This window comes from Oxyura jamaicensis, chromosome 4 (assembly GCF_011077185.1).
Source record: "Oxyura jamaicensis isolate SHBP4307 breed ruddy duck chromosome 4, BPBGC_Ojam_1.0, whole genome shotgun sequence".
Taxonomy (NCBI): Eukaryota; Metazoa; Chordata; class Aves; order Anseriformes; family Anatidae; genus Oxyura; species Oxyura jamaicensis.
Window position 1 is genome coordinate 28,365,745 of NC_048896.1, and position 144,179 is coordinate 28,509,923.

Below are 144,179 nucleotides of genomic sequence, written 5' to 3' on the forward strand. Positions count from 1 at the left end.
AAAAAAAAAAAAAAAAAAAAAGAACCAAGCACATATTGAGCATTCTGACTTGAATCCTGCCAGTATGGGAGCATCGTGAGCTCTATCAATTCCTGTGTATCTGAATTGCTGAGTCATAATCTGAAAGGGAGTGGATGTGGCTTTAGAATGGCAGAAGCAAATAAATGTAATTCATTCCTAAGTTATTTATTCTTGTGGTGGGCATACTTCCTTCACAGTTGCAGCAAAGTGTCAGCTGGCCAGATTCAGGTTATACTTTGTCTGGTGCGTTGGAATACTCATGTGAGTGAAAAGTACAGTCTCAGGAAAGCCTGCCAATAGAGACTGCAATTTAGTGACGGAAATACTATTTAATAAATTAAACCAGAACACATAGAAAGGAAGGTTCAGGAAAGGAATGTAATGATCTTTAGAAAGAGATCTTTAGTGATTTTCAACATAATTTTGAAGAAAAAGTTGAGTAGTCTCAATTTATATAAACTGCATATTATTCCACTCTATGTAGCGTGTATGTTACAAAAACTCTCTGGTCTCATCACTGAAAGTGAAAATTTTGTCACTGATTAGAGTGAGATCAAGATTTTTTCAGCAGTTCAACATGGACTCATTTACAGCAACAGTGAGACAGCAGATGCTCTGGTCCTTTCACCACCCTACAACTCTCATCTGTCTGTGTGACCAAATTAATTCTGAAGAGCGCTTTGAAGCTCACATGCTTATCCAGAGATTATGCATGGTGGTGTTCTGGACAAATTCAATGAGTATAATGCAGAACACTTACTGCTTATGTAGAAAAACACTTCAAAATATTAGTGAAGAAACATAATTGAATATGATTTTCCAGATTTAATTTTCTAGACTAGTACAAATTATGTATAAAATTTTTGAAATTAAACACTTGAAAATATTTCTTGTAAAACTGAATGTATAATTAATTAATGCATTAACAATAACATTTAATTTTTTTTATTTTTTTTTTTTTAATTGGTAAACCAGCAGGGAAAAAGTGAGAAAACAGCTCTTTCAAACCCCCTTTCATGTCTGTGAGATTGTTTTGCTTCTATTAAAACAAGGAACACAAAAAACTGAAAAGAGGCCATGAGATGTTATATATCTGTGTTTATAAAATCAAAGCTTTATAATATTCCATTAAGAAAAAGAAGGTCTCAGGCCACTTTAACAAACAGTCAGAAATGCAGCATGATATAAAGTCAAAGCTGTACTTTTTTGATGTAATGTAAGAAAGACTCTGATTGTATGCCAGCAGGGTTACAGAGGGAGAATGTTTCTCCCTAGTTTCAAATAGAATCTATAACGAATAATGCTTCATGATAATGTCCTCTCAGACACCTCAACATCTCTTGGTACTTCCTCTTGTTATTTTAGAAATAAACTGTAGGTGGGGAAGAATAAGCTTTAACTGGGGTATGTGGCGACCATGTTACTGTACATAGTGCCTGATATGTTTTTTTGTGCCCAAATCCACTTAATTATGCAATTCTTTGCAGACAGACAAGGAACATTTTCTGAAAATTTTAGTCACCCAAAGGAAATGATGCTAGTATATGTTTTGAAGTGAGTGAAGAAAAAATAAAAGTAGTTTTGTAAAATGCTAGGAAATTTGCTGCATTTGGAATTATTTTATATTATGTTTTTAATGGCAAAAACAATTTTGAAGTACATAAGCAAAATACACAGATCCAAACAAACTTGTTGGGGAAAACAGGTGAAGAATGAATGTTTTAATGATAAAGGAAATACAGGGTTATAATGGACATATGAGAAATGCTCAAGTAATGTTCCAGCACGTGGAAAAATAGGACTTCAATTTACATTTTATTAAACTGAATCAGTATATAAAATACAATTGTGAAGTGTACAAAAATACTGTTTTCAACAACATGGTTAGCCTTGTTTATCAGAGACATACTGTAATACCAGCAAATGACTGTGGAATTCATAACACTTTATTCTTCTATTCTTCATATTTTTTGGGATATAACTTTTGGAAGTGAGGCCATTAATGTTTTGTTTCCCCTTTCAAAGACATCTCTTTGTTTTTTATTCAATAGCTACACTTCCATTAAAACAGTGAAACACCCAATATCTGCAATGTGTAGATGAGTATGTGCAATATGGTATGCACCATGAATTATAATTTACCTAATCAGGCAGCAAGCTGATTTTTAGGATAATATTTATATCAAAGTAGAGGTAAGGTAAAGATAGAGCATATGCTAAACTCAAATGCAAGAAAAAAAAAAACATAACTGAAAGGGCAAGAAGAAAATCAGAGAAAAAGCATTACTTAAATAAAAACTGTCACATAAACAACAGCATTCACTTAGATCTTTAAGCAGCATGTTACTGCTATTGATATATTTCTAACCCAAAACGTTGTGTAATGTCACTCTTATTTTCTGGATATTTCTTATCTCCTTTCTGTCTTAGGAAATGCCAAATTGGATGAGAACAGTGGTCTATCTAGTCCAGTAATTTCTTTCTGACATAAAAAAATGCTTACTCTATCCATAGCTACAGGAAAAGAAAAAAAAAAAGTGCAATAATTTCTGGCTTGGTTGATCTAGAATAATTTACAGTTGTTAATACCTTTTTGTGCCTCTAGGTCTTAAATGACTTCTGATGGATACAAAGCTTTTGCTCTTAGTCATGAAATGTTATACAGACATATTCCAAAATAAAGGTTTTGTTACTTACAAAGATTTAGGATATTCATCAGATATGTATGCTTTTTCTGGATCTTGTTGAGTTTTTGGCCTTAGCAGCTTCTGGAAACAGTGACTTCTATTCTGTTCTGTGGACGAAAAAGTGTTTATGATTAATTTATCACCCTTTAAATATTTTCCCACTCTCCACCTATTACAAGAAATGGAGATCAGAAGTTTCCAAGCACTTTCAGGCTATTGGTGCATACAATTTTATTGTGATTGGTATACATGATAAAAAAGCACTCTTTTTCCATCACCTTTGTAAGTAAAACTTCTAAAATTGGTGTGCATTTTTCCATCCCTTTGATCATGTCTTTGAATCTTCCTCTGAGACTTAAATTCTCTTTTCTGAATCTCTGCCAGTTTTTCCAGTGGTGACTGCTGCACATATTATTTTGGAGGAGATGGCATTTCTTTACTGCAATGCCCCATTGAGCAATTAATGGTTTTTCATTCCTCCCCTTTCTTTTTCTTCATTGTCAGTTAATTTGGAAGGCACAGAGTAACTTGCTCTAGACCCTTTATTTTAGTATCAACTAGTAATTGAAAGGAGATATCACTCTTTTTGATTTTCTTGCTCCACATCTGTGTTGCATTCAATTACTGCTGTCTTTATATGTTTCTGACCTAGCTAGAAAGGATATCCTCACCTATGATATGTGATTTGGTTTCAGAGAAGTGCTGGGATGGGTGCAGGGGTAATGCCTTGTCTTGCTTTCCTTTGAAAGAGTGAAGTTACACTAACCATAGGCAAGGACACATACCAGATACACTAACGATAGGCAAGGACAGATGACCAGACTGTCATCTTTATAATGTTAAGAAAATCTTTAGTTTAGCCTGTAGGTCATCTGCATGGCCATTCTTTTGCCCTGGATTACATTTCTGGTCAGATTTAAGGAAAGGAAGGATTTATTTATTTTTTTTTCCCCCTTATTCTGGACTGTTTTACTAACATAGGTAGTATCCTTAATCACTGCAGGTTTCTTCCTCTGGCATGTTTTCCTTTTAGAGGCTTTTGATCTTTTATAGTAAAGGTCCTATTCTGTGATCAGATGCAGAGGCATTTTTTGTGCAGTGAGGGGTATTTTACAGCTTGTGGATGGGACACTGAAGAATTCTGCATTAATGACTGTATGTCAGCTGCATATTTGGCTGTACACCAGATCTGCATCTCATTAATTTAGTGGAAGTGGCCTTAAATAACTAGTGCTTTGTAGCCTGTTAGTTCCCAAGTGTGTGGAAGGCGAAGAGGGAAAAATAGAGACGGAGAGAAGATAAAGGGAAAAGGAAGAGTGGAAGGGAATCTAAGCGTAACTCTGTATCCTTAAGTTTGGATGTTTGCCATATTGCAGGGTATATCATTAGACAACAAGGTTTACTTCCAAGTTTATGCATGTGTTTCACTTCAAGTAGTCAGAACATGGCCTGAAATTTATCCTTCCCTGTAGCCCATGCTCTAGGCTGCAGATTATCTTTTACACTGTCTCATCCACTGACTTTAGGAACATTATATGGGGTTGACTTCCAATTGTACTCCTTGATTTTTGTGTTTTTGAGAACCTATTTTTTCCCTGTACTACTTAAATTGAATTTAGGAGGTTAAGTCAGAAGTATAGATTTTGTTAAGGGGAGCAAGAAATTAAAATTATATGTTTCAGTGCTGTGCTATTTAAATCCCTTTTAGATACAGATCTAAGATATATCTCAAATATAAAGGGTTTCCATAATAATGAATTATTCAGGAATAGTCAGAACTAGAAAGAAAGAGAGAGAGAGAGAGAGAGAGAGAGAAAGAGAGAGAGACAGAGGAAGGAAGGAAGGAAGGAAGAAAGGAAGAAAAGAAAGAAAGAAAGAAAGAAAGAAAGAAAGAAAGAAAGAAAGAAAGAAAGAAAGAAAGAAATAGCCCAGAGTCCTCTATCATTAAACAACAGAAATCAGAGAAAACAATTACAAATTAAGAGCAAAATTTGAGCTTCTGTAATTTGAAAACTTAGTTACAGGTTCTTTCAAGTTACTCCTTCACTCCCCTTTAATGTTTTATGATGTAGGTGACCTTGGGAAATTCATCTTTTTTGGATGTAACAATAGTATTTCAAAGATGCTTTAAGAATTTTATTTGCCATCTGTTTATTTCTATACTTTTGGACTGAGAAGCCAAGATGCTGAACATGATGTACAATCACACAAGCCAGGTAATAAAACAGCTTTATTTTTTTACATTTCTCTTTTAGCTTTCTTTCTGTCTGAAGTACTAGCAGGTCATGAATTCTAAAATCTAATCTTCTGTAAGTGTTGGCAATGAGACAGTGCAGCAGAGAGGCATGGCCTCTTCCCATGAGGTTTTACTTTGTTTATGAATTAAGTCATATGAAGTGTGGAATCTGAGATAAGGCATGAAATTTTTAGGTGATGCCAGCTGGCATAGCTCCATTAAAATCAATGGAAAGATACACATTTTCACTATCAGCTTCAGATTCACTCCCAGTGGAAATAAAATAGTTAATAGAAATGTTTCAGTCATGGGCCTTTTAGATCAAAATATTGACATGGCAAGGACAGATGCTGGTTTTCATAATCTGAGGCAATTTGAGATATTATATCTTGGATTTGAGGCAATCTGTAGGTTTGCTCTCTATCATCCACTATCGCTTTGACCCTGATTTATATTTTAGTTTAGCAGAAAGTAGGTGAATAATGTGATGTTCCTTGTGACTGTAGTAAATTGTTGGCTGCTGCATAGCATTAGGATGAAACCTGGCTTCTGTTAAAGACTCAGGCAGAGAAGGGGAAAACATTCCTCATGAGATAGAAATTGAATTGTACTACCAAGTCCTTGTCAGAAATATGACTGTTGACTGATGTTCTAACCTCTAAGTTTAGCAAAACCATTTAAGATGATAATATGCATGTCACTTCATGTCATTTTATTTTAAGGTAGGTGTGGAATTCCATTTTCCAAACTGAATGTGGCAGCAGCAAGTCAAATTCATGCATGAAGATGCACAAATGGACATGGAAAGAACGGGATGCAGCTTTGGATTGTTCTAGAACATTTTGAAATTTTCCAAATTCTTATTATGAGCTCAGGAAATGCCCCAGCCAAACCAACTCTAGACTACAAAGCAGAAAAATAGTTGGTTTATCTGAATTTAAGAGAATAAGAAAGGTCATTTTTTGGCTTTCATTGCAAGTACACGTGCTTTTCCTTGAACTTGTCTGGTAGCACTGTCATGTTTACATCAGTATGTATATCAGTCTAGATCAATAGTACATCACTGTATTAGATAAAAGCATGTATTGCTTCTCTACTTTATCTTTCAGCTGTGATTTGGAGTATCACCTTTCCTTTTAAAATATAGGTATGTGGTATTCTCTGGAACACTAGTTAAATTTGCTGAGAGGGTAAGATGCTGATAATGATGAATATGCATCTACAAGTCTTCCATAGTTTTCCGCTTCCTCAGGGAATTGTAAACAGAAATGCCTGGAAATACTTACTCCTAGCTCTCAATGCTTATTTTTGAAACTTTTGAAAAGGCTGCTGTTGCATGGAGTAAAGAACTTCATGTCTATGTCATTATAGTTATTATTATTGTGCATAACATTATGGGGAAGTGAAGCAGTATGAATTATTCAATTTCAATTTGTATTTCTTCAATTGTAATTTATCAGAATAGCATAAAATGTCAGAACAGGGAAGGAAAGCACATTCTTGTTCATTTTAAGCAATATTTAGGCAACTATATTTTTCTTTTCATGACTAAATATGTGAATGCAGCTCCATATGTCTAAGAATAAATGATCTAATATATTTAAAAATATAAAATTAATATACCTTTAGTAGCCTACTTAAGATTTTTATATATATTTTCTGACAGTTATGTCTTTTGGCTAGAGTTCAGTTTTCCCTACTGATTTTTCATAAAAACTTGTAATTGAATTGACATGATTTTATTGTAATGGCCAACGCAGTGCTGGTTACAGCTGTACTGCAATGAAGTTTTAACTTAACAACACTGATTGGTCAAAAATGAGATAATGTATATGGATTTTATCTTTTACTTGGAAATATTAATGAAAAAAATATAAAATGCTGCTTTATCTTTCCCCTTCAATATCAGGATAAATATTAGGTAAAGTACAATTATCTTACCCATTTGCTGGAAAAGAGGAGTGGTAACCTAGCCCTTTGTGAATCCTGTTTAAACAATATGCAGACGAGAGTTTTATTTCATGGACAGCCTTGTTTCTTCATTTACATTCCCCTTGGATCAGTACAGAAGTAAATTTCTCACTTTGGAGCATTATTGATAAAGGTATCGTTAAGCAAGCAATCTCAACTGTTTTCCTTCCAAATGAAAAAGGAAACATTTCTGTGAGCTAAGATTTGCCTTCTGGGTAGGCACTTGAAATTCTCCTGGGACCAAGTTACAAATGATCCTCCACCTCCATTCAGTGGAAGTGCATGGAGTTAAGCTGGTGCGAAATATGCTCCATTAACTTTAATATGTTTTAAACGTAATTACAGAATTTTTGTTTTCTGCCTTTCAGTATAGCTACACTTTTTTCTTATGGTGAGGCCTTTCTGTTGAATAAATTACTGTCACTAGAAGGCTATCAGTATTATTTTTCCTTATTTCTTAAACATATTGCAATCATAAGTTCATAAAGTATCTCATGAACCCTCAAATCCAACCTCCTACTCCAAGAAATCTCAGCTATAAAGTCAGACCAAGCTACTCAGGACTTTACTCTGTCTAGTCTTAAAAACCTTGTAAAAACGTACATGAACAGAATAAGAATGATAAGAAGTTGTACAAACTTATAAGTTCTTGATATTAAATTATACATCTACAGTTACTGGAGTAAGGATATTAGAGGATACATTTTTACATATTTGCTTTAGTACATGTTTATGGACCTGTTGTCTTTACATTTGTCTAATTCTTTTTTTTTGAATTTGCTGCCTTCTGAGGCAACAGATTTCAGAAGGCCATTTCTTACTATCTTATAGATTCACTGAGTGCTGGTTGTTTCTGGTTTTCATTTGTTGAATAAGTTGTTCCCCATTCATTCACCTTTGTGATTTTGCAGAACCTCAATCATACCTCATCACTCTTCTTTCCAGGTGGAAGAATTCCAACCTTCTTCATTTCTTCCTGTAAGGCATTTACTTCTCTGTGCCTTTCTAACTACGTGATGTTTTGCTGGAGGTGCAGGGGCCAAGACTGTCCACAGTACTCAACATGGCATGGAAGAGCCTGCTTATCTCCCTTGATGTCTAAATTCTGCCAGAGATAAATGTGTAAAATATAGATATAAAATGATGGTACAAGAACTGAAAGGAGCTGTAAGGTTTTGGTATCATGAAAAAAAAAAAAAGCACGACCAACCAAACAAAAAACAAACCACCTGCTGACCTTTAATGGTGGTTGTTGAAAATAACAGCAGAAGGGCATGGTTTGTTGGACACTTAAGATGTCTGTAAAAAATCACAGTGAGGTGAACAGGGAATTACCTTACCAAGCAACTCATGAGATGCCTAGACTGGATGTAATTATAATAAGCACAGTCCATAGCAAATGCTTGGCTGAAGATCTTTTTAAGATCCTGGAGGACACCTGATGACAGACCTGACTGCTGATGGGAGGAAAGAGAAAAGCCAGCTAGAGCACTGAGCCTGAGGCAGAGCTGTGCGCATGGAGCCTGGTCTGCATTGGTAAGAATGTTCCACGGGCAGCAAAGACAGGTCTCCAGCATCATGAGCCATGTGGACCCTCTCTCAGACACTTAGGGCAGTATGTAACTTCTCTCATGTTGCTGCATGGTGTGGCTGCTGGCCAGGAAAGTGGCTGTTTGCTGTAGGAATGGGCCAGCCAGTGCATGTGAAGTGAAGGAGCCATTGTGCCTTGTGCACTGCTTTTGTGTAATTGAAGCATTAGAAGTAAGAGTACCAAAGCTAGCTCTAGAATATTGTTTTATATAATCAGGGTAGCATAGTTCCTTTTGTTGGTTGTCACCCCATTCAATTGCCAGTCTCAGTGTAAATGTATTTATTAGTTCCTAAGCTCTTGCTGCCCTGCTCTAATGTGCAGAAATTCACCAAGCTTCTCTGCCATGGCCTTATGAACTCTTACACTTGTTTCATCACGTTACCTCATTCACTAGCTAATTTATTTCTCTATATTTTTACAAAAAAAAAAATATTAGCTTGAGCACACTTTATAAGGAGCTTTTCAAGTTCTTATTCTCATCCTCTTAATATCTCTCTTATGCCTGGTTTATGATGTTTTGTGGTCTTTACTGATTTCTGTATTTGTATGAGCTTTACATTTGTTGTCTACTACTAGGCTTTATTTTAGGGATATTTATTTTAGAAATGTACCATACCACATGCTGAACAGTAAAACTGGGGGAAGAGAGCTGGGGGAACTGCCATGGCTTGGAGACGGCTAAGCATTGGTCAGTGGCTAGCAAGCAATTGGGTTGTGCAGCACTTTTGTTGTTGTTGTTATTGTTGTTTTTCTAATTCTAATTTTCTTCCTTTTCTTATTAAACTGTCATATTAAACTTGATATGGCTTTGTGAAACATTTTGTTTTTGTAAAAACAAATATGTTAGTAACCATAACAGAAATATGAAGAGGACTTCTGGTGTCAACAAGTCTGAAGTTTGCATCCATCCTGAGCAAGCTTACCATTATACTTAGGTCTTGCAGTCAGACATTGGCAATTAAAGAGCAGAGTCCTTTCTTTCAAATTCTGCTAAGATTTTCTTCAAATTAGGTAAGACATGATTCAGTGTATATTAGTACCAATTTACCAAATGTTTAGTTATGCTATTTACTTATAAATGTTCCTTCTAGGTAAGCCTTTAGAGATTCAGTATCTCATTTTCATTTCAGTCCTGGTGGACAGGAAGCTACTCATGCATACATAATAACTATCAGTTTCATAAAGCTAATGATTTCACACTGCTTGTAAATAACAATTGTGTATCAAATTTGAAAATATGCAGTAGGAGATTAATAACTTGTAAAAGCACTGACGATCTTTGAAAGAGAAAAATAATTCAGTTTTATCAGCAACACTTTCAAGTGATTATTTAATTCTACTCCTTTCAGATGAGAAAGGATATAGAAAACTCCCTGCCTGAGACAGGTAGGTATTACGATAAATTCATAGATTACAATAACAAAGTGAGGAAACAGTCCATTCCTCTATATTAATCTTTGTTGGTTAGCTTCCTTTCTGTTCCTGCATTTACATAATGTGTTCATCACTAGCCTAGTTGTTTGTTCTGTGTGCTGGATACTTTTAATCCAAAGTTTGAGGCAATAAATGTAAGCAATGCTATTTTTTGTAAAAATTCTGAGAAGTGTGTCAAGTGCTTAGAATTGTAACTGAAATTTGCCATGTCTATATTAGATCTTAAAATGAATTCAGAAGCAGTTTCAACACATTTTGGCATTATTGAATTGGGGGCAAAGGTAACCTTCATGCCAAGCTTCTGTTAGCTTACTTTTGCCACCATCTTAATAAACTATGCTAGTCTTTAAGTATATCCAAACTGCCGTTACACCAGCTAGAAGTTAGTAAGAATGAAGTAGTGCTCTGGAATGCCTCTGCCATCAATTCTTCACTTCTATTCCATTCGCACAAAAGAGAATGTTTTAGTGACATCTGTGTCATCAATACATCATTAAGGGATCCCCTGCTAATCCAGAGAAGGTTTATTTTCACGTAATTACAGTGCAGGATATCAGGGTAAAGATCATCATGTTTTTGAAAACAGTGATTAAGCACTTTAAAATGGTATATTGGTATATTTTTTAGCCATTTTCTTCTCTTCTGACAAATAATAAAATAATTCAATTACTGTATCATAATATTTTGTAATAAATATATCTACTACATTCTACCTATAAATATCTTATGAGAAAAACTTATATACTTAACTCTATTGCCACATGGTTAGAAGCAGGGAAAACTTCTAGTTCAGAATGTTTAATTTGAATCCTATTCAATACATAAACTACTTAGTGCCCCACAACTCCAGCAAAAGTAACTGTACTCAGTAACCTCCTTGCAGCAGGAAAAAAATCCTCATTTGGAAATACTCTAATCATATAAAGACAAAGATAGCTTTAAAATAAAAAAACAAATGTAATAAGAAAATGTAAAAAATATGTATATGTATATGGTAATGATAGATCGCATATATGCACAATAGAAATTTCTCTTTATCCAAAAAGCTGTCAGTATTTCATGGAACACACCTGCCCTAAATTGATGATAGGGTTTTCTGGGCATCAGTCCCCTGATTGACCAAACTTTCCTCACAGTCTCAGCAAATGACTATCCAGAGTATATGGATCTTCTTAACAAGCTTTTGTTAGTGCCCAGAGTGCCTTCTGCTTTCTTTGGGCTTGCTAGCATAATTCCTTTAATTGGCAATTAAATAAAGTACTGATTAGAAAGATAACCATACAGTGAACCCAATTGTGCTGTGAATTCCTTAATTCATGATAAATTTACTAATCTGCACCTCACCGAACTCATGATATAATTCAAAGTAGTAATACCTTTACTCAGATCCAAAGGAATATTAGGATGCTAAACCAATCATTGATTGAACTATATCAGTCAAAGTTAAAAACAAAGTTGTTCACCTTTCATCTAAAAGAAGCAAAAACTTTTTTTTTTTTTTTTATTTGTACTTCTGGGATTGCTGAAAACAAAACAAAACAAAAACAACAGCAAAAAAAACTTGCTGGGATTGCTTAAAAAAGAAAAAAAGAGATAATAGCATGTCTAGTAATTATTTCACTTATATTATTCCTGCCCATGTGCTAGAATAGATTTCTTTTGAAAGCATCCTTCATTCAGTTACTTGAGTTTGTTGCTTTTGATGATATTTAGAGTGAAGAGGATGAAAAAGAAACAAAAATTGAAATAAAGAAAATGAATATAATGCCTGATACTGTTTTGAGACATAGCTTTGGGCTTGGCTAGATTTCAGTAATGATTTTGCTATAGAAATAAATATTTGAAAGTCACATGCTTGCATACACAAAGTCCCTAATGATGATTATCATTAATGTAGTTTATCTGATTGATTTACATACTGGTGCTGAGTCAGTTCCCTGGAAAAAGAGAAAGAATTGTCTCATTTTTGGCTACTTGTATGTTCATGTGGTGCTAGTGGCAATTCAGTGTAGGTTGGAACAATCCTGAATCTCTTGTATGTAATTCTCCAAACTCTTGACTAACTTTATGATCTGAGTAAGAGCAATGGGTCTCTTTTGAGCATATGAGCCAAAATATAAATGAAAAGTTGTGCTATGAAATTACATTCTTCTCTCTCAGTAGCCGGAAGTGTGAAATATTCAAATTCATATAATCATTATGTGTAATTTTAAATACAATAAAGCAGATGGTTCAGAACAAAACAGCTTCTTTTGTTTGCTGTTGTCTTGCTGAAAGAAGAATGGCTATTAATACTAGTGGAGGAAAAATTTAGCTGTGAAACTTGATTCCTTTATTTCTTTACTTCACTCTGCAATTTGAAATATGTTTCAAAAGTTAAACATTTTTTTTTATGTTTTCTTATATCGCAGCCAGCTGATGTGTACTTAGAGTCTATTACTAACAAGTTTTTATTTTTCCAGGGTTGAGATAACATTATAGTTAGAAAAGTGGCTGCCATTAATAAATGATTCAAAAATAATAATATCATTTTAAAATTTCTGAAGAGTTGATGTATTCTGTTGATAGGTGATCTGTGATCTTTAAATTAAGAGAAAAGATAAAACTATTTCACTTGCTTTTCATCTTGAAGTCTGATTGTTCAGCATAAGTGTTAATATGAAAATTTAACATCTGGAGACATCTATTTATGGAAAGGCCCAGTTCAGGTAACTTTTCTTCTAAGAAAGATGGTAACTTTGCAGCTATACCTGAGCAGCTACCCATTGAAGCAAGAAAGTTTTATTCTTGCAGAATGAGAGTTACAGTTGAAGACCATATAATCGTATAATCTAGTAGAAACTCTCTCGTGTACTGTTAAGTATTTAAATAAACATACATAGTCTCATCTAAGGACTTCTGAAACGTTACTTTCATCAGATTCCTCCCCTGCCATTTGATGATGACTTGTAAACGTAGAATCCTTTTTCCACATGATAAAGAACAGTGCGTTAGTGTCCTTTACATGCTGGGAAAAGGCTTTGTAGAAGGTAAGTAGTATAGCAATTTTTTTTTTCTTTTTAATATATATTTTTTTCAGTGAAGGAAATTTAAAAAATTGAAGCTAATTAGATGGTAATGACCACACTTAGGACTTAGAGTGCTTTGTGCTTTACAGAATATTACTATCACCATTTCATAATTAGGGAAAAGAGTGGAGTGATTTACTGAAGATTATTCTGAAAGTTAGTGATACTCTCACAAAGAGAATCCAAACTGTGCAGCCTCCATAGATCACACTGAGTAAGTGAAAAGCAATGAGAGTCTAGAATGTCTCATTATTTCTGTTTTTCATTGGGCCATATGTGTGCTATTAGAAATACTATATACAAATCTGATGCACTTCCCAGTGGAGTTTAAAATCTTAAATGGGTAACATGAAGAGAAGAGGGTAAAGCAACAGAAAGCAATCAGTCTATTAGATTTTTTATCAGTTCCCCAGACAGTTACTTAGAAAGATTAGGCCACATATAGACATATGAATCTCCCTTTCCTAAGAGGGCTTCAAGTAGGAGAGTGCTAATATAAACAACAAGTAGATAGTCTAATTTTACTTGCTTTCTGTTATCACTTCCTTGAGAAAAGAACTAGGTTTAATAGATCAGTTGGAAGCATCATCTCTCAGGGGAGAGAGAAAGTTGAGTCAACATGAAGGAAGCAGTGAAAAAAAAAATAAAATGGATGAGAGCAAGTAAACAGATATATTTATAAATCTTATATAAATAAGAAAGTGAAAACAAGAAGTTTCACTGGGAGGCGGTGTGATATGTTTTTTCCTTCTCTTCAGATAGAAAAGCACAAGAGAATGCTAACCTATTTCTGGGAATGTCTGTGAGTTTATCTTTGTCAATACAATCCTTTTTATTACACTAAATTAACATACTCAGTGAGAAACACAGACCTTTGCTCTGTGAGATCAGTCCTCAGGAGTGCAGCAAAGACTGTGAATGTGTAGTAATGTTTGACCATGTCAGACATTCCATAGCTTGCACAAAACAGGAAACTCACCTACTCTGGAAACCAGTGCTGAATGATGAGACTAAGAAAACCTTGGACAGGGGACTTAATGCCTTGACTAAATTTGGGAGAATCATAGAATGGTTTGGGTTGGAAGGGACCTTAACGGTCATCTTATTCCAACCCCCCTGACATGGGCATGGACACCTTCCATTAGAGAAACATCTAGTATGAGAAAAGGAAGGGGCATAAAACAGATTGTAAAGCAAAGGCTGGGTCACTTGCTCTCATACCTGATATGTTTATCCTCTAGATCTGTGTTTCCAATTCCTGAAACCACTGAACATCTACATGGATGTGCTAATCCTGAGAGTACCTAAAAGAGTATCGACAAGGCTTACCACATGAGCAGCCATCTTTGATGAGACCTATTTTTATAAGAACTCTAGAACCTACCCCCCCCCCCCCCCCTTCTCCTCACCCCAAGCTCATACAGCTTTGTGTGTAGTTCAGGGCTGCTTACTTTGTTTGCCTGCTTCAGAAGGTCTGACATACATGGCTACACAGAGGGTTTGGGTGTAGTAGGTCCATGAATATCAGTAGAATAGTTCTATCCAAAACTCATTAATACTATGATGCATTAATACAGCAGCTCTACTGTAGGAGAACAGCGGTGCTTCAGAGAGATGCATTAAGGCAGCAGTGAGCATTGTAAGGGAGGTTATTTAGTATGTGGTATTCTGATCCAAAATTAAGGTTTCTTGTCTAGCTGCAGATTGCTACACAACAAGCTGTGAACGACACTGGTATCTGCTCACACTGACTGCTTGTGCTGGTCTGTACTCATTGACTGCAAAGCTGGTACAAAGAGCGGAGAGGCCAAACAGATCAAAGGTAAAGAATAGCCGTTAAGGTACAAGATGTTGCCATAGATATATCATTGTCTGGGTGAGGATGCTAGACGTGTGCGTAGGCTTTTATTCATTTGGAGCTCTTCTACGTATGGTTGCTGGAAGCTCTGGAGTTCTGGATAACGTGAATCTGAGGGCTTGGCAATGGTGTTGGATAAGGACCCCATGTGTGCAGGAACGTATGCGTGTAAAAGTATTGTAGCTGTGTCTGCTAGCCATTCTGATGGCTTGCAGCTAAGAATTTATGCGACTGTATGAAATCTAATGGAATACCTTAATGATAGAGAGAGGATTGTTCTTACCAGACGTGGGTGATAATGAAACACCAAAGTCTGCTTAAAATATATAAAGCCTGTGTTATGACCCATGTCTGTGTCGCAGAGATACAAAGAGACAACACATGCACCAGGATGTGGGATTTCTGGAAATTTTTCAAAAAATGTGATTCTCTTTCATAGCTTTTTACATATATTGGCAGATTAATATGGAATCAGGTAGTGATGCTACTGGGGCTGTGGCAACAGCAAAAAGAAACATCTATAGAACGTCTCAATAATGACTGAAATGATGAGCTAAAGTAGAAGTTCAATCTTTTGGGATTAAATGTATTAGAATTATTGAGTTATTACTAATCTATGTCTTTGAAAGTTGAAAGACATTTATTTATGTTAATTTATTTATGTTTCATTTATGTTAAAAAGTTTTGTTATATATTATACACCAAAATATGATGGTAGGTACTTGTAAAGTGTAAGGGCTTGAAAGAAAATAACACATAAAAGAGTAATTCTAAAATATATATTTCTGTAATTTAGGTAAAGAAAATCTATTCTGGATAGAGGAATGGGGGGGAAAATGAGTACTAAAATGAGAGTTAACCAAAGTTATACAATGGACTGACTTTTATGGCTCATTAATAAACCTTTGAAAGGAGAGATTTATTGTGCAAGTGCTGACACTGTCTTAAACACTGTAAAAAGTCCTGAACTGGTGCCAGATTTCTGGGATTTCTTTATGTATTTTTTAAAGTATTACAGTTGAAGAATGGTAGTTTTTTCTTGTAGTATAATGTGTCAATACTAAAAATTATTAAATTACTAGCAACATATTGTAAATATGTTGCTTAGTATTTACTTAACATTTGTAAATTTAAATTAATAAATTTATATTTATATATATATATTAAATATGTATTTATTTACATTTGTAAATTCAAAAATTTGAGTTTGATCTTACATACACAAAATCACGAATTAATTGCCATGAAACTGATCTGATCTTTTCCCATTTTTAAAAGATCTCCTTAGTATGTAAGGATTTTTTGCTTTTCACTATTCACCAAAAAAAAATACAAAAATACAAAATAAAATAATCTACTGCCATTTATTTATTTGGTAAATTATTACTCTAATAAACAGTCTATTATGGACAAGAAAATACTTGTTGAGTTTAATCTTGTACTCTTGCAAAGTTGAGCCTTCTTAAGAGTTAAGCCTGGGAGCTGCAGCAGGGGCTCCAATCAAATGATTCACTTGTGATTCACCACAGCCTTAAGCCTTTCTAAAGGTAATATGGGAATATGTGTAGAATCAAAGAACTACTATCATCAGCCCTTCCATTCCTTCCATAGTAACAATAGGTTATACCCAGACAGGGGTAAGCATATAACAATTTTTGAAAAGCAAGGTATCTCCTTTTAGAGAAAGAACTAGAACCCTGTATCTACTGCAGTAAGTATACACTGAAAAAGCTGAAGGTAAGAGCATTGTTATTCCTCAAAATTCTCTATTTTTATTCTTCTCCAAACCCTGACATCATAAGGTGGGATATAAAAGCTTATTTTAAGCTACTTTCTTGTGGCCACTTAAGTAGTGTGCAGACTACCTGATTTCCAGGGGATTGGAACTCCTGCTACAAATATTGGAGGCTGTGCAATTTCTAAGAATTTGGCAGTATCAATTCCAGACTGTAAGTACTGTCAGCCTTCACAAACAAGGCTGTTAAAAGTCAGATATTGTATGACAGCAGAGCCATGTTTGTGCTAGACTGAACATAAGCAATCATTTAAGAAGCATACCCTTTTTATGCTGGATATAAGGGATGAAAATTCTTTGAGCCAAATGTTCATGTGACACAGTATCTAAAAGATGGAAGAAGAATGATAAAAACTAAGACATACCTTTTACTGCTAATAAGCATTGCTCTATTAAGCAATAGGCTAAAACAATTAGAAAGTAGTGGAAAAAATAAGATTTGTCACGAGAATTCTATTTTGTTGTTACATTTGGACTAGTGACCTATTTGTAAATGGTTTCCCTTAAACTACAGGAGGAATAAACAGGATGAACAAGGGAATTCTTGAGTACAGTGTCAAAGTTTGAAGAATGTATTTTATGGTCTTTAATTGTCTCTAAATGCCTGCTAACATTAGAAGAGATGTTTGTAAACATTTGTTTTCCCACACTTCACCTGTGAAACAAATGTTTATTCCTTCTGAGAATTTCCACATACATGAAAATTTGTACTTCATTTTCATTATTATTATTATTTTTTTTTTTCCAACAGCCGATTCCACTAATCATATGAAAAGACATTCTAACATGGTTGCAAAGACCTCCAAGATGCTTTTTTTATTTTTCTAATTTTGTGTAGATAAATTTGAATGCAAAAAAAAAAAAAAATTATTTGCCTAGCTCTAAAGATAAAATGTTTAGTCTTGGTGTTAAATATCTACTCCAGATTCATGTTTCTATTTCCAAATCAGGTATATGAACATGAATTTAAAATTGAAGTATCATTGAACATTCCGTTTTTTAAGGGACATGATATTTTGGACTTATGTGGTTACCTCAGAGAACAAAGAGATTTGGTGGTTAATTAGGTGAAGAGCAGACACAAATAATTTTGGTTTTAGCTCCTGGAATGTTACCTTATTTTGCAGGATATATTGATGGTTTCTAGAAATATAGCTATGGAGAGAATCAAGCAACCCCCAAACTGCATCAAAGGGGTGAACCAAGATGAGTAGTTTCCCCAAAAACAGTAGCCATAAATTGAAGAACACACATCTAACTAGCTTGTAACAAAAAACAGTGCAGTAAGGATTCATTCTGATGTTCAAAATAGATTGTTATGTATCAGTCAAACCATTATTTGGCCTGTGTTATCTTAATATCATTTTTAAAAGAGGACTGGTCCATTGTTTCATAGCACTGTGTAGAGAAGATTGATGTATGGTTATAAAGTTGACTGAGGAAATAATATCCCTTGAATTTAATTAATTATTATTATATTTTTTTTTTCAGAGGAAAGTCACATCAGGTTGGCCAATCTGTCTACATGCAGTCTCAGCTTGGCTAAGAAGTAAACTAGGTTACAATGAGAAACAGGCCACACTGTGTGTTATAGTTTTAATAAATACAAAACATAATTCACCATTTAGAACAGTTCATTATCATATGTGATGCCCTTTTTGAAGCATCTGGGTGATGAAGGATGAGGACTTTATTTTTTATATTTTCTATAAAACTGCAATGTATTTTATTCTTGCTGCTCAGATGGTAATTCTGGGTCACCACTGAACTCTTCCTTCAGGCAGAACTCCCATGCGTACTTTATTTCTTGTAGTATTAAGCAAGCAGGAGCCAAGTGAAGCTTAAATCTGTAGGATGTCAAAATGGGAAAGTAGATTAACTTTAAAATGCAGATGTAAGAGAGAATAGAGTCACATATTTTAAAAATTCCAGAGTATCACATTTGTTATGCAAAGATATACATATGATTTATCTTAGAACAGTAGCTAGCCATATCAAAGGATCTTTTCAAGTTAGACTATTGCAAGGTGTTAAAAAGTACCGGTATCACTGAAGTCTGGTTTAGGATTTTGAATGCTGACAGTACAGGAGTTGAGGACTAGCTTTCTTTGAGATTTTTACAAGGATAAGACCCATATCCTTCTGAGGAATAGATTTTCTTGTCAGTATTCATTCTCTTTTTATTCTATTGTACAAATGTTTTCTCTCTTCATGGAAGCTTTAATCTGATCACATTAGTGTTCCACTGTTCTCTCTCAATAAATGGAGTTAGTTAGTGGCCGTTTTACAGTTTGGTGTAATTTAGACAATTATATTCTGTATGTTGTGGGTATTAGTAGAAAGCCGAGAGCAAAGTGGCTCAGGGCAATAGAAAGCATAACAAACTGGGGAATTTATACCACTTCTAGCTAGCAAAGAAAGATTTACTCTCAGGTTTGTTTCATAGGAAAAAGAGTAAACTAGCACATTTGGCTTATGGTTAAACGGTTTCAGCAAGTTTAGAAAAATGAAGACACTTAATTTACCTTGTCACTGAAAACTGGAAAATCAACTGAAGGCTAAGTTCATTCTGAAACACATATTTTGGATCATAGTGAAACCATGATGCTAATATTAGCCAAGCTGGCAAATTAACAGAAGCTCCTTGTTTCATTATTGTTTCTTCTTTTGTATTCTATTGATAGAATTTAAAGTGTTGGAAATGAGCCAGTGTTAAGGTCTAATTTCCAGATAGTGGTATAATGAAGTAATAAACACAATTTGCTTCAGATTAAAAGTATTTCCCCTCCTAACTAAAAGCATTTTAATATCTTTTTGTAGCTTCAATGTTTATACAAAAATAGCTGATAGCTGCACAAAAAATAGCTGGTAGCTGCACAATGGTAGCTGCACAATTACATTTAAAAAAAAAAAAAAAAAAAGATAAATTTAGCACTTGCTACTGGCAGAAGCAGCTAATCATCAGTCCTCAGAGTTTTTATAGTATGTAGCTAGGCAAAGCAAAATGCTATATTAAGCTCAGTCATGAACGTTAGCCTGAATTTGTCCTGTGATCAAAACAAACCAATATAATAAGGGCATTTCCTGCAATCCAGCTCTGTTGTTTCCCTTACACAGTACTATTTGCAGGGTTTGCTGCACAGTAATGTTTAACCAGGTATTACACAGTACCCATCCAATAGTAGGAAGAAATCTATATTTAATGAAGAAAGTGCAGAACAAATAGGAGGAGGCTTTTCTGCTTACGTCTTAAAAGTACTGGACCCAAATCCTCCACCCAGTGATCTTGTGTGAGCAGTATTCATATGAGGGAGTAAATATTTGCATATGATAACTTGGTAGTGTCTTTGAACAAGACCTGATAGAAAAGAGGGAATTAACTGGAAGAAAGAAATAGGTCTTGATAGGGTTTGAAGATCAATTAATAATTCGTTACATAATACTTCTTCTGAGGTTATTTTAGATTCAAGATCTTTAATTCTAAATTTCAAACTTTTAAGCAAGGAAACCTTGAAAATGTTTTAAGTCTTTGCAAATTTAAAGTGTATAAACCTGGATCTTTTCAATTGCTAAATTATTCTATCTAAACATTTTCAACAGCAAATTCTAAAGCAGTAAGGAAATCTGTAGGCCAAATTCAGCCCTTAGCTGGATGCAGGAACCACTTACAAATTTAGGGCCAGTGCAACAAGGTTCATATCTATTTCTTAAAGTGTTTTGGTGTATTACAACAATATTCTGAGGACTTTTTTTTTTTTTTTTTTTTTTTAATATTCTATGTATGTAATATTTATGTGTATATCACCATACCATTTCACTGGGCTCACAGAATTAAGATTTTTGGCTGACTAATGAAAGTTCTGTACTTCTGGAAAAGCTGAGTGCCCATTCCTGGCCATACTTAAGCCTCCTCAGTCCACTGAAGCCGTGGATTAATGGTTTATCTATGAGCTAAGGTATCTAAGCTACCTTAAAGTGTAATTTTCTTCTACTCTTTCTGAGTGGTAAGCTTTCAAAGGCCTTGCCTTTGTCTATAGGCAGAATGGAAACTAATGTTGGGACTCTGTGAAAGTTTCCTGAAATGTATATATTTTTTTTTCCCTCTTAATTTTAACTACAAGACAAGAAGCTGAAGGTCTTCCAAACGCTGTTTGAAAATAAGGTGGAGGTGAGCCAATGTAGTAATCCAGAAGAATTCAACTGTTATGCAAGGAAGGTAGACTAAGCCAGAGGTAAGCACTGACAATTGTTAGAAAAGGTGGCCAAGTTGTATTTTCTGCATCAAGATCACTCTGCTAATGCTATCACCCATCAGGCAAGAGAGAAAGCAGGCATGGATGGTAGACAGGAATGGGTCGATTTTTTTCCATGTTTGCTTGTGAAATACAGGTCAGAAATAGTGCAAAGCAATAAAATATGCCTAGGTAGAATTGTCCAACAACATTTACCCTGCTAAAAATCATATTGATGTTAATTCATATTTTACTAACGGATTGGAAGGAAACTTGTACCTAGTGTACTCAAGTCAGGCTTTATTTTATTTTGTTATTATATGCTGTTTCAGTCATATTTATACAGCCACTTAGGAGCTGTCTGAACAAATCACCGATGAGGAGGATAGGGATTTATGGAGCAGAGGAGTTCTTGTTATCACCTATAACTGATGATGATGAAAATGATGGGCAGCTGTATACACTGGATTAATCGATCTGATTTGTAGACGGGTAGCACAAGGACACAGTATGGCTACTTGTCACTTTACCAAATTTATTTGAGTCATGCTCTTATTTTTTTCTCTGTCATCCTTGAAGAAGTGCAAGCAAATAGTATATTAGCTACTTGTGCATCTCCAGTATATACACAGTATAAAATACTCAATCCCACCTTCTACTGGAAATTAATAGGGTTTTATTTATGTGTATGCATACATGTGCATGGAGAGGGAGAGCACAGGCTTATCATCAGGAATTTTTCTTTTAAAAAGAACAAACCTGGTAAGTAATTTATCATACTTGCTTGACAGTTATGCCTCTTCAGACTGTGAAGTGCTCCCAAGCTCAGGTCTTGTCATGTCCTGCTCTGATCCTCAAATTATATCCCCTTCTATTTCTTGAAAATCCTGTGGGTTTGCTCACTACACACTGCAAAAAGCTTTGTGAAAAATCAAGCAAGAAATACTAACATATATCTTGTCTTTGGCTTTGGATTAACCTCCCTAGGAATGCTTGGCCAAGAAGTCTTGAGAAATTGACAAATAATGAATGATGATAAGCTTTTTATTCAAGATGTATCCATTTGGGATTAGAAGCTGTAGATGATGTCCCTTATCTCATCATCAACTTGTTTTGCAACAACCAGGTACTGAAATGTGATAAAATTGTGAAATGTGTCCTGTGAATTTAAACACTTCAGATTTCCATGTAACTATAATAATTAAAGGGATTACCCCTTGCATGTGGAGTGGACTGTATGTTGCTTTGAATATTAGTTGTATCTCTCTGAAACGATGGGCAATAGAGCTAAGTGGAAAGCACAGATCTTTACTCTTAAGAAGGCTGTTTAAAATTGTTCTCTCTCTCTCTCTTTCTCTCTCTGTCTGTGTCTCTCTCTCTCTTTCTCTCGTTTAATAAAATCACAATGTCTTCCTCCACGGGGTTCCCAAATATAGTAGCAACTGTGGATGTGGAATTTTTTAGCTTACTGGAAATACCTCTGGTGAATTACAATGGCCTGTGCCCTAAACTGCAGGGCCTGAGAGCATCAAGAACCAATTAGCCCAGGAAGTGGGCATCTAAAACAAGCTGGCACCAAAGGCTTGCTTTGGATATTTCTCACTAAGACACTGACCAGCTGACTTGTTTGGAAATAACTTCTAAAGGGTACTCAGTCATGAACTCCACAATCCAGTTAATTATTACTTGTCAGAAGAACTTTACCCTGGATGCTTAATGCCTAGTTATACTGACCTTTACAGTAACACTTGCAGCTGAGATAACTACTTAATAGCACCCTGTCTCCTGAATGCTGGCTTTCAGAAATAGGCACAGCAGGCTTCTGATACACTTTTGCTTTTGTTCAAGACGGTCACCCTCTCTGTCCTGCTTTTATTCAGAACCTTTCATCTAGCCACAGTGCAGATATAGCTATGGCTCTTTTCATGTTGCCTGTGTCCTTTTGCAGTCAATACCTTCTCCAAGCACTTCCCTGTACTTTAAATTTAAATGTCTTACTTTAAACAGGTTTTTCTGGCTGAAGTGATTTTTCTTGCTCGTTACAGTATTTTCACCTGATATAGAATGTTATAGCTCTTGTCTTATAAAGCTAATTCACTAAACATGCATGTAATTGGATCTGCTATTTCTGTTTTGCTCTTAGCTTTTCATACTAGCCATTCATAAGATGTAAACATGTGGTTTGGTTTTCAGTGCTGATTGTCCAAACATTTATTCTCTACCTTTTCTTAGACAGTGGTATCACATTGCATAACCAGGTTGTGGGCAAGCAGAACAGCAACAAGCCACGTCCTTCAGCAGCTTATGCATAAAAAAGCTGCCACAAAACTGAGGCTATTGAAGTTACCATGTTCCAAATATGTACAACTACTTGGGCATTAAAACCTGTCTCAAAGCAGCTTCCTCTGCTCTGAGACTCACCATTTGTGTCTACCCAGGCTGCTATGGTTGACAAGCTAAACTGGGTACCTGGGATTTTTCTGAAACTGTGCAGGGCACTCTGCAACATCTTTCTGCCACTTCTGCTTATGATGGAGGTTGTGGGAAACATTGGGAGCCCTGTCTCCCCAAATATACCACAAAACAAGTTGTTGAGAACCTGGAGTACTTGGTCTCTAGAACAGAGAAGCTGGTAACTGGCAGCGAGTCAGTTGGAATCGCCTTAAAATTTGAAAACCACCCAAAAGTGGTTCCCACAGAAGATTTCAGCTTTGTTGAATCAGCATTACCAGAGGAACTCTGTGTAGAAGGTTTTCTGTCTGATCTTGTGAACAGAACAGCGAAAACAGCACATATTACAGGAGCAGATTTTGAAAAGGTCATTGACTAAATGCTCATTTTCCACCATAGCATATTGAGGTCTGAGAGAGTATTTCAAGAGCAGAATGATGCCCAAGTGCTCAATTAACTTTGCAAAGTTGCATTTATTTTTTTTCTCTGAATGTCTGCTACTGATGCTGTTTTCCCGAGACTGGCCTTTGGAAAATTCCCCCACATATGGTTTATACAAGTTGTACTAAATTTTAAAGATTTAAAAGTTCCCTCTTACTTTGCCTGTAGCACTTTAAAGCATTTGAACTATAGTTTAGTAAAATCCTTTTATTTTATCCTTATTTATATGTATGCAATAGACTAAAATCATCACCTTCAAATACTTTCTGATTTTTCCAGAGGCATGTCTGACACTTTGCATCAGAAAATGTAGAGTTTCTGCAGTGGAATCACAGCCACACAGGAAAACAAACTATATTTTTTAATCTAAATATATAGATATATATAGATATTGATATTTTAAAAACACACCATGAATAAACAAGTAGAGTTCACTTTAAAGTGAAGTTAGAAATGTTGACATTTTAAAATTTCAAAATGGACAACAATTGTTTCTTAAACAAATTGATACAGTAGAAAACAGGAACATTGTTTTGTCTGAAAGGAAAAAAAATAATGAAAGAAAATGGTCTGCTTTATTTGTGCTCTAATTGGCCAACATGCCTCCCGGCACACACAGATATGAGGGAAAGGAGAATTAGAAACAAAAGCATCTAGCAACATGGCTTTTGACAGCTGTATTTTATCCTAACATATCATGAGTAAATACAAATAAAATAAAAATCGCTAGCACTAGCAGAAAACAAAGAAATAAAAAGTGGAAAACAAGAGTGGCAAGATAGCTCTCATACCTCCTGTGTCCCCTGTGTGTCTTTTGATAATAAGGCAGGTATCACCCGTGTATTGTGCTGCTGGCCATCACAATTCCTTGACTAATCTAATATCAAGATGAAATCAGTAATAAAAGAACCTCAAACACTAAAATGGCAAGTGATATGATTCTACTTTCCCTACTGCATGACACAGTTTACACTCATCTCTTCATCTGTCTGTATGCAGTTATTGATAACAAATTAATGGGATGTGACACAGAAATGATTTTCTGCCATTCTGTATTGACCATTCTCTGCTATCTCAAAAGCAGTAAGTCGTATGTAAACTTTTGTTGTAATGGGACAAGATTAACATTGAATATTAACACTTATTAAATTATACTAATTGCAAAAAATATATAACTTTAATTTTAATTAATTAAGTCAGATGAAAAACTTCAAAGCCTGAATCTCAACTTAAATACTTAAGTAGGTACTTAAACTATAGTTCCTGTGACAGGAGAGTTCCAAATGCTAGAAAAATACATTGTCTAGTACAGATAGCTTTCTCATGGCAGGATACAAAACCAGTAGTAGTTGCTGGAAGTCTTTTTTGCTGAATCTAAGCATTTTGAATAAATGCCTACTTCAGTTACTTTGCTTTTGTTCCTTACCTTTATAAGAGTGCTGTATCATATCCTACAAAGCACTTCCAGAGCTCTCCCAGTCAGGCAAGAGCAGCGTATCAGGCAGGCACTTATAGCTGCTTGCTGTAGGTGTGGATTTTTTTCAGTTGCTTGACAAACAATGCAAACAATATTTGTTAATGTTTAGTTTGCTTTGTATTTTACTATGGCTGGGATCTCTACAAATGCTCTTATGAGTCAAAATACTCCAACTATGTGAAGAGTTGCATTTTGAGCCATAGCATGTCATGTTTCAGGAGGAGAGAGTAAGCAAAGTGGCATCAAAGCTGAACAGTCATAAGTGGTAAATGCATGAAGTATGGGCTATTCTGAATGTAGGATAGAGGGAAGAGGAGCATAAACTTTGCAAATTCCTTGAAATAGATTTAGAAAATCATTCAAGAGCAGTTCTTTATGAAATCTCTCAAATGAAGTAATGTTCTGTCTTATACAGATAGTCACAAGCACATTTATCAAGGTCTGAATAAAGGATGCTTTTGTAGCCAGTATGGTAGCACCAATGTGAGCGTAGTACAAAAATCTTGTGCCCTGCATTACTTTCAATGCTATGTATGCTGCTATAATTTTTTTTTTCTCAACTGATAAAAGGAAAAAATGATGCAGTTTATAAAGAAACCACAGTATGATTCCATTTTCTTTATCAAAAGTAAATAGCAATTTATGTCTGATATAATGTGTGGCAGAAATTGCACAAGCAATGAGTCTAGAACAGGCTAGTAAACAAAGAGAAGTACCTATTGCTGGTTTGCTCTTTAGGGAATGGCAGGGTACACAGATTTTTTTTGTCATTAATCTTTTCTGTTCATTTTTGTAATTTTTTTTTCTGAGTTTTTCTGTAGAGCTGAATACCTACCCTGTTCAGTAGTATATTCAGGAGCTCATAGGCCTTAAAGTCACTAATAGCTCTACCTGGTGTTTATAACAAATATTGTTTACAAAAAAATATTTTCCTTATGATGGCTTGTAAATCGCAAACTTCTGCTCAGTAGACAAATATGTAGTATGCTGGCACTGTTTATCATCCTTGACTCTATAAAAGCTGAGGAATGTTTCTGTTGTTGCTGCATGTTTTTCAAAAAATTGTTAGTCCTTAACAGCTACATTTTTTCTTGTCTGAAACTAAAATTCATTGATATTTTAGGACATTGTCTTGGCATGCAAAAACACCATTTTGAGAAAATTTAGATACTAATTTAGAGAACATTACTTTAAATGTTGGCCCTCTACAAGAATTCATGTAATAGCCCTCTTCAAATCAACCTTTTCAATGTGTGTGTGTATGTTCCTGTGCACGTGGTTTTCTGAAGTGCCCGTATGGTGTGAGAAGCTTCACAGCCTGGAAAAGATAGAAGGTTCAAGGTGAGTACCCTACAAGGGCTACCATCCTTTTTAGGTAGAGCTGTTCTGAGTCCTCTGAAAGTGTTTTGATTATAAAGAAATGACTGGCAAATGCCTTTTGTGTACTATGCTGATGGATGAAAAGGTGGGTGAATGCTACTGATTATTTTAAAGCTTCTGAAACAGTAGATTTTGATGGTATTATTGTACATGTAGTGTTGCAACATTCACAGGCTTCAGATTGACTAACATAGAGCTCAACGACTTTGTTCAGTATAAATAACCACCTTTTGAATTTTAGCATGCCTGTACAGATGTTTGTATAACCCTAACACTTAAAATTGGGAACTAGCAGATACAGAAATACCTTCTGACGTGAGATATAGATAGCAGTCTTATGGATATGAATCATAAATAATTTTACTTATAATCTTATTTTGATACATTATAATGAGACATTAAAATAGTCTCATCTTTGTAAACTAGATAGTTTACAAATAGGAAAAACAAATTTGAAAATTATCCAAGCTGGCTACTTACAATTGTAGTGGTAACCTGCTAATAATTAAAGACACTGATCTCTCTGGTGACAGCAAGAGGATCCAAGGGAACAGCATAGAGTTCTGTGAGGTGAGGTTCAGGCTGAGTGTTAGGGAAAGGTTCTTCACCGAGAGGGTGGTTGGGCACTGGAACAGGTTCCCCAGGGAAGTGGTCACGGCACCAAGCCTGACAGAGTTCAAAAAGGGTTTTGACAGTGCTCTCAGACATATGGCTTGATTTTTAGATGGTTCTGTAGGGACTCAAAGATCCTTGTGGGTCCCATCCAATTCAGTATATTGTATGATTCTATGAAAGACAATAAGCCTCACCTAGCCAGGATGGAAGTGAAATCCTCATTGAAAACATTACTGAGTTCTACATGTTTATATATTAGCTGAGTTTGATCCTACATAATCCAAACCTAGGGGAAAAAAGCTTTGTATAGGAGTCTTAATTCTGAATCTTTTATGTTGAAATATAATTTCAAATGCAGCACTTTATAAACTTTCAGTGTAATTGTGTTTATTTAAAAAATGTTCTAGGCTATTGATTTTGGTAACCTCTCTCTGAAAAGTTAAAATGTGGTTTTGTTAGATGGTAATTTTATATTTGTTTTTCTAAATACGTAAATAAATAATGTCTTTCAATTTCTGTTCAGAAAAAATAACTTACACCATAAAAGCAAGAAATCCTTTGAAAAGCTCATGGGAACACTAATTTGCAGGAACAGGATCACAAAAACACTTATCAAGGTGACAAAGAGGTACTGCCATGACCACGAGGAATGAATTAGCTTCTACAAACTGACATATTTTGAGAGAACTACAGAAACAGCATTATCAAAAACCACTAAGAGATTTCGAAACATTGCATTGCATGTGTGACAAAATCTTGCATCAACTGTTAATGACAGTTCTTCATCAGAGCTATTTTTAGCTTAATATGGTGCTTGCTGTTTTAATTTTTTATTTTTTTAACATATATTATCCCTGAAATAAGTGTGAATTTCTGTAAGATACAAAAGAATAAGAACTCAGGTGAAAAAATAATGTTCCTGTGATTGCCCCTATCTAAATAATGAATCAATGTATTTTATCAGTGCTACCCAAATTGAATATCACTTTTCTCACATTCCTAAAACCAGCTTTCCTAATTGCTATAAGATTGGCACACTCACCAGAGTCACCACAAGCTCACAGAACAAGCCTAGGGCATGCCTGTGTAGGGAAGTCAGAAAAGTATGTTAATTACTGCATTAATTACTGACCCAAGAAATCTATATGAATTTATATCTAGATATAACACTTGCACCAAATTTCAGTGTATTTTATGCAGCTGAAAATTATTTAATAAATTTAGAAATTTCATATTTTAAATCTGAGAACTGTAGTAACCTGCTTCAAGTGTTAGCTCTTCTCAGTTCTATCAGCATGTTATTTATTCTTAAGGTCTTAACAAGGATAAGTTTTCATTTATGACAAAATTTTAATGCAATCCCTTTTAAGATCTTTATTATCAGACTATGAAAGGAGTAGAAAACCAAAATTAGTTTGCTTTTCTTGGAATGTGAAAGAAGTTGCAGAGTTTTGAATCTAGATATAATCACTGGCCAAAATCCTAACCCCATTTACTGATTCTGTTTTAATGTTACAGTAGGTTTAGGGATACTTCTCACAACAAAGCTGATGTAGCAGCTCATGCTTTAGGTACAGCATGTTTTTGTGCTTTGAGGAATAAAAAAGATAAAAGGAAGTGTTCAAATGTGTCTCTGAGTGGGGGGTAAGGAGTGCAATTCATGCTTTGTTATCAGTCATCTTCCATGCTGTGCATTATTACAAAAGTGGTAGAGAAGGTAATTTGTCTTAGACTGAATTCCTAATATTTTCACTTATTATCCATGAAATATAGGTAACCCAGAGGCAGACTGTTATGATATAAGCATGATGGTGGAGTTTCTTTAACATAGGTTAAAGAAACATAATCTTAAGTTTCTAGATGAAGTGTTTTTTCACCAGAAATTTGTCCCTGTGGCCCGTGTACTCCACCAATTATGAGCAGTAGTCCCATTACATCAAATTCATTCTCAACTGTTTCAAAGCTGCAAAGAAATGGTGTCAAATATCTTTTATTTGCAACCATTCCATCTCTACAGGTTTCAGAATAAAAACCGTGCTCTGTTATTCAAGCGTTGCAGACAATACTCATTACAAGTGAAACGTAGGCAAAGACTTTAATGAGATCTTTCTATTGTTTTAATGAGGTATGCACGTCAGTCAGCTGTGCTACATATACAGAGCAAAACTTTTGGAATGTGTATAGCCCTAAATTGTTCAACTGTCCCAATAACAATAGTTGATGTAGCAGTTCCACAGCCATGTCCTGTTCCACTCCAGTCCTGGTAGTGCTTCACGAAGGACTGCAGCTTTTTTTTTTTTTTTTTTTTTTTTTTTTTTTTTTTTTTTGTGAAACAAAACTGGAATATTAGCACAAAAACTTACATGTGACCAAAAAATAATACCATGTTATGGTTAAGAAGGTAAAACTGATATCTAAATCCCAAAGAAAACTTCTAAGGGCAAATAGTTATCAAGCTACTGATGTTATACAGTACCAGAATTGATTCATCATATCAACACTGATCAGTTCAACACTTTATTACATTGTTTGTGGGCACTTTATGAGGCAAAGAGGCTTCAGAAAGATATTCGCAGTTTTGCCATCATCTCAAATATCAGCAAAGGGGTAATTAGAGGAATTCTTCAGCCTCTCTGGACAGCCTGGAACCTGGCCAAGTGCCATGTCTAAAATATGTTTATATAGATGCTAACCTCCTAAAATTGTTCATTAATGCCTGCATTCATGAGATGTTTGCCTTTTTCACCTGGAATATGCAAAAAGCCCTGTTAGTGCTGCCTCATTTTCAGGCCCAGAACTGCTCTGCTTTGAAAAGCTAGGCCTGTCAATAGTCCATAAGTTGGCCTGAGTGGGATGGCTATCACTTGAGAAACACTATCTGAAATGTGTTTTCCACACAAGATGGACACACCAGAAGTAGCCACACAATCCTTGACTGATGCATCACTACTAGTACAGTCCCATCAGCTAGGTGTGACTGGGGGGGGGGTTCATGATACAGTTTCAGGTCAGCACTGTAATATCTCCATGGTTAGAAGGAATCCAGCAACCACTGATCATGGAGCAGTAACATTATTGTTCTTTTTGAATAAAAGAGAAGAAAAAAATGAGTGTAGACCTTCACTCAAAAGAATAAGCTCCAGGCAGAAATCAAAGTGGGCAGAAGCACCTTCCTTTAGTTAGATGCAGGCATGGGTTCATAATTTTCCATTGACTTGCTCTCAATTGCTTTCTCCTCACCAGCTGGGCCATTAGGATTATCCTCAGCAGGTGGCTAATTTCTTTCCACGCTTTCTATAGGAAGCCAGGTGGACCTTTGTGTTTTCTGGGTTAGGAGCAACTGACACGCTCTTGGTTTCATAGCTGTGAGCAGTGCTTCAAAAGCATAATTCTGCAGAAGGTAAGGGTGTTTTTGAAAAGGGAATCTGAAGAGGCTGGTGAAATAAATGCAAAGCAACCATTTGAATTACGTGTGATTCTGCACATCTTTCAAAGACCTGTGGAGAACACCAGCGTTGAGGTTATCAGTCTGCTCTTTCCAAAAGCTGAGAGTGTCTTTAAATTCCAGTGACAAAAAGTGAAATAGATACTGCAGCTTCTCTAAAGCTATCACTTCTTTAAAAAATAAGTAGAAGAAAAAAAAGAGAGAATTGTGAGATAGCTAATGTCTCATGCTCTGCATACTGTGTGATCGGACAGGTGTTTTGTGCAGAATCCTCAAGGAATGTCTGCATCAATATAAACAGAAAGGAGTTTCCATTTCATGAATCACTAGATTGGCAGTGATCCATTACAATTTGTCACAGACATTATGGAGCAAAACCAAAGTACTGCCCTGAATTTTATATTCCTGTGACTGGAAAATTTGAACCCAGGGATTTGTAATTTGGGTGATTCTAGGTGTAATCATCCTTGGCAATCTTATTAACTACTATTAACGCTGTGAACGTTTTGGACACTTTTTCTTAATGGACTTTGCAACTGGATTTAGTGATTAACCCTGTAACATTTTCATAATGATAACTACTGCCTCCTGTCAGAGACAAAATATGATAGTTTTGAATATCAAGCAATTGTCATATTAATGGAGTAAATATAGCATCATGCCGCTATACAGAAAGATTTATGAGTTAAGCCCTGTATAGTGATAGATAAAGCAGCCCTTAGGTAGACACTGTTTATACAAGATGTAGCAGAGAGTTGGGCATTACTTTATTAGTGACAGTATGAGTCAGGGGACACTTAGGCGCCATGCGCTTCTCATCATGTGCATACAAAAATTCCATGAACACTCAGTAGATAGTAGTGGTAAAAGTTGAGATAGCCAAAATAATTACATATCATTACTCCCTGTAGCTCAGAAGAGCAGAAAACTAGCTGAATGCCCATGTGAGGCATAGAAAACGGCATTCTTTAATATTGATTATTGATGTAGAAAGAGTAGTTTTTTTCTATCTTGGCAGTTGTTCTCTTGCCTGAGAATTTTATCAACGGCAGAATTATTTGTATAAGTTTTGAGGCAGTTATACTTGACTTTCATTTATTGTTAATTATGTGGCTATTTTAAAGTTATTTTTGCTTTAGTATTCTTTTATTCTCTTCCAAAAACCTCTAGCTGGTGTTAGTAATTTGGTATACTTCCCTGTACTTAAAGGATAACATTTTGTCATCATTTTGTATGGGTTGTTTGTACTATGAGCTCAATATAATATATGCTTCTTTCAAATGAAGTATAATTCCAGAATAAATAATAGATAGTGAATATTCAGTGCTGAATGTGGACCTTATTTGCTTTGGTGTACTAGAATTTTTCTTTTGACTGTTCCAGCTGTCATCACATTGCAGGCATTGTTCAATGAAGACAGCGTGAGCAAAAACTATTTCTATCATTTTTTGCAGAAAATATTTTTGACTTTGTGAAATTCTAAAATTTCATTTCATTACTTTGAAAGCTAAGATTTAGCATAGTGAACATCAGGCAATCTGTAGTACTTAATCTACTAGCTCAGCAGAACACCAAATTAATTCAAATTTGAAAAGAACTCTCCATCTGTAGCGAAAGCATGTTCTCAATTACATATTGAATTAAATAAGAGATAGGAATATTTCTGAAAGCTTGAAGTTTATGGTTTCATTAGACTGAAAAATTAAACCTAAAAACGTGTGAAAATCCACATTAATCATTTAGTTTTAGCACATAAATGCAAATGGCTTGGAACCTAGCTTCGTTTCAGACTGTAAGTAATAATTACCTAGTGATACCTCATGAGCTTCATTAGAACCCTTATTTTAATAAAAGTGGGGAACACTAGGGATCTGCACAAATAAGAGGATTATGGTATTTAATCAGCACAAAGTGGTAATGATAAAGCATCATTAGATAGCATTTCCAAACATGAAATCAAGAAAGATTATATAAATGGGTTAAAAGTTCATTTAAAAGTATTTTATTTGATGAATTTTCTTTTGTTCTGTTCATGAACTCTTTGATTTGTATGAATTAGTTTTGATGCTTAAAACAATCTTATTCACCAGTTAGTAGATGGACAATTCTTTCTGCCAAACTGTTTGTTCTTATACAATGATAGTCTAGAATTATCTTTAATTTTCATTAGAATTTTAGTATTAATTGTCCACAATTTTGAATATTTAATGACTGCTTTCATCAAAAAGTTGTTTCTGGTCCATTGCTGACCTATGGTTCTCATTTTTGATATGACTTCTTTCAAGCACAGAAACTTTACAATTCAAGATTCCTAGATTCCTACATAATAATGAAAGTCAAGGATGACTCTTGGAGAATACTTTTTTTTTCTTTCTTTTTTTTTTCCTGGTTGGGTAGCTGGAATTTTGTATGATTTCATATATTTTTCTCGTTAAAAGACATAATGATAAAGACATTCTGTCATTGCATCCAATATGTAATCTAGATGTTCACAGCAACGATATGTTTATAACTCTAATATTTTTTAAGTTCTGCTTTGATTTGTCTTTTATAACAAGATTTTAACTGTCTTAGGTGTTCTGAAATTCCTGTTTCTTCTCTTACATAGTATAAGAATACTTTGACTGTTGATCTTAATCAATGTAATCAATTTCAAACTTATTACTTTACCCAGCATTCACTGCACCATGCAGTTACAGCCTTAACAAAGCATTAGTGCTGCTGTTTTTCTCATTAAATTTTCCTAAAGGACATTTTAGAACCCTATTACATTTTCTACATCACTGTTGGTGCTTCATTACAATAAAACAGCACCTTTACTCTGCTATAGTTTTTCTTTCTAACTCACTCTGTAGGTTCTTGTCAACATTTCTTGTCAACATATATATATATATATTTTCCCCAAAAAACATCAGATACCTTTCTGTCCTATTAAATGTAATGCACAAATTTCTCAGAATGATGTTAACTGTAGCAATCAAATTCTTCATACCTGGGACTGAAAAAAGAGTCATATTAATGTCAAACATGCTTGTTTGACATTATCCAATTGTCTCATTGTCCAGTTGTCTCATTATCCAATGACCTCAGAGGGAAAGATATTTAAAAATAATACAATAGCAAATAGATATCAGAAATTCTGGAACAAGGAGAGTGAATGCATATAATTTTTCAAATGTTTCAATCATTTATAAAATCTCCAAGTTCACATATATATAGATATAATATATATATCACATATTGGTCTCAAATTACTTTTGGTTATCTTGAAACCTTATCTGATTTAATCAGATTCTTACAACAAACAGCCCTATGCCGAGAGGAAGTTGAAAAGTCTCTCATTCTGGCACAAAATGATTCCCATGTCTTTATCTTTTTTGATATTACTGGGGGGGTGTAGAAAAATCCAAGAACATTTATTGCAGCTGGGGTTTGTAGGGCTGTCCCTAAAATTTCACCTTGTCCATCATAAGAATTTTTGCTGCCTAAGAAGCAGTGCCTCCAGGCTGCTCAAACAAGTACAGCTATTTCATTTTCCAGCCATATGTCTAGACTGAAATATAAAAATAATATATCACTTACAGCATCTGTGACATTTAGTACCAGAGGTACTAATGATAGATGTCAGAGGTGTTAATGATAGATGGTTATATACAATAAAAACAGAGCTTAACGACTTTCACATTATTTATAAATGACTAATAAGTAAAAACCTTTATTGTTGGCAATCATGTAATAAAATTTATTATTTTGTTTTGGCAATGAGTACTCTTGTCACATTTGAAGTGTGAATATTCAGAACATATATATACAAAACATAGGACTGACCCTTGAGCACCGTAAAAACAACAAAAAAATCTAAATTCATTTAATAATTCCCAACAAATAAATCATTAAAAATAAAATATAAATAACTTTATCTAGTGGCACAGTTGAGCGTTATCTAGAATGAACATAGCTAATCTTCTACAGTCTATAGATGCAGCTACTAGCTATTCTCAAACTCACAGTCTGTCTGAGTTTGAAATAAGTTTTGTTGTTCTAGATGCAGCTCAGATGGTTGAAAATGTTAGATCATAGCTTCTCCCAGTATGTCATCACCTCTAAGAGTTATCACCACCTCTGCCAACCTATGCACACTTAGTCATCACTAACTTGCTTCTGTAAAATTATCTGGCTTAGATAAAAACTACTATTACCTTATGCTAATGTGGAGTGCCAATACCTAGGTTAAGCCAATAGATATGAATAGACATTAATAGAAAGGAAAGGGTGATGTGGAGCAAAGAACAGTGTTGGCTTTACCTAGCACAGCTGTAGCCAAAATTGCACATCAGACATCTTATGACCCCAAAGACATTCTTATCTTCTAATATTCTCTGTATTTAACTGCAGTAATGTTAGCTGGACCATGAGATGCCCGGTTAATAAAATAATGCATGATTTTGCATAAGCTTTATTCTATTATTCTTTATTCACCTGAAATTTGGTGTTTTAAAGAAATTATTTGAATGTGATCAGTTTGAATGGCCAACATATCTGATCAAAATGATATAGCTGTTTTGGATGATTACTGAAGGACACCACAGAGATGGAGGATGTATATGCACAAATTTGATGCTTGAAATTAATAATAGTTCATAGATTATTTTAGACATGAATTGAAATTAAAATTAGTTTTCTTATACCACAGAAGTAATGTAAATCTGTTGAAGCTCTGGGCTATTCTATGGTAGATGTTTGTTTCTTTAATAATAAATCTCCAGAGTTGAGAAACTGTACCAAATTTATACTATTTTTATAGCGTGAATCTGTTTTTTTGAACTCATTAACCTTATCAATTTAACTGATGTTACAAGTGCAGTAATATCTTGCAGTGGTATAAGCACACTGATGATTGAGTTCCACATGAGTACCGATGAAGTGGAAGAGTAGTAGGAGTTTAAATCAAAGAAGATTTAAACCTTTAATTCTTCTGAATTACCAATTTCACTTAAAAGAATTTTAGTCCAGATTGGAAGTCATTTTGGAAAAATCTAATTTTATACGCTGAAACAGTTAAAATTACAACCAGTCTAATATTACCAGTTTTATTGGAATTATCACAGAAATTAATTCAGTACAATATTATTGTTTTTTATTCCACTACTTGTGGCAATTGAATTCTAACAGCTGCACAGAGTTTAAGCAGTACCTTAAGGTGAAAACTCTTGTGATTAGTTGTTTCCAGAACCACCCTTAGCATAATAAACATGTAAATATTGGATAGTTTTTCAATATGTCTGCCTTTATTTGATAATTCCAAAAATAATAACGTAAATTACCGATCAGCCTAAATATACATTAATAAAAAACAAGTAAGTTATGCTTTCATTTGGAAAAGGCATTGTAATTAAAAACAGGCAGCTGTTGCAGAAACCTTAAGGTTTAATAGGGAGAGCTATAAATCATGATTTATAGCGAACGAATGCAATTTCTTCAAATGGATCAAGCTTGAATTAAACCTGCTCCAAATATGCACTTTATAAGGTTTTTTATCTAGCTCTATATGATCCGCAAAATGTCACTTGAATGGTAGCCAGGGATGTAATTTGTACTTCCCATGAGAAAACAGAAACAAAGTTAAAGCTAAAGAGAGTATAAAACACATTGCACATTCCAGTCATCAATTCTTCCTTGTAACATCTCTACAAAGTCCCTTTTTACTGCAGTTATTTTTTTAATACCAGCATTGGACATTTCTTGGTATCTCTGGGGTCTTTGAACTTCATGGGATCATATATCTAAGGAGCAGTTTTCTACCACAGACTAGTAAAAGAATAGGGAGCAGCATTATTTCAGAGATGATTTTTAGAGTGGGAATGTATGTAAAGGTATAGAGAAATGTTTATGGGGGGGGGAAGCATTCAGCTTTTCTGTGTAGATTTAAATTGGCAGTCACTGGTGTAGGAGAGTTTCGGATAGTTAACTATTTTGTAACATGACTGCAGCTATGAATATGTTAATTTTCCATATGCACAAATTATATGAGGATTATATGACAGATCAAAAATATATGAACTTGCCCCATAGCAAATGAAAGTTCAATTGACAATGAAATAACCTGGGACAGTCTTGGACAGTAACATTCTCACTTCTTTGTCAAACTGTAGAAGTGTAACTCCTGAGAGGTTTTAACCTCCCGATGCATTCAGTGTCCTGTCAAATGGCAGCTGCAGTTCTTTCTGGAGGGCCCAAGATATGAAGTCTTCAATGCGTCCGTGTTCTACCTCCTTGCTAGAATGAGCAGGATATTCAGTAGTTCTGCAGAGTTTGGTTTCTCTACATATGCTGGAAATGATGGCCTCCAGCAGAAGAGACAGAAATTGTACCTGGAGCTTCTCAGTTACTGGTGGCTTCATGCAAGGTAAGCTATTACTCAGAAGACTAAGTTATACAGGTAAGAATATATCCATGATATTGGCCACTGTAGATTTAATCAAAGCCAAACTGTATGTAATTTTCAGTGCCGGTTTTCCCTGTCAAAATCTGAACAAGGTTAATGTGGGATATATCTCTGTGCTGCGTTGCCCACTGGTGTTACAGACAGGAGTGCAAGGCAGATGTGTGCTGTCATTTTCTCAAAGCTATTAGCATTTCATGAATTGAGGACACACAGAAAATAACCCTAAATATGTTAAGAAATGGAAATGATTAGAAAACAGGAAATGATTAAAACCACCACCAACAAAACACCCAACCAGAGATTAAAAAACAGGGACCATCTTTTGAGTAACACGCTCACTTCCTCAATCCACTTTAATAGACTATTTAGGTCGGTAAATCAACAACACAGTAGGAGAGAGAGACAGGCTTTTTAAAATTTAGTTACGCTTGGTTTGAACTGTAGTATACCATAAAATAGATAAATCCAGAAATGTTACAGGTTTTATCCTCATTATCTGAGTTGCAAAATGATAAACATGGAAAGATGCTTTGTAACTACTAAATAATTTTAGGAAATGGAAGCATTCTGATTATCTATAGAAAAAGGTATTTTGTTGACTGATCAAATGAAAATTTGAGACTTGAGAAATGAATGTCAGTTCCAAGCGTGAATGAATGCATATATATGTACATCTATATAGAAAAGAGAATGTTTGTTTTACTTCTGTATGAAACTAACATTCAAATCATGCTTTGGGTGAGTTTGTGCCAAGTGTTTTAACTTTCTTTCAGTTTGAGGAAAAAATGACCTAATCTATTGCTAACTAAAATAAATATGTAATTACTAATCTGGGTAACAGGAACACATACACACAGACATACACATTAAAACAACCTCTCCTCCTCCTGCTACCCTTTTCCCAAGCTCAAATTCCCAAGCCTACTTTTCTGCCACTGCCCCGAACTGGCTGCAGGGATTTGGGGATTATGATTAGTACATAGTGGTTTCTCACTACTGCTCCTTCCTCTTCACATTTTCTGCTCCAGCCTTGGGTCTACAAAAGCTGCAGGGGACATCCACTCTAACATGGATCTCGAGCTTGAGCTCCTCTTCCTCCTGTGGCCTTGATGTTTCCTCTGCTGTTTCTTGCTCTTCTTGTTCCCTCTTCCTCTCTCCTTCTGGCATTTTATGCCCTTTCTTAAATGTGTTTTCATGGAGGTATTACCAGCTTCACTGATGGGCTCAACTGTGGCCTTTGGTGGATCTCTTGCAGAGTTGATTGGGACCAGGCAGAGTTGACTGGGACCAGCACGGAGGCAGACCTGGTTTCCTCCCACAGAGGCCACCCCTGCAGACACCCCAGCTACCACAGTCTTCCAATCTGCACCCAAAAGCCACATGTACCATGAAAAAAGCTCTTAAAATGTTTGATTTTAGTCTATGTTAAAATTGGAAATTTTTGTAAAGTTTTAATTGTATGGAAAATCCAGTTCCCTTTCAAATTTTTGCCTCTTTCTCACAGTGGGTGATTACTTGCTCTGCATTGAATGTCAAAATCTGAAACTGCAAAACCTGGATTGGTTAAAAATCAAATGACATAACTAAAAATATAGCCATGTGGCTGAAACTTTGTTTTCAGAAAACATCATTTCTTTAATTCCTTAGCACTGGTATAATTCAAACTGTCATCTTCCCTCTCCCCAACAAAGTCATTCTGAAGTCTAATTGATTAAGAAAGAGTGTGTCACTTCTGGAAAACTTAACCTTAAAGCTTCTAATTTTCAATAGCTGAGTTGCAATTAACCAATTACTTTTATTGTTTAGTGCTCAGACTTTAACAGCCTTTAAAAATGCTGCTATAAACATCAGTTGTTTATGATCCTGCAGTTGTAAGACACAATGCTATTTGCATCTTGGCAGGTATTTCATCTCTGGTGGCTGAGAAATACATCATATATCTCTGCTTGAAAGCTCTTCAGCAGTATTCCATATTTCCTGTCATTAGCAGTGCAGCTGCAGGTCCAATCACATCCATTCTGGCACAGGAGTCTGTTCTTCTAGCTCACCTTTGCAGCAGCTGTTAAAGAAAGAATCCCTTGGACTTTAGTCAGCACGCTAAATATTCTGTAAAGATTACTAATCACGCAGACTGGCATGCCAAGAGGAGAAACAAAAAGGCTGTATTTGACCTTTTCCAACAGGAACTTCCAACATCATATTGTTACAAGATTTGTTTACTTACACTTTTAAAGTGAAAATCTACAAAATGTTCTGCTATAATCCTGATTTTTTGTAAAGGGTAGCAGCAAATACATTTTCAGATTCTGCCCAAAGTAAAAGGTACAGAGACTGCAAAAGAAACAAATGTGCAGAATAAAGCAATCAGAGAGGAAAGCTAATGCAAGAATGAATGTGCTGGATATGGTAAAGACTGGACAAAGCAAATTAAACACCTTCACTAAGACTAGCGTACTTCTTAAGGAAATACAAAACTGTCAACAAGAAGAGAAAATGTCATGAAATGTCAGCAGCAGAATAACTACAAAATAAAATGGAACATTTTCCTTGGGATAAAAGCTTCATAAACTCCATGAAATTCTTCCAATCAAGTTCTAAAAGAACAAGAACAAAGCCTGAGGGAGAAAATGTCAGTGCTAATAGACAGTCAAATGGAAAACAGTCCTATTGGGCAGAAAGAAAAATAAATGTATCTGAAGTAACATCCAAGCACAGACTGACCTGAGCAAATGACCTGGTATAGGAGTATTCAAATTTAGAGATAACAATTGCTTTTTTGAATAGGAACACAGGATATATTTGATTTTTTTTTTTTTTTTTGAAAGGTTTTATGGATGATAATACAGACAGAGAAGAAAAAAGAAAAAAAGGCATAGAGAAAAGCTCCTCTGGAATCTAGTCTTTTCTAAAATCTATGTAATTAATTTTGTAGTGTGAGATTATAACTATCATAAGGACGATTGCAAAAGGTACTAGCCAGTGATGCGTTGTTTCTGGTCTTAATTCACAAAATGGAGTTACTAATGGCATAACTAATTTCTATTCCTATTTCCTTTTCAAATACATAAGAAGTATAGACAGTGGGGACTAAGGAACAGTTCACAGTATAAGTAAATCTGCACTGAAGTTGCACGAAAAGAAGACAAAGTGTATACTATTGACAAGGAAGACATCCTGAGTAAGAATACATGCTTGAATTTCTGGGCAAGTGCTTCTCTGTGCTGTGACAGAACAGGTGGGCTGTATGTCCAACCCCAGGTATGCTTGTAACGCAGGTGTTTTTATGGCTGTAAATTCAATGCAATGAACAGTAGCATCTATACATGTACGGAGGAGAAACCCCAAAGCATTGTACCCTTTTCTGTGCACCTGAATTTCCCTGAAGTTGTAAGTATTTTTAATTCGCCCCAGAGAAAGTGTTTGTGTAAACTAACATAGGTTCCAGTGTCAGGCATCATTCATACAGAAGTAACAGTGAGAAAATATCAGCATAGCAGTATAACTTTACATAGAATGTTTTCATTATTCTCTGAGAATCTGAGGGTTTTTTGTTTTGTTTTGTTTGTATGTTGTTTATTTCTTTCTTTATTTTTTTCCAAGGACTATGGCCTATTTTGTGAATCCAGACTTTAGATGGCACAGAGACATTGGGTTACTTGGTTCAGTGAAAATGATAGTTCCTTCAAGCCTAAATATTTGTTCATCTTCCAGAAGGAGAGTAAATTGTGTTATGAAAATTTATATGGTGCGTGGTAATGTATCAAAATGGCCAAACAAAAATTTCTGTGAGTTGTTCTGTATAGTGGGCTTACATGTTTAGTGCTTTTCATAGTCTTTTTCTAGTGTATGTAAAAGAAGCATTTCTCTCTTCTGTGGTTAGACACCTTAGTCCTTCATTTGCAACTAAGAATTAGTTCAGTCCATTAATACAGAAGACATCTTGAGCTCGTGTACCTGGAGATCATGAATCTAACTTTCCAACTTGCTTTGCCTAAAGCAGATTCTCACCTTCATCCTTTTTCAGAGACCCTTCTTTTGAGGGGTAAGTGCCCTCATTACCACATCCTAACATTTTTATTTTATTTTTTTGCTTTGTATAAAATCACAATCAATTAACATAAACTATTAACCATTCATGATTCATAGACCTATGAATAGTTTTGGGGGTTTTCCATAAGTATACTAGTGTATAGAATAGAGGGAAAGAAAAAAGGTGTAGGTAATTTTATTTTATTTTTTCTGTTAGAAGAGACGCATCATTTCAGTAGAAATGGAAGATTTCTATCAAAAAGGAAAGGAAACAGCTCAGATTGAAGAGATTAAGTCTAATGTTACTGCCACAGAAACAATGGCATTAACACAAGCCTCCAGGCTTTATGTCTGCTATGAGTTTAGCAGTATGTCTGCAGCAGCAGCATCAACATCCAAACAATATATTATTTGTCTCTGGCCTAGGATGTTAAACTAGGTTGGGGATATTTAAAAAAAAAAAAAAAAAAAAAAAAAACGTAGGGGAGGTGGGAAGGCAGAGGCGGGGAGAGAAAGTAAGATCCAAGAATGCCTGCATCATTATATTTGTTGAGGTAGATAATATCTGTATTGCTCTACCACTGATTAGAGCAGGAGTAACTAACCTACAATTTCATGACAGGATCTACTGAGTTTGGCTTGGATGGAGTTAATTTTTGTTCATAGCAGTCTATATGATTTTGTGTTTTCAGATTTGTTACTAAAAACATGCTTATAACACACCAACGTTTTAGCTGTAGCTGAACTGCGCTCATGCAGCATCAGGGCCTTCTCTCTTTCTCACTGTGCCCCCCAGTAAGGGGCTGAGAGGGGACACAACTGGGATAGCTGACACAAATTCACCAAAGGGATATCCCAAACCACCTAACATGATGTTTGGCAATAAAAAATGGGGAGGGGGTTGTCTTTCTACATAATCATTGTTTGGAGACTGGCTGGACATCATTACAAATGTAAGGATAACTAAATCTAATTTTTTAATAGTACAGTGTTTATAGAATGTAAATTTTATGTCTTGCAGACACCCTAGCTGCATGCCTTATGAAAGAAAAAAAAAGTACACATTCCTAAATTTGGCTGAATGAAGGAACATATGTGAACTGTAAATGTGAGTGCTTATTTGTGTAGTATGCTGTAGTATGGACGCTGTAAAAAAGGACTCCGTTGGACCTCTGATGCCCAATGTGGTAGTGCAAAAAAGTGTGAATAGAAAGACTGATACTTAGCAAAACCCACATGAGTGTGTAAAAAGCCTAAGGGATGCATAAGTTTCTCTCTTTAATTATTTCTTCAGTGCCTGGAAAAAAAACAAACTTCATTTCTTTAGGGATGCAGAGATGACTAAACCCAGGAGAAGATTTACACTTGTGAATGTTGGATAGAATCTAGTTACTACTGATCAGTGTCCTGACTTAGGCACTTCCTGACTTGTTAAGAAATGTAATACTTAGGTTCCTCCCTTTCACCCTCAGCATTTACTCTTGATCACCTTGGTACACAGTAATTGTAAGCGCAAAACCACTGCTGAGGAAAATGATTGTCTAGCTCTACTCTGCAATGGTGCAGCCTCACCTTGAGTCCTGTGTGCAGTTCTGGATGCTAAAATGTAAGAAGGACATAAAACTACTGGAGTGTCTCCAAAGGAGAGCAACAAAGATGGTGGAGGACAAAACTTAAGAGGAGCGGCTGAGGTCCCTTGGTTTGTTCAGCCCAGATCGCAGAAGGCTGAGGGAAGGCCTCATGGCAGCCTGCAGCTCCCTCATGAGAGGAGCGGAGGGGCAGGCGCTGAGGGTTGGGGATAGTGACAGGACCCGAGGGAACGGCATGGAGCTGGGACAGGAGAGGGTCAGGCTGGGAAAGGTAGGGAAAGGTTCTTCACCGAGAGGGTGGTTGAGTGTTGGAACAGGCTTGCCAGGGACATGGTCACAGCACCAAGCCTGACAGAGTTCAAGAAACATCGGGACAATGCTCTTAGACATATGGTTTGATTTTTAGGTAGGCCTGTATGGAGCCGGGTGTTGGAACTGACAGTCGTTGTGGCTCCCATCCAACTTGGGATATTCTGTTATGTTCTGGTAGGGGGTTTTCCAATTCCTTTTCCCAGACTTCCTCTCTATGACCTTAACAAAAGGGTTGAGACAGCTTGGATGGGATAGTGAACTCCACAAGATGAAAAAATACTTTAAAGAAAAAAAAAAAAAAAAAAAAAAATTCTCCCCACTCCTGACCCTCTGCAAGCTTTGTATGTGTAAAATACAGAAGATGAATAGCAACATCAGAACAGAAGGAGAAAGTGGTCTTTCCATTCATTTCCCCTGCCTTTGAAGAATCCAATCCCCAAAGACTTATTCTCCATGAGAGTAGTTCCACTGAATTCAAAAACAAAATTTATATTTGTGTTTATGCAGCGCACAGCCCCTTCAGGCTTCTCATCCATGAACAGATGCAGCAAAGTGAAAGCATCCAGAACCATAGAGATACTGCTCTCCATGATGGATTTCCATGGCATCTTTCATTCCAGGTCTCCAGTTTTTATTTCCACTGAAATTATGAGGTAATTTAAAGGGTGCTTTTAAGGCTTTTTATTCGGTGTGAGATTAATGGGAACATTCAGCTTTGAGATTAACAGAGTATACACCTAGAGATGAGGTAAAGTTTGAGCTCTGAAGGTCTTGTTCAGTAGAAGGGAGGAATGTTAGCTTCTGCTCCACTAATTAATGATTAAATTACCCTTGGGTAGTAGGTAGTAGGTAGCATATCTTTACAATCTGGTAGCTCTAAATTTCACACCTAATTGTAGCAGTGGGAGTTAGAACATAGGTTGAAGACATAATGAAATTACCACAGGGAGGAGCAGACTAATGAACTGAAGTCCAGCAAAAAGTTATAGCTACATTGATGTCATCTTGAAAATCTGTAAATAACAACTTTGAAAACCATTGAGGGCACTAGACAATGGATTTTATGTGTATATAAGCATGAAATGTAGATTGGAAGGAATAATGAGTTTGCTATATTGTTAAGTATGTACTTGGAAAAAAATCACTTGGTCATCATGCACACCTTTTTCATCTTAGTTGCATTTCTAATGCAGCAAACCACAGAATATCTCTTCAATCATACTGAATTGGTTTGTGCCAAATAGTGTATATACAACTTTGTAAGTTTTTAATTCTTCATCAAAAACTGAGAGTAAAAAAATAATATTCCTCTTGTTGCTTTTGGTATTTGGAATTTCAAAGTCAAACTTTCCCAGTTTTATGAAGAACTCTGAGTTCTTATTTTATTGAGTAGTAATTCTAAAACAGCTTATTAATGAAGTGGCTTATCTTAAATATAATTATCTTCAGTTAATAAAATACAGATGAGTGAATCCAGTGCTTTAGCAAATTTAGCAGAAAACTGCTCTCTGCCAGGTGTCTTCTTCAAGGTCTTTTAATAGGATTTTATAGGTTTATTATTATTACTAAGTTCCTGTTCTGTGGAAATGTCATATGAATATCATGTATGATCCTTTGCATGTTTGACAAAATGCCCCTTGGCCTTCCAAAAGGTAGCCACAGCATTTACTTGTTACATAAACTAAAATGCAAGTGATGTGACTATACCTATATAACCTTTGTAAACCTCATCTTTCTAGGTACTGTGGATTTTTTCATGGATTATAACTATACAGCTGCATCAGCTATACCAATATCACCTATATCAAAGTTTAACCTTTATCCAAAACCTGGACATTATCCAACCAGTGAATCATTCTAATAGTGGGTTCACTAGTCATCTGTGCCAGTACCTCAGTACTCACCATCACAGTTCTTTCATAATATCCTATCATATTTTTTTTTTTTTTTTTTTTTTTTTTTTTTTCCTGTAGATTTGCTGCTCCACTGCTTCTTGTCACATACAACACTGTAATGCAGGAATGAATTACTTTTCCTTTGTTCCACAGTCTTTTACATAATTAACGCTATCCTCATGACCCGATTCAGATTTTTTATTATTATTATTATTTTAAGGTTAAAAAGCTGTCCAGTCTTGTCTCTTATATTCTGTTGCCTAGACTTCTGACCACCTGCTGATATCCTCTAAGCTGTATCCAGTTATTTCACTTTCTTGGACCACAGTTACCAAGCCTGCACTATTTGTATGAGGGCTGTAGCCTTGATAATTAGAGCAGGGAACAGGTGTTCAGCCTTTAATGCTCTATAATTCTCAGATCCCTTTCTGCAGGTCTGCTACCTAGGCATTTTTTTTTTTCCATCCTGTCTCCCCTGTCCTATATGTATGTGGCTATTGTTGGCTTGCACCTATTTTCTCTTTTTCATCAGTATATTGTCCTCAAATTTAGGTGCCTTCCTTCTCAGCTTGGTGCAAATACACTTAACATCCTCTGCTCCACCATCCATGTAAATTAATGAAGTGAGTGAATAGATCCTAGCTCAGTACAGGCTTCTGTATGTCCCCCAAAACACTCTTTGAATTTCAGTATGTTAAATGCTCTCTGACTATAGTTATCCAACTATTTTTGCATCTAGCATTTAAATCAACCTCAGCTTCCCATCTTTTTATGAGAGTATTTTTATAACATTGTAGTATATGATATGTACTGCTTCTGCAGAAATTTTGCAAATAACTTGCTGGAATATTTATGTCATGGTTTTCTCAGAACTAAGCACAAGCTGGCTATATTTCTTTAGTTTCCTTATGCTCATTTTTTCCTGCCCATTAACACTTTACTTACTATATTCACTAATAATACATTAACATTTACTAACAATAATTTATTATTTTTCCCATTTTTATGGTGCTTCACTCTTCCTTGATGATTCTGCAAAAAAGGTTTTTCAGCATGTCCTTTAAGTATCTCAGGAAGAAATTCAACAAGTCACAAAGTTTGGAAAATATGTAACTCTAAACTTTTCATTCCCTGATACCTTACCACTTTTTTGTTGTTACTATTAATTAATATCATGTAGCTACATGCTTGCAAATTATTGTTTTAATGAAGGTTGATGAAAAATGTGACACATTTCAGCTTTCTCAGCATTCACTATAATATATTAATATTTTTCTCCACTTGTTACCAAGTTCACACTTTCCCTGATCTTTTTCTATATATGAATGTATTTTCTTGAATGTATCCTGTATATCACAGGATTTTACACTTCAACCAGTTATCGTTGTATTTTGCCAACAATTGATAGCACGAGATGGAGGCCACTTTCCAAAAGAGCAGTTACTGGGTAAAATATAAAGATATTAAGAACTGGATAATGATAAATTTCCTTGATAATTAATTACAGTCGTGAAGCTCATAAAACATGGTTAATAATTTGCACTTCAGTTTGATTTTTTTTTTCTGACTCTGGTGATTAATCCTCTCTTTCTTATGTTCCCTTTTCTAGATTAACTGCCAGTCTTTTTCTTTAGGTGAATACTTAGAAGCTATGATCAAGTCATCTTTCAAGCTGCATTTCATCTCTGAGAAATCAGACGGAGTTCTCCCAGCAAAGATCTACCCGCCGCTATACATCTGTAAACCCACCTGTTTTTATTCACTGTTTCCCATCCAGGTATGGCAGAAAAAGATTATTCAATCAGTTCTGTTATGGTGGTTAAAGGATGAGCAAGGTTGTGAAATGTGAGTATAACGCTTAAAAGTGTGTTGATGGGCTACGGTGTAAGATTCAGAGACAAGTGGTACTAAAAATGTGATAGGACAAGGTAAGAGTGGAATAAGGCAATGCTAATCCTCTGCTGGGACTAAATAAAGAATCTAGAGAAAATCACATTAACATCTGAAGCGACCTTAGTTGTAATGCAAGTGGTTGTATTGCAAAAGTAGAGTTAGACCTACACAGAAATTGTGTAGGCTGGATCCACAGGCTAGCTTAGTGCTGGCAACACAAAATGGTTGCATCAGCCTCTTGGGACTTGGGACTCCATTGCATTACAGGGTTAAACAGGTACGTACAGGCAGCATTATTTTACTACTGGTAGATCCTTTTTCAAATGGAAGTCCCATTTAACCTGAGGTGGAAACCTATGTGACTATGTGATAAATATAACTATTTTTGTTCCACAAGTCAGCATTGCACTGAAAACATGACCGTGAAATGGTCAAGCACTTCAGTAATACTTATACTTCAATTGGCTGTCAATTTCTCTGTTACATTATTTGACCATCAACCTTTTTCATACAATAAAACACATAATCAAAGCAGGGAGCTAAGATAAAAGTGAATAAAAGCACTAGAATCTCCACCTTTTTTTTTTCTATATTTCTTTTTTTAAAAAAAAAAAAAAAACAAGCTTAGTCTTTGATCATTTTCCATTTGATCAAAGTGTGCTTTGATGTTTTTTTGAAGAAGTATGAAATTATTAGAATAAAAATATAGAATTTGACTCAGTTTTATCTAAAGAAAATAAATGAAAGAGCTGGACTGGTAGTTTGTAGTAGGTGAGGCTGAAGATGTACAAATAAGTGGGGGGGGGGAACACAAACCCATAAATAAAAAGGAAGATAATCTAGTTATAAAGAAAAGTGGAAACCAGGAAAGCAAGCTAAATGTATAATATATTTCTTCTAGGAAATGTGTCACTAACTGCCAATCAAAATCAATAAATGTTCTTTTGGAAAGAAATATATACTTACGAACATCAAAGTGCAAAATATATTGCTGATCCATGTCTGAACAACATTTACCACAGCTGGAACAACTTCATTGTAAAGAATAAAAGAAAAAGAGGAAGAAAAGGCTAGGGAAAAAACAAAATAAAACAATACACACACACACACACACACACACACACACACACACACACTTTCAGCCTTCTGTGTTGTTTTTAGAGTTGCATATTGAGTGAGATGTTTTTTTGTTGGGTGATGACTAGACTGGAAATTAGAAGAACTGCTTTAGGTGAAGTTCAAACTTTTTTTTTTTTTTTTTTTTTGAAGTCATCAAAATGAATGTCTAGTATGTCTGTAATTTTGCATTGAACTCAGTTTTCTGGCCTGGAATATGACCTTTGTTCATATTCAGTGATAAAAATTTGGTGAGGCACTAGAACAGGTGGCCCAGAGAAGTTGTGGATGCCCCATCCATGAAATTGTTCAAGACCAGGTTGGATGGAGCTTTGGGTGACCTGGTCTTGTGAAAGGTGTCCCTGCCCATGGTAGGAGGGGTTGGAATTAGATGATCTTTAAGGTCCCTTCCAACCCAAACCATTCTATGATTCTATGACACAGCAGAAAAACAATACACAGAACAAATAATGCAATACTTTTATAGATAATACTTGTTACCTATTTCTGGGTACTATACCGGCATATGGTAACTACTTTTGCTAGTTTTTATTGGAAAACCATAAGTCAAGTTTTATATATGAATAGAGTTTTTGTAATGAAACAGATCCACATGACATTTCAAATGGCTAAAAGAAACTAATAAAACTGGAGACCTTCTGGAAGGAGATTTTACATGATAAATTACTGAGTATTTTATTTGAAATGAAAATCATAGGAGAACATAAAACACAAAGATTTTAACTTGAAGTACAAATACAGTACCATATAAATGTACTCGGTATCACTGGGGCTTTTTAATGGTAATATGTAGGATATGCTTAGTTTTTGATGCAAATCCCATTGGAATTTACTTCCAGTTACTTCAAAGGATTCAAGCTAGTCTATAAGCCTCTGGCTTACATCATACCTGCTCTGATAAAGGAAAAACTTAGCCTAGATATATCCCTTCTTGAGGCTGAAGGCAAAGATGAGAGACATCCTGGGCCAAGGGAACCTGCTGAAAGCCTATAAGACAGGAATACCAAGTGTTTGCAAAACTAGTTGCTATACTTACAGATGTAGCAAGTAATTTTCTTTACATGTTTTGTGAATGACATGTTTCCAATGGATTCACACATCTATAAATGATTTATTGTGGTATTCTGGTCACTCTAGTAAGGTAACAAGAATAACATGCATATTTCCCCATACATCTCCTAAATTGCTTTCACATTTCTTTTCTGTTAAAAAAAACTATATAAGAACGGTTTCCGTATTCCTATTTCAAAACATTTTTTTTTCTGTTTATAAACTCATTACTACTTCTGTGAAAGAAAAATAAGTGCTTTTTTTTTCTTTTTTTTTTCTTTTTTTTTTTTTGTGAAGAAAATCTTGTAGCTCCTCAAGCTTGCAGTCAGATCACTGTTCTTGCAGCTGTGTTTATAGAAAACAACACTGATGCAATTGCTGTTGTGTTGAACCTAGACTTTTTTTTTTCTGAAATGTATCTGCAAACATGCCCACTACTTGCCTTTCCTACTGCATTTGACATTATCATAGCGCCACATTCAAAAAGTTCCGGTTTCTTATTACTGTCCACTACAATTTATCAAGCACACTGAAATGGGAAGTGTGAGAGAAAGTTCTTGATGCCCTTGAGCTGGTGAAAAGTGAAATTCAGTCATCTGAAATTCAAACTGCAGTTGGTAGCTGGATATTACAGTCTCATTTGGTGATTTTGTTTTTAAGCAGGGAATTATTTTGCATATATTTTGGTCCATGAGCACAGAAACCATATTAAGTCTGGAAAATGAAGAAAGGTCCTTACATATTCTGAATGAAGATAAACGTGTTTAATTCAGCACATTATATCTACCCTGATGTAAGTATTGGTGGTGGTGACCACTCTACAAAACTCATTTTATCTCTTGGTCTTTGGGTCTCTGAGCAATCACTAATTCCTTGAAAGTGGGCTGGATACAGAAGCAGGACTTCCTGTGGTTAGTCATCGGAGCAAGTAAGTATGATCTTTGCCATTTTGCTTCAGTGCTCTGTGTTCCTTTTGATGGTGGGTAGGGCATGTAAAAAAGGATGAAGCTAACAGCACTGAATGCTCTAAAAGTGGTTGTATATATTCTGTGCTGAAAGAGAAAATGCATGTTTTTCAGCCCTTATGTTAATGAACTGTCTAGGGGCAACACACTAATTTATCATTAAGAAACATGCAGCTCCAGCAATAACTAAAGCATTAGGACTCTAGGCATGATCAGGTAAGTGCTTCAGAGCCTGATATGCTGTTTTTAAAAGTTTAGCTGAGACATGTAATTGTGTGATTCTGCTGCAGTGCAAAATTAATTGGGCTCACTAAAATGTTCTCTGTAAAAAAAAAAAAAAAAAAAAAAAGTGTATTCCATATTTTGGAGATACAGGAGTCCCTTGCTTTATTTAAGGAAAAGGTCGTGGCTTATCCTGTGCAAGTAGGTATATGGGGATTTATTTTTCCACTGGGCAGGACACCTAAGAAAGACATTGCAGAGCATTTGATGACTGAGTTGTCTTTCCTTACTCTCCCTTTCGCCTTACTATATGGCTGAATGGAGAATTAACTCCAACAAACAAAGCTGATGTACAGAAACTAGAAAAGTAGAGCAAGAAATGGGAGCAAGTTTAGAAAAAATGTGGGCAAATGTCCCCCTGGAGTGTAAAAAGATGTAGGGACATAACTGTGCCCTTACATAATTTTCTTCCTGCTCTGTTCCCATGATATTACAGCTTTTTGCTCCCCTGCTACTGACTGCCAGAGAGCTTTCAGCCTCACCCCACACTACTGAATCTCAGTAACAGAAATTTATTCTTTATAACTGAAATCTGCACTCTTCCAACTGAAGTGTGTATCCATAAATGAATCAAAATAAAATAAAAATAATTCAAACATTTTTAAGATGTGTATAATTTGAAGCTTAGAATGAGTATAATAAAATTGTGGGTCTCTTTAGTAAAGAAAACACCCAGATGGGATCACCGTCTACACTCCATATGGCACTCAATCCCTCTGCTCTGCATCTTGCTGTGCTCACAATGTAATCCATATGGACATTGCTTAATTGGTTTATTATTCTGGCAACATTTACTATCTCTGTTCATATCTTCCCATCAAACATCTACTTATTGCTGAAAGGATGTGTTATTATGTGTTGATTTCCTAGATGGTTGGAAATATGAAAGGATTAATTTCTTTCTGTATCTTTCAGTGCTGTGACTTTGCCCATTAGTGACAACACTGAGAATACTTGTGCACATCTTGGATGTGCAGTTTCAGCCACCTTGTGAGTAGTCATATGCATGCCCTAAGCATAAATATATGTATGCTTCTCTATTCAATCAGAACATTCCTAGGATGTGCAAACAAAAGAACAGAGGCCCAGGAAGCTGTACAAAGGCCATGGAGGTGCACCAAGTGGTTCTACATGAGTTTCTCCAGCTCTGAATAATGTGAAGAATTTAAGGGCAGCTCTGGGATTGCTTGTGTGACAACTGAAAATTCATAGATGAAAGAAATGAAGGACAAAAGGAAAGACAACTGTCACTTTCCTGACGTTTCCAGTTTACAAGGTAAATTAGCATAGCTCATACGCTGCAAGCTGAATGTGGTCTGACTCTAAGGCTTACAGTCACTGATCCCAAGTCATACAAATTCCTGAGTTTAATGCTAACTGCATCAATTTGTAAAAAAAACAAACAATAACAACAACACAAAAAAACACCCATACAACTCATTAAATGTTGGCTCAGTGTATATTAATGATCCCAAAATAATATCCTTCTTGTGTTCCTCAGAAATTGGGCAACTGATGAAATATCATAGGAATATGATGGACAGTTATATGGAGAGAGATGGAAAAAGAGATAGGGAGAAATTACAGTAAACCCTACTATATGGTAGGGTTGTAAAAGGATAAAAAGAAGGAAAAGGCTGTTTTGATTTACCTTTCATTATACAGTAAAAGCTCTGGTTCAGTGATATAGAAGCAATATGCTTAAAACTACAGTAAACACTTTGTACACATTGCAATTAACCCACGGAACTCTGTCATTCTGTCATTAAGTGTTTCTATGGTAAATAGATTTGTGGAATTCAGAAGAGAATCAAATATTTATAGTGAGAGTGAAAACATCCAGAAATTTGTTAGACATTATGTCTATTATTTATATCTATGGATAATTTATATTTATATATGAAAACATCTATCTATATCTTGTACCTATTTAGCTAGCTGCTGGCCATTAAAACCTGTCCTGTCATATTTATACATTTTATGTATATAAATTTGTATACAATTTATACATTTATGTATATGTATTTATGCATATAGATTCCCTAACAAGAACAAACAAACCCCGTGAGAGTTTTCTTGCATCTTTCTGAAACTGTGTATAGCATTAAGGAGCATAAGGGAAGCCTTGGGACTGGTGACTCAGGAACTGAAAATACATAAAATAGAGGCAGGCTGAAAGGCAGAGGAAGAAATCAGCACTTTTTTGGGGAGGCGGGAGGCATGCAGCATCTCTTCTATATAGCATAGCTTATAAAAAGGAAAATGTGTGATAAAATATACCCTATTATATACTTCATTTTTATTACTGTCATGACACTTGATAAACTCAAGCTGTTGATTGTGTCTGTTTTGATGGCAAGCTATAACTGTTTCTTTTTATTCTCTTTGCCCTTCCCCTCTGACTCTAAGAGTAGTTTAAACAGTTTACCACTATAATCCATGTGACATTTTCTCACTATATTTGTTTTCAGGTATATTATATTTCACCTATAGATTTACTAACGTAAATGTTTTTTCAGGCTTCAGACTTGTTTATACTGTACAAAGTCCTTCTGCATGTACCTTGGCAGCCTTCATGCATCACTGTTGCTACTATATCAGAGAATCCTAGAGCAAGTTAAAGTTGGCAGGCCTCTTTGGAGATTGTCTACTCTGAACTCCTGCTCAAAATAGGCTCAGAGAGAGCAGGTCGGTTAGGGCTGTGTCCAGTCAGGTTTTGAGTATCTCCAGGGACAGAGACTCTACAAACTCTGTACGAAACATGCGCAGGTGCTCAGTCACCCTCACAGTATTTTTTTTTCTTGTGTTTAAACAGAATTCAGTGTATTTTAGTTTGTGCTCATTGCCTTGTCTTATCATTTGGTTTCATGGAGAAAAGTCTAGTTCTGTCTTCTTTACTCCCCCCCCCCCCCCCCCCCCATCAAATAGTTATATACACTGAAGATCACCCCTGAGACATTTCTCCTCCAGAATAATCAGTCACAACTCTCTCAGCCTCTCCCTGTATGACAGAAGCTCCAGTCTTTCATCTTTGCAGTCCTTTGCTGGGCCCACTCCAGTATGTCTGTCTTGTACTGGGGAGCCCAGACCTAGACACATCTCTCCAGAGGCATCTCTCTACAACTGAGCAGAGGGGAAGGATCATATCCTGCGGCCTGCTGACAGTGCTCTTCCTAGCACAGTCCAGGAGGCTGTTGGCCTTCTGTGCCACGGGGGCACGTGGGCCGGGGCCTCATGTTCAACTTGCTGTCTGACAGGACCACAGGTCCTTTTTTGACAAAGCTGTTTTCCAGCCTGTTAGTGTGCAGCATGTACACGTGCATGGTGTTATTCCTCTGCAGGTGCAGAGGGGTAGGTCTTTGTTTTTCCCTTTGTTGTACTTCATGAGACTCCTCTTTCACCCCTGACACTTGGGGTACAGCACTAGTGTGTCTTGGATTGCTGGTGTCCTTTTGTGTTGCCTCACCAACAAATACTGTGGTTGTTCAAGTCCCTCATGAGTTGTCTGAAGGCAACTTTATCAGGCAGTCTGCAGCAGGCACACACAGCATAACCCACTTTGGTCTGCCTTCTACTCCTGACCCACGAGTTGTCAGCTGCCTTATCATCCATCTCAAGGCAGATCTCCACGCGTTCCTCTCACATAAAGGCTGGCTCTCCCTTCTTACTGTCCCATCCTTCCTAAAGTGGAATCTGTATCCATCTACTGCATCACTTCGCTTGTGTGAATTATCCCACCTTGCCTCTGTGATGAGTTCATAGCCCTGCAATTGCACACTGCCATCTAATTCCTCATTTGCTCCCCATGCTGCACACTTTATTGTACAGGCACTTCAGAGAGACACCCAGCTGTGCTCATTTCCCAGAAAAGGTACAAGTGCCTTCCCCATATGTTCTTTTCTTGAAGGCACTTCCTTATTTCTATGCTTATTCTTGAAATGGACCACTTTCAGCCCTGAATTCTTGATCATGAGGATACACCAGTTCACGTCACCTTTCAATATTTGTTTGCCGATATGGGCTGCTTGTGAGTTGTTGCCTCCCTCCCTTGTTCCTACTTTAAAGCTCACCTCTCTAACTTGCACAGCCTGTTGGCAAAAATAGTTTTGACCCACTTTTTAAGGTGGACCCTGTCTATTCTCAGAAGTCCTCAATTTTTGAAGAGAGTCTCAGAGTAAAAATAATAATATTAATAATTTTAAAAGTATCCTTATTTCCAACACCTGCTACTCGACTGGTTGTTGATCTCACAACATCTGTGGGTCACCAGCAGGCTAAGGAGAAAACTACCTGTGTCTCATGCTCTTGATTGTCACCCCCAGCGCCATATAATATAGTCACACTTAATATGCTTCAGGTTTTTTCTGGCATGTGAAGAGTAGCAGAGATAACTGTCCAAGGCTCAAGCCTGATCAGTCTTTTTGCAGTGTTTGAGCCCCTGCAAGGGGCTGCTGGGGACTGTGCCCTGCAGTGTGTCACCACCATTGCTGAGCAGTACATATAATGTCCTCAGCAGAGTTTCAGGTCGTCCCCTCCCGTGTGCCCTTCTGCATGAATTGATGTCTCTATTAGCTGCCTCTGTTATATGCAACATTATATGCAACAATCCACCACCAGACTAAATGTATTGCAAGTCTGAGCTAGCACGTTCCTGGATATTATCTTTGTAACTCTGCAAAAGTATTTTTCCTCTCCTTGATTACAGTGTCAGAGTAATTCTTTGTTGTTACACAGCAGGGAACTGTATTGTTTATTCAGTAATAAGTTAGATCTGGAGAAAGAAAAGAGTGAGGGCAGGAATGGGTACAATGATCTTAAGTATAAGCAGAATGTCTGACTTGCAAGAACCTGATCATACCCAAAAGTGTATATTAACCTGTTTCATACTCAGGGAGGTGTCACGTGGGCAGAGAACAATCAAAAATCAAAAGAATGCATTTTTTTAAAGCTTTTTTTTTCACTTTTCCTAGGCCATACAGACCGACGTTCTAGTGTCTAGAGAGTTTTCCTTTGTTGTAGTTTGGGATGGAGTGCCAAAGACCTCACTTCCAAGTGGAGTAAAGAGAATAGCCTTTAAAATGTCCTTTTGCCACAGACACCAGGAAGCCTGATTATATACATACTCCCTGACTAGCAGCCACATTTTAATGAGTAATGGGATGTAATTTGTTATTGTAGCAGACCATTCTGTCATTGTTCTCTACACTTGTATTTTTAGCATCTGAATAATAAATAATATCTAAACATAATAATGTATGAATAGCTGGGTAGCTCTCAAATGAGAAATCTTTCCAAAACCAACCAACCAAGTAGAATTTAGACATTGGTCTTAATGGAAGCACTGTTGGACCCTGGGTGTTTCAAATATTCTGGAAAACCTCACTCCTCACCATCTATCCTGCCCAAGTAGATGTTTTGGACAACATTTTTATACCTTGGGTAATTTATTGAGCTTGCAGTAAAATTGGTTGATGATAGCAAGTCTAGTCTAGCTGTATTTGGTGCAACATAGCTCTTGCCAGTAGTTTGACAGGTTCCATATTTATGCCTCTGACAAAGTTATGAAAAGTAAGCCTCTGGATGTAGTTGTTCACCTAACCACTAGGTAGAACCTTGACCTAAAGATGACTCCCATAACATAAGAAAGCACTGATTATTTTATGACCTTTGAGTTTGTTGACTCTATATGAAGCTGCACTGATTTTTTTTTTATTTTTTTTTTATTTTTTTTTTCCTCACAGGTTTTCAGAGCACCAAAACTTTTCACTGATGACACCACCGTTAAAAAAAGACTTCAGACAACAGGAAAGATAAATAGTATTGAAGCCCATGTGTCTGGTATTCATGACAAATACTGAAAAATTTATGTGGAAGCACTCCGTGTATCGTAAGTTCACTTTATCATCTCTTTTATACATGCAAAGGGAACGCCTTGTTGCTTAAGGCACACTATGCTGGTGCTTTGTCGTCTTCATTGCAAAAATCTAAATTAACATTTGCATAGGTCACAATTCCAATACACATTGCAGTTAGACACACAATTATGCATATAGAATTATGCATATAGAATGAATAGGTCAGAAATTAATCCGAGATGGGATTTTTTTTTTTTTTTTTTTAATATCTGCAAGTAGTTCTAATCACTGATTTTCAGACTTTAAAAGTGTTTAAGCGGATGTGGAAAGGTTGTACAGTCTCTCTCTGTGGAGATATTCAAAAGCTGCCTGGACATGATCCTGGGAAATCTGCTCTAGGTGACCTTGTTTGAACAGAGGGGTTGGACAAGATGACCCCCAGAGGTCCCTTCCAACTTGAACTATTCTGTGCTTCTGTGAAAATTTGTCAGTGGAATTATGTTTTTATTTTTATTTTTTCCTCAAAGCTGTTAAGAGCATCAGGCATGCATGCAGAGGCTGCTTTCACTTCAGGTTCTTTTGTGAGCTATTTAAGAAGCTGAGCAGAGTTCTGTACACATATAAGGCCTACCACAATCAAGTGGTAGTAACAATATTACTGATCAATTGTTCCATGTTTGCGAAAGTGATAAAAGCCTAACCTCCACGAGGCACCATACATACAGTAGGAATCCTCTGTAACCTTAAAACAGTTTGCATAGCACAATAAAATAAAATTAAGCGATGCTGAGCTAGATGTGAATTTGGCAACAATTCAGATGTTTCTCACTAGTGTGAGTTGTTCATTAGCATGAAAAATAAGTCCTTATCACATTTACATTCATCTTAGAAGTATGTAATGAGAGAATAACAAGAAAACATACAAAAGCTGTCTGTATAACAACATACTAGTAGTTAAGAAATAATAAAATGAACACAACTGACTAGAATTATACACTAATTAGAATGATTTGTTGTGTCCATTAAAACAGTTGGTTATAAGCTATGGGTTAGTTATTCTAGAGAGCAAAGACAATTGGGCAAAGGGCAGATAACTTTTCTATCTGCTAGGGTGGTCCTATGTTCACTGGTCACCCGAGCTGAACATTTTACCTTATATTTAAGCACCTAAATACATGGTTTAATTATTGAGGATGGAAAGCTCTTATCCCTCTCACTGGTAATAATGATCCTTTTGAAAAAGATTGTTTTAGCTTTTTATATAGGAAAAGACATAAAAAAAGTAGTCATTGATTCATTGAGATTAGTGTTCCACAGCAAGCATTACATACGTTTTCTATTCTCTTTTAGCAAGTCACTATGGCTGCCATCTCATATTTTCAGCATGAAGCAGTGAAAAAAATAAAAAGCAGGAAGGAAGAAAGAAATGAAAAAAAAAATAAAGGCATTTAATAAACTTAAACATACTCTTTTTTTTTTTTTTTTTCCACTTCCATTACTTAAACAAAATCAGCACATTTTATTTTCATAGCTTCAGAAAATCTCGGACCAGCTGTTGTGTTTTTGAACTAATCAATCTAGCTTAAACTCACTGACTTTAGAAGTATTAGTTGGAATTACAGTAGTATTGCACAGTTCATAGTTCAGACCACTGCTGAGATACCATTAGAATATTTTTGTCTGCTGTTTGGGAAATAGGCAATGTTCCACAGTGTATCATAAGCACTTTCCAATACATTATGATACTTTCAGTTCCACTTGCAGTTCTTGAAGAAAAGATAAAGATAGAAAAATGGGCTTAAAGTCAGACTAGAAAAGCTTGTCCTGCTTTAGCTAGTACTACTTAATATAGTGTTTGCAGCTTTCTGAATCATCTGCCACACTTTAGCACTGAAAACTTCATTAAAGTGTTTTGCTGCCTGTAGAAGGAACTTTCAGTCTATTTTATTTGAAATTTAGCTAAAGTGTATGGTTTTCCTTTCTTCTTTTTCATGGCCAATTAATTTTCCTTATAAACCCAATCAATTCTGTAACCACTAACCAATGTTACTCAATTAGACCAAGAGTTAGAAGGTGTTCCCAAGCCATGTCTCTGTGAACTATGCTAATAAAATGTTCTTTCTCAACACCGATGAGTTGGTTCAGAGATTCCTGTTCATTAAAGCAAAGCAAAATTTAGTGATTTTGCACACAAACTACAGAGCATTTACTCTTTATCGGGGAGTGTGGTGGTATGACAAGGAGTAATGGCTTTAAGCTAAAATATCTTGCACTGAATAAATTTAGGAATAAATTTACTGTGGAGGTGGTGAGGCACTGGAACAGGTGTCCCAGAGAAGCTGTGGATGCTCCATCCCTGAAAGTGTTCAAGACCAGGTTGGATGGGGCTTTGAGTGACCTGGTCTAGTGAGATTTAAGGAAGAAATATGAGCTATTATCTGGAGAGGAATTGCACCTCCTTTCCCTCCAATGTGATAATTTCTGTAAAAAAATAAAGGTACACAGAGATGAAGTGTTCTATGCAGGAGTGACAGCTGTGAATTTTCATGGAAAACATTTTGTGCTTTTTATTTTTATTTTATTATTATTTTTTAATACCTAGACATCAAAGCCCAAAAACGTCTATTTGATGTGTGTATCAGGTTTGGGTGGACCTGAATTTGTGAAATGTTGAGAGGAGGATAGACTCAGACTAGCCTAGGACTTTAATGCTCTGATGCTCATGTTATTTACTTGGTAGGTGAGAGAATCACATTTGGAATGGCTCACAATAGATGCTTAAATCCATTAAATTTCTTACAAGTGATGATTCTATTAGGCTACTTATCATCACAGAGTAAAATCTACTTACTCAACTTTTTGGGAGATTTCCCACATTTTGTAAGTAATTCAGTATATGATAAAACCCTGAACTTTCCTGGCATGAACTTCCAGTTTCCTCATATCAGGTGAAGCAGCTGCAGTCTTACTAACCCCTCTTCCTATTCTTCTCCCTCACTTTTTCCTCACTTCTTTTTTTTTTTGAAAGTTTCGTTTAATGGAGAGTGAAGGCAATTGTAAATCATACAAATGATTTACAAACTTGATCTTTCATGAAAGATTTTTTTAATTGTCATTATTTTTTGTATATTCAACTATCTCTTGATCTGTAAGATGGATTTTTTATTTGAATCTCTGTTCAAAATATTTATCCAGGGATTGTATGGCCCAAGAGCTGTGTGGCAAAATGGATGGAGACATCAGTGGAACATCTCCAAATTAATGAAGGTTTATAAGTTTCCTGATCTAGAGGTGGCATTTGAATAAAGGGATTTGATAACATCTCACAGGTGAATTTTGTACAGACGGTTTGAGTGGCTGTAGAATTCCTAAGGATTATCCAAACTTTCAGGTAAGAGAGAAATTTCTACTGATCTTGAGATAATTAATATATAGAAATTTAGTCCAGAGCTTACTGAAAAATGATTAAGTTTAGAGATTTGTTATCTCAAGTCAAGTACAATACGAATAATTTTCTTCATTAAATATTTTTTACAAATTCTGATTTCTCTGTGATTCAGTAATGCATGCACCTTTGCTCAGTTTTCCCCTGAAAATTCATGCAAACTTTTTGTTCATACAAATATTTGGAGAAGAGCTTTTATGCATGTGAATAATGTTACTGGAGTATGAATGATCTTATTTACATGCAAACGGGTATTTATCCTAGTTAGCTCTCCTATATAAAAAAAGCTATGAATTAGGTCTTGGTAGTCAGAGAGAGACAAGGGACTTTTTAAAAGATAACAAATAAATTGGCATTAACTAACATGAGCAGAAAAGTTGTAATTAAGGGATCGTTGTCGTGTAATAGCAATAAAGAATCACTAAAAGAGCTGTTTTCTGCTACCAGGAACTAATATTTTAGTTTGAGGAAAACAATACTGTTCTGAAACATTTGGTTGGTTAGCTAAACCTTGATTCCTTGGAAGGTGATGGAACACCCGGATACCATTTCTGGACATATTAAGGACAAGAAGAACAGGAGCAGTCAGCATGGATTCAACAAGGGGAATCCATGTTTGGCATAACTAATAACTTTTTATAATGAAATGGCTGGCTTGCTAGATGAGGGGAAAGCAGTCAGTGGTTATTGTTTGCCTGTACTTCAGTAATGCTTTTGCCACTGTCTCACATAAGATCCTCATAGAGAAGCTGTTGAAGTATGAGCTGGATGATCAGACAGTGCTGTTAACTGAAAACTGTCTGAAAAGCTGGGCCCAGAGGGTGGTGATCATGCCACATCTTACTTTTCTATTAAAAACAAACAAACAAACAAAACAACAAAACAAAACAAAACAAACAAAAACAAACAACAACAAAAAAAACAGTAGATGTAGAAAGATCTATGCCTGGTACTGAAATAGGTAATGTCAAACCAAGGAAAGGGAGGAAAAAGGCTTAACAACTTGGTTTCTATGATATTAGTCTTCAAGTATAATGCTTATGGCATCTGGATTGAGATTGTGATTTAGAACTTTCCTGTCATGGCTAATGACATGGTGATCATAATTAAAACATACATTTTAATATTTACCAGCATCACAGTAATCTAAAATATCATATGTATGCCCATATTTGAGACAGGAGAGATTTACAATATTTCTTAAATTTAGCATGGCTTCTAACACAACTGTAATGCACACAGATGCAGCTGTACATGATTTTTTTTCTGCTTTTCTTAGTTCAGCTGTAGTCCCTTCTATACCAATTGTCTGTTGTGCTGAAAAATATCACTGTTTGCATAAAGGTAGGCCTGTTCTGAAGGGCTAGCACACTGCTTTGTTGTCTAAGTAGGTGTTTTCAGATGAACACTTACTACGAAACCTATACGTTTCTGCTTAGACATTTAAGCTTACAAATACTTGAACCTTTATCACGTGCAATGCATTATTCAAAATGAAGGCTTTTGAAAATGAACATTGGAATCTCAAACACTGTCACAGTTATGATATTCTCATGCTGGTTCAATTTGTCCATGTTGCAAAATGAATTATGGATAGATTTACATTTCCCAAAGATTCTTCACACATATCTAGGCCTAGATTGTTGATATCTCTTGAAAATATTGCAACAATTTGGACACTTGAGCATATTTCCAGGGTCTTTCAGGCTCCAAATATACTACCTAATTGGCATAGCTCACAGCAAAAGTTAATGCAAATTTTTATAACTTTTTGGGGAAGGTTTACATTTCTTTTAAAGTTGAGGTCAAAGTTTGAGAGAAATTTGACAGGATTAAGCAAAAGTCAGCAGAGTAAAGTCAGCTGAGACAGCAACACAAAGCAACTTGGCAGTTCAACGGGCAGGGCAAGAAAGTCTGATCGGCAGCAAAACCACCTGCCCGAAGTCAGCAGTGAAGTCATGTAGTCTTCTGTTAGTTGGCAGCAAAGGGTATTTGAGCCAGCAAGTCACATCTCAAGGAGCAGAAGGAAAATAATCAAGCTCCAAAACTCAAGACATCTTTGACCAAGGAAAACAGTACTCTGGGGTAGTTTTGACAAGACTGTGTAGTAACTTAAGTAGAGGAAAAAGTTGATGTGAGACAAGCCTCCCATGGAATGTGCCATAAAAACACAAGGGAACAGAACCTGATGCCTCTCTCTTTGGCTGTGAATTGTGCAATCTGTGTATCTTAAGAGCAGGCTCAGACTGACTAGGCATGTATGTTAATTACGTGTCTGACTTGCCTGCTAATGATCTGGCTCAGTTACTGAAAATGCCAGAGCATATTCCTTTTGCCAAACACAACTACAGCTACATTAACTGTTTTAGCAATATGCAATCACTCTGAATTCCAGCTGAACTGGTATGAAATATTCCTGTTTTCTGCTCCGTTGCAGTTTCTGCTACTTTTTCTTTGGGGTATATCTAGATTTTTTTTTAATTATTTTTTTGGGGGGGCGTGGGAAGAGGGGGAGCTAACTCTGGAAGTTCCACGTCTGCTTATCACTAAGAATGAGTTATAATCTACCTTTTGTTTTCCTCAAAACCTCGTCTTCAGGTTTCATATGCTTCACAGAAATGAGTAGTAACCTTTCTGATAGCTGTAGTCTGTTAAAGTTCATGAAATACCTATGTAAAAATGAATGGTAACTACACTTTATAATGGATTTCATACTTTGGGATTCCTGTTATATCATGCCTTTTTTGTGTCTCTATCAGTTTTTCTTGCTGAACATTACAATTTTTTCTACTGTCTGCTGCAGTTTTGCTAAATTGAGAATCTGCTTTCCCCTATGAAACACAATTTCAGTGGTGATGTACTGTGCTGCAAAGGTGATGCCCTTAAGTTTAGCAGAGCTAAACCCATCCAACCTCTGTAGCCTTTTGAATAACATTTAACTGCTTTAATTTCTTTGTTCATCAAACTGTCCAGTCACATACCTGTAATGTTAAATGCTGAAATACAGTCTTCCGAGAAAGAAGTTTAAACACTTTGCAAGAGACACTATTTATTTTGTTCATTATTATATCAGGTCATATACTAGAATAGCTTGTGTTGGAAGAGACCTTAAAAATCATCTAATTCCAATCCCTCTGTCATGGGCAGAGATGCAATGCACTAGATCAGGTTGTCCAAGGCCTTAAAACTGTGAAACATCACCAAAGCCTCATTAAACTGTGAAACATCACCAAACAAAAACTTCTGGAATTTCATGTCCTGTGAATACATATTTAATATACACTATGACATATTACACTATGCCTATTTATTATATTTCAGATATACACTAACATCTTAGGTTCTCTAAGAATCCACTTTCAAATAAATGTGAATAATAATGCAGCATCAAACTGTTTTAGCCAGTATCTGTAAATAGAGACCAATTTTACAATTTTGTATTAGAATTTCATGTTCGTTCCTCGTCTTTTGAATTAAACCTGCTGGTAAATGCTTAGCATATTTATTGTTGTAAACATTTACAACATGTAACTAGTTTAATTTCATTAGCCCTGAAGAGTTCAGGCAGTTCGACTAGATCTTTGAAGGTCCCATCTAATTGAACTATTTTGTTCTATTTTCACTTTAATTTTCAGTTCAAGATCATGTTATTCACTATTTCTTCTTTAAGGTATTTTGATGGGGATTTTAGTGATCTTGTTTTCTTAGTCAAAAGCTCACAACCACATTTCCTTTTCCCATATTCATGTATGTATCCATATCCAGTCTATAATTCAGAAATATTCCCTCAATGTGTACAGAAAGACTTCAGCCTTCTGTCTCTGCTTTTGGAAATTCAGGCTACCTCTAGAAATCCACTTCAAATTTTTGAACATTTATTCTCCTAATACAGAGCACTGATGTGCTTGTTAAATTGAAAAATATTGCAAAATGTTTGAATTTATGTTGTCTAAATACAGATGTTAAATGTTTGGACTGGTGTGTGTTTCCACAGCTAATGAATTTTCTATGCATCACAGCTTCTTGCTATTCTGTGAAGTTTCCCACTTTATTTTGTCTTTCAGTTTTCCAAGTCTCCCCTTGTGATAATCTGTTGATCAGGTATAACTGCATCTCACTTTTCTTCTAGCTTCTTTTTGACAAGTCCTTACTGCTTTTCCTGATTTAGGTTTCTATCATGTAACTGTCATTCCAGTAGCTTTATATCTTTGATTCCAATCACCATTTGATCTCTTCTAATGGAATCAGTCAGTATGCCATAATTACATGGCTGACTTGCTAAGTGACTGTCAGTCAAACATTCCTCAAATTTAGAGAAATGAAAGAAATTCTGTTCTTTGAGAAGAACATATGATAACAATGATGTCCTTTAAAATTTTCACTTTTCTTAGGAATGCAGTATTTTTCCTGCACACTCAGAGATAGTAATTCCATTCTCTTTTAGTACCATACTAATAGGGAAACAGAGTCAGGTACAGCTATATACAGGAATAGCTTTTGTGACTGCTTTTGAGTCTAGTTCTTTATGTGTGGATTCAGAAATTTGCCTGAATATTCTCCATGACCCTCCAGCATTGCCAGAGAGCTTTGGTACTTCTCACTCCCGGTACCATTTCTCTCTGTCTTTATTTCTCTGAAAACTTACTGTTTCAAGAGCTCACTTTGATGCAACATCTGTAGAAAGCGTAGTTTTAGGGTGATCACTATGAAGTTAGAAACATTGCTTATATATGATGTAAAATTCTTTGCTTACATTAACACTCTAAATGCTTTCAAAAAATGACTGGGGAAGGAAGTAAAACTGACTTCCTGCCAGTGCACTGTACCTCTAATCAGACTTCCTCGAGATGGGTTTATTTTTCATAGTCTGTCTTGCCCCTTTGCCTCTTGCCCTCTATTTTCCAAGGCTGTAGTCTTCCTGTGAAGCCAGTTTATGTCGAAATAACAGTTAATGTATATAGAGCAAAATGACAGTGTTGTTCAATACAGAGTACAATAGTGATGGTCAAGTGAAGCCCAAACTTTAGTCAGAGATTACATTGAAGCCAGTGCCATTGTAGGATGCAAGAAGATCATGTACTTCAAGGTTACACAAGGATAAGGTACATAACCAGCTCAGATTGCAGGGCAAAATATTCTTGCAGGGAGACATCATGAGACATCATGGCTGTCACTTAAGATGCTATGTCATCTCTGCCTATTTTTTTTTTTTTAGTGTGGACATTGATTGAACCTGAACTCTACAGGGCCAAACTGAACTTTTTGAGTAAAGCCCAGAAAAAAATCTAGGGGTAATTGCAGAGTTACTATTATGTAATGGTGGGTGGTTCACTGCAGTGGATATTTTGGCCCTACTTTGAAGAATTGGATCAGATCCCATTGGGATGTTGACAAGACATACTGACTGGGGTCTCTTTGCTAACCTGAGGTGCAAAAGGTCATCATCACTTCATATAGTTTGAGAGCTGGTAGCAAAGTAACAAAAAAGTCGTTAGTAAGGCTGTTAGTACATCCTTTCTTTTTTCCCTCAGGGATCCATAGATCTAACACTTTGTCTGTCAGGCCAGGAATTTGAAAGTCTTTGCTGCAATGTTGAATTTAAGAGAACATAAAGAGACAAAAGGCTCTTTTTGTTTTCAGAGTTAAGGAATCTAAGTAACTGTGAATGAAGCTACATCCCAGTGATACCTATATACAAGAAACGAAAACAAGATTAACGTATTCTGAAAAAAGTCTGTAATCCAATAAGAGAAACTAGAGGACATCCATAAATAGTGTGTGCAAATGCATATAATTTTAAAAAGGATGGTGTTTGCTGGCCACAGTAAAACTATAATGTAACATATTTTACTGAAAATACTCCCCAGTCATATTCAGGAGAGAATAGTTTGCATAGTTGATAAAATATTTTAAATAGGATTTTATTACATTTCTCTTGTCAGCTACTGGCTTGTCAGCTCACGTAACCTCCTCAGCATCCCACAGTGGACAAGCGTCAGTCCACTGTACAGAATACAGAGGCTTCCTGGGACATTCCATGTAGTCAAAGCCTGCTGTGTCAAAGAGAAGAGGAGATGAACACATCAAACCGTCCCCTTCTTAAAGTTTTAATTTACTTTTGTATTAGTCTTCTGCCTTTGTAAGGGAAGAGCTCAGCACATGCTTAATGAATGACACCTTTAGTACACTGTGTGATGGGGGTATGCTCTCTCCCTCTAATGCACTTAATTGTACAGCCTTGTCATCTCTACTGCCTGATGATCTTGAAATTCAAAGATCTAATCTTAGTGAACGTCTAACCCCTGGCTTAAGTGATTTAAGAAGAAGGGCCTTTGAATGACATTGACTCACCCATATTGGATGTAGTTACTCAGAAACATCCTTAGACACCAAGTTCTGTGGTGAATCTACCACCTTGTCATATACAAGGTTCGTATGATATATCTCCTCATTTCAACTGCTTATAATGTTGCTATACACTGATGAAGGCTGCTCACACAGCTCTGCATTTCTATGTCTGTGATGTTGTATAATATTTGGCTTAAAGTAGTAGTATTTGGATGAATAGTAATTTCTGAAGCTATCCAGCAAAAATTAGGCAGAAACAGGAAAGGTATGCAGGTTTTTGAGGAAAGACATTAAATGGTTACTTTTGCAATTCAAGATGCTTGGCAAACTTCTGTGCAAACACAGTAAAGAAACTAAGTCTAGGAAGTTTGGCAAACAACAGAGTTTATCTTAAAACAGTAAAAAAAAAAAAAAAAAAAATATCCAGCACTCATCTGCTGATTCCCTCATCTATTCTTCAAGCGAATAGTGTAGCACTTCCTTTTTCAAAAAGCATGGGCTGCAGTGCATGCAGACTGGATTTCCTGTTGAGGAAGCAACATTTAAATGGCAGCCCTCATTCAGAGACATCAGAACAACTCACAGCTGGGCTGATATTGGAACTGTGCAAGGTATAATATAGTATTTCTAAAAATCTTCATAGTAATTAATGTATCCGTTCAGCCTTTGTAACTACAACACTTATCCTGGAGTATTCAAATGATTTCTCATTAGCTATTTAGTTAGGCATTCAACAATTTCCATCCATTTCCACCAAATACTTACCTGGAGTGCCTTGAGTGTTAAATAAGAGTTTTAGTCACACCAGTAATATCACCTTTCTCTTCAGACCTACATCTATTGCATTAGGATCTAGATGGTCTCTGGTGAGAATGCATCTCGAGTAGGGTGTTCGGTTTTGGGCACCTCACTACAAAAAGGACATTGAGGCCCTGAAGTGTGTCCAGAGAAGGGCAATGAAGCTGGTGAAGGTTCTAGAACGCAATTCTTATTGAGGAGTGGCTGAGGGACCTGGGGCTGTTTAGTCTGGAGAAGAGTAGGCTCAGGGGAGACCTTATTGCTCTCTGCAACTAACTAAAAGGAAGGTGTGGGGAGTTGGGGATCGGCTTCTTCTTGCAGATAACTAGTGATAGGACTAGATGGAATGACCTCAAGTTGCACCAAGGTGGGAAATTAGAAGACATTTCTTCTCAGAAAGAGTAGTCAGGCATTGGAATGGATTGTCCAGGAGGAGGTGGAGTCACCGTCTCCTGGGAGTATTTAAGGAAAGGTTGGACCTGGTGCTTAGGGACATGGTTTAGTGTGTGATATTGGTGGTAGTGATATGGTTGGACCAGATGATCTCAAAGGTCTTTTCCAACCTTAATGATTCTATGATTCCGCGATTACCCTTATCTAGATTTGCAAAACAATACATATTTTTTGCAACTAACACATTTGTGAAAAGCTGTATTAAGCCTCTTTTTTTCTCCTATCTCTATCTGGGAAAGAGAATATACATTTTTGAATGACCCCCAAACTGAGATTAGTTGTGTTGTGGGAAGATAATGACATTCATTTATTAGGATATACCATTAGGATACCATGGGTGAAGCCTTCAAAACTACAAAGCATTGGGGCAGTTTGCCTCACCTGTGTCCATTCTGGACATCCTTTAGCTCATGGTCTGCACCTTAACTTTGTTTGTGGTGAGTTCTCTCTGATTGCTCCTGGGGTTGTCCAGGTACGTCCAGTAGGTGCTCTTCAGTACAACATTTGAACAGAGGAAATGGTACTGACCACGGATGTATATTCTTCGCATTACTGCTATAACATAGTCAAGTTTCCTCATATTTGCTACAAGTTTACAATGAATGCATCTGTATATAAAATGGATCATATTTAGGTCTCATATTTAGGTTTTGAAAGGGGAGAAAGTGTACCTATTGCAATGAGCTCAGTGTAAAATACAGTAATTTAGTGCCTCTAGGAAATACTAGGTGAGGTATTTACTGGCAGCAGTAAAAGTTGGAATCAAGCTCAGAAAGGTGAGGGATAGCTGTTAAGGGGCATAATAGATATATTATGAATTGCTAAATGGAAATTGACTCTGCTATGCACATTCAAATGTCTTTTTTTTTTTCCTGTTGTGGAAAAAAAAAGGCAAAGAAATGGCTACATTAGAGAGATGCAATGAAGAAGCACTATGGTTCTTATTACCAAGGTCTCTGATTTTCTTTGTGGCTTAACAGGAAGACCAAAATAGCTAAAGAAAAATGTAACCTGGGCTGTTTGTTCAGAATGACATAATGACACATTGCCTTCTTAGTGAGATGGCTTATTGCTTATTGTGATGACTTATTTGCTTTCAGAAATTTGCTGCTTATTCAGTTACCATGTGAAGAAACTTAATTTAATCTCAAGTAAAGTGTTATTAAATTGTTAGTAGATAAAAGTAAAAAAAAAAAAAAAAAAAAAAAAGACAATATATAAAAAAGAGCTTAACAAAGAAAGAATCTTAAAGTGGTGTCAGGGTGACATAATAGAAATCAAAAAAAGCAAGGGTACGGTAAGTTGTAGGAAATCATATCATCAAGCTTGAAAGTATATTTACATAGGCATGGAAATTTCTGGAAAGTTAGAAGACCTTTTTTTCTACCTGTGAGTGATATAGCAAATGCTATATGCATAACTTTGTTTCCTGCTATATGCTAATCTAATACCATTTTATACAAAACAGAAAAATGTGATTTTTTTAATACTTCCCTACTTATGGAATATGATAGAGCTCATGGTTAAATCTAAGTTAAACTGGAGGTGGCCTAACTTTAAGGCTTGCCATAAATTTGTGTTATCTGAGAAAATTATTCAGGCCACGCACTATCGTTTATCATTTACCCGGGAACACCTAAGCCATCTCTATTTTAGGATGCATAGTTCTCTAAGTGCCTGAGAATAAATATCTCTTTGTAGTTTAGAATTTGACCAGCTAGACACATACGTGACACCAAAGCTCTCTTATGGTTCAGAGATGACTCCTGAGCTGTTAAAGTTGTCAGAGAGATTCGACCCTCAAGGATTCTTGGACTGGGCACTTCACCATGCCAACACAGTCAAGGTGGAGGCATCTGAGTTCAGTTTAGAATATGGACAAAAACAACACAGGAATTAGCATCTTTATAAAACAATTTAAAAGTTAGAACAGGCCCCTGGAAAGTGAAATGTGGATTTTAAGCATCTTCTCCTTGAGTATGCTGTTTTTGCTCCCAGGAATGCCATAACCACTAAGCTGATATGAGATGCTTTAATTTCACTTCTGAACTAGGCAGCAAAGAGATTGAGAAGGGAGAGCATCTGGGGAAGAAGAGAACTCACCTGGGAGCAGGAAGCAAAGTTTTCGTTTTCCTTTTTCATGTTAACATATTCTGCTGATTTATTTCATTTGCTAGTGAGCAGGAAAGTAAATATGTGTGTGAGAGAGAGAGGGGGGAGAGAATCTTTGGCTATAGTACCCAAGATTGTCAGGGAATCTCAAAGTCAATTAGTTCTAATAAAGTTTCCTCAAACTGACTCTCAGCAAGACTCTCTCTCTCTCTCTCTCTCTCTCTCTCTCTCTCTCTTTCCTCTCCTATATATTCATAAAAATTGCAGAATAGGACAAATGTGCAAAGTTTTATCAAGAATTTGTAATATAATTAATTCAATGCACAGTAATCTAAATTTCATCTTTAAGTGTTAATCTTATCTAATTTGCTGTTCTAGAAGGATGATACCCATGCTATCAATGTCTAAACGACTGAACTATTACCCCAGCACTTAATACTTGCTGTGCCTTAAATGATCATCTGCAGTATGTGTCAGGCAACCAGATAAACCAGATGTTAAAAGACCAAATAATTCTAAAGAACTTTAATTGCTGAATGACAGTTTAGATTATATTTTGGTCTATGATTATATATATCAATATAAACACCAAGTGTTCACATTTTAGCCCTGATCTTCTGAACGCTTACACATAATTAGATGCTTTTTATTTAAAATCATTTAAAACTGTGCACTTTTTTTTTTTTTTTTTTTTTTTAGATTTTTACTTAGGGTAGGCAATTTGGGACAGATTTTTGACTTCATTAGGCTGTTGAAGATTGATATTAGCTGTTGGCAAGCGCATCTTTATCACATATGCAATTTTAGACTTTTTAAAACATGCTAGTAAATGTGACTGCTACCCTTGATCTTGGTGAAATGGTCGAAGACAGATGGTTATAAAAAGAAGTGTCTGCTGACATAACAGGTTGTATTCCGAATTTCTTATCTAAGTTTCTAGTTTATGTTTTTTTGATCTCAATAAAAAGTATCTGGCTTGGTGTTAACTGGGAACTTAATCTCTAAACAGTCATGGGAGGAGGCGGCAGATGTCTCCAAAGAGTACCTCACAAGGCTTAAATGGAAAATTCATCTCTCCAACTAAGGCATGCGGTGTTTGGATGCTCTGTGTTTCTTGGTTACATTCCCATGCATGTTTTGTAGGAAGCAGACAAGCCCCGCAACTGGGAGCAGCACAAACATCCTAGACATGTCTGAAGCACTGCTAGACTCAGTTGTCCTGATACAAACTTTCAATACATCCCTACCCACGCCTCAGCTGCATGGGAGATTAAACACCTACAAGTCATCAAGAATGTTGTGAGCATGTGCTGTGAGCAACTTGGCAGGTATGTAGGCAACCTCATTATCTAGTACTGAGGCTGTTGGTATATTTAGATTACTGAAAGGTCTGATAGGACTGTGCAGTAAGCATTGAGTTTCAGGACAAAGACCTGTAAGGCAAGTGAAAAACTTTTCCTTTTATTTTTCTGAGGAGTTTCTTGGAATTGATTCTAAATTAAAATATTGGAATGTCTGTTGACAGTTTTGAGAGGAAAAGAAAACTTGTCAGGAAAAGAGAAACATCTGGAAAGACAATGAAGAAGAACTGAAATTCTGGAAGGACCTTAGGAAAGATTTTGGCTTTGGAAGTTGTTTTCTAAAGCTGGGAGTAATAAAATCAGATTTTGCACAGAACGTTCCTAAAAAAATTATACAAAATGCAGAATCTCATTTTCAGCATGTTTTTGTGACAGAACCCATCCCTCCCCACAACACACACAATAAAACAGGGGACATAAATATCTTAATTAGCTCCTTCTTTAAATAAAGATTCATCAGCCTTGTGTTAACATCTTTAAAGCTGTTTGTGTATGTCAAACAAGACTGTTGTCCATTATTGCTCTTAAATTATGTGAGGACGTAATATCCAAGATGCCACGGGCTGAAGTCACAATTTGCATGGGAAAGGTAAGTGAGGTAAGTACTAGAGATTACTGTTTTTGTCAGTTGGAAGATTGACTGGAATGTGTGAACACTGAAGTTTTTCTCCAATCTGCGACCTAGGCCAGGAGCAAAGGAGCTCTCAAACCAGACAAACAAATGGATAAATGGTTCAAAAGTAAGACTTCTGTGATGGTTACCTACTAAGGGATTTCCAGTAGGTGTCCATGCAACATTAGACCCACCTGCCTGTGCACAGTCAGCTTCCAAACTATTTGTTTCCCTCTGTTTTTATTTCCCACTATTTTTATTTTTGTCTCACACATAGGTTGCTATTACAGTGCTAAATTGCTCCTACAGCATCCATCACAAGAGAGTCCTGTTTAAATTTCTTTAAAGGTCATCTGCATCAGAAATGAATTTATCCATTAATATGTTTAGGTCTTATACATTGTTGGAAATTCTGTTTGTTCAAATGGACTTTAGAGCTCGTAGTTTAGCTGTAATATAGCTATGATTTTTAGAATTACTAAGATGTATGTTTCAAATCTACTTTATGTGTTTCATGAATTTTCTTTGTAGAGCTTGAAATTAAAATAGAAAACTCATAACATCTCTGTTTAGGTAATTCTCCTAAACAAAATACTTTTTACAGTTTCTTGTAATAATAACAATAATGATAATAATAGTAAAGAAATATGCCAGCATCAGAGCAGACTAGGTTTATTACCTGGAAAAGATATCTCAGTTTTATTCTAAGATATTTCAGCGGCCTGCACAAAACAAATGTCCATGTTTCTGCTTAGATGATGGATTTCAAAGATCCCATGTTGCCAGTTAATTTTCAGATTAAAATTAACATAGCGGTGTCTGACTTGAGTGGTAAATTAACAAGCATAAAATGTTTCCCACTCTTCAGCTCTAAAATGCAAGGAAGAAGGAACAGTTGCAAAGGTGAAGAGAAATGATATGTATGTGTTGGACCAAAAATTAAAGCTAAGCTAGGTGTCTAATAGGTACATAACACTACACCCTAGGAAAACTTCTCTGTCATAATGACAAAGATCTATCCACAACATTGCTGATTTGATACCTTTGACAGCATGATAGATAGTTTTTTAACAGACTGTATGCCAGCTTGCCAGGAGGTGATGTGCACCTCTTTCAGCAGTTTGTGCCCTGCTTCATGCCAGACGTTGGCTGGATTGGTTCATTAGCTAGGCAGCCCTCCTGGTGTACTCTACAGTGTTACAGATACATCCAGTCCATTTTCTCACACAACAGATATGAGGAAATGGCACCTCTGCTGATTTGTTTCAGATTTGTACACTGGTGTAGCAGCAGGCAGAAACTCAAACTATAAAGCTGGGAAAAGATCCATAACTCTGGCAATTAGCTGTAATTGAGATAGCTATAACACATTCATATCCCACTGGTTTCAAAAGGAAGTTCTTTGGCTCTTGAGTGCATTTGAGGATGAATTTAATCTGCCCTTGTCCCTTTTCAGTGCTGTAACTGTATATAGAGGATGAAAAAAACCCTACATTTGCAGCAGGAACATTTCCCCAGAGAACCATCAGTAACTACATCCTGTTGCAGGTCTTGTGCTAGTGGAAAATGACTAAATAAATAAATAAATAAAAATCATGGGCATAGCTTTTAGGAATCCTGGGTTACTGTGGATTCTTGGGAGCTGGAAGTCAGAGATACAATTTCTTTCTTCCTTGGCCCTGAGCTTCATGTTCTGTATCATGCCTTGTATAACAATAGACCCTAAGTATCTACTTCAGTGCTTTGTATGTTATTGGGCAAAACTTTGTAAAACTTACCAGATAAGCTACAAGAGTGATCAGTTGAGCCAGGTACTCAGAGATGAACTCCAAGCAGGAAATAATAGAATTTCTATAGTTGATAATCTCATATACTCATTTGCAGCTAGCCAGAAGCTCATTTTATCAGTGCACTGAGTAAGTATAATACTGAGCCCTGTCGCCTTTATTTTTTTTCTCTATCAATGGCATCTGATCATCTGCATAAATCATAATATCTAATGAAAGTTAAAATCTTCATAAGTCATTTACACGTAATATATTAGTGTTTAACATGCATGTATCTTCTTTGATTAATTTAACATGTTTCTTTTATTGTCATTTTACAAGGGGCAGAATTGTTTTAAATTTTCTGCTAATAGCACTCTCAATGCCATTGCAGTGGGCATGTTTAGTTGTGAAGATACAACTAAATTAGAATATTTACTTAGGTTATTTATGTAAATCTTATGTTTGTATAATGTATAACCCTGGAATTCTAAAGAATGGTTATTAATATCTGAATTACTGAATTGTTTAATCCATATTTGATTCTCTGAAAAATTATTATATTTAATTCCTTAATTCACTTTTCTTTTACTGTTTGGATTTATTTTCCTTCAGTTAACAATTCCTTCTTTACAGGTTATTTGAAACCAAGCTTTTAAACATAGATAGGTATTTTTATTTGTGAAAAGCAGCAACTTTAATAGCAGAAAATTTTAACCATTAGTGGATTTTTAATTCTTTACTTTGTTCTTCATAATTTCATATCTTCCCATAATTACTCATCCTCTTCCTATAAGAAAAAATAGTTGTACTCTTTTATGCCCTTTTTAAGTGAGACTTGCTTTTTTGTTTGTTTGTTTTGTTTTGTTTATAATAGAAAGCCTCCCATTAAACTCTTCAGAAATAATTTTGGGGAATTAGTCGTCCAAGGAATCCTTAGCAAATGAACTCTACAGTAAGTGAACAACAGTGATTCAAACTACATTTAACTTCAGCAGCTTGTTAACCTAGGTGGTGGTTTATATTCTTTCAGGCTGAAACAGAAATGTTTTGATAGTGGCAAGAAAGCAAACTTCTGACTTAGAAGTTGAGGAAAGTACACACTCTAATAACTCTTCCATCAGTAATAGATATCAATCAAATATGGCCAAAAAGAAAAGATACCAGACTTGAAATTTAAAAATGAAACCTGAAGGAGTGTTATAAAATTGATACAAAAATTAAGGAAAGAAATAAAAGGCGTTATGTAAATAAGCTGATACTGGAAAAAAAAAAAAAAAAAAAAAGATGGAAATGTGTAAATCTATTTAAAGCTGTTTTACTTGCATTTGTATAGAGTAAGCTTTCCACTAATACTGTGTCTGAGAAATGCCTTATCCCTTCAGATCTTAAAACTAGACCAAGGAGGGGGTAAGTTTGCACCTTATATCGATATCTTAATGCATACTGAAGTGTCTTACTGATTATTATTATTCACTGGAAGACTTTTCTGTGCCTCCTGATTGCCATCTTTCTACTAGTTAGGAGGCCTCAATGCTTTGCCTTACATATTTACCACAGACTCGTCTTGCTCTTATCCATTAGTCTTAAAATTGCTTTCCCTTCTATCTGGTTTAAGATAAAATTTAAATAGAAGTATTAGAAGATTAGAAGATCCAAAATAGATAATCAGTTAAAATATTAATTTTTTTCTTAAAATATGAGTAAATTGGAAGATCTTTTGCCTCCCCCTCTTCTCCATTCTCATTTTTTTTAATTATTTTTTTAAACAAAATATTTATAGCTTTCTTCTTTGAGGATATCTTACATTTCAGGTTCAATCTATTAGAGAGAATTAACCTTTCTCGCTTTCAGCACAGAACTTTCCCAGAGGGTACCTTTTGGTGCTTCTGTTAGCCTTTATAGACTACTGTTCCTTTGAAATTTTCCACAGACTTCAGACAGATACCTTTCAACTTGATATTCATCCAGGGGACAGGCTGACTGTTCTTCCTCAAAATAAGCTGCCTTTCTTAGTTAGAATAGTGGCTTGATACAGTTGCATTTAATATTGTTTTAGGTGTTCTTGGGTGTCTGACCCAGCCTATAGCTGATGATACAGAAGGGTACAGATTTCTCATACCTCCTGACTTACATCCAGCCCCATATAGTGTCTTGGATACCTCAGGGTACTGCGTTCAGTTCAAATTAAAATACCTATTTTTTTATTTTTATTTCATTTGGAGGGGATGCATATCTTGCCTGAAACCAGATATGACAGTAATCAAGAACTTCAAAAGCAACACTGAGTTGACTGATTTCCAAGTTATTTGTCCTATGGATATTATTGTAAAGTTACACATAAATACAAATAATTACAACACGACTGAAGAAGGTCAAGGGCTTTAGATAAACAGTTTTTAACACTTCAGAAACAAGTAGTTCTCTGCTAAACAGAAATCATGGCAGTAGTATCTGGATGAAATATATAAAAATAAGTCTGCAAAGATTTGTTGGGTTTTTAAACATAAATATCTATGTAGCTTCTTGCACATGTCCATCAATGTAATATCAGAGGTTTTTAATCAATTTTTAATAGCATGCTCAAATTCCTTTTGTGTTTATTCTCTGTGAACATTTGAATAACTTAGTTTTGCTGGAATAAATTTTATGGAATATGAGTTTCAAAGACAAGTTAGAAATACTAATTGTAACTGAATGTTTAATGTCCCCTTTTATCACCTTTTTTTTTTTTTTTTTTTTTTTTTTGGAAATGACTGCCTGGTCTCCTAAAATATAGAACATCATTTTTCTTTGCTGACCAGTTACAGCTGTAATTTACTTTTTTCCAATGTTTAGAAAGATTATTATTCTGATAGTTTTGCCGGTCTCCCACCAAAAATCTCACTACAACTTTTAGGACATTCAAGTAAACTGTGATTGAGCTACACATGGACAAAATGGACAAAATCTGAGGGTAATTTAATTATGGACCCCATCAAAGAACTACATTTTAGCATGGTCTCGCCCGCTGAAAGTGTGAGTCAAAGCCACAAGTTTTTCTTCAAAGGCTGCATCAATCCAGACATTACGTACTTCAGAGAAGTGGCTTGCTTCTCTCTGTGGCTTTTTCATTGTTAGGAAGTTGATATTACAATATAAACACATAGTTGGTACGGTTTTCAGCTCTCATGAGATGTCCCAGCTGGCTGTAAACAAGGTGGCTGAAGTAATAAGAACAGATTAATAATGGAATTAATCTCACCGGCCTTTAGATATGTACTTGGTAGATCTTTACTTTTGAACTAATCAGCATAGACTATTATTTACAGTCAATAAAGAGAACTAGGCACTTGTAGATTGTAGTTCATCTGACAGTTTGGACATCTTTGTCAGGGTGATTGTGCTCTAGATGTGTCTCCATTAGTTATGAATGGAAACTACATGACTAACAAGATACAGGTATCTAAGCTGTGCAGGTCTACGTACAGTCAGTTGTGTAAGTATTTACCCTGGGTAACAAGTTTTGCACATTATATTCTAAATTTTAGGTTGATACATCTATATATGCTATGTATCTCAGCTAACTATTTCACGGCCAGCTTTGATTGGCCTATATGGTATGTATAACTGTTCTTCCTTTCCCATCTCCCTCATTTTCCCTAAATTAGAACTAGTCAAAATAATGCTTGAAGCACTGTTTCTTCATGCTGCAAGACCAGATTAGAAATACTCATACTTCTTATCCTACTTTGTGTTCTTAGACAGTGTAGGATGTTAAATTTTTTCTTGCTTGTTTGTTTTGTTTCTCCTGGTCAATTGTAATGGCATAAATTCCACTTGTATGCAGGTATTTGATGAAATTAAAAGTAGTTATATTGTAAGTGAAGATGGCAGAAAAAAATACTTGAAATAGGAAAAAAAAAAAAAAAAAAAGGTTACTTTCTATTTGATTTAACCTAGGAAGTTTATCATTAGCTCATGCACTTCAAATATTGTGTAAAAGCAAAAGTGCTGTATTTCTGTCTCATGCCAGTTGAGGTAGTTTACATTATAGTCACCAGACATGAAACAGTCTGATCTAACTTAAGGTCTGGCCATTATGAGAAACTGTTCAGAGTCTTTTTATGAACAGTTGCAGTACGGGAATAGGAAATCAAAGAAAGTTTTCTTAAATCTTAGTTAGGTAATTTAACGCTTGGGATTCCTTTGATTTCTGTTGCAGTTGCATAAACTCCCTACGTAAAAGTTGAGCATATGAAAGATTTTATTAAGTTCAGTGTCTCATATTTTCATTTGATCTTAACAAAAGCCTTGGGTAAAAGCACACTATGTTATGATTAGAAAAGACAAGACTCGGAACTTAGTGTTCATCTTCAGATCTGCTTTTGCTCTGATGTAGCTCTGTTGATTGCTATTCTGATTGTCCTATTTACTTCCTGATCAGCCAGCTGTTACCTAAGGTTTCTTTGTGATAGCAGGGACTGAAAATGTTTCTTCGTATAAAAGAGAGTTAAAATGGACAAATCCCTGAGTCAGAGGAAGGAAGAGTTCTTTAGTTAATCCCTCATTGACACATCTACTGTTCTAGTAGACAGACAGTTAGATAGACAGACAGAAGGATTCCTGACAGATGTACTACAGCTCTCCAGTGCTAAGGCTCCTTTTAGAGTTTATCCCAATATTTTTTAGAAAGTGTTTCCCTGTGTATTCTTTATGATTTCACAGTCTTTCTGACACATAGTATTTCTCTTTCTGTCCCCAGGGACTAAGAAAAATGCTACTTGCTTTTGCAGTAGCTTTTTATATATTTTAAAATTATCATGTTTCCTAAAAGATCTTTGTTTTTTTTTTTTGTTTTCCCAGACTTTAATAATATTCAGTATTATTACGAGAGTTCCTCTCATGCGATTACTGTCTACCAAAACTACATTTTTTTTTCCTCAGTTGGAGTGCCTCAAGCTTGATAAATTCAAGTCCAGGTCAGACTGGTACTGAGTGGAGAGCAAGATTACCTGGCTAAGATGTTTTGTTCTTATGTCCTATTATAATTCTATTAATTCGGACAACAGTTAGACACTCCTGACAATCTCCCATTGATTCTGATGTTCTTGGAGGGCACATTCTGCAAGTTGGTGGTACACAGATACAAAGATATCCACTAGTTTTTGAGAACTATTGGAATTTGGAGTGCTTATTTGTGATGGCCACCAAAGTATTATAACTGCATGTATATCTTTCCTTTATGCAAAGTTGGATCTTGAAGAGATTTGAAATTAGGTCATATGGCTCTATGTTTGATGGGGTGGAAAGGAAGAAGAAATGCTTCCCCACCTGCACCACGGCAACTTTCCTTCACATTTCTTGAAGCAAACTGACAACGGTGAAATCAGAAAAGAAACACAACTCCACTGCTGCTTTTTCTGCTAGGCACATGGTTAAGAATGCTATTGTACATTCATGTCTAGAAGTGGGTTGCTGCACTGTACTTTGCCTCCACTGCTGATTCATCTATTCTTGTCACTGTTATGTTCAGAACGAAAATACAACTGGATTGCCTCAGAAGCATCAAGGAGTTTACTTCACAAACTATAAAACAAATTTACATGGGTTTTTGAATCTCAAATTGGGAAAAGCAAACAAACAAACAATGGGAAAAAAAAAAAAAAAAAAAAAAAAAATCAAAGATTCCACACAAGATACTAGAAACAATGCAAATTTTTACCTAGGAAAACAAATTAAAAAATCCCCGGCAACCTAAATAAATCCTAAGGGACATAAGATATTCAGCTCCCATAAAAATTCAACAACTGCTGCATACCTAATCTCCTTAGACCTTGCAAGATTCCTTTGGAAGAAGTTCTGGCTGTCTAAGTAAAGTTTGTTTCTGGAACAAGTTTTGGTAAGTACAATTCAGCTGGTTGGTTATGGAAATACAAGGTCTCAATAAGATTAAATCCTGGTGTTATGATTGTCAATACTTACACCTGTGCCTCCAAAAGTGAAGAGTTTCGTTTACAAAATAATAATAATAGTAATAATAATAATGCGGTCTTCACTTTTCTGAATGTTACTGACCTGATGAAAATAAGTAATTGTACCTATTCTCCTGAAGCAAGTAACACTTTCCTCATATTTATTCAGTGTTTTACAGGTTAGGAGGTAGAGGGGGGTTAACGTGTGACTACAGGAAATGACTGTACAATTTGTTGTGAGAATTAGATATAGTGTATTGAAATGTAATTTATTAGAAAAGATTACTAATCAAACAAAACAAAAAAGCAAATTTTTAGTAATTGTTCCTCTCATATTGAACAAGTCTTAATGTGCCAAAATTACTCCATATGTATCTGTATAGTAATATTGACCAAGCCAAAGCAGAGAAACAGGATCTCTGCTCACGTTCACAGAAGGTGAAGGGATTAGCAGGGAGCACATTTGTACACTGTGCCTGTCTTTGCACATAATGGTTTCCATTTTCATGATGAGGATTTCCAGAAGAGAATAAGTATAATCCTGTTGTGATTTATGTACAGTGAATATAATGTCTGATTTACTGAGCAGTCAGAACATCTGGATAGCACATTCATAATAATTCAATAGGATCTTGAGTGCATCAACATTATTTTACTGTAGATGTGACATCCACTTCTAATGTCATTTTTCATTTGGGATCTCCAGAAATCCAGCAACCAGGACAAACTGCAAGATGTCCACAGACACCAGACAATGCAAAAAGTATTCAAATTCTGTTCAGAAAAAAAAAAAAAAAAAAAAAGAGAGAGAGAGAGAAAATGAACAAACACAAATGGATAAGTAATAGACTTACTCATCAGCAAAACATTTAGTCTTTACAAAGAAGAATGTAATGCATTATTGGCACAAAATACAGTATTCTGATTTGTCCTGTAAACTGTTCTTGTCAGAATGATGTTGCCTGGGTGACATTCAACTTTAATGTTCATTTTATTGAATACTTATGATATTTGGAACCAAGATTTTACTCACAAATTTGTTGTAGTAAAAATTTGCATTCACATAAACATTTTCATGCATTGGGAGAGAGAGTTAGTAAAGGCCTTTGAGAAAGTACTGACAAGTATGTAATATTCTTATTTGTATTGTAGCATAGGAAATTATACAATCAATTCAACATACTACTTGATTGTAATATTCACTATCCATGTATCTTTCTTACGTGTTTCACAGAAGTTTATAATCTCTGAACTTTTAAAATCTTGCTTTACATAACAGAATGCATTTAAAAGATATGGTCTCAGAAAATAGAGGCAAAGAATCGTGAAAATTCAAAATTATTTCTCTCTCTTAAATTTTGTTACATATGAGTTATATTTGTGAGTTTAGAAATAAATCACCTTAAATATCTGGCTTTATTTTACATAAAAGTGAGAAGAACTGGGGTAGATAAAAAGGACTTAGCAGAAAAAGATTAATATTTGTGTTTTTTTTTTTTTTTTCTGCATAATCAATAAAATATTGCACTTGAAATCTCATACTTTTACAAAAGCCAACATTTTTCATTGAAATTTTACACAAATTTCAGTTAATTCTAATGCAGCCTTTTGTGTTCCTGAGGCAGCTGTCAAAGAAATTCTACTTCGGTAGCATTTCAGACCTACAAATCTACAAGTGAGGATTACACTGAACTGTTTTGCATTGTTTTGTGGTTCATAAGCCGTTTTTATTATTATTATTATTATTATTATTATTATTCTGTTATATTTGGTAATATTTTTTGTCTTTTTCTATGGTGTTAATGTTAACTTATTTCATTTTTATATTCATCAGAGCTATTCTGGGCTGCCGTGATGTAATAGACAGTGAATGTACCCAGCATCATTGAGTGACCTCCTCATGGACCATGAAGGAAAGCCCTGAATTTTAAGGGGAATGATCTGCCTTCTGCTTGTAGGATGAACCTCACTAAATGAAGAGCCACCAAAGGAGAAAAGGAGGTATAGGTACAAACTGCTCTATATTATCTCAATTTCTCTAGAGACCTTTTTTAATTAAGAGCAAATTATAAGAACAGCAGCTTCCACAAGGCAAAGACATAGTTCTGTTTTGTCAGCAACTCCCTACAATTATCTTTTTTAAATGCTTAGTAGTAGAATTGCAAGACATTTTTATCTTTTTCTGAGAGGCCTAATTTAACATGGGCAATAGATGAAACCAGTTGCCATTGCTGGCATCCTCCCTCCTTCTCCTGCATCCTCTCTGTGATGCCCACAGTGAAACACTGATGCTTGACATGTCCTACTTGCACAAACAGGTTGCTGAGGGAGACAGAACTGAATGTAGTATGTGGAAGTTTAAAACAAATGAATAAATAAATAAATAAATAAAGTGACCAAAGCTAAATGTTTAAAACCAGCTAGCATGAAGCAAAACTTCAAGCTGCTTTCCCACTTTGAAGGGGAAAGGGAAATGCAGTGTTCAATGTTGCACCAAAAACTAGCTAGCAAATCCTAACCTGCCAATGGCTGATTACAGTCACGTGTAATTTACCTGGGTGTGACCTAGAAGGTTGTACCAGTAAGGATAGAGATATTCTGGAAGACTAATAGCTTAATACCTGCAGTACAATCTGTTTGCTATGGTGTAGATAGATCTTAAACCAGCTAGGAAAATACACTTTCAAGCAGAAAACTCTGTGTGTGTGTGTGTATATAACTAATAGACTGTGTTTACTAACACTTTTGTTATCTTTAGATAACCAGCTGCAGTGAGTTCTGGATGAAGGCCCATTGCAATAAAGGTGAGTGCCATGTGTGTCTCTAATTTCTATAAGCACCATTCTGCCACAACACCTATTGCATTTAACAGGGTCATGACACTTTGTGTTTCAGAAAATCATAAACAGACACTCAAAAATCAAGGTAATTACAAGCCATGTCTGATTTGAAGAATTTTGGCCTGAATTGCAGGAATGTATTTCAGAAAAAAGAGATTTTTGAGGGGGAGTAAGCCATTATCTGATGTTTAAAAATCCCAACATCAAAAATATAATGCCTCTGGGAAGAAATATAAATGGTAAACCGAAAGAAGATTAAAAGTGACTAAGTCATAAAGTCTTTAAGCTATGGAAATAGAGAAGATAAAGCAAGCAGCTAACTCAATTGATGTACAGCTGAAAGTCTGTACATTTACAGAGAAACTTGTTGTGTTGCTTTTACACAGGCTCTTTATTTCCATCAGGTGATGAACAGGGGATGAACAGCTTAGGGAGATTAGGTTATGGGCATAATAAATGTTCAAAACACTTCCAAAATGAATGCAAATGACAAATGTAAGAGTACATGCCTAAGAATAATTTATAATCCTTGCATTGGTCAGAAAAATATAATCGCACCAGCAGTTCATTATGCACAGAAGCAGACCCAAATTTGACCCAGCTTTCTGCTACAGTCTTCAGGAAAGTAAATGTCATCTTGATATTTCATGGTAAATGCTCTCATTGGTACTCCTGCTGGCATCTGTTAGATCATGACATTTCCATACATACCCTCTTTCCAAAGAAAGAAGAAAAATGCTAAAAATATTCTGACATAGTAATGTTAGTTTTCAAACAATAAGCCTGTGCGCCTTTTAATAACTCTAATATCCTGGGAAGGAAAGAGTTTCATGTTGGGTACCCTAATGCTGTTAAAGGAAGACCCTAGTATCAAAACATCTTAATGACCATAACTATTTTATCATTTTAATTTTTTAACTGGTGAGCACTGACAAGTTTTTGGTTTTATTTCTGTTTTTAAGTATTTACATTTCTGCTGGATCAATGGAAAGCGGCATGAAATGGCTGGAAGTGAATTGTCACGTGGATTTTTTTGTATAGGCAGATTTTCTTACAGTTCTTTCAAATGACCTTTAAATTTCAAGAAAGCCATGTTTTAGAGAACTCAAGCAGAGTACTGACTATGTTTTAGGTCTGATTATGCTCTATTATATGCAGTGTATGTTCCCAGGCATAGTTTTAGAGGCATTAATAAAAACATTAAAATAATTTGACCCAGAGCTGCTAGGCTTGTGCTAGGTTATTACCATGTGAAACCAAACAAAACAAAGATGCTTAATTTATTCTGAGTGTAAATTCTAAAAATAATATACATATTCTTCTGCTAAATACAAAAACATATATATATAAAGGAATACTGAAAAAAAAAAATAATAACAAGAAAATGTCCAGAAAGATTAATTTTGCAAAGGCAAACACTTGAAGTATTTGTATTTTCTTATGCAGCTTTAGTCCTGAGTGAGACAACACCCTGTGGTGAATATATGTGGTCTTGCAGCTGAAGATCCTGTTGTGTTGCACAAGCACAATGTCAAAGGAATTACAATTGTCTAAGGAAGTGTAAATCTGTCATGTCCTAACAATTGAGCTTTTCAACCAAGCTAACACTCATTTAAGTTACTTTTGTGTAAAGATTATGTAATTTATTAAAATTTACATTTAATGAAAAGCAGTTGGAAGGCTAAGAATATGTTTTCCCCAATGTTATGTGGAACTAAATTGAATTTACAATATCTTAGCATCTGGGAGGGAAATGGAATTCCTGTGCCCTGTGTATTGGTGTGTCACTGTTTTTGTGTTGCCGTTTACTCATCAAGTTAAAGCATTCAGGATTAGTCTCTGCTTTTGCAGGAATGCATGCACAGAAGGGCAATTGTAGGAGTTCATAGTGCAGAGAAAGCTAAACACCTTTTCCACCAAGGAGGTGAGAGGAAAGAGATGCTTTCCTAGCCTGAAGACTTTCCCCTATCAAAGTTCACAAGCTTTCTGTATAATAACTAAATGGATATATTAGACTTAGATAATCACCTATCACCTTCTTATTTATTAATCAAAGATTGGCTTTTTAGAATTTCAGAGCATTTGACTCTCTAATTACTTACTGAAATGCAAATAACATAAAATCTTGTCAAAGAAATATAAAGAGTAGATGATATAGCCCTCATCTTCTAATCTGTCTGATCTGTACTTTGTATCTACATTTGTATTGTTCCTGCCTGTTTTGATGCTCTCTTTTACATTTCTGTTATTTTGGTTTCATCAGTTCAGAAAGGATGATTGCTGATGGTATGAGCTACTGGATAACAGCAATAATTACACCATTTCTTACCAGATGGAGATAACACTATACAAGGACCTTGATGGCTGAGGAGGGCAGAAGGCAGACTCTGACACCTCATCAGTCTCCACCTGATAGGGCAATGTTATACTCCTCTCTATGAAAACAGTGGAAGTAGTGCTAAAGCTCTGCAGCAACATGGATGGAAATGTTTAAGAGTCTTCAGTTCTAAACTGCTTCCCAGCAATGATTAAAATCAAACAATGATTAAAAGCAGTTTAATCATACATCCTGTACTTTGCCACTATTACAAATCAAAACAAACAAACCAAACCAAAAAACTCTTCTCACATAACCGGGGGCTCTATATTAGTACTAGGAAAAACCTCTTGCAACTGAGCAACAGAACATTGTACCTTTGAAAGGATTTATGCACACATTTGAAAATACTCTGTATTACTGATGGTATAAATCTACCAGAAAATTTGAGCTACATGCAAGTTCATAAAATTCATCAATGTGTTGACATTTTATATTCTAATTTGGCAAGTAAAGAACACTTCTTCATTTGATGATTTCCATCCATAACTGTTGATACATGCATTTTATGCTAATGAGGATTTATGCTAATGCATTTAACCTGATATTTTGGTTCTAAAGTACAAAGATTATAATGGATTTTTTTGGATATAGTTTATTAGACCTTGCTTTTTAAAAATATCTAGAACAACAACAACAAAAAAAACTTTTAATTTCATTAAAATAACAGCTGCACAGTGCTCTAAAAATTTCTAACTTCAGTCTTTTGTATAATAAAAAATCCATTCTTAACTTATCAGTGTAACTCTCATTAATTAAATAAGCTTTCCATTTGATTTCCAGCCATGTGTATTATATAGGATCTAGCCCTTGTTGGAAGGATTTGCTCTAGAATTTAGCTTTTTAAGGGGGAAAAGTGCTCCATGAAAAATCCCTTTTACATTTCCCATGAAATAAAAAGAATTTTGCAAATGAGAATAGTAGAAAAGTCGTATTTAAGGATGTCTGCTGTTCTCTTCAGCTGCTTAGCTTTGTAACCTAAGGTTATAGGGTAAATGTCCGTTCTCTTAATTATTACTGCCAGTCTAATAATTACCCCAAGACCAATGATTTTTATGTACATCTCCAATTACTAGTCTTTTAACTCTTCAGTCTGGGGAGTTTATATAGAAATGAACAATGGAAAAGATTCAGTACTGATTTTTCTTCTCAGTATTCTGCATTCTTCTTCAACTCCTCAAATTCACACTCACTACTCAAGAACAGAATTTTTGCATGCCCAACTAACTACAGCTGTGATGCCAGCACATCAGGACAATTCAGTGTCACATTATCACAGCAATAATAGGGCCTCTGTATTTTAAGAAAACCAGAACAGACAATGAAAACATAATCATATGATATGATTTTTTTCTTGAGACACGCGAGACAAAGCCCCACCTAATGAAACAATAGTCCAGTTTTCTTTCAGTCAGACATCTGAGTTTTAGAATGGTTTAGTCCATACAGAGCAATATTTGCTTTACTTTCCAGGCCAGAACAAATTTATTCCCAGCTTACTTGGTATACACATAAAGAAACTCCGATCTGTCTGCAGCCATGTGTATATGCTAGACATATCTTGAACTCTTTTCTTCTGTGCAGGGCTGTATAGGTAGGAAGCAGGATAAGAATCATAGCAACTATTCTCCTTTCTCATGCTAAAATATTCTGATGGATCACCATCAGCTGCCAAGCCTTCTGCTGCAATTTTGCCCTGGGAAATGTGGCATAAAGTGAAAAATTTCTACGAGAGTTCACAAAATATATGCTTTCACCCTATCAGGAAGTACTTCTGCATCCTGTGAAGAGGTGGTGGTTGAGTCAGCATGGTCAGCTCCTCCTTCAAGTGAGGTAGGACTACATTCATCTTTCTGGGGATAAATAAGATATTTTTGACTTAATTTGCAAATGCTATTTTTGCATCTCATCTATGAAAATCTGATAGCAAAAATTCCAAATTTGATATGCATATTGAAAACAACATTAACAATCACAACTATCTTCCAGGATTTATTTTTATCTGGATTTATTATAAGAACATATCTTTTAGTATAATAAGTGTTATTCCTGAGAACATCTTGTGTATTTGCTTGTTTTGTTTAGAACCTGGTTTTCATTTTCTTGTCTGTATTTCTCATAGCATGAATAGATACTTACTCAAGGGGTACCTCTCTTTACTAGATACGGACTGAACTATAAGATGAGCTGTTGAGTGGTGAGTGATGTGGGCTCAGGAGCAATGGAACTCTAGCTGGTGAGACTCCCATATAATGGGATTTATTCCTTTTCTATCATATTCTCCTTTCCACATCTGTTCTTTGTCTTACTGAAGGTGGTATAATCCTTTTGGGATCCATCAGAGAAGTTCAGCATTTTAACGATTGATGAGGACTGACTTCACTGACCAGCCAGTCATCTTTAAAATAAAAACCAATAAAATAAACTTTTCCCTTGGTGTACCAAAAGGAACTCCTGAAATACCAGCGGAGGATTTTCTTTATCTGCTTAAGGGGACAGAATCTTCCTAATGTATCAAGCAGAAAGATGAGCTCAATGAGTTGATAATTCTGTAAGCATTTTTACCACTGCATCAAGAAATGGTTGCTATGGAGAGAAGTTGCTATGGCTGCTAAAGTGACTGCAAAGCAATGTTTCTTTCTTTCTTCCTTTGTTTTCATGAAAGACCTTATGATTTGCACTTGCTGAAATTAAAACACTCTGCTTTTCTTAAGGAATGGAAAATATCCCAACACCATGCATTTGACTTGAATCAAGAGGATTAAAAAATAATAATTATTATTATTTTTATTATTATAAATAAATATTATTTATAATTATTATTAATATAATAATTATTATTATTATAAATAAAATATTATTATTTTTTAAGAAACTCAGTTTCTCAGTATTCTAAACTCAGTTATCCAGCTCCTATTGACTTCTGTCAAGAGATGGCTTCTGATGTAGCAGAAGTATGAGCTAATGTTGTGTTCTGAGTGTATTGCCTGAAATATGATGACCATGATACTGCTATGGTCAGTCTTCTATTACATGTAATGAAGGTAACCTCATTTTTTTTTTTTCTTTTTTCTGTGATATGTAGACCTTTGCAATCAAATATGTTGTGGATATGGAAAAAATATATATATTACTGCCTGGAATTCCAACTCAGTATTCAATATTGTTTTCTTTTTCTGTTAAACTTTCTGTTTCATAGAGATAAGTATTAGTAGGTTTTCCATTTAATGAATGTGTATTTTTCATATTAATAATACTTAATACTTAAATGTATCTTAGCAGTCATAGAAAATTATATTTATTATATGCCTTTTCTTAGAGATTATTAATTTGTATGTGAAGGTTAAAATGCAATACTCTAATAACCATGAACTTCATTCAGTTCAAAAGTTTTCAAAAGACCCACATCAGGACAGGATAAGTCTGTATTCCTGCATGGTTGCATTGTGCTTATGCCGTGAATGAAGTCCGATCCAGAAAACAGAAGCCAATGAGAACAGCATATTCTACAGCTAAAAGTAAATACGGTTCCTCTAAATGCTTCTATGCTCCTAACAACATACTGAAAAAAATGAAATCATCATCTCTAACTAGAGAGATTTTCTCAGGATCTTCACTTTATTTATTTATTTACCATTCATTCTCATTAACAGCTCTCAGAGTTCCAGGATGCCACGAAGGAAATATAACAGGTATATAGAGAGAGATATCAGCATCTAAGGAACAAAGATTGTATTTTCTTGAATTCATAAGCTGTTGAAAAGAAGCTATTAGTTATCACAAATAAAATTTCCTAGATAATAGATATTCAAGTAACCTGTTTCACCTTTTCCCCTTTTTAAATTTTTATTTTTTATTTTCATCCTAGAGTGCTATTTGAAAATGGGATTTAATACCAGGGCTTGACACTAAGAAGGATGATGGTGTGAGATGGTTGGCATATGGTGAGTAAAACTATCTGTAGCAGAAAGCACAAGTCTGACTCCCTCGACATGTTTCTTCTCTATTGAACAGGTGTGTGGGACATAAATAGACAGGAACAGGTTGTGGGAACCATTTCATCTGTTTCTTAGTAGTTCCACAGTACTGTTGATCTATAGAATCTTCTTTTAAGGATAGATCAATTTTCTCTTGGCACTATGGACTAGCCAGCAAACAAAAATATTACTCTTAAGTTAAAGTGCTATGTGCGTTCCACTGCTAGAACTCCAAAATTGGAGTTGCTGGTTTTTGGTGCTCTGTTTTCTCCTGTAATTATTAAAGAGTTAAAACCCACTGTTGAACAGTAAATAACACACTGCTGCAATAATTTGCTTAGTGTATTTTAAATACTGCAGTTGCATAATAGTCTGAACTGTGAAGGAATGCATCAATTTTTCTGAAAGGCTTTACTTTGCAGAGTGCAATTTAAACTTCCATAAAGGTGGGATATATATAAAAATATGTATACTTGCATCTTGTGTGGTTTATATGCAAATACACATATTCTGCAAAAAATAACTGGAAAAAAAAATCTTTCTTGTTCTATGCTTCCCTAAAATATATTTGCATTATGAAGTAAGCTCTTTATGTTACACTGAGAACAAATGGAAGTATAACAATTCTGCAAATGCAGAGTAATCGCTAACATCTGCATGCACTTCCTATAACCCTTGTTGCTTAGCCTCCTCTCATATCTTAATGCTCCTTTTTTCCCCCCTCACTTTTCCATTCATTTAGTGGTTTTAGAAAATCTTTTCATGAAGCAGAGGCAAATAAATACTTGATCTTTTCATCTTTATACAAAGTACTTGATAGTGAAATTCATTTGATCCTTTTCATTACTTTCTTGTAGGTGCAATAAAAGCATACATAGCCTTCCAAATGATTCCAGGTAGCTCTCTCATTGTAGGGTGCCATTATATTCCCTAAATTCCTGAACTTTAAAATTAATTTATAATATAAATGTATAATTCAATTTAAAAATATAAATGTGTATATGAGTGTATAATATTTGTATGTGGTATCAAAATGGAGAACCTATAAATATTTTATGAAGACAAATTGAAAAAAAATGCCACCACCTTTTTCTATTTCTCATATATGGAAACAATTGTGGTAATTCTCAGGTATCAATACAATTTCTCCTTACTTTTAGTGTCTTATTTTCACAACATTTTGGAAGAATCATTGTTATTTTACTCTTATGACTTAAATATTGAAGAGGTGGAGCAGAGGACATGAGTGATATGGGCTGGTCCACAGTTGTTGTGCTTTGTGTAAGAGAATATAACTGCAGCTAGATGTAGAAATCCTCTGAATAAATCAGTCAGCTCTCAAAAAGTAAGTAGCACAGCCTTTTTGGTGAGGCTGAGGGGTTAGATTAATTATCCCGGTGTCATTGCTATAAAAAACATGTCCATCTTCTTTGTGGGATTCAAGTTAGTAAGACCACAGAGTACAAGGCTGTGCTCTGTCAACATGTTCAGTGTTTACTGTGGCATTTCTATATGGTAATGATGTGCGTAGCTCACATGTGACCTCATAGACTACTCAGCTCTAATTGCCTTTCAGCTCCAACATGTTATTGCTTTCCCCTCCATTTCTTCTTCTGACCTCTTCTCTTTTCTATATCTGAAAATGGTTGTATGTAGAATCTTGAGCAAAGAGAAATATAAGTACATCTTTTCCTCTGATTTTGATTGGATGCTGGAACTCAAAAATGTAAAATTTATATCTTAGGATCTTCACCTACTTCTTTGTTTCAGTTTCTATCTCATGAATATTCCATGATAAACTTCTGTTCTGAATTTGTAAAAGAGAAATCTGAGGAGATATTCTGAGTGTCATCTCTGATATTTGCAGTCCCTTGAGTGAAATGTAGGGGGAAAATTATCATAGGCAAAGACTTCTAACTTTAGATCTTTCTTCCACTCTTTCCCTTTGCAATATTAAACTCTGTGAACATTAGGGTGCGTGTACTGTATTTCTGATTCTTTATGAACTATATAACACACTTTCTGTGGTATACTAACTTGGTTAGCTCAATTTTCTTTGTACTCACTCTTTCAGTCTGGCTGTACATCCATGTCAGCAAAGTCTTGTAAACTCCTCCATGGAATACTTTCATGATGCTAATGAACCCAACCCACAGTCTAAACTCTTTGGGAGACTTCATGCCTGCATACTTGTAATTCACCTCAGTATAATATCCTTCTATGCCGGAAACCACTTTCAAAATATCCAGCATTGTGACATTATTTATTTATTTATTTATTTATTTTTTAATAGTGACAAAGATGATGAGAATAGTAGATTTCCAAATTGAAGAACAATACTATTTCAAGTTGTTGATGCCTTTCTGTTCTCCTTACAACCACTCGGACAAGGTTTTCTTTCTGAATGGTCATAAAGAAAGATGTATCTGTCTGGAGTTAATGCAATACAAGCTGCAGATTTTGAGTTAATGGCCTTGGAAGGATGCCTTCTCTTCTTTAGTTCAGTTATATTTAGAAATAAGTAGATGCTGTAAGCACCTCTTATTCAACTCTCGTTCAACTTTCAACAACTTCTTCTTCAGGGACAGTAGTTCTTTTCTTTCACAATTATCTGATTTGCCAATATCTTCTCTTTTTCCCTACACACTGCTAAGGATGAAAAGACTGAAAAGTACAACTAGTTACAAGAACATTTTTGTTTGTTTGGCTCGTTTTTCTTGTTCTTGCCCTTTCTTTTATCCCTGCCCTATGTGTTCTACTTATTAGTAAGAAGATTTAAAGCACACAAGCAGATCTGCTTTCTTAAAGCACAAGTGAAAATAACTGCTTTGACTTCTGTGTATAAGCATTTCTTAAAATCTTTTAAATTGCTATCTTTATAAAACAAAAGCTTTGTAAGAACTTAACTATAATTCATTGTAGTTCCTTTATGAATGTACAGTTATTATCAAACCAATTTTATGAACACTAAGCTTTGAAAAACTAAGGTTCCTTCTTTTGCCCTGCTTCTACTTTATTCCTACTGAATCCTACTGCTATGGACCAAAAATAATTTCTCAAGAACAGAGAAAGTCCTCTGTCAGTACAGGTGCATGTGAAACTATTTTATCTGGACAACTGTTAAGGATACATGCTGTAGGTTTTTTTCTTTATTTACCAGCAATATTGCTTCATTTTTCCCTCCCACAGAAATTGTACAGATCTGTGCTGCTCTTTCAGGCAGCCTTTCCCCGTGCTAGGACTACTTCAGGGAGGCATACTTCAGCTCGTCTACAGAGATTGCTGTCTGCAGGCCTCATGTGGAGTACTGTCCACTGCAAATTGAATACATACTAAATGGTTCCCCAGAAGTGTCACAGTCCACTAAATAGCCTCAAAAATAACTTATCTCTTTGTTACTAACAAATCACTCAAACCAAAATTATTTCTGATTATCAATTTTCTGACTTATCTACAGTGTCCCAGCTTGGGGCTTTTATATAATTGATCTATGTTTTGTTGTTGTTGTTGTTTTTCTTTCTTCTTTTTTTTCTTCTTCTATTTTCTTTTTTTCCTTTTTTTTAAAGCAATAGTTTCTGATTCAAGCAAACAGCTCTTGAGAGAAACGCCAAAGATTTTGTTCTCACTCCTTTTCTTTGTGTATGGTAAAAATTCTCTATCTTAATTGAAACATAAGTGCTCACTCAGCCATTTTGGAGTGTTTCTTTGTCCTTATCCTCCATAGCTTCTTCAGACTGTCTCCTGGGTTTATTTTCCATTGGTTTCCAGTATGAGTGAGCTCTAGTGAGTAAGAGAAGTCTTGAGATACAAACTTTCCTCTTCTTTTACCCTTTTCATGCTTTTAAATTTATTTAGATGCTTAATCTCCACTTTCCTTTCTTGTAAGAACCCAACAAAATGACAAAATTTTGATGTAGATCTATCACAAAATGTAAGCCTCTGTCCTGATCTACATATAATTAAATTGCAAACGTGGATTATGGTCTGGTATATAGCAAACAAACTGCCTCAAACAGGTAGTGACATTTTACTCCTTAGTCTTCATTATTTACGTTATTTTAGATGTCAGTACACACAAGGTGGAGTGGAGGGGGAATAGTTCTTCTGTTGACTCCAGGCACTGGCTCACAGAGGGACTTCTGTAAATACCTCAACTTGTATTCAACACAGTGCACTATTGCTGGTCTCAAGTACAAACAGCCCTTTTACATCAGCCATCAAGAGCTTTACATTTTGCTAGAAGAATACATGTAAACAGAGGGACAGATTAGCCTCTGGATGGATGGAGAAATGAGCAGAAAATAAGTGATTTATGTAGTACACAAGTCAGGTTATGTCAGACAATGAGTCATTTTGGTTTTGGAGATTTATTCATTTTCTGAGGAGAGAAAAAAAAAATGAAAAAAAAAGGGGAATATATTTATTGGAGAAGGAAAGCCTTCATTGGTTTCAAATGGCACACAGGATATAGCCAAAGATTTCAAGACCTGTGAGAGAAATGTTTAAGACTCTGGTACCAGGTGCTGGGACACAAGTGCTGGAAGCAAGGACCTCCAGGAGGGAAGGCTGGTGCTGCGCTGTACCTGATGCAGACAACCCCAGCTGGCTCCAAGGGCCCAGGGCATGGCTGGGCATTTAACTACAAGCTGGGGCCAACATACCACAATCCTCTAGACTCCAGGGTGAATACAGTATTTTAATAAACATAAATTGTAATGAAATTCTACAGATGCATTTTACAACATGCAAATGAACCATAAATTAAAGGAGTAATTATGACAAATGCATACTTGTTTGTTAAAAAAAAAAAAAAAAAAAAACGAAGAAATGACTCAAACTAGAGTGCCTGGTGCCAAAGCAGTTACGGAAATATATGAGAGTAGAAAGGGAAGATGGCATCTGCCTTCCCCCTTTCTTCTCCAAAACTTAGCACTGCAAGTGATCAAGCAGTTCATCAGATTTAATTTATATTTTTTTTTTTGCTGCATTTTGTAGGGACAAAATGAGAGAATTGGGAGAGATCACCACTGAGTGAGAAAATGTATACTGTTCTGTACTCTGGGGAACTTCTCAGATATTTTGGTGCCCTGAGCAAGGCAGATATTTTTGGCAGTGTGAGGAAGGGCTAAAAGATCAGACAAGTGTCATTTGTAGCTGTCATTATTGTTGCAAAGTTATTGGTCTCCTAGGAGGTCAAAGAGAAGGCTTAAAGCTGCCTTAACTGCTCCAGTTTTTATTTTACACTTTACCGCCAACCTTCTCCATTATGTTGCTAAGTGAACACCATCTCTCTTCGTATTTTATGATAATGTTTAAGTTTAGAACAGTGTTTTATCAAGTAAGATATCAAAAATGATGGAATCATAGAATGGCTTGGGTTGGAAAGGACCTTAGAGACCATATGGTTCTAGTGGGATACCACCCACTAGATCAGGTTGCCCAGGGCCTCATTCAACCTGATCTTGAACACTTCCAGGGATGGGGCATCCACAGCTTCTCTGGGCCACTTGTTCCTGTGCCTCTCCACTCTCTGAGTGAAGGATTTCCTCCTAATCTCTAAATCTCCCCTCTTTTAGTTTAAAACCATTCCTCCTTGTCTTGTCATTATCTGACAGCAAAAAGTTGCTCTCCATCTTTTTTTATAAGTCCTCTTTAAGTACTGAAAAGCTGCAGTGAGGGCACCACTCTTCTCTTCTTCGGGCTGAACAGCCCCCACTCTCTCAGCCTTTCTTCATAGGAGAGGTGCTCCAGCCCTCTGATCATCCTCGTGGCCTTCCTCCGGAGCTGCTCCAGACCTAGATGGGGCCTCAGACGGGTGAGGCCTCAAAAGGGCGGAGCACAGGGGGGACAATCCCCTCTGGTGACCTGCTGCCCGCTCCTCTGGTGATACAGCCCAGGATGCAGTTCATCTGGGCTGCAAGCGCACTCTGCTGGCTCATGTCAAGCTTTTTGTCCACCAGAACCCCCAAGTCTCTCTCTGCAGAGCTGCTCTCAATGAGTTCTTCCAGTCTGTACACATGTCTGGGATTGTCCCAGTCCAGGTGCAGCACCTTGCACTTAGACTTGTTGAACCTTGTTAGGTTTGTGTGAGACCACTTCTCAAACTTGTCCAGGTCCCTTTAGATGGCTTCCCTTCCTTCTGTTGCATCAACTGCTCCTCTCAGCTTACAGTCATTCGCAAACTTGCTGAGGGTGCACTTGATCCCATTGTCTATGTTGTTGAGAAAGGTATTAAACCTTACCAGTCCCAGGACAGACCACTTAGGGACACTAATCGTCACCAGGTCCACCTGGATGCAGAGCCACTGACCACCACTCTCTGGGTGTGATCTTTAAAAAATAGTGTAATTAATGTAAACATTGCATTAGGTTTTTTAGTCACTTCTTTTTTAAATATTGTCACAGGAGATTTACTCTTATATGTAATAGCTCCAAGGGACTTACACTGCCAATATTTAGGTTCAATTAGTAGAAGCTGTACAAATATGTTAAATAAACATATGGCTCCTTTACAGCCATTTATGCAGTTAGCAAGCAGAGATATTTATTTGTTTTCCACAGGTATTAAATTTCTGTTGGCCAAATTGTGCCTGCAACTATAAGCATGCTGAGGTTGTTTAAAGTAAGTATTTTCTGTAATGACTGATGTGCTATGAGGTATCAGGAAACTTGCCTGAAGAATTTTTTCTTGATAGTCACAGGAACAAATCCCTATTCATTGAAAGGATAAAAATGGACAATTTTCTAGGTCTAAATAGCATTATAAATTAGTGTAACTCCTAAAGAGCGATCAGACTGATTTTGTTTCAAAAAGTATTTTCTTAATCTATTTCTAAGTTTTTCTTATTAATAAAATATGATTTCAAGTATGAAAGTAGATCAAATTGATTTTGTATCAACTGACACAAGTGCCTATAAGACTGGTCTGAGGTCAATATAACAGCACTTAAAACAATGTTCTTAATTTTTTTTAAGCTAAGAAATTAAATGAAGTAAATAATACATATGCAGATTTTCTGAGAAGTAAAATAATCAGAGTATTATTAGCACTAGCAGTGTTGTTTATTCACCTGTCCCAATAAATCCACAGATTTATTTTATTTTATTTTATTTTATTTTTAGTATAAAAAGGCAACAATGGAAACTACTTTCATGTTTTCTGGAAAGTTCCATTTAGGCTCTATATAATTGATAAAATGATGTGATTTTCTTGTTAACTTAAATATTCAAATCAGTATTTTGTGTTTGACTGCTTAGCATTTCCTGGTAAATATTTTTCTGGTCATATTTAATTCCATTTAAACTATAAAGCTGTTGTGATAAATATTGATATTTACATGTTTTTGTACTAGTGCAGTGGTGGTGTTACATGGATAAGAACCTCTGAATTAATATGTAAGACAAATTGCAAAATAATTGTAACTGACTGTCAGAAATTGCCGAATTCCAGTGACCTGGGATAGTTTTTGTTTGTATGTTCAATTTGAATCATAACTGAGAAAAAATGTACTGTGAGATTTTAGTCCTAATAACTAAACTGATGTCAGCTCAAACACTGAAATGTTTGAAAAAGTCTAACTCCCTGATGCATCTCGATTCATAAACTTGTCAATTATTTGCAGGGAAAAAAAATAGGAAGGAAATAACACTCCAGTACCCAGCAATTTACTAACGTGTTGTAACTAGCTTTTCTTGGAATAATGAGATTATCCCAAAACATGTTATCGTTGAAATTACTTAGAAATCTCTATACCCATAAATACAAAAAGACTTACAGCTGATAAAACCTTCCTGTGAGGTCCGAAACAATCAGAGTAATCATGTGGCTCCTTTGTGTTTGTTCTCCAAGAAATGTTAACAAGCCTGACTGGGATTCAAATATTTGGAGTAGAAATCTAATTTTTGTAGTTACTATGTGGAACTATAGGGACTGTTGTGAAACAAGCAATAGCAAGCTTACAGTAAAGACAGCTTTAGAAGTGACATTTAGTTCATAAGTGGCAGCATATGCTTTGTCTACCTTCTTCAGCTGTGGAAATGCCCAAACTTTGGCTCTGTTCTTACAAGATGGTGACTAACCTCAACTCCCCATGGGCTAAGTTCTGCGGTCTTTGTTTACTGAAGTAAATTTGGAGATACCTCATTTATCAGGGCAATTGCCATGGATTCACATGAGTGTAAGGTAGCAGAATTCAGGCAGTTATTTAGGTTGCAATGCAGGGTGCTTCTAAACATGCAGAGTGAGACCCTTAATTTGCCATATGTTTGAAACAGCAAAATCTCACCAACGAAGTTGGCATATATTTTTGTAATTTTCTCTTGGTCTAATTGCTGGATATTGTCTTTATTTTTTTTATATATTTTGTATTTTTTTTTAATCCTGCCCTTGTCATAATGTGCCTTACAGATCAAAGGGTATAAAATACAGAAATATGCATATGAACACCAGAGTGAGAACAAGAAAAGACTGTATGGCTCCTTCAGATCACCACTGGGTTATTTGCAAAGAAATGCCTCCTGGACCTCTTTTGTCCACAAGCCAGTGTAGAATCTGTAGATCCCAGTAGTGGTGCAGCACTGTTACTCTGCACAGTCCTTCTCCCTAGCTACAACCGAACTACAGTGGTTGTTCGTACATCCTTACTGTACATCTTGGAGCTCTAGGGTTGAGACATCAATTCCATCTGGTCCATGTGCCATCTATAAGATAGGAAAAAAGACAGATGGCTCTTTATCCCACTTGCCTGAAACAAACCAGCCAGGCATATTGCAGTTCTAATATGTTTTTTTCCATTAAACTAAAAAATAGCAATTCATAAGGAAGAAATTCACTATAGCCTGCAATCTTTTATCTTCTTGAATTTGCAGTATAACAATGATCCAAAGTAATTGATACTATATAAATAAATCATACTAATACTGTAGACTACTTTGGTTTCTAAATTCTATATAGTAAGTTAAAACAGTCATTAGCAGTTTTATTAAACAACTGTTTATTTCCAGTTAATGTAGTTAAGAGTTGTGATATTTGCTACTTTTATGGATAAGTGAGTTGTAGCATTAGGCAGAGATCACTGTTACCCAAAATTGAGTCATTAGTAGTCCTTCAAATATTGAGAGCCAATTTCTCAGTTTGGTCACTCAGAGTCAGTTAGGGATAATTTGGGACTTGGTGTTTCTGTGGTGTGGGGTTTCAGGTCTTTCACTGCTCTGGAGTATTCACTAAGTAGAGCTGTTCCTTCACTTTCCAGTCTTCTCCAAGGACTTTTTTTTTTCTTTCTAAAATTTATCATTTGTGCTAGACACCCAAGGTAACATCACATTTAGAGCTCTAAAGTAGTAACATCATGAATTGTGTGTGTGGTTCAGATATTTAGGTAAACTGCAGTTTTATTTGTCAGTGACACCATCAACTGAAAGCAGAGACATACAATTTCTCCTGACAAAACTGCATCTACTATAAGCAGGGAGAAAGTTGCATGCTAAGCCTGAAAACTTTCTGAGATCACCTTCCTGCTCATGTAGGAAAAGTCCTTCAGGTTGTGGATCAAGTAAATTTAAAACAATCTTGGCTTCATTTAGAAGAGACACCCTACAACATATCCCAAAGTCCATTCTTTCAGTGTCTGCAAATATTATTCATTACTTCTATGAAGATTTTATTGTAAAGAAACAAACAAAATATCTAAATATTGTGTAGATTTGTTTGGAGATCAGAATAGTAATGTCTATGTGTATGAATGATTATTATAGAAGTATAAAGTACTGATACAATAGAGACAGAATTTGTGCCATCAGCCACAGTCATCCATTTTGTAATTATGGAAATAGAGTAAGAGTATCAGTGTATCAGAGTATCAGTGTATCAGAGTATCTTTACAGTAAGGGTATCAGTGTATGGGTTTCCATATTTCAGATATATAGTTGCAAGTCTTGTTCTTTCTCACATAAATGTTTGTGCCTTAGCCACAGGGAATCTGAAATTCAAGTTTGCACACAGGTAAAATGGAAGTGTTTTTTTTTGTTTTGTTTTGTATCAATCAAACGTATCAAGCAAGAAGGGCTTCTGCTTCTTTTTCTATTTGCTTCATCTTTTTGATTGGATTTCTACAGCTAATGGCTAGTCATATTGTTAGTAAACAACTTCAGAGAGAAAATAACTGAGGTAAATCTGGGCATACATCCAGTCCTGAGACTGGTGTTAAAATAAATTCACACAACCTAATAAAAGGACTGCTGCAGGTAAGGACCAGTGCTAGCCCTAATCACTCTGAACAGTCTTATAAGACTGTTATACTATATTATTGTTTGGTACCTACAGTGTTAGATCTCCTAAATTTTCTGTTAGGTAAACTACCACTTTGACAAGTATTCCTGTAGTTTAGTACCCCTGAACCTCTAGGAGTTGCATCACAACTAGAAATAAAAACTATGAAATGAAGTTTTCTAAATATGCCCCAAAATGAAAGCAGAAAGAACTGAGACAACAAGATTTTTAAGTAAGACTCCCTATCTGAGGTTAATTTTTATTTATGTATTTATTAAGAAAAGAAGAGTAAAATAGTTAATTTTCAAGTTCCACTTTCTTAGATATAGGAATAATCATCATATGGGCATGGAAAACAACATAAAATATTTGCCTTATTTATCTGTTCTGTTTTCAAAATCAACAACAATAAACAAACACCAAAGAGGTACAAGATCAAATATGAGTCAAAACAAATTTGTATTTGTTTACAGCAGAACAAGTCATTTAGTTCAACTTGTGATTGTGAGATGACACAGGATACTTACAGCTACATTTGCAGTTACATATTTTTAGCATCTAAACGATTATTTTCCTTAACTTTGAACTGAATAATTAACAATACTGAATAAGATGCGGTCCCATGTAAACTTAGTTTAACTTTTAAAAACGGCTCAGTACAATTGTTGATTATATTAAATTGAGTTTTATGCTACTTAATTATAAAATTATTAAGTACATGTCTAAATTATTAAAAATAATTTTAAAAATAGTTATTTGATCCACTATTAAATTTTCAATGCCAATTCCCACAAGGAATGGAGGGACTTTCGTGTTAAAAACTTGGTCAAATATTGGGTGGGATGGTCACAAGAAAAAAGCTACATTAGTCAGAGGCATTTAACCTAGAATTTATTTTAAACGGGATGGGTGTAGTGATGGGTGTAGATGGGTGAATGGCAATTTAAATTTTAAAATTTCTATTATGTGACACATACCATACATTCATGCAACACATGGCTCCAGACCCTCATGTCCAGTTCAGACCCACAACAAGAATCTGGGAGAACAAGACATTCACACTCGTGAGACACTAGCTATGGCAGCTCCACCCTAGGCTCAGCCATCTGCACCATATTGTATGCTTGTTCCTCCAAGTAATACAATACAAACACTCAAAAATAAAATAAAGTAAAATAAATCCAGAACTGGTTATACTCTATATTCACTCTTTCAATACAGAATCAGTATATTGCCAAAAGGTTACTGTCTCAATCAGTAAGCAACTATTCAGTATTTTCTTTCAGCCTGTTTATATGATAAATCTTCATAAAACATTTTTGAAGCTCAATGTCTGAGTTATGCATTGAACAAAGAAATACCAGTTCCTTCTTAAACTGTCCTGGAAGGCTCACTAAAAAATATTTAAGTACATTAGGAATAATACAAATAATACAAAATGAAATAATACAAATGTATTTTATAACATTGAAGTACTAGTGAAGCAATAGTAGCTCCTTTTAAGAAAGGGAGAACTTTGCATGCTTAATTTTATAAATCTACTCTTGAGCTGCTGGCCTTTTTTTCTAGTTTTGAATTTTCTGTGGGGAGGTTAATAATTCTGTAGTGTTGCACATGTTCAGGACTGATTCTGATTGACTCTGGATGCAGTCATGAATGCTCACTGTTTCTACACAGGTAGCTCCCGTTGTCTTGGACTGGGCTTATAGAAGGAAATCTTACACCTAAGCGCTACTGTCTATTATCATTTGGTATGCATCATCAATTTGTATTTAGGCAGCTTGATTCCATGTCACAGATTGTACCTAGCTTAAAAATAAATAAACAAGCAAATAAATAAATAAATAGTTGACTAAGGAATTTAAATAATACTGCCATTTTTTATCAAATAATTTATTTGACGAATATTATTTTGGCTGCTGCAGTATTGGTTGAATATCATAAGTATTTGTTTAAATAAAATAGTCAAGGAAAAAAAAAAGACAAAAAATCAATGGGTACTGTATTTGTTAAATTATATTTGACAAGCTCAACTGTAGTCAATGTTTTATTTTCTAATCCTGTATTAAATAATTTTCTTTAAAAGCAAGAATTCTAGTTGATTTTCTGTTCCAGATGATTCCCTTTGGCCAGGTGGAACTGGATTTGAAACAATGGATGCTGTTTTGGCTCTTGCAATACTGTTCCTTTAGAGGTCCATGAATGAAACTGATTAGGTACTTTCACTAGAAAGTGTTTTGGTAGCACCCCATATTTTGAATGTAACAGATGGTGTTGTTCAAAACCAGAATTCAATTTTAATCACACCTTTTCTATTTTTCTATGTATTAAATGCACAATGATGATTTGAGACATGCTTTAATAAAAGTGTTATTTCTTATTCTGATTATAAAAAATACCAATAAGATCTAGAAATGAGTGTCATTCAAAAATTCAAAGAAATGCATATTTAAAGTTACTTTACATGTTAAATTAACGTGTTTCATTTCACATTTTTACACATTACACATTTTTCATAAGTATCTTTAATGTACTAGAGTTTTCAGCTACTAGGCTGAGTAGGTGATGAACTTCCCTTATTCTTTTTTGTATGTATGTGTGTCTATTCTTCCTATAACCTGAGAATCATGATCATTAGTTCCTTAAAGATTTTTTTTGAGGAACTTCAGAAAAAAAGATACCTGGAAGGTATAATCTAAGCTGAAACTGGTGGAGGTTATTTATTTATTTATTTATTTATTTATTTCCCTCTAATGATATTTCAAAGATTTAAGATATTTCAAAATCAGCATCAAAGAGATACAGCATCATGTCCTATTTCTACGCAGGCTTCCCTGAAAATGCTTCTCTGAAACAAATAAGACTAATTCACCTCAGACCAGGCAGGGCTCAAATCACCATATATTTCAAAATGTATCTCTTCTCAAACCAAGCGATTTCACTTCTTTGTTTTCTTGGGCATCATGTTTTGTAACTTCTTATCATCCTCTCAACTCCATCAGTTTATTTCTTTGGAAATACAGTGACCAAACCTTGATATGGTATTCCAGCTGAAACATTGTATATGCTGAATAAATTAGGAGAAATTTCTCTGTTGTCTTACAGATGTCATGTTTGTTTATGCATCCAAGTGTACTTTTTCTTGTTTTGTGACAGCTTGATGTTACTAACTAATGCTTTCTTTGTGATCTGCATAGACTACAAAATTGTGACTAATGAGCTAACTCATATCCATCTTGTGTTGGTGCTTAGCTTTACCTTTCAGTTGTTTATGTTCTACTTGCTTTTCATTATCCTATTATTGCTATTGGCAAGCTGTATTATCACTGGCAAGCTATGTTTACAGAGGTAGTTTTAGAGTTGAAGTTTTTTTACTTAAAAGCTCTGTTCATTTTTTTATAAAATTGTCAGGTAGATATGAAGGCTCAGTATTGGGTAGTGTTATTTTCAGTAAGAATGAACAGTAAGGGACTCCAACTAGATTAGGCTGTCACAATTCTCTCCCTCTTGCAAGATGTTGAACAGAAGATACTTTACATGCTGGTTTGGTAAGGAGCAATTAAAAAATGCATACACAAATATGTGTTAGATTTGGTGATAATGAGGGCAGTATAGTATTTTTTTCTGGCTAAAAACAGCAGATATCAGTGTGTACCAATGGCAAAGAAAAACACTCCATGTTCTGATTCAGGATGGGATCTTCACCTCTGCTGTATCTTACTTACCAAAAGGTTGTATATGCACTAAAAATCCAGACTCCCATTAGGTCTTTACCACTCCTTGTTTCTCCTGTTATTTAAGGTCATTTTGTAGGGGGTTAGTATATCTGGGTAATACTGTTCTCCAAGTACCATTAGGATGTTATGGTTATTGCCTGGAGGCATATAAGATACGAATTCAGCAAGAAATGTAGATCAGAAGAAGAAGAAAGATGTCAAAGCTGAGAACCATCCCCCCCCCCCCCCCCCCCCCTTCCCCCGGCCTTACAGAAGTTCAGAAAGAAGCGAAGGAATGGTAGGGGAGAATCTCCATCTGTTTGGGGCCTCAGGCACCAGTGTTCCTTAGTGTCTGCTGTACTCACCTGTAGCTTGTGCTTTAATTTTTCTGAAGACTGAAATATTTTGCTAACTACAGTTTTTCCACCTGATAGAGCATCTCTAAGTGAAACCCAGTGGCTTTTGATGTACAGAAGGACAGACAAAGTAGTAATTGAAATTCCTAAAGAAACAACAGGGGTTAGACATGAAAAGAAGCTTTTGAGGCCTTCGGCTGTCTGTGTGTCTGGAGTATGCTGCAACACCCTGGGGGCTGCTTGAGACTCTGCAGATTTTTCTTTATCATTCTGCATTCACATCTTAGGAAGACAGTGGTACTTGCCTAACATATGAGAACATCTAATGATACCTCTGGATTTAAATTGTATGAAATTATGAAGGTTTCCATAGAAGTAGACATTTTGTCTTATCTTGTACCTGAAAAGTTCAGTTCTGTCATAGGCCAGAAGAAGATAAATTGTGTAGAGTCTGTCAAAACTTGAGTGTATTTTTCTGCATGTTAGTGATACAAACAGAATGAAATACTGTTTTTGTTGCAGTCAATGAGAGCTTTGTGCTTGACTTAGTCAAGACAGGAGGTCACCCACAGAGGCAAAGCTGAAACTAAAACAAGCCTTTGGTCTTCTCTGGATTCAACAGTTATACCAACCACCATCCAAGTTAGGTAAGAAACTCAACAGCACTCACCTAAACATCTACTTGGATAGTTTAAATGTTATCCCAGAGGAAACAGTCTCATTCTTTCCTTACTCTCAGGGAGCTTAAATGCAAAATCATATGTTTTATATTTCAGAGTAGTCAATATTATCTGAAAAGTCCCAAGAGTAACATCTCTTATTTCTTTGTGATATGTAGAAGTATATTCTACCAGTTTCCTTGCATGCTACTTTAATGAGAAAAGAAGTTAAAAAAAAAAAAGTAAAAAATAATAATGAACAAGCATCCAACAGCAATACCCCAAAATGACCTTTTTAAATATTACCTTTACTCTTCAATCTGTATACAATGTTGCATCAGGAAGCAGACCACAGAACAGCAGTCATTAACCTGAGTGTTGCTTGATCTTAGCAATATATTGGTTTATCAAGCCACTGCATTTACTAAAACTGCAGTGCTTCTGGCATAGGTCCAAGCAGTTTTTAGACTTCGGAGCGATGACAATAGGATTCACTTGCCTGCACAATCAGATGACTGCAGACCTTTCGGCTGTCATTGAATGTAACAGCTTTGACAAATGTCATAGTCACATGGAAGCTTGTGGGGTATGTTATCTTGCTTTCCCTCTCATTGCATCCAGAGCGCACAGAGTGAAAAATATCCAGAGGACCTCTCTGAGTCAAAAAAGAGTCATCACAGAGTATTATGAATTATTATTATTATTATTCCTGAAACTGCAGAGTTAGGAAGTCTTTGTTTATTTCAGTGAAGAAACTAGGGACTTGATATAATATCACCTTTAGTTTCTTAATAAGTGAATGCACTCATGTATGTCACCTCTAATATAACCACAGGTAGTCTGCCTTCTAGGGGTCATGTTGTTCTTTCAGGATAAGATATAGTAGTTTAGACAAGTATATTTTCCTCATGTTCAGCTGGAATCCTACTGAAATTTTAAAAAGAAGTGTTGGATTCAAAATGCTATGCAGGTTTTTTAATTACGTTAATGTAAATGTTTTAATTATGTTAATATAAATGTTAATGTCTCTCACATAGGGATACAGTGCTTTAAGAACCTTCATGTCTTTTCCCAAAGCTGAAGCCATGAACTGCAGAATATGCATTATACAGGATTTGAAGAGGAGCTACTCTAAAGTAAATAGCATATATATGCTGCAGCCAGATCACAGGTAATATATTTTCATAGGTTTGTCATGAAGAGCAAACAAAAATATACATTGGTTTTTCATGATGAACCATAGGCTTTCCCCACTAACGTTTATGTCAAAATTGATAATGACTTCAGTGCTGTCAGAGCAAAGCGCTGACAACTTACAATGCCAAAACACATTCTGACTTTTTTTGTTGTTACATTTTCCTCCTCCTGTTTCTGTACCTTTTATTATAAAGATCCACTGACTTTTTCTCTCACTTGGCTCAGGAAAAGCATCCTGTTAATGAGAGCAGTGGTTTTTAACCATTCAAGCATAATTTTCAGCAATACTGTTCTAAAATGTTTTAAATTATACTGTTAGTGTTTGTGTACTGACTGTGTTACCCCACAGAAGACTCAATTTCATTTACACACAGAGTAATGAGGTATTATTAAGAAGCGGATATGAAAGTTTGTGTGTCATGAATTTAAAAAAAAAAAAGAGAGAGAAAAGTGACACTGAGCAGGCTAGTGAAGGAAGGGTTGAGGGAATGAAAGGTGAAGTATAGATTTGGCAAATGGAAAGAGCAAGAAAATATAGAAGAAAAAATAGAGGGATATAGAGGTAGGAGGGGCTGGCTTTAAGCCCATGACACTGACAGGTTAGATTTCACCATACACCCACACAACATGCAAAAATTTTTACATGTAAATATTTGAATACATATATCAAATAACCATTATATAAAAATGTAAATCCATGCCCATACATTAAAAAGTAAACAATACTTACATGTGAAATATTTACACAGACTCACCTTTCTGTGAGAAAAATGGGGGAGAGGGTAAGCAACACATAGCATCCCTCATATTTATCATAACTAAGCTGAGCAGAGAGGAGCACATTTTCAGGGTATCTGTTGGCCAGTCAGGCAAAAAGGTTATTTTGTAGGAACAAAGGGGAAGTGCAGGTTGGAATCGGGCCTAGAACTGTGGCTCTGGGACAGTTCAAGTGTAGATTTAGCCATATTTCAATACAAAATTAGCCTAAGTAAAATAGTCTGTAATTTCAAGGCAAGATTTCAAGTAAATAATGCTAGTGTTGTTGTGCCAAGAACAAAAGACTTTCTGGAGTACTTGCTGCTACTCTGACAGAACAACATGAATTATCCTGCAGATTAAAATCTAAATTTTATTGAACAAAAACAGCAATACACAAAAAGGCATGGAGTCTTTTTGACAACAGCTTGCAGAAGCACTGAAATTAATCACCTAATAGCTTTAAGTTTCAATCTTATTCTCACCTTCCCATAAAATATTTGCTTGTCATCAGCCTTTTTGAATTTGGGTTTTGGGACTGGAGTTGCTTCCACAGCACTCTTAATCTAAGTAATTTTGTAAATTTAATCTGTGTGCAAGACTAGGTACTAATAAGGAGAAAAACCCAGTTTGTGGTACCTTGAATATATGCAGGTTAAGGAAAAAACTTGTGCACTGTGGTATCTTAAGATTTAAGAAGAAAAATAAGCATTCTTACTACTTTGCAAAAGGCTTATAAAATGATGTTTCTTACATTTGCAACTGGCAGCTGTTCTGTTGTTTCTGATGGGGTCTATTGTAGCAGAAAGTGGGCTTAACTAAGTCACGAATATAAGCATGAAATACAGAACTTCTGAATTGTCACACTCAAATATATGTTATGACAATTGAAGTTTTTGTTTGTTTGTTTGTTTTGTTTGTTTTTCTGCTTTGTTTATATTGTCTGAAACACCGGAGATTGTTTTTATTCAGAATATTAACAGCTTACAGAACAGGAGAATGACATGGTGTTTTCTAGCTACTTTGAGAGAGGAAGTTGCACAGATGTACAGTATTTTTTTTCTTGCATCGTATCTCTGGGCTAGCCTGGAGATGTCACAACTACCAGGCCAAGGAGGTGGCTGGTCTCCCTAGGTTCAACCAAGAGGCAAACTAGAGAGGGAGAGACCCTTTAGGCAGTGAGCCAAAGAAGAAATCAGCATAATTTTCTTCAAAGTACTTTTACAACGGTGTCAAATGACTGGAAAACACTATGAAAAGTACTTGACTAAACTTTTTAGTTTGAATGCCCAAAGTCAGGTGGTATGAATGCTGTACGAATGTTATATAGATTATGCCATCTCTATAACATTGTCACTGCTGCATAGTGGACTTTTAAGGCATGAAAAACAAAAGCATAGCTACAAATGAAATAATAATTTGTGATCCTACTAGCAATGTTTCTATCCTCCCACTCTGACTGTGTCCCCACAATTTAGCCACAAAGAAATAGACATTGAACTGCACCTTCTTAATTGAATGAAAATGCATCTTTTTCTTTGCAACATTTAAATGTTACAAAAAATACTAATTTTGATTAAATATTAAAACATGTAACCAGAAATCTCATGAGAGTCTGACCCAAGCTCCAGAAGGCTGCGGTTTTCTCCAAGAGCATTGTTTTCATCTTGATGTTTCTGCTGACTGCAGCTCAGTATAGATACCTAATGACCCGGTCTACTTAGAGGCAGTCAAGAAACATTGCTTCTACTAAGATGTCTAACCAAGCATTGCATTATATTTCAACACCAACCTTTAAATTTGGGGATTATGAAAACCACTGTAAACAACAGAGACTGAAAATTACAATTAAAAATACATCTTTTTGTCTGCAGTGTCATAAATTAAATTTATTAACATCATGATAATGATTATGGATAACATTATCACGAGCAACTCAGGTAAAATGGACTACACAGAGCATACACAGCTACTAATGCCCTAGTATTTCTATTTCCTTCCAGGGACATTATTCTTATTAATATCATAACCTACTCAATTTGAGTTAGGTGTGTTTGTGATGTTGCCAAAGCCAGAAATCCAGGCCTACTGTTCCTGAAGAGCAAATAACACATTCATAGTAAATCAAGAAAAGACTAGTTTTCTTTTCTAATTCATGGATATATTGAAGTAACTCGTGGCATTGCAGCATAATGGCAACAAAATTTATGTCTAATCAAGTGTGTTGCTGAAAAGCAAACAAAACAACAATTTTTTTCCCTGCTCTGTACTAAGAAAGATGCAGCATATTCTCACTTCATAGAATGACTAAATTTTGAATGATACATGAAAATCAAAAACGTCTGTGACCTACTACTCAGAGAAAATGCAGGCAACATTGTGCTTTCATATTTAGGAGAGCTGTATCTGCTAGTTGTGAAATAGACAATCTGACTGTAAACTAAGTCCAAGAAACCTCAGACATCTTCACATTAAAGCCAAAGTAAAAGAGCTGTCCACCTCACTCACCTCACTTCCCCCCCCCCCACTACTTTCTTTGCCTTCCTTATGAAGTCAGCTGGAATCACTGCAAAATGGAAAGCCCTGCTTCTCACAGACTGCAAATGCACCCTTTAACCTTTAAAATAAAAAGTGAAATCTAGAGCATGTATCAATTTAACCTTGGAAAGATCTTTAACAACTTCTGAATGATTTATTCATTTATTTCCTTTTCATTTGACTGTTTCTTACTGTTTTTTTTTTTTTTTTTTTTTTTTTTTCTCATTTAATCCATTAACTGGTTTGTATAGAGAAAAATAACTGGAGTTGGGAAGTTAGATCAGAAGATGAAGAAAGTAGCTTCTCAGGGAAACAGAAAGGTGTTATTTATCCTGTTGTTCAGCACAGCTGGAGTGCTCTCAGGGGCAGAAAATGTTCGTGCTGAAAATTCAGTGGAAAAATCAATAGCAGTAGGAGGAGGATGCTTTTATCATTTTAATGATCCTACACTCAGCAAAATTTTAAAGTTCTGACTAACAGCATGATCATAAGTGAGAATGGCAGGTACTACTGGAAAGAACAGCATAATGTCTATCAAAAGCAGTGAGTTGTATTTTTTTTATATAAGCAGAATGATTGTTAGTATTATTCATGACTAGAGACCATGTGGTGCAATAGAAAGTCTTTTACAATGATCTAGCTTCAGACTTAACTAAGAGTAAAAAGTGCATGGGGCCAGTCCTGTTCTAACTGGAAAGTAAGAGTTTTGCCAGCAATAGACTGAAGAATTTCTGTATCTTCAGTGTAACGCACAGAAACAGTGAATCCTGAAAAAGAAAGGCTCTTTCAGAAGTCCAAGCCTCACCTCTCTGGTAGCTCTAACAGTTCTAATGCCTTCACTCCCCACGAACTGGTAAAACACCAGATCTCCTTTTATTACCTTTCTCTTGCCTGCATCTTCTACATACTCTAAAGGGAAATACATATTTTTCAGCATATATGTAGGAAACATAGGAAGCATATACAAAATGAACTCCTGGTTCATGAAAAATGATGCCTATTTTATAGTCATTCTGCAGAAAAAATATGCAAATCCCTTTATGTGAAGGAGTTGTTGTTTTTGACCCACCATTATTTACTGAAGAGATTTACTAGAAAAGAGCATTGCTAGAGTTTCTGACATCTCTGATTTATCAAGCAGTCTGTGATGCTCTAAGGTATTAATTACATTTAACTGGGAAATGTAATGATTTTTGCTAAATTATTTAAGAGATTAATATTTTAGTTTAATGAATAGGCATTTTTATTTTAAGACGTACTTTATTATCTCTTTTGGTAAGTCCATTCAAAAATGTATATTAAAGTTGTGGGCATTTTTTACCTCTTACTATCTCTTTTTTTTTTTTTTTTTTTTTTTTTTTTTTGGCTATTATTATGTGTTTACTTGGGTCTTCTCATTTAGGGTCAGAATTTGCCTAAATGTCAAACAGTTAGCAAATGAGAGCCCAGAGTGAGGTATTTTAAGACATAATTTGGTAAAGAAAAACAAATCTTTTCAAAGATTGAACATAACCTTGAAAGTTTGCTAACCCCTTTCCTAAACTGTATAAGACAATGAGAAAGAGAGAGGGCAAAAGAAGGGGTCAGAAGGGGAGAGAGATACGAAGAGCTTTTCCTACTTACAGAAGAGTAGTTTTCCTTGTATCCTTGTATTTCCTTATATTCCTTATTAAATTATATCTTTACATCCCTCATTCAAGGACAGCATGAGTTTCATATTAATGCAGACATTGGACCTAGGAACATCATAATGATATTGCCTTTTAAAACAAGAATCAAAGTGTTACCCCAGTACCTGTAAGAAAATAAAGTGAATCTACTTCTGAACTTCAGATGTTTCTTGTGGTGTGTTGTTCTTTGAAATCTGAGAGATTCCATATCTGAAAATCCAAATCCAAAGACTGAGAATCCAAATTGAAAAATGCTTTGGCTTTTCTTTTGTTTTGTTCTGTTTTTTAAAGGAGGTTCAGGTAAACCTGGATTTACTAAAGCAAAACTGATGTGCTGGAATAATACATATTGATATGTCTGTAAATACTTTGTGTCTATCTAAGAATGTAACACGAAATATGAAAAGAGAAAGAATGTGAATGGTAATACAAAGCTACAGTTAAGTATATATAGTTGTGATGAGGGATACAGGTAAAAAGAAGAAAATGTGAAGCATCACATTTGTTGGCCTTTTGAATCTGAGTTGTTTTTTTTTAAAAAAAAAAAGATATAATGAAATAAACTTGTCTTAGAATAAGGCTTAGAATAAGGCATTCTCCAGAATCTTCACATAAATTGAAATTCCTTTAAATTATACGGTAAAGTATAATAAATCTGTTGTATTTTTTCCAGAATTTCACAAAAAAAGAAATAAATGACATCAGACTCAATGTCTGTTTGAAGAGAAATTATGCTGCCTGTGATTTTGGAAATGGTGATAACTACACATTGGCAACAGTGAATATTTCTGGGTACTCCATCAGGCATTTCATGTTCCTGGCCTCCCTATCCAACATGGTAGAGATTTTGTAAATTAATGCCATGTACCAGGCCTGGACAAGGTTCTCAGAAAATGTAAATCAGCATAAATCTAATGAAGTCAATCAACCAAAACCAGATGAGAATTCAAGTTGGCTCAGTTAATCTTAATTCTGATTTAATTTTTAAATAGTTAATTTACAGTCTTTTTAATCTACTTCATTGTTTTAATAAATACTAAATAATTAATGGTATATTCCATCTATCTTATTTATAGCCAAAACAGGAAACTGTGAATGAATCACACAGAACTCTCTCAGATGAACTACTATTTCTGTTAGTTCACATTGATTCAAGTGCTGCAGCAGACATAGATTCTGCTTCTCTTCTTTTTGTCCCCTTCTTGTCTCAGCATTTTTATTTTCCCTGTCATACCCCATCTCATATCTTACATCCTATATCCTGTGATTATCTGAGAGACATTGCTAGATATGGCTTTTTTTCTTTAGAGCTGGAAATAAGGCAAATAAGACCATGCTGATAGAGAACTACAGAGGATCTGAAGAATGGAGGAAATGATGACAAAATGAGAGGCTTCTTCCTTCTTCTTGAACAGTGCCCCAGTGAAAGATTGCAGTGTCACATGATCAGGTCCTGGTGGCTACTGAGTTGGTGCATAAAAAGTTTAGTTTTGAGAAGATTATGGAAAAGAGAATAATCTTTTTGAACTTAGAAAATGGAGAAGAGTGCTCAGAGAAAGATTTGCTGCTGGAGAAAAAACAAGTCAGGTGGCAGGTTTAGAAAAAAAAAATGAAAAGAAAATAGAAGCTAGTACAGCATAGAAGGGAATGATAGTGAACAACTACTACAATTTAGGAAAGCAGGAGACAAGATACCAAGTCATATGAAACAAGAAAGATCAGCAGATATTATCCGAGGCTGAATTAAGTTCCAAGGTGAACACAGCAGAATCTGCTGTTGACAGGACATTGACAGATTCCTGCTAAAGTATCAAGAATTACTTTGCTAAATTATGGTACCATAAAAGAATTAGAATCTTAAAGGATTTCGAATGTTTTATTATTGTTATTATTATTATTATTATTATTATTATTATTATTATTATTATTATTATTATTTGTCTGTAAACAAACAAACAAACTAACAAAAAAAGGTGTGTAATTGGCCTGGATCAAACTCAAATTGAAAAAGAACAAATTGTAAGAGTGATAGAGTGATGACGGGATATTTGCTTATTTATTTATTTATTTATTTATTTATTTTGCATTTTATTACCTACCTCTTTTATTCACTAAATAATAACAAATAAGATATGATCCTGTATTATACTCAGTTTCAGTAAAAAGTAACCAAGATTTATGGGTTGTGGATAACATGGGGAACTGCAGATTCATCTCTGTGCCTGGGAAGAGCAGATTCTCTTGGAAGCAATGTTAAGACACATGCAAGAGGAGGAGGTGATCTGAGACAGCCAGCATGGCTTCATGCAGGGCAAATAATGCCTGACTGATCTGGTGGCCTTCTATGATGGAATAACTGCATCAATCAACCTGGACAAGCTTCAGGTGGGTCTTTGTTAGTGAACCTACTGAAGTTCAACAGGTCCAAGTGCAAGGTGCTGCACCTGTGTCAGAGCAATCCAACAAACTGGAAGAACTCATTGAGAGCAGTCCTGTGGAGAAGGACTTGAAGATTCTAGTGGGGGAAAAAAAAAAAAAAAAAGAAAAGCTTGACAGGAGCCCAGAAGGCCACCTGCATCCTGAGCACCAGAGGAGTGGCCAGCAGGTTGCAGGAGGGAATTGTCCCCCTCTGCTCTGGCTTTGTGAGGCCCCACTCGGAGTCCTGCATCCAGGTCTTGGACATCCAGCATAAGAAAGGTGTAGACTTGTTAGAGCAAGTCAAAAGAAGGACCATGATCAGAAGGCTGGAACGCTGCTTCTATGAAGAATGGCTGAGAGAGCTGGGGATGTTCAGCTTGGAGAAGAGAAGGATCTGGGGAGGCCTCATTGCAGCTTTTCAATGCTTAAAGAGCGCTTATAGAAGACCTAAAAAGACCTGGCAATCTTATTAATAAAAGTGCAGTGTAGTGCTTAAAGTAAGTTACAATTTAAAAATCACAGTTCATTCGTTTTTGTTTTTGTTTTTTTTTTTTTTTTGGTTTTGTTTTGTTTTGTTTTAATTTGTTGTTGTGTTTTGTTTTTTGTTTTGTTTGTTTTGTTTTCATTTTAACCTATACAAAAACATTTCTGGTTATTTAATTCTGTACTGAAAACCCATCATGTAAATGTCAGCCTCTTCTTTACTTTGTACTGTGCATTCATGGTGGTTAACTATTGTCAATATAACTTCAGAGTTCTTCCAATTATTTAGAAGAAAGTGCTGCTGTTATAATTGCTAACTATATATCATTTTTCACTGTTCCTAAGTGCAACCAATTTTTGTGACAGTTCAGGATAATCACATATTAAACCTTTCTGAAGTATGCTTGAATTTTAATAAAGGATTTCTACCTTCAAAAACATGAATCCTTCCAATGCTCAGATCGAGGGCTTTAGATTTAATGCACTTATTTGTTGCTGAAAGGTGTGAGAAGGTCAGGAATGAAAATACAGATACTGTGCTAATGCTGGCAGTTTCAATTCTGCATCTGTTGGCTTCTCCATATTGCAGCTGAACTCTGATAAATTATACCAATTTATAATTCTAAAGTGGTCCCATGGGTATCATTTTCTTTTGCATTTTGGTATGTATCTGCAGTGATACAGTTTTACAGGTTGCGTTTACATAGCAAATATAGCAGACTGCTTTTCACTGCAATTGTCAAGCTGTGCGGGAGGACTGTATTAGGATTTGGGAAAAGGCCATTGTGACTAGCTAGCCGTTAAGAAAGCTCTCACCTCAGCTAATGTATTCTTTCATCCTGCAAGTTCCAGCGTGATGTGAAAGAAGGCATAGAGACTTATTTTTTTAGTTTAGCACAAAGTCGTTAGAAAAAGCCTGGGAAGTATCTCAGAGGGTCAGCTCATCTGCCCATCCCAAGGACTGCAAGGAATGGGCCTCTGCATAAGATAATTTTTTTTGTGCTACATTTTGTGATAGTCTCTGATCTGTGATTATACTTTTATTTATGCTTATACTGCCTTATTGAAATGCACAAGATGAAATATTTAAGAACAAAAATTAAATTAAGTGAAACAAACTTACCATTGCATTGCATTTTATCTATTTTCATTATTATTTATTTTTCAAGATGTTCTTCCAGCACAGCTTTTTTTTTTTTTTTTTTTTTTTTTTTTTAATTTCAAAGCATGTGAGTTTCACTCATCTACAGCTCTTTTTCTGTTCAGCTTGATTAAATTTTACAAAGAAGAAGTTGTATTGCTTTAACAATCTTACATAAGTCAGTATTTTCTGTGTAAAAACAAATATATCAAACATGATGAGCATTTTGAAGTTATATTATTTTTGTTTGTAGAGGGGTTTGTAGAATAAGAACACAATTTATAATAAAATACTGGAATTCTTCTCCTGATGTTTATACTCCATTATAAATAATTCATTTAAGCTTAGACCATGGTTAAATATTATTTTACAGCTATTTTAGTTTGATTATTAGTGGATCTTTCAAATTTTAATTGATGATGAATATGACCCAATATACATTTCTTAAATAAATATGCAATCTTGAATCCCATGAAGCTGACCTAGCTAATAAAAACATTTGATTACCAAGAATAAACTTAATCCTACATCACAATTCATCACTATTTCTGTCATTTCATAGTTTTTAATGGAATTAAGTTATGTTTATATATTTATTGCTGTTTAATTTCTTTATACACCACTGAGTTTTATGACATTTCTAAGTACATTAATTACATCTATCTTTTCCCCTGCTCTTTGATGTTTACACATGATTAGAGGCCATTTGAATTAATATCTGTATGTATCCTGAATAGGAGAGGTAAGTCTGAGGTACTTTTGCAGATTTTTGACTATGGAAATACTATTAAAATGTTAGTAAAATAATACATGAACACCTGAAGTAAAAATAAGCAGAAGCAGATGTATTCATTCTGTATATAATTGTACTGTATATAATGTTAGCTCATGCCTATGATAATGGCACTGATAATATATTTAAATAATGTAAAACTTTATCTGAATTATGAAGTATCTACTTAAAAATCTGCTTTCTCTCATACTACAATATAATATCTTTGTAACATGTTAGTTGCTATTATGTAGTAGTTCTAAATATTACTCATATTGGAATTAATTTCTTCTTCCAATAAAAATGTACATGCTAAAAATGATGCACCAAGAGCTGACAATATGTCATAAAAATCACATCAAGGATAAATAGATGTCTGTTCCAATAGAAAATTAATATTTTTAAATTATTCTCCCCTGTGTCTTATAACTTACAAGTAGAAATTCTTTGGTATTAACAATTAAAATTAGTATTTCGGTTACCAGTAAGAGGAAAAATAAGTGGAACAAGTAACATATATTAAGGGAATGCTGGCATATTACCATATTCAAGGTAGCATATTCATTTAAGCTAACATTCAACATCTCTTATTTTCCTTTTTTTTTCCCCCAGTACTTATAAAAGGAACAGAACATTAAGAATGTTAATGTCAGACCACGTACTTAAATAAGGCTTTTATTCCTGGTGTTCGTAAAATTCAGTGGAGCTGAGCAGGTATGAACTTCCAAACCAGAAGAATTTCCTGAAGAATTTTCCCTCAGTGCTAAAGCACATTAAAGTAGATTAATAATTGCAACATTTTATATATATATATATATATATAAATATATATATATATATAAGTTTTTTTTTTAAAGTGCTATACTACCAATAAGTCTTCCTACTGTTTACACTGTTTAACCATGTTAAACACGAACCATGTAAGGTTCAAATATATTACATCATAAAAACAAGCTTGATTCCCATCTTCACTGTCAGCCACCATCCGTTGAATGAGCACAATCACAGTGCTCGATGCAGGTTGCACAGATCTTTTTCCAAGACTAGAGATTAGACTAAATGCTGGATTTTAATGTCTTTATTATCTCCATATGTGGTTTATCACTGAAACTGACAAGGAAATTTAAATACTGAAGGTTAGACCTGAAAGGTAACATTATTATTCACAATGCTGTTAATGAATTCTCCTCATAAAGACTTGGATGCAATAACTTATCTCAAAGTTATGTGGAAGATGGAAAATTACATTTAAATTTATTTATTTTTTCTGTTAGTTGTTCATTGGTTTCTAAAGACAGAGCTAAGAACTCAGGTTTGATATACAAAGGTCTGTGAATGGGTCACATACATAACTAACTGATTTAATCTCTTGATTGATGTACAGTCCTATATTTAAGTTATGCTGGAATACTTAGGAATAATATTTGTTAGCTATCTGCTAGTCTCAATTTAACATCTTTTATAAAATGATAATGTAATTTGATGTATATTAAAAGTTAACATTTTGAGATGGAGAACAAAGAAATACCACCAACTGTAACTGCACAAAATTGTTACTTTGGAAGATGTGAGCTGTTTTTTAAACTGATGGTGCTTTTATAAGTTGAAGTAATCGACAGGTAGTTAGGATGGTGTTTTTAGGGGAGGTTTATTGCCACAATCGGTGTTGAAGTTGTGCAAATGGTGCTTAGTCCAAATATAGCCTCCAGATTCCTTTACCATAATTTGATCTAAAATGACTATTTGTCTGAATATTTCCTGAGGGAATTTAAAAGAAAAAAAAAAAATCATCTGTCACTGAATCTACATACAAATTATATTAGCCAAGGAAATTCTTAAATTTTAAAAGGCCAGTTTTTGAAGCTCATTGTAATGATGACAGTGATCAGGTAAAATTCCCAGAATAGATAGATGGGTTAACAGTAGTAACTGTAAGTACTTTCTACTATTTTTATTGCTTGATATTCCTTAAAAACTGTTCTGTGGGAGTTAAAACTCATGAATAAATAAACACATACCCGTGGAAGAATGCTTTCAGCTTGAATTTTAGGGAAATGACATTGGTGTTTATCATAAGATATAGGTAGAATTTTCCCATTCTCCATGACTCCCTCCTTGGGAGTCAATAAGGAAGCACAAGAATCATGCCAACTTCTTAGGATGCCAAAAAAATATTTAGCAGTAGATATGTATATATTGCACAGGATGCAGAATACTGATCTTTTACATTTTCAACAGAACAAATAATACGAGTATTGTAAATCCATGTAAAGTTTTTTATTATTATTATTTTATTTATTTATTTTTTTCCTAGTCATTTGAAATACCAATTGTGATGTTAAGCAAAAAATAAGACTACAAATGTGTTTAAGTAACTTTGGATCTAGCTTAAACTGATGGAAGGAAGGAGGGAAGGAAGGAAGGAGGGAGGGAGGGAGAAAGGAAGGAAGGGAGGAAGGAGCCTTTGCACCTCTCAGTGCAGCATGCTGAGCTACGAGGAGTGTTTCATAAACAGAACACGATTCAGTTGTTTTTATATCATCATCCCTATATAAGAAAGCAGTTTACATAGAGTCAAACACAAGCTGCAAAGTGAAATAAGCTTTTAAAACCAAATTTCAAACAAGAAACATTTAAAGAATGGGTGAAAATTAGAATAAAAATGTCATATTCACTGGCCATCATTTGTTTAAAGGATCTTGTGCTTAAAAATGTCAGTACTTAGCAATGACTAGGAGTTGAATTTAGATGGAATAGAAATGGTTTTTAAGTACCCAAAACAAAACAAAAATATGGACTGTTACATACATGCACAAGTTTGAAGGAAATATCCTTAAAAGGATATGTGTAAATGTGCCACTGGGACTCATTTATGTATGAAAATAAAATAAAATAAAAATAAATTAATAAAATAAACAACAACAAAAAATGAATTCAACAAGTAATGACCATGTCTTTGAAGATTACTAGAGCTACTGGATCAAGCATGAACTTTAATACTAAGTGGAAAAGGTATTAGTCTGGTGTTTGCTTGTTTTTTTTTTTTTTTTTTTCCATTGTTACATTTTTTCCAACAGAAAAATAATCAAGTGGGACTGTAAGTGGGACTGTTCCTTTCCAGTAAGAACTCCAAAGTACTTGCTTAACAGAGCATGAAGAACTGCATCTTTTGGGGTGATGGAGGGGAAGAAGAAAGGATTCTACGTAGCTTTAGAGGCATGATTGAAACAACAACAACAAAGCCTTCAGGAAACAACTATGTCAGAATCTGGGTCAACATGCTAAAGACCAGAGGAAAAAATACATTCAGCTATGAATTATAACAGCTTCTTATTCGCCAGAGGAGTAAACATATATAATATTATTTTAAATACTCATATTCATGTAATTATAGAAAGATGATTAGGGAACTGAAGCATCTTTTATACAAGGAGAGGGTGAGAGATCTGGGACTGTTTAGCCTGAAGAAGAGAAGGTTCAGGAGTGTGTACAAATACCAGATGGGGAAAGTACAGAAGACAGAGCTAGACTTTCTCATTGATGCCCAGCGAAATGGCAACAGACAGTGGGCATAAACTGAAATACAGGAAATTTCATTTAAACAAAAGAAAAAACTTATGTAGGGGTGATTGACCACTGGAACAGCGTATCAGCCTGTTTCTATAGTCTCCATCCTTGGAGACAGTCAAAACCTGAAGACATGGTTCTGAGCAACACGCTTTTAAGCAGAGGGTTAGAATAGATAATCTCCCTTCCAACCTTAGTGATTCTGTAATTTTGTGACACATTTCCTATAAACGTGGCTAAGTTAGCATTCTAAAGAAGAAATAATTCTGGATAATAATAATAATTTATTTAGAATTGACTAGTCTCCATTTGTCATACTTGCCAGTTAGATGAGTGTCTTGTATTTATTTCTGTTGCTTGAAACTGGCCCTGCCTTGCCAATGACTGCAATGACAATGAATTTGTCAGATATATCTTTTGATTTACTCTGGCAATAAGTATCCACAAAATATTGTAGTCTCTATGTTGTAAACTATGTCTCTCAGTTGGGAGTTTTTACATAGCTGAAACATTACAGGGTAAGTCAGCAAAGGCCCTCTAGCTGTCAGAAAAAAAAAAAAAAAAGAAAAAAAAAAAGAAAAAAAAAAAGCTGCACTACAGACATGACTTTCTGCTGGGCACAATCCTCTTATAAGCAAGCTGTTCAACAAAAGTATAACTTCTTACACATATGAAAAAAGTCAGATTTACCTCCTAATAAGATGTTCATTTTTTCTAATATTTTGATTGGAAGAAAGGAGTGGTGGTCCTCAAACAATCTGCTAAACTATGATCAAAGCAACTAACAATTGACTGACTAACATGAATGGCAAGCAAGCAACACTTTATATAAACTTGAAGCAATTATGTTTTTTAAATACTTGATTTTATTCTTTTTTTTTTTTAATGTTTATGCACTGTGTTTTTATCATTGTTCAGTCTTAGTTCAACTGCAAATTTGTACTCAGGAAACAGTTTATAACATTTGAATAATTTTGGCTTTAATACAGCAGAAAAGTAAGTTATAAAATAGAGGGAGGATAAACTACTAGTTTAGAAGGGGAAATAGTGATATTCAGATGAAAGAATAGTTGCACAAATCTATATGAGTTGTGCACAATACCTTCTATTTGACACAGAGAGTGTCAAATATAGAGGATCTAGTCAGCTTGGAAACATAAACCTAATTCAGATGGTCTAGCAGACCTTGGCTCTTATGTATATATGCAAATCATAGGAAATCCCATATTCCCTCACACATAATTTTTCCATGTATATCACTAAAGATGTTCTCTTTTTCATTGTTTTGCAGGTCATTGTGTGGCCTCAGTGTATATTATGTCATGGAGGAATACACTTATAAAGTACATGTTTAAAATTCAAGGTAATGTTCCATAGAAAAGGATATTTTACCCTAGTATATGAAACAAGGCCACGCTATGCACCCAGAATGTAAATGTTTATTCTGTTGCATTTTTAGAATAGATGTTGGTACCAGCAGGAGCAAATAATTCTTGTTTTGGTAGCATGGGGCAGAGAATGATTGAGCTGTATGGCCAGCACTGTATCACTTTGTCATGCTACCTTTCTTTTCCGTACAAAGACTTCAGTGTAGGCTGATTCCCCACACACTACTTTGCTCATGATTTCAACACTCCGGAGGTACATTTTGGAGTCCTATCATAAAACAAAGAAAAACAAAACCAAACCAAACAAACAAAAACACTTCTGGCAGTTGTGGAACTTCCCTCTAGTAATTTTCTCAGGTTGTTCCAGGGATCTGGCATCAATGGCAAAGGAACATGAGGAGAGGATAGTAATCCTGGCCTTTATTTGAGGAAATTTGTCCCAGGTGCACAGACAATTTGATTCAGCAGACCTCCTTTGGCACTTAAACCCAGATGGCCTGCTGTGTGGTGATGGAGAGCTCATGGTTATACTCAAGAGGCTTGAGCTGGTCTGCTGGAAGGCCAGACCCCAACATGTCTGATCCCATATGACTTGGAATAGTTGATCTACATGCTCAAAATTGCAAAGGAGGTGTGCAATTCTTGGTTATCTTGCAGTGGCTCCTATTCCAGATGCTCCTCCTTTCTTGGATTAACACTGTCCTGATGCAGCATTTCCCCTTTGAAAGATGAATGGGAAACTCTTGGGAAACAGCCATCTTCTGCCCCATGGCTACCATCACACACACTGCTGAACCTGGAAGTAATAAGCTATAGGCCTTGATCTGGTGACAGGAAACTGATTTTGAAGCATGCCTGTAGGGAAAGGGGATAAAGCAAAAAAGATATGGTTAAGCTATCTTTACAAAATGCCTTTTTTATTTTTTTATTTTTATTTTTTTTTAAGGCAAAATTCTGATGCAGTTTAAATGATAGCAATGGTATTGTATTAATTATGTTTGACGGATTATACTTTAAATTGTAGCTCCTGCTATATAATTCAGCTGCTAGAGGACCAGAGAACTAATTTTCACTAATAAAGTGAGAATTTTACTGTCATATTTTACCTGAATGACGTAATAAGACTGACTTAATGACAGCAGACTGAGATTGGGATGTATGTTAGTTATGACTCAGGTAGGTTCTTCTCTGTTAAAAATAATTTTAAAATAGATCCTTTTTTCAGTTGTTTTTACATTACATAACTGTACTGAACATCCTATAAGTGTCCATTCATTAAATTTACTGTCAATTGTTTCATGTGAATAATTTACAGCAAATGAGCTCCAAAAAATCAATATTAGACTTTTGAATTTCCAGAGCCTTAGGATATGAAGAAGTAAAGCTTTTATATTAATTAGCAATAGATTTTTCTTTTCCCCTGCCATGTAAAAAAAGACAAAAAACCCTTTCTGAATCTTAGTAAATACTAGTACGTTTCAGTTATATACTAAAACATGGTATGCTATCCTAGAACTGGCAATGATTTCCTTATTTGCATGGTGAGGGCTGATGTATAGGAATTCTAGTCATATGGTTTAGTGGAAGACTTGTTAGTGTTAGGTCAGAGGTTGGAATAGATGATCTTGGAGGTCTCTTCCAACCTAGCTGTTTCTGTGATTCTGTGATTCCCTTCTCATGGACTTATATGCTGGGAACACAGTCAGTCAACAGAGCATGGATAAAACAAGTAACTACAATGCTTATTTTTGACATTGTTAGGTAACACTTGTTTTAGTGTGCAAATAAGCAGTTGTAGCAGTCTCCACCACTTCTCAGAAGCAGAGGCTCCCAGCCCTGTTTGTGTGAGCCTCTATGGCCAGGTCGCATCACAGCCCCACGATCAGCCCACCATGGCATACCTTTCTAGAATGCTCAAGTATTTTTCTCCTGTTAGTTTTAGATTCATGGTTCAAGCCAAGGCTCAAAAGTCTGTTTGAATTGTACTCAGCTCTTGTTCAGGGCAAGGACTTGATAGTCCTATCTCACACACATACAATACCTTTTTAATGATCTTAGCATGAGTTTAAGATCTGATTCTTTCCTTTTTCAAGTGGGTCAAAAATCTGCCAATTAATTGCTTACACGTTACTTTATAAGGGAAAAATCTTGCACATAGTATAATTTCATATAATTTCCTGGAAGAAATGAGATTGCAAGGGGAAAAATAGTAGGAATAATAAAATGCAATTCTGATTTACATTCAAAGAGAAATGAATGTTTTCCATAAATATAAGCATGACAGAAAGATGTGAAAGTGAGTTGATACATAACTGTTTGTGCCCAAGAGCTGTTCAATTACTTATTGTCATCTGCCATCAAACTAGTTATTGGATCACAGGTATTTTGGAAGGGGGGAAAAGAGAGGCGTTCATTAAGAAGCTATGGATTTTATTCAACCTTCAGGTGCAGAGTGCATGTGGTATACTGGATATGGTAAACAACATTTTAAGCTAAGCTTCTTTATTTAGCACTTAGAGTATCTATAAAGAGTGAAGGATGGCTCTTGTCGGTTAAGTCTGAAATACAGTCCAATATAGTCTTCAGACTGAAAAATAGAAGAAATATCATATAAAGCCCATAAGACATTAAATGTGCATTATTTGACTGCCTACTGAATCCTGATCATGTACATTATATTCATTATTGAGTTGCTGAGACTTGTTTATAAACAATATTAAGTCCAACTATACAAAACCATGACAACTGGGAGATAATGCTGACATCCAGTTAATTATTTCACTGCCTTAACACTGCTGTTATTCAGCTTTTGTTTACACTATATGTAATGCCCATGTTTTAAAGTTATACTTCTTTCATTCCAAATTACTTTGTATTGCTGATACTTTTCTGTATTGGTCCAAAATTACACGTTCAAGAAGTTGAATAAGTAGATGCACTGTCTACAGCAGAGGCAATGTAGGTAGGAAAATATTGCAGGTAGCTCCACAGTCCCACTACTCAAAAAATCCTAGATTCCTGAAATGCATAGAGGACTATATTTGACAGAGAGACTTAAGCATTGCAATGACTGCTGGTCAAAGTTCTACTACCAGTTTAAGTAAATCCTCAATAACAAACAATACATTTTGGGCTTATAGGGAACAAGAAGAATATATGGACATGGATAGGCAGAAAGGAGCTTCCCCCATTCCTCCCCGTCCACCCAGTAGCTGTCTAGACCAGTTATAGTCTCAAGTAATTCAGCACAGCTCAAGTCTATGTTAACACTTGACCAAATAATTTAATCATTGGCAGGCCTGTATTCCAGGGTGAATTCCCCCCCTTTGGAAAATGCCCACTTTCAATTAAGCAGTTTTAGTGTTCATTGGAGCAAGTACTAGACCCCACACATGAACCAAGTTTGCATTTCTTCCCTCTACTTTCTCTTTGTTCCAGTGACTATTTCATTATTTTCTTGTAGAAAAAATTAATTAAATGCCTTCACCTGAAAAAAAAAATCAGAGCAAGAGAGAGATCTGTCCCAAACTATCTGGTAACATTGCAATTAGGGCGCTCTGCTGAGAAGTAAAATACTTTCATCAAAATGCAATCAGATAAGGAAGAGACATTAACCGAGTCCCAGCTGAGCACCCTGTCAGCTAGCAGCTGTGCTCTGTGGCAGGAGTGGACACTTCGCCACAGTTATTTTTTTTTTTTTTCCTAGGGGAATTCAGATTGCTCAGAGTATGCCTGTGAGGTCAGGCCCTGAAGGTCTAATCTGTGAATCCCACTGTCAATGAGATACAGCATTGATAAAAGGCAGCTTTACTATAGGCATTTCTCTTCATCCGCAGCAGCAGACATAGGCACTCCTAAGCTTTGCTGGGTGTTTTGAGGCTGCAAGTATTGGTCATTTCACATGGTGTGTGCTAACCTGTCTAGCTGCACCTGATGAGGAGCTGCAGTAATGGTATAAGACAGGCTGTTGCAATGCACTGGGCATCATCCTGCTCCCAGTACAGACTATACAATTACACACTTTGTGACTCAAGGACTCATCACATTACATGCTGCTGTAGAATGCCATTAATATATTGTTTATTTGAGAAGTTGCTTGCCTGAAAGATGTGATACTGTAGCCAATTTTGATGTGTAATCTTCACCTTTGCATTGCCATTTGGTTTAAAATTACTTGTCGGTTTGGGGGAAAATGGTACCTTTTGTCTAGATAGGATTTCATGCAGGGATGTATATGTAAGATATGTAAACCAGACAAAACTCTTTTGCTAGAAAATGCAAAATATTTTATTTTCAGTTTGCTTCAAACAGATTTAAAAAGAAAGAAAAATGAGGTCAGAAACTATGACACCTAGAACAATCAGAAGATTCACTGTAAAATGCGTCTGTGAGAGGCATAAGCAAATTACAGTCTGAGGAGGAAAAATAAGCTATTCTAAACTGATAAGTCTGTGTAAAAATCTGTTTAATACAGTGGCGCCTTGAGAATTTCCATATCCTCAATTTTCCTTGATGTTTAATAGTTTTATATTTTAAAAAAATCTGAATAAAATACATTAAAACTCATAGGGTTCCTTTTTCACTTTCTCTCTTAAGGAATTATTTCACGTCAGTCTGCTTTCATGCTTGTCAGTACGTGACTATCTGAAAGGCTTCTGCAATGCTGAAAGTGACAACCATAACTAAACCTCACTGCTGGTCAGAATCTGTCACTCCTTTTCCCCTCTGTCACTGATGTGGTCTATACCTTAGCAACAATTTGAAAGCTACACCTTGTCTCTCTATGCAGGAGGGACTTGAAAGAAGTTTCTGCTGAACTTATATAATTAAAATGAAATGAAAATAAGACAATAGTTGACCATTTATATTATAAGTGAATACTTATGATATTTTGTAGATATAGTTCTAGGAATAGGGTGATTGAGGATTTTGCACTTTACCACTACTACTTCTGATGGGAATGCATTGTTCTTGGAGGCTATATAAACCACCACCAAAAATAAAACTGTTCACTGTTATTAGGAACCTGTGATGTTCTGCTGCAAGTTGTTGTTAGCCCTCTGTTCTTTAACTGCCTTTGCTTTTTATTTATTTAGTTTTTGATTTGTTGTTCTTTTCTGTAGCTTCCCCCCCCCCCCTTTTTTTTTTTCCCTGAGGAGATTTTTTACAACCTACCCTTCAAAAACAACATACCCAATGGGTCAGAACAGACCACTCTAGAGGAAGCCTCTTTATACTGCTTTGTTTAATTTCATGTAATATTATTAGCTTTACAAGTTGAAACATTTTTTTTACTTTTTAAAGAGCAGCTCCAAACCTTTCAAAGACTAAATTGCCCACTGAATACAGTCCAGGATATGTGAGTAAATGCAATTTCCTTTATTTCTTTATTTCAAAAAATTTTCAATTTTACACAGTTATGAAGAATAACACTAAATACTACGTGAAGATAGAGAAAATCAAGGTAGGGTCAAAAACATTTCTTCAAACTTTTTTTTTCAAATGTTAGGTATCTCTCAAACCTGAAAAGTAACCAGGTGAAAAGTTAAGAATTATAGATTCATTAACTTTTATTAAATGTCCTTATGCAAGTTTTATACATTTACATTTGGACTGCATTAAATACCTAGAAATACATGTAGTTACATCACCATATAAAATCAAAAGTTGAGCATGTAAGAACTCTTTCAAAGACAACAAAACCAAACTGTCTTAGTGGTATAAGCAAGCCATGTGCATACTGATGCTACTGTATACAATATTGAACATTGTTTAGATAGGACGGTATTTAAAATAATAATATTTTTAAAAGAATATTTCTCCCTCTATAAGCCTGTAATATTCACAGTCTCTTTGTAAGTAAGGACTTTATAAAAACTATATATCTAGACACCAATATGCCTAGAATTAGGAACACCAAACTGACTAGTTAATATCAGTGCAGTGGCAATATTAATACAGTGGTTAAAAGGCTTACAGAAAAGTAGATAATTAATCTTTTCAGTAATTCATTCAAATCCATTGTATGTATATCGGTACTTGGGACTAATTGTCCCATGTTAACAGGTTTTACTGAAAGCTTTGTCTTGAAAGAGTGAGGAAAGATTTCCTAACAACAGCTTAATTCTTTATTTATTTTAAACTATTTCATTAACGTTTTAATTTAACGTGTTTCAGAGGTGTTGCAAAGTCATCATGCACGTATTTAAATACAAAATACTCAGAAGACATCATTTCATGGAACTGAGCCACACTTTATGTGAGGTGTCAGTTTGAAATGTTAAACTATAAGGTAACATTTAAACAAGCCTTAAGGCCAAATTTATCAAGGAGTTTAAGTGAACGTTTCAGTACTTTTTTGAACTGCAGTCTTAATCTTTTTGCCAGAATAATATATGCATTATATTATTCTAACAAATCTGATCATCTTTTATAATGTCTCATTCAGATAATAATTCTTGTTTTCTAAAATTTTCAATCTTCGGGAAGAATAAGGATGCTTAAGAAGACAAAAAGACACAAATCAGAAAAAGTGAAAAATATTTCAGTGACAGTTGAATTCCAGTACCTTTTGATGTTCTTTGGAACTAGAGAAGTTAATCAGACTCTATCTTAAAAGAGGCTACAGAAAAAATTCATCACAGTGCTAAAGCAGACTAGGAAGAAGCTGCATGGGCTACAGAAAGACTTAATGGAACTTTCTCTTGTGTTACAGTTCTATTACTGAATAACGTAGCTGTTTTATTTTTCAAAATTGAGATAAAAAGTTGTATAAAACTGTTATAGAGGAATGATGCTGTCCTTTTAGTGTAAGGAAACATAACAACACTAGGAACTGGTTTATGATACTCTTCCATTAGGTTGTCTGCTTAAAGTTGATTGTTACTTTTAAGTCCTTTTAGGACAGACTTATTGCTAAGGAATACCACACACATTTATATAACACATATAAGAAACTAATAGCACAATCCCTTTTACTACCCCTTCATACTATGGGAAACCAAAGAAAAAACACGCTTTCACTTAGACAAAACATTTTTTGTCCATGGCACTTGTCCAAGTGCTTTGTTAGAAAGTCCCTTTGACACACAGGATAAACGCCATACCTATTCTGTAATCCAGGCCTGAAAAGGATTATTTTATGGTCAGAGTTATGTGCTGATATGCCTAAAACACAGCAGGCCAACATGTGAACTTCCTGCCCATGGCCATAGAAAGGTACAGTAGCTGGCTCCTGGACTCCCTCCTGGTGCTCTTTTGGATCTTGTATCCCTTAACCGCGTCCTAATGCATAACTGAATGAGTTCTTGCTTCCTATTCAAAGGAAAACTATGTAAAGTCTTGGGTTTGAAGCTCAGAATTTGTCCATATTAGCATATAAAAAAATTCTAGCTGTTAATTATAAATCATGTATGACTAAAAATTTGTTGGTCAAATTAAAGTTATTTAGAGGCATGTTATTTAAAGGTTATTTAGAGGCATTTAAAGTAGGCATGGAGCTGCCATCCATCTTACAGGCCATTAAACCACTTGGATTTGTACAGCACATTTGTGATCTATTTTCTATATATTTTTTTTTTAAAAATTCATTTCTGTCACTGAAAAATAACATTTGAAATATTTCTTTCTGCATCTGACAAATATTCCATCTTATTTCTCTTACCTTTTCTGCACACATAAGATTGAACTCCCAGGGGACTCCATGAAAGCTTATTTCTGTTACTTTAGATTCTGTTACTTTTGCTACACAGTGGCAAAAGTGTAATTTTTTAATGCTATATTTAAAATGATAATGATATACTGAAAAAAAAATGACAAGCGAACTACTGTGTGGGAGACAGCCTTCTATAGGTACACTTTTTTCAGTACTTCAGTGTCAATGACTGAATGCCATTGCTAGAGCTACTGATGTGCATCTGAATGCTCTAGGAGGAGCATAGTAAATTTGCTCAAAAGACTTGCTGAAGAAGGTGTTCCCCCCCCCTCCCCCCCCCCCCCCCCACCGAGATTACTAGAAACAGTATAAAATTGCCGTGTACATATTTGTGTAAAATATAGATGAGCTTGTGTTTTATTTATAGAAGTGTCATCCTCATACACCTAAAGATGAAAGAACACCCACCTCCATTATTTCAGGTGAAAATGATGTATTAGAATACCAGAAAATAGTTAAAATACAGTGCATTTCAAACAGAATAAAAAGGAAATATATAAATAAAACACAATAAAAACCTGAAATTCTAAATAGGGCATGTGGGACACAAATGGTGATAAAACTGGTTTGGTTGATTCTTTATGTGGTATTCTGAAAAACTGCAGGGGGAAAAAAAAAAAAAAAAAGGATAATCAAGGGTGACCTGTGGTAACTTCAGAGATTTATTTTTTTTTTTAAAAAGAGGCAAATATATGAAAGAAATTATTTTTTTATACATGCAGCATGAACCACTTCATAGCTTAAAAGTGATGTGTCAATCACAGACTGCCAAAACACTAAAAGTTTTAAGTTTTAAGTTCCTTACCCAAAAATGTTAAGAAAAAGTGAAAAACAGAGTGTGCAAGAGAGGCTGCTTCCAGTTTAGTTCTAGAGTATCAGTTTGGGAGATCACAGAACTAGGAAATAGAACTATAAGGAAACTCAAGATTCTATCTAAGCTGTTTCTTGGTCAAAGGATGATCCACTGAAACAAAACTGTTCCTGAGAGATATTTGTTTAATCTCTTCTTAACGTCTAAGAAAAGCTGTGGTGGAAAATTAGTGGAAAGGAATTCTATGCTGTTTGCAATGCAGTCTGTTTAATAACATCCCAAACAATTAAAAAGCTGTTACTAGAGACAAGGATTAAATATGAGAGAGAGTAAGGAAAACATAAAAATGTTCTTTTTACAATAGCTTTTCCTATTATATATAGATATTATATGTTATCCTATATTTTCCTAGTATAATTTAGTATTTTTTCATTAAGCTTTTATTTTAAATACAATTACACTGCAAGAGCATGCTTCTCTTCTTAAAAGTAGTACAGCAAAAATATTGCTCGTAATAGAGATATTAGCAAAGATTAATCTAGCACATACTTTTATTATATGTTTATTTTTGAATGAATATTGACATATTGTCATTCCTCTAAAGGGTGATTTTTCTTACTATAAGACCACTTTGAACTTCACTAATCTATGTGGAATTAAATTGAATTGCTATCCACTGATTTTTTTTTTATCTTTTAATTTTTTTTACAACCTTATTTATAATTGTCGAAGTGTTTTTATTGGAAAAAAAAGTATTTGTGTACTATCATGGCCATTATTTGAAGTCCCCAAAACAAACTACAAGCAAAACCACACACACAAAATACACCAAAGAGAATTTTTTCAAATAAAAATCTCTCAGGTATCTGAACTAAAAGAGTGTAACTTCTGTCATTTATTGCTGGTTTCAAAAACACCAGTGTTTTCAAGGTTCTACCAAAATGAAAGTCATAGCACACATGGATTATTGGTAGGGAAGTGTCTTGGAGATGCACTTTGTAATTTATTTTACAGTAATTTCTCCTTATTAGCTATTGACTGGAATTGATGTCTTCCTGTTTGGCCACTACAGGGACTTAATAAGAGAACACATTCTCATTAAAACTTATACTGGAGCATTTCATTGCCTGCTTTTAAAAAAGTAGGCATGGAGCTGCCATCCATTCTTATCCCTCCTCCTCTTCTCCTCCCCCCAACTCCTTCACATAGCTCTCTGAATCAAGAGTTTGAGGAGAATGTTAGAACTTGCTTGAATTTACTTGAGGACAGTTTAATAATGAACGTTCTGAGTTTTACATAAGTATGTATATGAGGATAAACCACATTATGACTTTTACAAGTGAAAGATCTAGTCATGAAAAGCAAAAAAAAAAAAAAAAAAAGCAATTACAAGAGATAAAAATAATAGCAGTTGGGTAAGAAACTAGACAAATAAGAAAAGCAGCAACTGAAAACAGTAAGATATAAGAACTGGAAATGCACAAGTAGATGATTAGTGGGCTTCAGCTGAAAAGGCAAGGGAATGCTGAGGGAATGCTGACAAATAACAACTCACCTGCAGCATAGTTCTCAATATATTTGCTAGAGGACATTTTTGTGTTATGATTTCTGTTTTTATGGTGTTTATTAAAATAATTGAAATAGCAAAGACTGAAGTAAGAACTGCACTGCTGATGTGCAGGCTGCTTGGTAGTACCTTGCGGTTGCTCTTCCTAACAGATAATGCTGGGGAACAGGCCCTGCAGAATGTTCCTAGCATGGGAGTTCATCAGAAAATACTGTACAGATTTTGTTTTGTTTTGTTTGTTTGTTTCTATCATCTGCAGATAATCAGGTTACAGAATGCACCATTCATCTGATCTGAAGTTCTACCTTGCTATTGATAGGATCAATGATACAGTCCAACATGGGAGAGAAAAGGCTGCATAGAGAGAGAAGGAATGAGTCCCTGTGTCATCTGAAGTTTTTTCATTGTTCTCCAGTATGATACTAATGCTAGTCAAAGTGTGAAGACTGAAGGCCCTGAGGGCAGCATAGATATGATAGGAGGGAACTTATAGATCCTCCTCCCAGGACACAGAGCAGCCATCTGGACAGCAGTTGTGCTCATTTTTATTCAGGGAGGCTATACACACCTCAGGCTCTAAAGAGCCATAAGGGTTGACTGATTAGAGAATATTTTCTGAGACTAAATACTGTTCTTAAAACACCATGACAATTAATGCAAACACAACTGAGAATACAGGCTCAGCTGGGCATGGGTAGCCATGGTTTTCAAATCACTTGCTGATTTTTTAATGTCTGACTTGAAAGTCAATATGCAACTACTACACATTATAATTATTTGAAAGGGAATACACTAAATGTGAAAAGAAAATGCTAATGAGTTGTTTTGCTTGTCATTACATTTTATTGTACCATATACTGACAGTCTTCTCAAGGTTTATGTTGGTATGTCTTCCAGAATAGTAAATGCTGTTTTATTTGCTGCGTATCTCAGAGCTTCTATGAATATAAAGAATTGGCTTGATACAGAATGGTGGGTAAGCAGTCTTTAGTACCATAGAAGACAAAAAGATGCCATATTAGGCAGGAAATAGTTGATTTTGGTAGAATGGTAATTAATTATCTCCAGTTTTAAAACTGTATTCACATCTTTAAGCACTTCATTGCTACAGGAATCAGAAAAGAGAACTGGCAAACTTGCCTTTAGATAACCACAGGAACCAAAAACTAAGCAATGACTGCCAAAATAATCAAGCATAACTGAATATATGTGTATAAAGAGATCTTTTGAGTAGCTTTTTAAAATAACAGCTTTACAACTAGCAGTTGCTCACTCCTGGAAATTCTGGTGGCTGAGTCAGAAAGAGAATAGCCACCTGTGATGAGGGTGTACTAGCAAATAAAAGCTCTCTTTCCATTCCCTGCCCTTCTTATCCCATTTCTAAGCAGACTGCCTTCAGCAAATGATATCTGCTCACACCACTGCAATGAGGGGTGAATCCAGTTTGCACAATTAATAACAGAAGACATTGCATGCTCAAATCAAATCAGTAATTCAAATCAAAACAGTAGTTTCTTTCATATATTAGCCTTATGTTCATTATCAGTAATTACACAAATAAATACGTATATTGTATTCTGTGTCGGAGTTATTGTTTTAAATTGAGGCATTGTAACTGAACAAGTTAATAAGGCTTTAGTTGGGCTGCAGATAAGAAAAAGTTTGTGGTTTTTTATTATTTTTTTTTTAGTTTTAGTTTTATTTTGGTAGGGTTTCAAAAGCTGATGTTAGAGATGTGTATTAGCTAAGAATGGTAGAGATTCAGCAAAACGAGGGTTGAGGGCTGGGGGTTTAGATGAAAGCCAATGTTTACTAATGGCAAGCAGAACTAGGAGACAATAGAAGAAGACTCTCCCGTGTTGACTCTGCCAACTTACTGGAATGTTTCTCAAAAGTCCACCAGGAACAACATTAGGTGTAACAGAGGCTTCTCAAAGTAAGAGGCAAGAAATGATTGGGCAGCTACAACAACTAACTCCTAGTTATTTATTTTGCATTACATAATACTAACCCAGTTCTAGCTCAGCTCATTTTATCCCATTTGTATAATATTATATTTTATTTAATATTAGATTCTAAGACTGAAGGAAAATGATCCCTTAGGTAAGCAGAAGAAATAAAACTTGTTTTTTTTTGCCTCTCTTAACAGTGAGAAAATGATGATTTAGCAGAGCAAACATTATACAAACTTACGGGGGTTTTCAGTTATTAATATTTATGATAGATATCCTGGTTTGCATAGATACACGTTGAAAAAAAAGGAAGTAGTAGTAGTAGAATGATGAAAAACACAACAACACAAAAGTAAAGCAAAAGAAATTCTCTAAAACAGGAAAGATTCAACTAAATATCATCTCTCTGAATAAGGCAAATTGGGACTTAAATGTACGTATTCTCAAATGAATGAAAGGATTGAACCAGGCTACGGGATGTTTGACTATAGTCATTCTCATTTTTTAAAATGGAAGAAAATATCTGGAAGGCTTAGATTTCATCTAAAAATATTTTGATAACACTATCTTTTTCCTAAATATTTGTATTTTAAGAATTTATACAATTTTAACACTTTTAGCAGCAAGTGCAATTTACAACATTCAAAAAAAAGAAAATTAATGATCCACATTTTTAACAAGATGCTAATGAGGAACACTGCCAGGGGATACAAAAGAAAATGAAAAGATGTTAGAGGTAGGTATGCAGCCTCTTGTAAGGGTAGCATCCAGTGAATTCACTAGATTTCAGTTAAACTTCTGTGGATATTATTTCTGGTTTTGTCTTTTTGTCCTATCCCTTTGGTGATACTCTTTACAGTGGGCTGACATGCATTCACAAGATGCTTTGAAATGCGCTTGTAACCAGCCTTCCAAAATACATGCTCTACTGCATGTTTCAGATCGTAGGCTCCACTTTTTTTTTGTAAAGCCTAGGAAAACTATCGGTAGATTGAAATGTAGTTTGATATAAAATGAATTCAAATCTCATGAAAATTCAGGCATGCACTCGTCTGAATGTCATCTTTGTACACAGAGCACATTCTCGGCCAGAGCACATTCTTTGCAAAGATCCAGGTTGCCCAATTTAGCTGCTTCATGAATAAAACATAGATGTTTGGTTCTGGCACACTCATTAACATATCTAACTTAAGGTCTCTCCACACACTTTAAGCTTGGGTGGATCTAAAACTTCTCTAGTAATATTGGCCAGACATAAGGCAACTCTTTATTGATAGTTACAGACTTGTCAACAAAATGTTCAGCCAAATGCACTTTGCCTTTCCTTGGAACTGCCTTGATCAGAAAAACTGTTCATCATAAGAAGCAGCTGAAGGATACACAAATTAATGCAAAGCAAAAAAAATGATCCTTGGGAAGAACCTACTGCGTAATTTTATGATTCAATATGTATATAAAATCTCTTTAGTTCTGTTCTTAAGTAGTTTTGTTTGGGGGAGATTTGATTCTATTTTCCGGGACGTAGTACTTTATGTTTGTCTTTAGTTCTTACTGAATTTTATCTCATTGATTTCAGACTGTTTCTCCAGTCTATCAAGAACATTGCAAATTCCAATCCTGTCCTCCAAAGTGCTTGCAAACATTTCCATTGGATTTTATAAGGAGACCCTTTATTCCATAATGAAAATCATTAATGGAGATATTGACCACTTTCTTGGTCAATAGTACAGACTGCTACTAAACTCCCCTGATGTAGCCTGAGAGTAAATCATGAATCAGTGAAGTCAGAGTATCAAAAAGTAGTGATTCTTAAAGTATCACAGCTACAGCTTTCTCCACTGTTGACCAAGTGAGTTCTCACACTCAAAGGAAAACAACAACAACAACAAAATCAACAAATAAAAACAAATAAAAAAAACCCACTGTTTTGACTTAACTTCTTCCTCATAAATTCCCACTGGCCATTTCTTAGCATCTTGTTATTCTAACGAATCAAACTCTGCTCTTCTAAAATTGATTGAGCAATTAAGCTTGGACTTTGCTTATGGCCCCTCTTTAATCCAAGTGACTTCACCAGAAATTATGACATGGTTAAGTGCTTATTCTGTCAGGCATTTATTTCTGAAAGCTGACACTGGGTATGTTACATTAATTATTCCAGTATTTTGAAGACTTAGAACACAAACAATTAGCACAGGTGCCTATTTTTATACTTTTCTCATAAGCGTGTACAGTATCCTTTGTTTTACTGCATTATTCTTAATAGGTTGAAGCACAGAAGATTTTTCATGAAAAAAGGTGGGGGTAGGGAAGAGAAGACAGACAAGAATGAGTTTATTTCTAACTGTATACTACTGAATTCCTCTCATGGAAACAGACTTCACTGACACATCTATAGCCTGTTACTGGGCAACCTTGATACATTAGATATTAGATGTCATCCGTGTCCCTTTCTCACCTTGAAAAGAAGGGGAAGGAAGGGAAGTGAAGGGAAAGTGGAAACTTTAAAAAGACCAAACCAAAGCTGGGCTTTGTCTTTCCAATGAATTGAAATATATATTTTTTCAGACAGCTCGTTCAGTCAAAGTCTACGTTATTAGCAGTTATTCAAACCAGATGAATATATCTCTAAAATCAAGCCCATAAATAGAGAACTAACTATGAGCAGCTAGAACAAACAGAGTTTTATAATTCATGCTGTTATTAATATCCAGTATGTTCTTTTACCATTGTCTTTTTCTGTCTTTATCCCCCCCCCTCCCCCCCCCAGTTTTGGAATGGCAATTAATAGAACAGTTCTGTGAAACCAATGAAGTGAGGGAAGATAAGGGATTCAAACCATTGGAACAGATAGTTTGAATGAATAAGCTCTTCAGAATACTAGTCAACTGAAAGCCTCACCAAGGAAATCGTGAATCCCTCCCTATCCTCCAAAAAGAAAGTGTATTGCAATAAGAATGGGGTGATCAAAAGCTGTACAGGCACCCTGGAAAAAAAGAGAACATTGGGGGATTATGAGAGAGATCTTCAAGATAATGAGATTTTTGGAATGAGGAGAGTGGATTGAAATAAAATCTTCACATCTCTGCCAAGATGACACTTATAAGATCCAGGGAAACTCATAAAACTGCCAGTCAGTAGGATCCATGTTCAAAACATGAAAACGATATCTTTCCCTACAACAGATTTTTGCTAAAATACATTCTGGATTTAAGAAGTTAAGAGGGGCTCAGGGAAACTTTGGAAAAGGTTGAGAGGGGCAGCCAGTGTGAGTTGCTAAATAGGCCTACCATGCTGGGCATGAGAATCCTTTCCTATGACAACAGTTTGAAGTTTGAGGATATTGCAGGGTATGGGTAAATCTATTTGCCCTGCTCCTAGTCTTCCCTAGGCATCTGCTTAGGTCCAATGTTGTCAATAGAATGCTGGGTTAAACTGACTCAGTTTGGACCAGTGAAGTCATTCTCATATTCTCTCACCAGATCAACGCCTATAAAAGCCATTAACTTTGATTGACTGTTGATAATGTGAATCAAGTCCTGCACTGGCAAAAAAGATGCATTCTTCAGTGGATGGGCATCCTTAGGTTTGTACTCAATTATGCACCTAAGTATTCTCATCAAACTGTTTATGAAACAGTAGGACAGCTCTTAATCTGGACAAAGCGTTCTGCAAGAATTCCTTGCTGTGTGATAGGGACTATTCAACTGCCATAGTTTTGCACTGAAACACAAAATACAACTAGACCCACAGGAAACTAGAACCTTCCTTACTTCTGGTATATTTGCCACCATGCAATCACTATGCTGTGCTGTATTCCTCAGTTATTCCAGAAACCACCTGGATTGACACCATTTGTTGTAGCTGACAACATGTACCGGACCACAGTCAGCCCAAGGTTCCTCTGCTGAAGGTAAGAGAAAGGTGATAAGGCAAAGAGTAGTCTGCCAGGTAAGGCTCAGACTTCTACTAACCCTGCAATGAACTCTTTCAGCAGGTACTACCTAGCACAAACAGACAAAACTTTATTTTCCATTTCTTTGTCCTTCCTGTCCACCCCTACCAATCCATAAAAGTGCACAGGCAGCTAGGATATCTGTCAGTTAAACCCTGAAATTAGTTTCATACTTAAAGATGCACTGAAGTGCTTTTCTGGACCAGCGCCAGATGCTCAGCATCTTACAAGATCAAGTTCATATTTATGAGTGCTTCATAAGTGAAGAAACTCATAAAATTGAATGGTTTCATTCCCATAAAAAGGAAATATGAAACACTCAGTGAAAAGTAACCATGTGTTAAGTAATCAGTGAATATTTTTTCCTTTGTTAATTAAGCACAAATTTCATCTGGGTGGGGCATTTCCTGGCAGCTGATGTTCAGATGAGAGTCATGAGTTTTAATTGCCACTTAAATCTAGGGCATGTTACTGAGCAAACAGGTGGAGCATATCCACTTTGAATGTATGCAAACAGCTTTATTTATTGTAGATATGAAAATGAGCTTTCTGATTGGTTTACTTTCAATCCAAGTAGGTTGTGGCCAATTGCAGCCAGTGCAGATTTTCTGTGTGTGATATAACACTGTTTACACAGAAACATTTCAAAGAGAAACCTTACTGTTTTAAAATCTGTACTAATGTGAAAGAAAAACTTCAAAGCAAGCATATTGCATTTATATCTGTTAGAAATTAGGGTTATTAATTGAAATATATGGCTAAAAATAATCTATTTAAGACTGACGGGAATCGCTGGCAACCATTTCTAGGCTGACACTTTGCATTATATAAAGGTTGGTTAGAAATCTGCTATTAAAGTATCCGAAATCAGTATCCAGTCTATGTACTGGGATCTGGAAACAAATCAGTGTTTTACATTCAGTGCTTTACATTATTGTTTCTAGCATACAGAGAAAGGGAGAATGCATTTGTGAAATGTATTCAGTTTTATTCTAATAGTAAGCAGTTAGTAATTAAGAAAGCTTTCTCTCCTTTGAATCACCTACCAATACAAAAATAAATATATATATAATGTAAACAGCTCTCAGAGGCAACATACTAGTTCACTGAATTTTATATGAAGTAGTAGGAGACGATATGCAATCTATTTCATCTATTTGGGGCAAGTCAGGAAAGCATTTCTGAGTGAAGGATGTAGATATAAATTGGATGTGTCTTCAACCATTTAGTTTATACTTCTGATTTTCAGTTACCAAAGCCCTTGATTCCTTTATCAGTATAAATAAGTGGAAGTTGACTCTTGCCTATGTTAGTGTTGTCATGCTTTGTGACATCTATCACTTTAATCATGACACCTGAAACTGTGAAATTTACAACGCAGACTCACACATTAGCTTACAATGGACTGCATCTGATGTTCTTTCATCTGACTAATGTAAGACAAGTTTGCAAAAATATTTATCACTATGTTTTTCTCTTGCATAAATATATATATACATTTTGCTATATCCAACATTTCTTCAACAATAGTAATGCTTGTTCCTATTAGACAGAGTATTAAAAGGATGTTATTTTTTGAAAGAAAAGTGATATCCAATTAATGAAATAAAGCTCATGCTTTAAAAAAAATGGTTGTTGTTCTTTTTTGTTTGTTTTTCCCAATAACACGAATTGTAAATAGTTAGTGAAGAATTGAGCCCTGTCAGAAAAAAATAAATAAATAAATAAATAAATAATTCCTGTGGTAACCACATGAATATTGCAAAAAAAGAGATCACCACTTTTGCTACATTTTTATATGGGAAATGACCTGTGAGATGACCTGTGAGATGTACTCTGGTACTCTGAGAATATGTGCATGTGCCTGTAGGTCATCTTGAGTGTTTACATCTGTACTGGGTTTGGTTTGAAGACAATGTCAGCTACAGGAAATGAGATAAGCTAATGTCTAAACCACAAACAAAAGGGAAGGACTAACTTAAAGACCACTTTTGTGATTCAAAGCAAGCCAGGATATGTTAGGAAATTCAGGAACTATAAAACAGGGCCAAAGGCAAGAGCATGGTTAGAGGCCAGACAGATGATCGGTTAAATAGGGAGTGAAAATGACCATGGAAGAGGATCAAGCAAGAAAGAAACAGAGGGATGCAAAGTGGTTATAAGTATAAATAATATCTGGAACAACAGGAAGCATGTAGAGCAAATGGTATGGAAAGGGAGTATCAATGAGTATCTCAACCAAAGCATTGGCTTCGGACAGGGTCAATTTCTATGTGTGAAGAGTAATAGCCAATGATGGATTCTTTGCAGACAGTAAAAGTATTTCTATACAAGAAGTATAAACAAAAAAAAAGGGATGTTGAAGTCAATTTATTCTTAGTAACAAGTGGCTACTGACTCTCACTGTGGTAGGCAGAACATAACTTTTTAATACAGCCTGAAAAATGTTCCAACTTACATCTGCTTAGAATATAACCAAACTTCATAACCTTATACCAGGAAACATAATAGCAGAATTAGGACAGTACTTCAGAAAGGTGGTCACAATGGTAGTCTTGAGTTACCAAAAGAAAACATAATCTTAATTACAGTGAACTGTGTCTTTGACACGAGCTTTAAAATTACCTCTCTCCTCCTTCCCTAAAGAGTGAATTAATTTAGTTTTGTCATATATCTTAATAGGATTTGTTTCTCAGTAAGGCCTTTTTAATCAGAGCTCATATTTGAAGGTGACAATAACAGTTTTCAATGAGGAGGGATAAAACCAAATGATGAGGAGCTACTGTTAGGACACAATGACAAAAGTAAGTTTTTTTCAAAAGAAGAAATACATAAAAAAAATATGGACATTAATGTTATACAGAAAGAAAGTGGAGATCTTAGAAAACATTTAAACAATTTAAAGTTTGAGAATCTGTTTCATATTTTTCACTTTAAAGTGTCTTCATTCATTAAGGTAATTGCTAATTGTTTATTAAAAATGTTGAGACTTTAAAAACTATTGCTGTCCTTTGGGACATAGATCCCCCCTCCAGAAAACAGAACTTTTATTTAATTTTTTATTGAAAATAAAAAATAAGGAGTAATGAGAGCTATTTGGGTCTTCGTTTTCAAGTTATAAATTTTGCCTAAGAATTAAAATTAAAATCATTATATAGGTTACAATAATGGGTTGATAATCTCTGTTGGTGTTCTATTTGAATGCACAACATGAGAAACAATTTGAAATGAATAAATATATGGCATGATGAGAACCAGCTATTACTGAATGCCAGATATAATCTTTTAATAGCCAAACATAGAGATTGCTTTAATGTGACCGTATCTGAAGAACGGTTTCAGTAGAATGCAACTGGGATAAAGATGCTGCAAAATGCATTGCAAGGCCATTTGAAGAAAATATCTTTTGGTGTTTAATAGCTAGGCTATTTAAAATGATGTCAATTTCAAAAAGAAAAGCTGAATTATCTTCTGTTTCCATAATGGACTAAGATGGATATAAGACAGATCTAATGCTTAAAAGGATGTGGGAATGATAGAAAAAATCATTTTGGGTAGAAAAGTATGGAAGAAATATGGGACAGAAAAAAATAAATTCCTTAAAATGTATTTCACCTCAAAGAAGAGATTTACATATTTTGCTTCTTTTGGAAGACTTGACCAAAGGCTTTAGCTTACGTTAGCTATCTAAAAATCAATTGCCTCAGACTCTGTTCCCCTAGAACACAGGAGAAAAATGAGCTGATGAAAAACATACCAAAGAGATAAAATCTACTTTCAGACAGGAAACATACCATCTTAATCCTTCCTCACCCCTAACTTCCGAAGGCAATACAAGTTGTTACAACTGTTGTTATGTTACAAAATTGAGTATAAAATTATCAAATGTTCAAATTGTCTCTGGTTATCTGCACCAGTTTCTATCATGTACTGTTTTTTGCTAGGACACTTAATAAATTTCTTCATAGTATCTTGTTTAATGATATGTTTTGGATTTGGCATTTGTCTTCCCAAGTCACTGCTACATGTGGTGAGCCCTGCTTTCAAGAAAATGGCTGAACATCTGCCTGCTGATGGGAAGTAGTGAATGAATTCCTAGTTTGTTTTTTTTTTTTTTTTTTTTTTTTTCCTTGTGTGCACAGCTTTTTCTTTATCTATTAAACTGCTTATCTCAGACCACAAGTTCTCACATTTTTATCTTCCCAATGCTTTTCATCACTGCTCGACGTGAGTGAGCAGCCATGTAGGGCTGAGCTGCCTGCCAGGTTTCACCCAAAACACACCCAGGTGAAATGATCTGGATGATCAGCTGAAATGATTAGACACGGCTTTAAAAAAATATGATTTAACACAATATAATTATCTGTATTAGTATAAAATAAGATTTCAAAGTTAATGGCTTGATCAAATATTTACATGTGTTATTTCAAGTCAGTCTAACCACTGTTTTCACCCCCTTTGTTCTGAAGACTTAATTTTCTCACATATTGTTCTCACACACAGAGAGGGTATGTGCTAGCCTAACCAGCTGTGACATGTGAAGTGAAGGCAGCAGAGCCGTACCTAGAGAAAGTCTTGTGGCTGGTTCACACAGGTGACTTCTCAGCTCTCCACTGAGGAGTGCTTCATACAGACTCATCACTGCATGTGCATGATATGACACTGCTTACATCATCTGTATATAACTATCACAGAGCAAGACTGTTTTAAAATTTGGCTCAATGCTCTATACTTAAGCCCTTTTCACCAAAAATAGCTGTTTTTTCCTCTTATGAACACTTCTGGTAATGGGCTTTTTAAAGATTTTTAACTTACTCTATTTTATTACTTGCAACATAGTAGTCTTGAATGGGGAATATTTAAGGTAACCATGTCCTTTTTTAATCTTACAGTTTAAGGTTCAACTCTGTACCAGTTTTCAAGCATATGTTGTCTCTTATTATCCAACTAGTATGGGATTCTTTTCTCCTAAATTTATCCTCGCCCACATAGCTCCCTTTGCAAGATCAGTACATAGTTGCAGTTGTTGTTAATATCCATATTTTAGACACTCCTCAGGCATTTTGTCTTTGTCCATTGACTAGGTAAATTGCTAACACAACATGCCTACCTTTTACATAATTAGCTGGATAACCATTCTTAAACTCTTTTCTGGAAAGCTGAACCTTTCCAAAGTTTCTTTTTCCCTTTCTTTTTCCAATCTTGTGTGCATTTTTTTCTCCCTCTCATAAGCCTTAATTTCTCTGCAGGCTCTTCTTCTTCACTGTTATTGATAATTTATTGACTTGAAAAGAGCTGAAGGGATTTATTTCTTGCTTCTTTCCTGCTATGTATTTGGCATATGCTACCTTTTGCTTTTGCAGCACTGCATTTAACATTTGTGTAAAGAAATAGAACCAAGTACTACAAAACAAAGAACACTAAGATTCATGAAAATGCTTTTTCTTCTAATAGTGTTACAGGGAAGTTGAATAGATATCACTTTTAATGATAAATTATTTCCAGAGGATTTTTTTTATTATCTCATTTCTCTAGAACTTTCACCTGAATTTTATGTAGATAGAACTCTTAAAATAACCTGGCTTTTTCAAAAATGGAATTTGGCTAAAGAATTGAAATGTTAATATTTGTTGAGGAATTAGGTAGGGGTACAATTGAACCATACCAATATTAGCACGTTGGCATCCATATGTTGATTTACTGAAATCTTCATATGCTTTTTTAGTTATAGAATATTTTTAGCAAAGTCATTGTAAAAACGTTTGTTTTTATTATTAGTTTTTCAAAAATATGCTTCTGATTATGTTTATTGTTACTATTACTGCAAGCACATGCTTCACAAATCATGTTAAAAAAACAAAATATGTACAATAAAATTAAAAATCTGTCAAAGAAAGAACAAAAGTCTCTAAACTTGATATCTCATTTCTAAGGCTCTGTAAGCAATTTCCTTTTACTGTTTGATAATTGTCTTTTCCATGTTTCTTTTTAGACTACAATAGAGGGGTTATGGAAATCACAATGTCTTTAACTATAACAGCAAATGTTGTTTATATTATCAATGGTCTATAGCATTAATTCAGCTGTGAGACAGATTGATCCATAAGGAGGGGAAACATAAAGAGACACAGGTTACACGGACATGGACTGTGAATAAAGAACTGTGACCAAACAAATGAGAATGTGGGCTAAACAGGGAAAACCCTGGCATGAGATGGGTTGTCTTCAGATTGGGTAGAGAAAAGAGAAAATGATTTGGTGAGAAAGAGGAAGCAGACAAATTATTCTTTCTGAGGAAGGAAGGATACTGGCAGAGACACTCTAGAAAGGAAAGGTTACCAAACTAGGAAGCTGAGGAGGAGAGAGCCCTAATGGGGACTGGGTAAATGGGGTCTGGAATGAGCAGCCTGAAGAAAAGAACATTGCAATACATATTTGTATTAGGAGAGATTGTAATATATAAAACTTAAAATAACAAAGAGTCCTGTGAAAATTCTTGGCAGTTTGACAAGTGTTATGCATATATGGAAATAAGACTGGACTCTGGTGCTCTGTGCTGGAAGCTTCAACACACATAAGCTGTGTAGAGTAGGACTAGGATGATTAGGAGGGTGAAACACAGACTAAGGTGGACTGCAAGGTAGGAAGAGAATGCTGTATTTGGTCAAAGTGCACAGCAAACAATGTACAGTTCCGTATATTGTGTCTCATTTTCTGTTGAGCAATGCATTTGCACAAAAGCTGTCTCAAGGTTCACTGTCAAATTCCAGAGTTTTCTAACTTGGAAACAATGTTCTGACAGTTCTTTTAAAGAAGTGTTTTTTTAGTATAAAAAGTATAAAGTATATTTTTATATAAGCAATATTTAAAGAAAATGTATTTCTCTAATACTATTATTACCCAGAATTGACTGGGTTTTGTGCTGAAAACTAGGACAATGTAATCTATCTGCTGGAGAGCTTGTAACTCAAAGCATCAGTCCTATAAAAAGCTTATGGGATTTTTACAGTTTAAAGGCTGAGGGGTGTACCATCTCCTACAATTGTTAAAGAGCTTAAGATATATAGTTAGAGAACACCTTTCTAACAGTTATACACCAGCCTAAGCCTCTAATAGAGCTATTCAAGAAACAGCCTACAGTAACTTCAGAAACATTTGGGTCAGCATGGTTCCTCAGGGAACCATAGAAATTTCTGGATGCCCAAAAGACAAATTGCCACTGATACTAGCTAGAAGTGCTTCAGCAGAGCTATGCTGAAACAACACATCTCTACTCAGCCGCAGTAATAGAGTCTGATATCAATGCGATCAAACACCACTGGAACCAAGAAGACGGGCTGACTCTGTCAGTCGTGCTAACTATGTTAGTTTGCCTGTGCCTGAGAAACACCAGCTTCTTGTAACCAGACTTGATTTTTTTATATTACAGATAACAACAACAACAAAACACAAAGAACAACAACAGAAAAACAAAAACAAAACCCAGAATTTTCATCAAATATTAAGTCCATATATATGGTTCTATATATAGTCCATTTCTTTCTAAGGAAGCTGTAATCCATTTTAAGGAAGGACAAATAAGTTACAGTAATTCAATATTCTCATCTATGGCATATCTTTTCCTCAGTAGTATCTGCTAAAAAGAAGTCAAATGGAAAACAACCCAAACCACCCGATCCAATGAAGATGAAGATCAAAATGAAGATCAAAACCCCAAGGTACCAAGTGCCTCCTCAAGCTCACGTCTTTGTTCAGAGAAAATCCATCTGTTATCCTACTTGCAACCTGAAATTAACTCCTGGTAAGATTTGATCTCAGGTGGATCTGTAAACTTGACTCATGCTGAAGTTTATGAATCTCCAGCTCTAACTTGTGAATCTAAACTCACACACTTGTGTTTTGAAAATCCAGAGGAATAGGTCCTTGCTTTGTCACTGACCGTGGGTGATTAAAATATAAGATTAAGCTAGTTCTAGAATAATCTTTTCAGTAAAATATGAGAAAAAGAACAAGCAGTTCTGTGAGTACCTAAAGTAAAGGGAGCTATGATGGCAAGGACAAATGTTGGAGAAATGGATCACACTAGGGGCATGCAGTTGTAGGAATGTGTGCACACATGCGTGTGTGCACGTATACCTTTTTGTGTGATTACAGTACCTTGAGGTTAGCTACAGAACAGCATTTAGAAATTTGTTGTTGTTTCTCAACATTTCATAACAACCTAGTGTTATTGTTTATCTGTTGCACTAATACAGGTTTTGAATGTAGAGTCCATTGATGGTTGTCTAATGATATATCAACAAATCAATAAACTGCTTCGATCATGATTTGGCTGGAGCTATGTTAACTGAGTAGTTTTCTCCTGTGACAGTCACATTCCTTTAGAAAGAATAAAAATTCAATTTGGAAGACTGTAATATACAGTTTACATCATTACTTTTTTTTTTTTTTTTTCCCCTCATACTAAGGGAAATGGAATGCAGGTAAAGTCTGTTAAATCAAAGAAAGGCATTGAATAAGACTAACAAATTATTTGTGGCGAGGCATAAGACAGGAAAAAAAAACATATGAATATGGTAAAAAGTATTTTAGTATTTCTTCTATATACATGCAAAACAAATGAAATAACGGAACACTTTGTGGGTTTCTATTATGATGTAGAAAATCTGTTCTAATATTTGTATTATCCTTTCAATGATTACATAGCTTTTGAAAAAGAAAAAAGAAACATTAATGACAATGTATGTGTTATTTACTCACAGAAGAAAACAAGGCAGTTAGGGTAGAGACTATAGGTATATGTTTTGTATAGCCAGGTTCATAATTAACATCTATCAAAGTTCAGAAGATCCTTCAGCTGTCTTTAAAGTGAATACTGCAATTTAGTTTCCAGAGAATCTCCACTCTTAACCTCTTCCTGAGAAATCAAATTGCCTTTCAGGTTTGCTTATTTAAAAATGACCGAGTTATTCAGTTATTCTGAATCTGAAGGGCCCTTTATTATGCTTAAAATGTAAGATGTCTAAGCCTTCATTAAAATGAGATACTACAGTT

General features: G+C 35.3%; 1 long non-coding RNA gene across 3 annotated transcripts; it reads left to right on the forward strand.

Annotated features, from left to right (window-relative positions):
• Positions 1–30,544: 30,544 nt before the first annotated feature.
• Positions 30,545–84,452, forward strand: LOC118166881. 3 transcript variants are annotated; one of them, XR_004750777.1, is made up of 5 exons: positions 30,545–30,657; positions 51,349–51,575; positions 80,630–80,679; positions 80,839–81,005; positions 84,108–84,452. It is a non-coding gene; the product is annotated as an uncharacterized LOC118166881 (long non-coding RNA). The 3 variants fall into 3 exon arrangements; XR_004750778.1 differs by lacking the exon at positions 80,630–80,679 and having other exon boundaries at positions 80,839–81,011; XR_004750776.1 differs by lacking the exon at positions 80,630–80,679.
• Positions 84,453–144,179: the final 59,727 nt, after the last annotated feature.